We start from the raw sequence: 144,179 nt of genomic DNA, 5'->3' as shown, positions 1-144,179 counted from the left end.
ACATAGAGAATCCTAAAGATGTCACCAGAAAACTACTAGAGCTAATCAATGAATTTGGTAAAGTTGCAGGATACAAAATTAATGCACAGAAATCTCTTGCATTCCTATACACCAATGATGAAAAATCTGAAAGAGAAATTAAGGAAACACTCCCATTTACCACTGCAACAAAAAGAATAAAATACCTAAGGATAAACCTACCTAGGGAGACAAAAGACCTGTATGCAGAAAACTATAAGACACTGCTGAAAGAAATTAAAGATGATACAAACAGATGGAGAGATATATTATGTTCTTGGATTGGAAGAATCAATATTGTGGAAATGACTATACTACCCAAAGCAATCTACAGATTCAATGCAATCCCTATCAAACTACCAATGGCATTTTTTACAGAACTAGGACAAAAAAATCTTAAAATTTGTATAGAGACACAGAAGACCCCGAATAGCCAAAGCAGTCTTGAGGAGAAAAAATGGAGATGGAGGAATCAGACTCCCTCACTTCAGACTATACTACAAAGCTACAGTAATCAAGATAATATGATACTGGCACAAAAACAGAAATATAGATCAATGGAATAGGATAGAAAGCCCAGAGATAAACCCAAGCACCTATGGTCAACTAATCTATGACAAAGGAGGCAAGGATATACAATGGAGAAAAGGCAGCCTCTTCAATAAGTGGTGCTGGGAAAACTGGACAGCTACATGTAAAAGAATGAAATTAGAGCACTCTCTAACACCATACACAAAAATAAACTCAAAATGGATTTGAGACCTAAATGTAAGATCGGACACTATAAAACTCTTAGAGGAAAACATAGGAAAGAACACTCTTTGACATAAATCACAGCAAGATCTTTTTTGATCCACCTCCTAGAGTAATGGAAATAAAAACAAAAATAAATGGGACCGAATGAAACTTAAAAGCTTTTGCAAAGCAAGGAAACCACAAACAAGACGAAAAGGCAACCCTCAGAATGGGAGAAAATATTTGCAAACGAATCAACGGACAAAGGATTAATCTCCAAAGTATATAAACAGCTCATGCAGCTCAATTTTAAAAAAATAAACACCCCAATCCAAAAATGGGCAGAAGACCTAAATAGACATTTCTCCAAAGAAGACATACAGATGGCCAAGAAGCACATGAAAAGCTGCTCAACATCAATAATTATTAGAGAAATGCAAATCAAAACTACAATGAGGTATCACCTCACACCAGTTATAATGGGCATCATCAGAAAATCTACAAACAACAAATGCTGGAGAGGTTGTGGAGAAAAGGGAACCCTCTTGCACTGTTGGTGTGAATGTAAATTGATACAGCCACTATGGAGAACAGGATGGAGGTTCCTTAAAAAACTAAAACTAGAATTACCATATGACCCAGCAACCCCACTACTGGGCATATACCCAGAGAAAACCATAATTCAAAAAGACACATGCACCCCAATGTTCATTGCAGCTCTATTTACAATAGCCAGGTCATGGAAGCAACCTAAATGCCCATCGACAGACGAATGGATAAAGAAGATGTGGTACATATATACAATGGAATATTGCTCAGCCATAAAAAGGAACGAAATTGGGTCATTTGTAGAGACATGGATGGATCTAGAGATTGTCATACAGAGTAAAGTAAGTCAGAAAGAGAAAACCAAATATCGTATATTAACGCATATATGTGGAACCTAGAAAAATGGTACAGATGAACCGGTTTGCAGGGCAGAAATAGAGACACAGATGTAAAGAACAAACATATGGACACCAAGGGAGGAAAGTGGCAGGGAGGGTGGTGGTGTGCATAAATTGGGAGATTGAGATTGACATAAATACACTAATATGTATAAAATGGATAACTAATAAGAACCTGCTGTATAAAAAAATAAATAAAATAAAATTCAAAAATTAAAAAAAAAAAACAAAAAAAATTTTTCCACCAGTGTCTCCATTAAAAAAAAAGGCAGGGGGGGAAGCTTCCCCTCATTCACTTCCCAGGTCCCTCTCCATCCAGGTTACTGAAAAGTTCCTGACTTTCGATATGGCAGTTGGGTAATTTCAGGTTTAGAAATGGAAAGAGCAGCCACAGCCTCCTTTCACTGGGATTGTTAATCATTCACGTTGCATTTCCAAGAACCTCAGATGGGGTCTGTGTGAGTATGTCTTAACTCCCATTTGGATGGTTGGCCCTCAGGGGCCTATGCAAAGAAAACCAATACAGACCAGCAAATAAAATCTCATCACAGTCGAACATCTTGTGCATCTAAAGTGACCTATGAATGTTTTTTCACTTTCTGGGGCCCTAAAGGCAGCCTGCCAACCAACACAGCTTCTGAACCAAGGAGGGCAGGGTAAGCAGTCTACTGGGAATGCTTCCTCTCCTTGGGGTTGGGATGCTCTGCTTGGCTGACCTTGGCCTAGAGTCTGGCCTGCCTGGGATGAGCACCTCCAGAGACTGAGTGTCACCTTTGCCTTCCTCCAGGCCTCCCAATATAGACTGCAGGTCCCTTGAACTTCATCATCTGGACTACTGCTCATCCTTGAAAGTGTTCCTTTAGTCCTCTGCCTTTCACCGTAGACAGCCTTGGCCAACTCCCAATGACAGGCCCAACAGGCGACCTGTAGACCACTTTCTATGTTACTAATGTTTATGGGGTAATTGTATTAGTTAGAATAGGCTACATTGTGCTGTGATAACAAATTAGCCCCCAGATCCAATGTTGAGCACAAAAAGATTTATTTCTTGCATATGATACATGTCGGTCACCAAGTCAAGGGTGGTGGGTATGTGTATTGGGAAAATTCCACACCATCAGTCACTCAAGGATCCAGGCTGATGGAGGCTCTACCATCTGTAGCTGTAACATCTAGAACATGTGACTTCTTTGGTCTCCAGGGAAGAGAGAGGTTGGACGACTCATCCGCTCTTCAATGTGGAGGAGTGACAGGTGTCACCTCAGCTCACACCCTGTTGGCCTAAACTGGTCACACTGCCCCACCAAACCCCAGAGGGCTGGGCAGTCTTGTCTTCCACGTGCCTGGAAGGAGATGAGACCCAGATGGTGTGAGCATGTCACGTCTAACAAAGCCTGCGCTTTTGTTTCAAGCACGACTTATTTATTTACTTACTATAATGAATAAACACCAGGCATTTCAGGGCAGACCTCATCCAGAGCAGTGAAAAGTTTCGTGAAGCCCAGTAAGCTTGCCTCTGTAGCCTCAAGCAGGAACATGCAGGGTTCAGAGGGGTTTTTTTCTCCCAGCCAAGAGGTCAAAAACCAAAAATGTTTCGAGGAGCACGGTCTTAGATAGCGAAGCTACACAGCAGCAACTAGGAAACCCTGAAGAGTGGGGCCTGCGCTAAAACAGCCTCCAGATAATTAACCCCATGGCCTTCTGTGGTCCCATCCACCCACAGGCATGCAGATTCAGCCTGAGTCTGCATTCAGAATTCATCTGTAGCTGGGCAGGCTGCGCCAGTTCTGAGATGCCAGAGTTTAACTTACTGGAACAGAGACCACATCAAAAACCCTGTCACATGACAGAGCCAAGGGACTCAGACCCCACATCAGAACGCTTTGGCTAGTGTAGAAGTCCTGAAATGTAATGTGTATTCTTCACTGGGAATTAAAACCATGTGGGCCCATCCTAAGTATAGCTTACTCTGAAAGTGTTTTTAATTAGGAGTTGAGACACTTGAGCATTAGTGGCCAGAAGTGACCTGGCTACAAGATGAAGGCCACAGGGATGGGGTCTAACATCTGAGAACTTAAATAACTTGCACATAGTAGGTACTCAGAAAGGTTTTTCTTCGTGATGATTATCTATTGTGTGACTTATATGGTAGAGATAAAACTCGGTTGAATTTCTTCTGCTTGTTCATTAGACGATGAAGCCACAAGGCCACGTGCTGCCTTAACTTCCTGGCAGTGAGTAGAAAGGCTGATCATTTTCAGGATCTGAGAACCATCAGCAAAGTTTACTTACCAAAAACAATAATAATTTGTACGATTTATTGTATGCCTACTCAGTTCAAAGGCACTGTTTGAAGAACTTTACACGGATTATTTTATTTAATCCTCACAACTACCTATGAGTAGTTGTTATACAAATGAGGGAACTGAGGCTTTAAAAGTTCAAGGGACTTATCTAGAATCACAAATTCCAGAAGTAGTGGAGCTGGGTTCTAATATAAGCCTGTCTGATTGCAAAGTCCACGTGTGTTTCAAAATAACTTCCTTTATACAGCCCAACTCATAGAAAAATTTTAAAATAGAAAAACGAAGAGGGAATGAAATAAATACCATTTGTAATCCACTATCCAGAGATAGTAACTGTCATAATTTGGTGCATGTATATCTCAGACTTTTCCTATTCTGATGTTACTCACAAGTGACTTGAAATTCCTTAGGTTATTCTTGTTCTTGTTCTGGATCTGCCTTCAGTGCATGTCAACGTCACCCCAAATTTTCCCCCAAAGAGTACAATCCAACACCCAAAAGAATTTCTATAGGTAATATAGACATTTTAACAATGTTCATTCTTCCAGTCCATGAGCACAGAATGTCTTTCCATTTATTTGTGTCTTCAAGTTCTTTCAGCAATGTCCTATAGTTTTTGGTGTACAAGTCTTTCACCTCCTTTGTTAAATTTATTCCTAGGTGTTTCATTCTTTTTGTTGTGATTGTAAATGGAATTGTTTTCTTAATTTCTCTTTCTGCTAGCTCATTTTTAGCATGCAGAAATGCAACAGAGTTTTGTATATTGATTTTGTATCCTGCAACTTTTCTATATTTGTTTATTATTTCTAATAGGTTTTTCTTGGTGGAGTCTTTGGGATTTTCTATATATAAAATCATGTCATCTGCAAATAGTGACAGTTTTACTTCTTCCTTTCCTATTTGGATGCCTTTTATTTCTTTTTCTTGCCTAACTGCTCCGTCAAGGACTTCTAATACTACGTTGAATAAGAGTGGCAGGAATGGGTATCCTTGTTTTGTTCCTGATCTGAGAGGGATAGCTTTCAGTTTTTCACCATTGAGTATGATATTAGTTGTGGGTTTGTCATATATGGCCTTTATTATCTTGAAGTACATTTATTCTATACCCACTTTATTGAGAGTTTTTATTGTAAATGGGTGTTGAATCTTGCCAAATGCTTTTTCTGCATATATTGAGATGATCTTATGGTTTTTATCCTTAATTTTGTTTATGTGGTGTATCATGTTGATTGATTTGTAGATGTTGAACCATCCTTATACCCATGGAATAAAATCCCACTTGATCATGATGTATGATCCTTTTAATGTATTGCTGTATTCAGTTTGCTAATATTTTGGTGAGAATTTTTGCATCTATGTTCATCAGAGATATTGGCCTGTAATTTTCTTTTTTTGTGTTGTCTTTGGTTTCAGCATCAGGGTGATGTTTGCCTCCTAATATGAGTTAAGAAGCATTCCCTCCTCTTCAATTTTTTGGAAAAGTTTTAGAAGGATAGGTATTAGATCTTCTTTGAGTGTTTGATAAAATTCACCTGTAAAACCATCTGATCCTGGACTTTTGTTTTTCAGGAGCTTTTTGATTACTGTTTCAGTCTCTGTACTAAAATGGGCAAAGAGGGCTTCCTTGGTGGCGCAGTGGTTAAGAATCTGCCTGCCAATGCAGGGGACACGTGTTCAAGTCCTGGTCTGGGAAGATCCCACATGCCGCAGAGCAACTAAGCCCATGTGCCACAACTACTGCGCCTGCACTCTAGAGTCCATGAGCCACAACTACTGAGCCATGCGGCACACTACTGAAGCCCACACACCTAGAGCCCATGCTCTGCAACAAGAGAAGCCACTGCAATGAGAAGCCCGCACACTGCAATGAAGAGTAGCCCCCACTCACCGCAACTAGAGAAGGACCACGTGCAACAATGAAGACCCAACACAGCCAAAAATAAATAAATAAAATAACTAAATTTAAAACAAAAGAAATGGAAAATTAAAGAAAAAAATGGGCAAAGAAGCTGAATAGACATTTTTCCAAAGAAGACATACAGATGGCCAACAGGCACATGAAAAGATGTTCAACATCACTAACCATCAGGGAAATGCAAATCAAAATCACAATGAGATATCACTTCTTTCCTGTTAGGTTGGCTATTATCAAATAGACAAAAAAACAACAAGAGTTGCCAAGGATGTGGAGCAAAAGGAACCCTCATACACTGTTGGTGGGAATGTAAATTGGTACAGCCACTATGGAGAACAGGATGGAGAGTCCTCAAAAAATTAAGAATAGAACAACCATATGATCCAACTTTCCCACTTCTGGGTATTTATCCAAAGAGTATTAAAACACTAATTCAAAAATATATATGCACCTCTATGTTCACTGAAGCATTATTTACAATAGCTAAGATAAGGAAACAACCGAAGTGCCCATCAGTGGATGAATGGATAAAGAAGATGTGAGATCTCACACACACACACACACACACACAATGAAATATTACTCAGCCATTAAAAAATATGAAATCTTCCATTTGCAACAACATGGTTGGACCTTGAGGGTATTATGCTAAGTGAAATTAGTCAGACAGAGAAAGACAAATACTGTATGATCTCATTCGTATATAAAACAGAAAAAAATGAATAAACAAACCAAAAATAACCAAACCAAACCAAACAAAAAGAAACACATAAATACAGAGGACAAAATAGTGGTTACCAAAGGGGAAGGGGTGAGGGAGAGGGTGAAATGGGTGAAGGGGATCAACTTGTATGGTGACAGATAGAAACTAAATTTATGATGGTGAGCACACTGTACTGTATACAGAAGTCAAAATAGAATGTTGTACACATGAAGCTTATATAATATTGTAAATCAATGTTACCTCAATAAAAATAAATTTTAAAAAAAGAGTTGCCAAATAACACAGGTTTTACTGAAGGTTTTGTGGTGACCTGGAGGAGATTCCCTGCAGCCCACATAGGAAAATTATCCTCCACCCACACCTTTGAACAAGTCATCCTCTCTGCTTTTGCCTCCTTCCAACATCTCTTCCTTTTCTCATGGAAAAAAAAAAACAAACTTCTTACTATCTCACTTTTACTAATTTGTACCCTCCCACATCACCCCACTCGGGAAAACAACAGATTCTACTCAGGATCTGCTCTTCTTAGCGCCAGAATTTAGGACCATAAATAATGAAAAAAAATTTTATTCTTGACTCTCTCACACACATTTTCTTACAAAATGGGTTTATTCTGTTTAGTAAGCCACTTCATCTTCCTCAAGAGTATATTATGTTATTTAGGGGAAATCTTAAAGTTCTATTAGCAATTGTTTTGCTTGATTAATGAGAAAGGAAACCAGGTGTTAACCTGTGCACTGGGGAATTTCTGGTAGAACACTGTTACAACTATAGCCCTTCAAGTCATAACGTCATTCTGACTATATTTAGGTTAATATTCAATATAATTTGGTTTAAAGTATACTATTTTAAAAAAGAAATTTTTTACAAGTCACCAACACCTGACCAGATAACTGATTTATTTCTACTGTTAGTCAAACTCTTTCACTAAGCAAGATAAAGCAGTAGTGCCAATAAGAGTGGGTTCTATTTTTCCCTACATTATCCTGCATATATTCTTCTGACTATGCCTTTGGAGTAAATAAGCCATTAAGAGAAAAGCCTAATGAAACAGCTTTGGGGAAGCGCATCAGTAGGAGCAGACCAGCTTCTGATGGCCAGGAATTTCTTATACAAGAGAGCTAAGCCCCAGTCTGGGGGTAGAGCTGCTGGTACGTATTCTATTTACGTAAATTAGTGGTTTTCAGACATTTGTGATTGCATACAATGTAATGGATTAAAGATGGGCACAAATGCTTTGCCAGATCACTCATTGAGAGATGGAGTCTGTGCCTCCACCCCTTGAATCTTGGATGGAGTCTTGTACTCCTTTGACCAATAGAATATAATGGAAGTGACATGATGGTATTTTCTTGCTTCAGGCCTTAAAAGACAGGCAACTTCTACTTCCTGTCTCTTGGAACATTCCCTCTTGGAATCCAGCCTCCATTTCATGAGGAAACCCAAGGAGCCCAACGGGGAAGCCATATAGCAAAGAACTGAGACATTACCCTCTGCTACAGCCAACAGCCCTGGCTGAGCTCCCAACTTGCCAACCAAGTGAATAAACCATCTTGGAAGTGGATCTTCTAGATCAAGTTGAGCTGCTCCAACTGGTGCTGTTTGGGGGAGGGATAAATTGCTCAGGTTGAGTCCTTCACAAATTTCTGATCTACAAGATTGTGAACAAAATTAAATTGTGTTTTAGATAGTATGTGGTCCAAGAGGGGATAATTAACCACACATCTCTGGAAAGCTGAATTTGACTCAAGCAAGAACACCCAAACTGTGAGAATAGAAGGGCAATTTTTGCCACTTCTATATTTCTCCCTTTTTAATTACCCCAACCAATAAATAGGCTTTTGTTTGTTTGTTTGACTTGAAAACATAGGGTTAAGGGTGAACAATTATTTGAAACTTGCTGTGGCCTAGGGGGAATGTAGATGTGCTAGTCCAAAATCACCCCATAATATATGAATATTATTCCAGGTCAGTAAATAAAAGTCCATATCATTATTTTAGTAAATACATGATATTCCAAAGGATGGACATTTTTTTTTTGACCCATAACTTATCATTGGATATTCAGGCTGTTTTCCAATTTTGGGTGATAGTAACAATAATTCTTATGGCTAAATATTTGCATGCATTCTTTTTTATTTAATTATTTCCTTCCAATGCATTCTGATTATTGGTTATGGACAAGCACTGGATATGAATAAGCACTGTCAAATTTCTCTCCAGAAAGTTCACACCAATTTATAATTTTTCTATCATTAGTGTCCATTTCCCAGCACCCTCAACAATACTTGGTATTATAATTTTAAAAATAATTTTGTCAACTTAATATAAAGATTGTGCTATACATACACATATGACATGTATTTTATGTATTAAACTTTCCCTTTTATTTATTTTGTCTAATTGCCTATTTTTCCTATTTATTTTTATAAACTGCTTCAGAATTTTTTGTGTGTGTGGGAAGGAATAAAGCATACTACAAATAAACAGTTTTAAAGAGGTAATTTCCTAATTCTGGGAAAGACAGAATCGACAGTTTTATTAGTCAATAACTCCTTTCATTTGCAAGTGTCATAAACACAACTCCAACTGGCTTAAGCAAAAAAAGAATTTATTGGCTCACTGAAGAGTTTCAGGCACAGCTGGATTAATGGGTTAAATAATAACATCAGGACTCTCTCCATCAGCTCTGGTTCCTTCTGCTTGCCTTCATTCCTAGTCAGACTCTTGCTTCATGTCAGCAGGGATCCAGAGAAAGGGAGTACATCTTTCCCAAATGCTTTAACAAAAGACCCAGAGAAGACTGTGATTGGCAAGCTTAGGTCATGTGCTCATATCTGAGCCAATCATAGTGGCTGGGGTAATAGAATACTCTGATTGGTCAGGCTTTAGCTCCATCTCTTCAGTAAGGGACATGGTGGGTTCTACCACAGCCAAACCAAATGAACTGAGGGCGGGGTGATTCCCAAAGGAAGGGATGCTGATACAGTAGAAATAGGATCTAGAAGTCAGGAAACCTGGAATTCATCCTACCTTTTCACTACTACCTGTGGGAGCTCTCTGAACTTCAGCTATCTCACTCAACCAAGGGAAAGATTGATCCCCACCATACCTACCTCAAATGATTCTGGTCAAATGAGATCATGAACATGAAAGTGCTTGCCAACAATAAAGTATCATGCAAATATACCCTGCCTACAAATAAAACAAAAACAGGAAATTCTGTGTGTTCCCAATTGCAGTTTTGCATGAGCGCCCCCTTGAGAAATCAATGAAAAAGTCAGTGCCTTGTGGCTCTAAGGCCCACCCCCTGCTCCCACCCTTAATACTGGCTCTGTCTAAAACAGTTCATTCTAATTGTGCTGAAAATCAGGTTGAACTGTTGTCCTCAGGAAGCAGGAAAGGGTAGAGGCCATAATCACCGCTGAAAGTTGGAAATAGTACTGACGTCACACTATGCTGGTGTCTCTCTAGGAAAATTTGTATCCTGTCTGTCTTTGCTTTCCATCTAATTAACAAGCCTGTGACCTGCCCTAGCATGGAATGACCCACAGTCCAGCGTGAAGCACCAGGAAGCACCAAAGTGCATCTGGGCAGCCGTGGAATTGCGATCTCGCTGAATCCCAGTTCAGGGCAGGGCCAGAGACAGAAGCCAGACACGGGGCTGTCTGAGAAGCTGAGGTGTTCTGGCTGCGAAATTTGTTTGGAAATAGCCACATGCAGGCAGGGAATTATACATGGGGCCTGTTTTTCACCCAGTTACCCAGGGAAATCTGTACTAATTGCTCTCGGCCACCAGTGTAGGCTCGTTCATGCTCTGTGCTGTACAGGAAAGCAAGACTTTCACAGCTATTCCTGCTCACACCTGCCAGGATGTGGAAGGAGATGAGAGGTCCAGCCAAAGGAAGCTACAGCCAGCCTCAAGCCAGAACGGCCACGTGCAGGCGGCGAATGTCTGTGGAGTCGTGATTTGAGAAATGTATCAACCCTTAAAATGCAGCCCCTCTCTCCACCCCACCTGCCCAAGCCCGCCAGGTTACTGCCTAAAATTCCCACAGCTCAGACAACTGTTTTAGAGGTATTGTTTGTTGTTATTTTATTTGTTTTGGGTTTTTTCTTGGCTGTGCCGTGAAGCATGTGGGATCTTATTTCCTGGACCAGGGATGGAACCTGTGCGCCCTGCAGTGGAAGCTCAGAGTCGTAACTACTAGATCACCAGAGAATTCCCCTAGAGGTATTATTATCTCCAAAAAGACTTGTTAAAAGGCAAATATGGAGAAAAGGTAGGGTGGTTGAGGAAAAAGACTAACAAATCCATTAAATCATTATCCTCCAAGAACTGTGATCTTGGGGGGCAGAGAGGGGAAGAGGGGGCCAGAGCAGGGATGTTAGATACTTAAGTGGAATGAAGGGTCTTGAAGATAGAGTCTGCCTGTCTCTGAGGCTGGTCTCTATGGGTTAAAAATTACTAAAAATGCATCAGCAGACTATCACATCTCCACGCACTGGGTCACGTCTGACCTCATCTCTTGATTTAAATACAGAGAAGAAGACAGCAGCCTGCATCTGTCATTTTGACTGCGGATTTTGCTAAATGATTGTTTATAGCTTAGTGCCCTGTTGGAGCCTTCTGCGATTTGAGATTCCCTAGCTGGAACTGGTTTTCAGTACAAATCTGTAAAAACAAAACCTGAGTTTTGTTGATTTCCAGATGGTATCCGTTCACGTGAAGACTGCTGCTTCAGGAACACTTTCAAGCCTATTTTCTCTTCCTAAACAAAGTGAAGTTCTGGGCCCGAGGGCAGCCTTCCCTCCATTTTGTGCTGCTTCGATGCCTAACTTGCCTGTTCTTTTGCTCTTTCTTGGCAATTCTTCTTTTGCCTCTGATTAGTGACTAGAACTGTATTTGCTGACTGTCAAGTCACTGCGTTCATTGGCAGTGACGCCCCCATTCAGAGAATCTGTATTACCTCATGACATATGGCACAGTGCACACTTTGAAAGCTAAGAACTGGAAAGTTTCTCTTTTGCCAACGTTTCCCCCAGTCGCCCAGGCAATTTCCACATGCAACACTTTCCATCCTCATTGAGAGCAGAGTTGAGAGGGCTTGAAATAAAAGACCTCGCAGGTTTTCAGGGTTGGCCAACAAAGCCATCTCCACCAGATACCAGGACAACTGGTCAGTTCAAACACTTTGGTCTGAAGCCTCAGTCAATGCAGAGGAATTTGGGGCCTCATTTCTCATTATTAAGGGTAGCCTTAAGAGTGGATTGTTTTCCCCAGGCTGACATTTAGCCCAGTTATAAAATCAAGCAATGAGGCAGTCAGCTTTTGTAATGGCAGGGCTACTGAAAAGAAATTGCTGGGAGAGAGTCAAGAATTATCACTGGGAAGGGTGACTCTGTAGCCAGGGCTGCAGAGTGGAATCTGGGCACTGGGACCTAATAGCAGTCACAGACCGTCCTCTGAGGGATACACAGCAACAGGAGAGCCGGGTCAATTTGGGGATCAATGTGGGTCAAATTTGGAAGTGCTTTGAGCTCTGGTCAAGCCGAGAGAGGTCAGGTTGTATATTAAATAGTCTTTGATTCACCTGAGAAGGCCAGGAGGGCAAGTAGCAACCAGGAAGACACAGGAAAGCTCACTGGACCTCCAAGGATGCTGAGGGTACGTCTGAGGGCCTCCCTCGTGTAAGCCACACGTAGCTCTTCCTTTGCATCCCAGAGGCTACCTTCAGGTGAGAAGGAGGAGGAAGGATATTTTTATCCCTGAAACGCTGAACTCTACCCAAAGGGACTGTTTAAGTTACTGAAGCTTTAAATGATGTTGGACAGTTAGTTACTTTTCCCCTTCTAAACAGTGGGTGAAGAGGGCTCAGGGGGAAGACCAGCAAAGTTATAGACACGATAAATGAATTGCATCTTCTCTGCACAGCTCTGATGCAGTGTGGCTTAGCTCTGCCATCTTGCTACAGGAAAAGTAGGACCTGCCCCCTTGCTCCTCGGCCCACATGGTTTCTTCACTGTCACCTGCAAACAGAACCCTCTGAGCTTTTGGTCCTGCCCAGATCCTCTTGGTTGATGACAAGCTGTGATGTCCCTCAGTCCAGCACCAAAGGCTTGGGCTCCTGGGCTCCTCTATCCCTTGCATTTGCTGCAAGTTGCTCACACATTGGGCACTTGGTTATTTCCCCTCTGCATGTTCTCTTCCCAAATCTCATCCCTTGGGGAGCTGTCCTTTGTTCTCTTCCACAGTTCCAAGGGGAAGGACCAGACCTAAGACTCAGACTGACCTCAAGGCTATGAACGAGATGCAAAAAGAGATCCTTGAGAAGGGTCTCAAATCTACATGCAAACTGACAAAGTGTAGACTCCTTAGGATAGGACATCTTATATAGAAACAGTATATCTAGAATTAAGTCAACAATAGATCTAGAAAAATGAAAAATAGCCTAGTATGTTTCTAAAGATTCCCTGGTGAGGATGTCACCCCCTCCTTAACCTCATCCCCTCCCTCTCCCCCTCCCTGGCCTTGTTTTCTACCCTTTTGTTTGCATATCTTTTTTCCTAAGGGCTCATGATTAATAAAAATAATAACAATAGCCAACACTTATTGAGCACTTACTATGTGCCCGCTCTGTGTTAAGTGCTCATCATAGGAAGCCACATCTGTCCTCTGCGGTTGAAAAAATACTTGGGATTGAAAAATAAGCAGAGGAAACTGCGGCGGGGGATGTGGAGAGGTGGCCGGAAGATGCTGGGTTGGAATATGGACAAGACGCAAATTCACAAAATCATGCTGGATGCAACTCCGTTCTAGCTAATTTCCAGACTTTCCTGTTCCTTTTGCTGCCAAAATCCTCCACACTGTGGCCACACTCACTGTCTCCATCTTCTCTGCCCTTAACCGCTGACTCCCCCGCCCTCAATTCTATGGAAATGTCTCATCAAGGCCACTGTGACTTTCTTCTGGCCAAACACGATGTTTTGTTTTGTTTTTTTTCCCTAGTCATTGTCCTTTCTGACCTCATGGCAATACTTGACATTGTTAATTACCTGCCTCCCGGGCACGTCCTTTCATCTTCTTCTCTCCCTGCCCTCTTGCTTATTTGCTAGGTTCTCCGGGTGCCCCTGAGTGTGGGGATTTTGCGGGGGGTCCCTCCCACTCCCCACCCCCCTCTGCTGGTTGTAACCATCGGGTCTCTCTAGGGCTCCCAAACTTACCCCTTCATGCTCCTGCATGCTGTACGGCAGGGGTCCCCAACCCCTGGGCCATGGACCAGTACCAGTTTGTGGCCTGTTAGGAACTGGGCCGCACAGCAGGAGGTGAGTGGCAGGCGAGTGAGCGAAGTTCCATCTGTATTTACAGCCGCTCCCCATCACTCGTGTCACTGCCTGAGCTTCACCTCCTGTCAGATCAACAGTGGCATTAGATTCTCACAGGAGCGCGAACCCTACTGTGAACTGCGCATGCGAGTGATCTAAGCTGCGTGCTCCTTATGAGAATCTAATGCCTGATGATCTGAGATGGAGCTGAGGTGGTGATGCCAGCACTGGGGAGTGGCTGCAAATACAGATTATCATCAGCAGAGAGGTTTGACTGCACAGAGACCATCATAAATCAACTGCTTGCAGACTCATATCAAAACCCTATCAGTGAGTGGCAAGTGAAAACAAGCTCAGGGCTCCCACTGATTCTGCATTATGGTGAGTTGTATAATTATTTCATTATATATTACAATGTAATACTGATAGAAATAAAGTGCACAATATATGTAATGCACTTGAATCATCCCAAAACCATCAACCCCGCCTCAGTCTGTGGAAAAATTGTCTTCCAAGAAACCAGTCCCTCGTGACAAAAATGTTGGGGACCGCTGCTCTACGGGTATGCCACACCCTCCACGTCCAAAATTAAATGTGTCTTCTTCCCTCAAATTAGTTCCTCCTCCAAATATGCCCATTTCCAAAGTGCGTCTAAGGCAAAAGAAACCCCAGAGCCTTGGAGTCATCTGCTCCTGCGCCCCTTGGACTCTACAAACTCAGACTCTCAACGCTTCCCACTGCTGACATCCTCTCCACCCCACTGCTCTGCATGGGTCAGACCCTTCCCACTTCACCCCTCCTCCTTACACTGGTCTTCTAGCTAATCTCGGAGCCTCGACCTCTCCATGCCTCAGTATTTTCCTAAAACATTTCATTTGAAAGCAACTTTTGTGAATTAACACTTTTAAAATCATCTTTGATCTGGAGATTCTATGTATAGAAATCTAACCTAAGGAAATAATCGAAGATGTGTGAAAACAAAGATTCATGAACGAGAATATTAAGTGATACCCAGTTCAATGGACCAAAGGGGGGTTTAGTAAATGCACTGCAGTGAGTCCACTACAAGGGAACACGGTGCAGCTAATTAAAACTGTGCTTCAAAAGGATGTTCAGTGATATGGAGAAATATTTATCCTATGTTGTTAAATGAAAAAAGCAGGCTACAACCCAGAACGGGCAACATGACCCCTGTCTCAACCCACTCTCTTGCTCATTGCATTCCAGTAACATTCCTCTTCTTTCAGTTCTGCTAAGGTCTTTCCTTCCCCAGGGCATTTGCACATGTCAGCAAAAACTGCAAAATGCTTTGAAATGGTGTGCGTGTGTGAAGGGAGGGGGGGGATTCATGGGTGTCCTGACTAGTTTACCATCCTGGTTATCTACATCTTTCCTTTTCTCTGAGCTAGTTTACAAGTCTATAAGTTGTAGATAACTGAGAAAAATGCAAATGATTATTTTCCATACACCAGTGAATTCTGTCCAAGGGAGAGACAGCGAATTTTCTTGCACCCAGTTTGACATCTATTTGTATTTCATTTCAATATTCCTGATTGATAAATGTGGTACTTTGAATTCTCCTTTGAACAAATTGTAACATCTTCCTGGTTCCCTCATAACTTTATGAGTTAAATAAAATCTTTGGTACATGTTCATTTTATACTTCTATAGAGTCATAATTTACCTTTTTAAAAAATATATCCTTTAACCCTGACTGTTTCTCCCTCTCTTTCTCTCTTCACCTGTCTGAACCCTGCTCACCCTCAGGTCTCAGCTTAAAAGTCACATCCTCAGAGAGGCCTCCTCTATTCTAGATCAGGTCCAGATCAGGTCCTCCATTATTTATTCTCTTATTTATCTGTTCCTTCATAGCACTGGTTACGGTTTATAATTATATATTCTGCATGTGAATGTTGGGGAGTCAAACTACCTGTGATTTGCATTTTCTTCTTTATTTTTTTATTACAAATTTTCTATGATGGATATGTACACTTTTATACATTTCTTAATGTTATCTTTTTTTTTAAAATTTTATTTATTTATTTATTTATGGCTGTGTTGGGTCTTCGTTTCTGTGCGAGGGCTTTCTCTGGTTGCGGCGAGCGGGGGCCACTCTTCATCGCGGTGCGCGGGCCTCTCACTGTCGCGGCCTCTCATTGCGGAGCACAGGCTCCAGACGCACAGGCTCAGTAATTGTGGCTCACGGGCTTAGTTGCTCCACGGCATGTGGGATCTTCCCGGACCAGGACTCGAACCCGTGTCCCCTGCATTGGCAGGCAGATTCTCAACCACTGCGCCACTAGGGAAGCCCCTTAATGTTATCTTTAATCACTACTTTTGAAAGGAAAAAAGAGAACCACCGCATGTCAGTTGCCTCCTGCATCTCCCGTGAAATCTCCCTCCAGCTGCCCCAGGCCACCCAGATTGCTCCCTTACACAAACTCCCTTTGCAATTATATTCTGTTCCACACGATTATACTTACTGGAGCATTAAGGAACAGCATAATGAGCACCTAATGTGTGTATATCACCGTGTGTGTGTGTGTGTGTGTGTGTGTGTGTGTGTGATGAGACCCTAAGAAGAGCAAGTTGTGCTTTCTACCCCGGAGGAGTTTATAACCTAATAGGACAGACTAAATAACAATGTGAGGTATTATTTAGCAAAGTACCAAAGCTCTACCACACAAATGTTCAGGCCGGAGCTGACTGAGGGCCAGAACGATCAAGTGGCCTTATGTGGTCTCAGCCTTGCAGTTTGTTAGCTCTGTGAGTCGAACTAGGATGTAACCTCACGGAAGCCCAGATGGTGTTTTGGTTTCTTTGATACCCACAGTACTGAACACAGTCCAGATACATGGCAGAGGCTCTTATCCATTGATTCACTAATTAATTGTCCATGATGATTGGCTGGGTCAAGTCTTAACTCTTAGCTTATCTGGGAAATGGGAGTTTTGCTAAGAGGCCCTCCTCACTCCAGCAGAGTCTGTATCCGTGTTTACCCTATAGACATTCAAGTTACTGCAAAGTTATATATTCGTGATTGCCCGACTCCTGCTGGGACTGCTTACAGGGAAGGCTGAGAATCATGCAGAGGCTAATAAAACCTCCCCCTTGGGGTCCCTCTGTGGGCAGTGTCGGGGGAGGGCAGCAATGGCTGCTTCCTGCAAGTGGTTCTGTCACAGCAGCCTAGGGTCCAGACAGCAAGAGTGTTTCCAGGAAGACGGGAAGCTTTGCTTAAGCAGAAGCTGGAGACCAACCACCTTCCCATGCCCGGCAGGGTCTCTACAATTCCATCTAGTCACAAAGATGTCAGCTCTTGGACAACAACTTGCTTCAGACTCTAGTTCAGGAGGCCTGAGGTCAGACTCTGCCATCATTCTGTTGTTTGACATCCTGCGTGATATGAGTCTTCTCAGGGGCTTCCTTGTAAACTGGCCCCGCTCTCTGCAGTTGCACCTTTGCACGGTAACACAGCCTGGGCTACTTCCACGTTTGGATTAGCAGAATAATCTGTGACAAAATAAATGGATCAAAGGAATTTTGATTGGACAGGGAGTTACTTTATAATCACAGTGTTCTATACGTTACATACCGTGCGTTCTCCAGGTAGCCTTAGAAACTGGTCTCAGAACATTGTTCTTACCCTTCCAACCACCTCCCATATCCTTTTTTTAGAAAACTCCCTGCCTGCACAAGCTGGTGTCTCATTTCACAAGGAACTGTGTATCTCTCCGTCTCTCTTTTTCTTTCTCACTTTTGGGAGGCATCCCTTCCCTTTAAGACTGACAGCAAAGAAGTCACTATATCATCCCCCAAATTCTGTGATGCTATTTTCAGGAAAGACTCCCGGGCCGGATGAACCAGGGTCTAAAGCAGCGTGGCAGTGATTCCCATCCTAGAGCGGCACCGTGGGGTCAGGATACCGGGCACAGAAGCCGGGAGGGGCAGCCAGGGTCCCAAGAAACGGACTCCGGGGCACAGCTGGAATCCCAGTGCCCGCCCATCTCAAGAACACTGTGGGTTGTCTCCTTCTGAATATGAAATTCTAGCAGCCAGATGTGGGGCGGGAATGCCAGGGCGACTGTACTCTCCACTCACAGTGTGGCCTTTCATCTGCGTCCAGGGAAGGATAAAAAATGGTCATGTTAAGGTCTGCATCCTGGCTGTGATGATCTCCACACAGGCATGTGGGCGGCATTGTTCCGCCTCTCCTGGAAGATCTTTGGTGCTCACAGCGCTGGCTGGCTCCCAGCAGGTCTCCCTGCAGCTCTGCTCAGGGCCTGGATGGCTTGGCCTGATTATCACAGCCCAGCTTTCCCCAAAGATGCCTGGGGGGGATGTAAGTCATTCTAGCAGCCTAATTGACGATCACTTTTATTTCTCCTTTGCTGTTGACTTCCTGTTTACCGCTCCTTCACCAAGCCGTTTGCAGCCACACGATGTTTTAAGATTCTTTTCATTCAGGGAGAGCCAAGAGACAAAACTGCAGTCTGCCTGAGAAAACAAAAGAAACAGGGGCTCTGAGGAACCGTCTGATTCCCCGTTGCGCGGGTGGTTGCCTACCGCTTTGCCCTGCGATGTGATGTTTGCAGTCATTAAGCCTGCCTGGTGAGGAGGAGGCCAAGTGAAGAAAAACAACAACAAAAGAGAGAGAAATGCGTCCCAGGGACGAAGAACTGCGCAGGCAAAAAAAAAAAAAACCAACCTTGCACTCCTTTTAGAGTTCACAGCCAGGAGGATAAACACCACTTAATTTGCAAAAGATTGCCATTTGGAGATGATAAAAAAAAATTAAATGTCGCTGGAAGAAACACTTACATGAAAATCACGAGATCCTGTGCTGAGAACGTGTGTGAATTTCTCCTCAGCGGTCTCTGTTCGCAACTAGATTCCAGGACGTCTATTCCAAGGGCAGTTTGGTTTTTGGTTTTTTTTACCAACCGTGAAGCAGTGGTTCTCAGACCAGGGTGAGAGGGTGATTCCGCCCCTCCCTTCCTGGGGTCATTTGGCATGTCTGTAGACACTTTTGATTGTCACAACTGTGTGTGCATGTGGAACAGGGATTGAGTTGTGAGCGCTACTGGCAACAAGTGTGGAGAGGCCAGGGACGCTGTTGAGAATCCTACAATGCACAGAACAGCCCCTGCACAACAAAAAGTGTTCCAGCCCAAAATGTCAGTAGTACGGAGACTGAGAAATAAGGCATCCAAAAGCAGAAAGAAGCAGAGACGAATTGGCTTAAATTCGAACTTTCTACTTGGAAAAAGATGGGGTAAAGGCAAGGGGTCCATCTAGGAAGTTCCTGACTTTCTGGAAACATAGAGAGCTAATGAGATCTATGGAACTGGTATTATAGTCCAGATCTGGTGCGAACAGAATATCTGGAGGGTCTTCTAAAGTCTAGGTGAAGATGTGGCTACCCATCACTACCCTCAAGTGGACCAAATCTGTGAGATGTCTATGTGTGTGCAGTCACTGCCCTCTAGGGGAAGAAATGCATGGAGCGGCCCATCGTGTGTACATTTCAAGGCAATGGGATAAACCTTGGAAGCCCCTTCTTCACTTTAGTGGCATCGGAGAAAGAAGCCTAATTTTATGGTTAGGAGACTGGTTTCAAGCCCCAGCTCTATCGCTGGCTCACACTGACAAACCTCTTAAGGAACCGTTCTTAGCCCCAGTCATGCCCTTTTACTTGACGGGTTCTGGGCATCTCACCAGAGCCTGGATGAGCAGGCACTGCAGAGGCATGAATGCATCACATAAATAAATGTACATGGTTATGGTAACTCTAGGAGTATAAGGTCGGAGATGCTCAACTATTAGCAAATAGTTATTCAGGACCTATCATGTACCACACTCTCTTGTAAGGGCCGAGAATGTAAAGTAGACGTGAGAGAGTCCACAGGTGGGAGAGAAAGATAATAAGCTACCAACAAATGAGATAGAATTGTATTATCAGGTGGGGTCCATGGCCATGAAGAAAAGCATCTAGGATGATGGGATAGAGTAAGACTTGGGTGGGGAGGGGACACCACTTCAGTTAATCCAGGTGTTCAGGAAAGGCCTTTCTATGTCTGGGACATAGAAGAAAGTGACCTTATGAGCAAAACTACCCTCGGACCAAGGCACTTGGCACTTCCCTGGGCCCTGTGTGAAGAGGACCCTGAGCAACCTCACTCCTTAACACTGTTTGGACTCCGGGGAAATGCTTCTCCACTCTGCTGTTGGAATGCAAGGTGGCATTGAGAGGACTAGTATGGCGGGGGCACTTAGGGAAGAGGAAGGACAATTGACGAATGAGTTAATTGGTTAAACTCTTCTTCTCGGATTGCATCAGTGCAAAGGATGTTGCATAAGGAATTGTTTCCCAGAATTCCTAACATCCATTTTTGTTGTTGTTGTTCTTTGCGTTCTGGAGACGCCCATGGATTAGAGGCCTATTTGTCACATTTGCACGTGGTGTGTGTGAGGAACATTTTGCAATGTTAAATAATTCATGTTTCTCTTAAAGTTGTATGTAGTTTGGTCTAGACGTAAGATGCCTGATGCATACCAATTATTTGCCTTGACAACGACATGGACATTCAAAAGTCATAATGAGAATTGTTTTTTTAGTAAGAATATTTAGTACAATTTAGATAAATTTCCATCCAAAGTTCTTAAGCTTTATTTAAATAATTCTAAGTTAAAATGATCATACCTGCTAATTTTAATATGCATTTATGTAATTTAAAATAATTTTGAATGTTTGAGAAAAATAACTTCTTTGAAAGCGTATGTGAAAACATTTTAGTTTTTTATACTTACTTTCAGTTACATTTTTAATGATAATATATTCAAATTTTGTACATCTGAGGACAATAACATTTAAAAAAATCTTTTATATCATTCATCTCAATAGAACACAAATTACTCGACAATGATTTTATTAGTGATTTCACTTAAATGAAAGCAAAAAATGAATTTTTGTGAAATAAACATATCGGTTGTGAATAACATATGTCTGTTTTGTTGATCATTCAAATGCCACCCACCAACCCACAGAACCCTCAAATATGCACAATAATAATTAAATTCCATTTTGTTTTGTATTTTACTAACATACAGTCATAAAAACCATACGTTTACACATATTTTTCAATTTCGCCATTATGAAGGCATTTGTCATGGTAAGAGGACAGAACATACCTTATGTAACAGTTTTTAGTGGTATGTGGGCCTCCATTTGTACCCTTGTCCTGGGCCCCTCTAACATTAGGGGTGAGCCCGTGGGGTGTTGGAGGGACAGAAAAGCTGGTGTGGCTGCAGCCTGGTAGGTGAGATCAGAGGGGTGGGCAGGGCCTCATGACATGGTGAGGGGTTTGGATCTTCCTATACTGGCAGTGGGAAGCCAGGCGAGGGCTTTAAGCTGGAGAAGATGGGTCTGGCTGCTGTACAGAGAGTGATGTCTGGGGGAACGAGAGTAGGGGCAGATTGGCAGGCTGCTGCATTAGTCCTAGCAAATGAGAGTGCCTTTGACTTGGGTGTCAGCAGTGGAGTTGGTGAGAGTGGTCAGATTGGGGATATATTTGAAGGAATTGAAATATAGAATTTACTGATGGATTGAGCATCGGGGTGGAGAAAAGAGGGAATGATTTCTAGGGCTTTGGTTTGAGCAACTGGTGTGTGGTGGAGGGAAGCCTAGAAGGTAGGGGAAATTTTACTACTGTATCTTCTTTTTTTTTTTTTTATTTTTGGCCGCACCACGTGGCATATGGGATATTAGTTTACCGACCAGGGATCGAACCTGTGCTCCCTGCATTGGGAGCACAGAGTCTTAACCATTGGACCACCAGGGAAGTCCCACTACTGTTCCTTCTTACATTCCTATCAACAGCTTGCAGGTCTCACTGGGGCTTGTGACCCAGGTGCCAGTCAGAGCCTGTCCCATCAACCTGTCCCAGGTTTTGATGGGACAACTGAGCCATTATCCACTAAACTCCTTTCCAACCTCGAAATTCTATGATTTTAAGGTGACAATGTAGGACCCCAAAGTATTCAAATTTTAAAAGGAGACTTTTCGAAGACAGAAGAATCAATCTGTAAAGGTAGAAGTGTTTGTGGGGCAGACTTCCAACTGGCCACCACTCACACTAGCATCCTTACCCGCAAATCCTTGTCTCTGTACACCAAGGGGTTGCACATTCACCCAGACGTGCTATTTTTTTGAATTAACGAATTTGGTTAGATGTCACCATGTATTTATGAACCCACAGTGCTATGCACTCAAAATAAAGCCATAGAATATGAGTACAAGAAGGAGCTTTAGGGAGCAGCTGCTCTGACTCTTAGCTGCCCTGATAAGGGAAGCGGAGGGTAAGCTGCTTCGTGATGGTCCATGACATGATCACACAGCTGGCTGGTGATGGATGTGGACCCCGAGCCCAGGCTCTGGGACATCCGGTCCAGGATGCTTCCCACAAGTAGGGTCTCTGCCCCTGGGATGAAGCAAGGGGTCATGCAAGGCGAGGACCTGACATCAAAATAGGTCTCAGATTTCTTCTTGCAGTGACTGCAGGCTCACACCATTTTCTGCTCAACCTTATCATACCTCCCAAGAGCTCAAAGCTCTTTTCATAAATACAGTAGCATCCATCTCCACCGCCATTCATTCAATCGACCAACATTCCAGCGGCCGGCTCAGCGGGTACCAAGGATACAAAGAAGAATGGGGGCGTGTCTTCATATGGCTGATTCACTTTGTTGTACAACAGAAACTGACACAGTATTGTGAAGCAATTATACTCCAATAAAGATCTATTTAAAAAAATTTTTTTAAAAAAGGTGCTGCCAGCGTCTGTGTGTGGTAGGTGGCATGGGGGTGGAGGACACCCTGACATTGACAATTCCCATGCAGTGCGTTCGGTTCGGAGCTGTGACGGCAGTGCGCCCAGGGTCCCGTGGGATGGCCCAACACTGACAGCAAAGAATGGTAGGTATTGAGCCCTGGGCTGCACGGAGGGACTAACCGGAGTTAAACAGGAGAGAAGGGAAAGTGCTGAAGGCCGTTTCAGGAAAAGGGAACAGGGTGTGCAAAGGCCAAGAAGGAAGGCAGAACTTGGCACATTTGAAAAATTGCCAGTACTTGATACCATGGAGCCCGGGGTCAGAGCGCGGAGGCAGAAGTGTGGACGGGATGGAGAAGTGGGCGGGGCCAGGGACTGTCACTCGACGATACCGGCGCTTGAATCTGAAGCAGAGTGAGATGCCCAGGCCTTCATGCTGTTTGCTCCTGGGTCAAGAAATGTCTCCTCCTCCAGGGCGGAAGCTTAACCAGGAGAAATCTTCGAAGTGAACAGCAAGGATAGTATTAAAAGTTTAGGGACTGGTGGAAAAGGCAGCCCCAGAGCGGGGTCTTCCTCTTCTCTCTTGGGAGCACCTGGTGCCTCCACCTCCTTCTGTATCTTACCTTTGCCTCCCCCAGTGACTCTCTTTCCCACCAGCCTGAGTCATGCGTGGAGCCCAACCAAGACATCGCCTGACTTTACCCCTGTGGAAGGCATAGGCTCAGCAGAAGACCATAAGCCCATTAATCACAAGGTATCTGGCACCTAGTAGGTGCTTAATTTCTTTTTTTTTTTTTTTGTCATGTGAATGAATGATGTGAATGCATCAGCGGGATTCTTTGCTTTGTCCCTCCTCCCCTTTCTCTCATGTGCCAGACCCCAACTCTGATTGGCTGGGGTTGGAGAGAGAAGAGCCCTAGTGGGGTTTGTGTGCCAGATGCTTCAGACAAGTCACCAACCTTTATCCTCACAACACCCTTGTGGTCAGTATTGCCAATCCACAATCTTTTACCCAAAAGCCAGGTGTGCTTCAGGATTCTGATTTTTTTTTTTTTTCTAAGATTTTGGAAAGGTACTACGACATAATATATATTTTATGATAGCAAGCCCTCAGTGGGTGGGAGGAGCACCTTATAATCAAACACATAAACCCTTTCTGCCGTGTAATGTGAGAAAATTCACATTAAGTAGTAAAACACATAACCTCAGGTCAGTTTAGGTCAGGTCTTGCTGCCAAGTGAGTTGCAAAACGCTTCTGGTTTTCAGAATGTGGGAGTTTGGAAATGTGGACAAGAGAGTGTGGCCCTGTGAAATCCTCACTTTTTGGATGAGGCAACTGAGATTCCCAGAGTCGCTCTAATCAGGAAGGGGAGTCAGGATTAGGACACGACTTTGTCCAGCTCCAAAACCCACGCTCTTTCTACGGCACCTTCTGGGCTCCTTGCCTAGTCTGCCGCCCAATGCAAAAAGGAGTAAAGGGCAGACCCTGCTGATCTTCAGCAGCCCCAGAAATTCGGAGACCAAGTTTGGAAAAAAGAGTTTTCTTTCTGGAACAGCAATGCCTCCATCTACTGGACGTATCTGAGAATGACATCTGACTCACCCAGAGAATGGCTTTTACTGGCCTGGTGGGGGCCTCTATAAAGGGCAGTGGAATTGGCTTTCCCTCTGTAACCATGCCAGCCATATTTCAGGGAGCAGAAAGCTGCTACTAAATTACCTCTACGTAATCCCGCCTTCAAAACAAAACAAAACAACCACGACAGTAATAATAATGAAACCCCTTTCACCCCATTGCCAGAAATTCTGGACCACTTTCACCGTTCTCAGTGACTGCAGTACCTCTTCTAAAACATGACACCCTCTTTCTTCAAACTTTTCAGTGGTTCCCATCAATTACAGAAGCAACTCCATAGGCCTCCTTTTAACCACACCTGCCTCTCCCGCCATTCCCCACGCCATACACTCTCTGCTTTCGCTGGGCCCTTATCCTACTGTATCTTCTATTATAGCACCTGGAACTGCCCGCTACGTTGCTTTGTTTGCTTGTTTCCTCAGCCAGACTCATAGCGCCTGTACATTTCAGGCTACCTGCGATATAGTAAGAGTTTGATCATTTTTGAGAGATGAAAAATTAGAGTGAATTTATTTCATTAACTTAAAACACCCCAAAATTTGTTCATCAGTTAAATGCACATACAGTAATCGTTGTCAGCCTCCTAAATCTCAGGTAATTCTACTTTCAAAATTCTTTCTTGAATATGAAGTTTGGTAGACAGCAGGATGGAGAGAGTTTGGGGATATTTATTTCCCTAAAGAAGGAAGATTATCAAAGAATATGCAGAATAAAGTGTTCCTCTAAGAAATGATTCTTTCCTTGAATTTCCCACATCATCTTTTCTTTCTCAATGTCTTGAATTTCTCAAAATAAAACCTCAAAATGAGTTAGCCAAGGAAACAAGAAACTGTACATAGACTATGGCACTTTAGAAGTTGGGGTAGGTTACAAAACAAACAGAAATAGTTATCTTTTCAGGTATGCGTATTATTTTTGCAACAGCTTTATTTAGATATAATTTACATACCATAAAGTCACCTACTTAGAGTGTACAATTCAGTGGCTTTTAGTATATTTACAAAGTTGTGCAATCATTGCCACAATCAATTTTAGAATATTTTCATCATTCCCCAAAGAAACCCTGTACCCTTTAACTAACAACCTCCCATGCCCTGCTCCACTGTCACCCTTGGCAACCACTAATCTACTTCCTGTCTTTTAGGAGTTGCCCATTCTGGACCTTTAGGATAAATGGAATCATATAATATGTGGTGTTTTGTGACCAGCTTCTTTCACTTAGCATGATGTATTCAAAGTTCATCCATGTTGTAGCATGCGTTGGTACTTCATTTCTTTTCATGGCTGAGTAATATTCTATTGTATGGCTTTATCATATTTTGTTTATACGCTCATCAGTTAATGAACCTTTGGTTGTTTTCACCAGCAGCTATAGTGCAGAACGCTACTACAAACATTCGTGTACAGGTTTTTGTATGGACATAGTTTTCAGTTCTCTTGGGTATATACCTAGGAGGGGAATTGCTGCATCAAATGATATGGGTATGTTTATTTCCATCCCCTACTAAATACAAACACCCCCAGGGCAGAGTTTGAGGCATTCATCTCCTGGCCCAGTACTTTGTACATAAATGTTCAGTAAACGTTTATTGACTGGGATGAAGGAATGGATGATATTTGCAATTCTAACATGGAACATAGTAGGGAGTTGGAGGACTAGACAGGCAGCATGAGGAAAATGAATCTTTGGAAAAAACTCAAATCATGAACCATCTTGACACTGCCAAGTAAAATTGCAAAACGTACGTCTCAGAAACCAGCTCCCCTTCTGTACAATGAAAGTAACAACACCTTTCAGAGTTGTGTCAAATTGCTTTCTATCTGCGGAGGCTTCAGACAGGCCCGAGACACACCCTAGGCACTCAACAAACGCTGTGCCGCTACTTAAATTCAGGATGGTCCCTCAACCACAAACCATCCAAGCTTTGACCTTCTGTGAAATATTGACTAGATTGAACCTTGAAAAGACTGGGTTTTCATCTCACTTCAGCTCTGTCTTTTGCTGCCCAATGTGAGGTCATTATACCTGTGTCTACATTCATGATATCAATTTATTTTTTAAATTTTATTCTTTTAATTGAAGTGTAATTGATTTACAATCTTATGCCCATCTCTGCTGTACAGCAGAGTGACTCAGTTATACACACGTAGACATTCTTTTTTTTATATTCTGTTCTGTTATGTTTCATCACAGGATATTGAATAGAGTTCCCTGTGCTATGCAGTGGGACCCTGCTGTTTATCCATCCTACACGTAATAGTTTACATCTGCTAATCCCAAACTCCCACTCCATCCCTGCCCCCCCTTGGCAACCACAAGTCTGTTCTCTGTGTCTGTGAGTCTGTTTCTGTTTTGTAGATACGTTCATTTGTGCCATATTTTAGATTCCACACATAAGTGATATCATATGGTATTTGTCTTTCTCTTTCTGACTTACTTCACTTAGCATGATCGTCTCTAGTTGCATCCATGTTGCTGCAAATGGCATTATTTCATTCTTTTTTATGGCTGAGTAGTATTCCATTGTATATATGTGCCACATCTTCTTTATCCATTCCTCTGTCGGTGGACAGTTACGTTGTTTCCATGTTTTGGCTATTGTGAATAGTGCAAAGCAGCTAGTTTAAAAGCAGGTGACTAACCTAGTGACTGTTGCTCTCAGAAAGAGCATCAGAAGTGCCATGCCCTCAGTCTTGCCTGGCAGCATCCCCCCATCCCCATGGTGAGCTGTGCCCACCTGGCTTCACACTCTGCAAGTCCATGGAATTAGACTTTTGCCCTCAATTGGGGGCAGGATCGATCTTTCAAACACACACTTTGTTTATTATTTAGATATCAAATAGACTCAATCTGTTGACCTTTTTTCAGAGTGTAATTCTTGAGATCATTTGGGGATAAAAAACCAGGTGAGGGAGTTCTGTGTTTGTGATACTATCACGCTTAGATATGTCTAAAAATAAAATAGGCATCTAATTAAATACTTTTAATGATGGGTTAGATTTTGTTATGATTATCTCCACAGTAAAACATGTTCAAAATGATAGACTCTCTAAATTTCAGAATATAAATGCATGTCAATTACTTTCACGTTCAGGTACCAGACTCAAGCTAGAACACAAAAATGTCACCTAGCTCAGTTTTGCTTCACTAACTAGATACAAATAGTATGTAATCAGTACATCCACTCAATGATCTAAAAATTGTTAGCCTCAGCCTGTTATGTGTATAGACCGTATAATTTCTGTAAACTGAAGGAGACTTCCAAAACATTTGAAACTTTCTAACCTAGTGAATTGGCCCAAAGTTTTTTTGTTATAATCTTGCTTACACTATTCATTTGTTTCTTACCTACCCTCTTTCAATAAGTAGAGCAAAGGAGACGTTCTCATTTCCTGTTTGTGGACCAATCCCCCAATCAGTTCTTGTGAGAACCACCAAGTTTTATTGCAGGGGTCAACGAGGACCCCCAAAGCTTCCCAATTTGTGGTGGCATTTGACAGTTCACAGACATGCTGCCCTCCGGGGGACCGCCAACAACTGAATCTCAAGATGCCTTCTCACCCCCATGCACCCCCTACCCAGCGCCTCCAAGAATCACAGCTAGGAATCTTCTCACTTCATCCCTGGGGGGCCAAGGAGGCAGAGTTTGTAGTTGGAACCGGACCCCATTTGGGAAAGATAGCCCATTCCTGTGCTTCCGTCATAGAAATACCTAGAACGAAGAGAGGGCCTGGAAGACGGTCACTACCCCTCTCTGCCACACAGCACACACATTGTCCTGTGGGCAGAGGTGTGTGCCCGGGGAAGGCTGACCCAGGCAGGACCCCATGAGCCCACAACCTAAGGACATTTTCTCTGCCATCTTTCAACAATTATTATTGTTACTTTTCAATTAGAAGGGGAGGGAGGGAAAAAGTCAAGGGGGACTTCCCTGGTGGTCTAGTGGTTAAGACTCCACGCTCCCAATGCAGGGGGCCCAGGTTCGATCCCTGGACAGGGAACTAGATCCCACATGAATGCCGCAACTAAGAGTTCGCATGCTGCAACTAAGGAGCCCGCGTGCTGCAACTAAGACCCGGCGCAACCAAAAAAAAAAAAAAAAAAAAAAAAAAGACACTGTGGTATTGGTGTAAAAAAAAAAAACATTAACCAAAAAAAGGTCAAGAGGGATGTGGGTGTGTATATTTCTTGGAATCCAGAGGTTCAGGGGGAAAAAAATCCATCAAAAATGTCCCTAGTACAAAAGTTGGCAAAACAAAGAGCACGCTGTGTCTGTCTTTTTTTCTTAAAGCTGAACTGTGTAACAGGAGAAATCCTCTCACAAGGGGAGAGTGTTCCTGAGCCAAGTTTAGGCCGAGGAAAACTTTTCCAGCATGTCAGGAACGAAGCCGACGTTCCATTAAGGAAAGAAAAAAAAAAGTGCCGCAGGAAAGAGTAAGCGGGAAAAGGATTCAGAGGGAGCTTTAAATTCCAGACGGGGCCGCAGTTGAGAGCCCTCGGGAAGCTCGCTCTGAAGGGAGACTGCAGCCAATTTCTCCCTGGGGCTCCCAGCCCTAGTGGACATTTCCTGTTCTGCCCCTGGACATTCAAGCCAAAACTTACAAAACATCCTTTTCCCTCGAACCAAGCGTTTGGTTCGGAGACCCACCCTTCCCCACGTCGGTGATCTCAGCCCGCCCTCCCCTTCCTTCCACGGAACCCCTCCCAGACCAGAGGCGCTCGGCTTCCTAAGCAAAGATGATGGATCCGCTGTAGCAGGTGACGCCAAAGGGAGAGAGGAGACCCGGGGACCACCGCCGACGAGGTAGGAACAGGGGTTGGATGTTCCGGGGTCATTTGGCATTTATTGAGCAAAGCGGGGGCCCTTGAGCTTTAAGCCTTGGGCTGGGGACGTTTTCTGGTTGATGGGGATGTGTGGTGGGTGAGTGGACTCCAGGGAGGTCGGGCATTTCTTTTCCCTCTCCCTTTGCAAATTTTACTTTAATTCTTGGGTCTCTGGAGGCACGCGTTGTTTGTCTGGTGTGGAAAGTGTAAGGGCAGAATTCTGGGAATTTCCTGATTTCTTTTCTCTTTTGCTTTCTTTTCTTGGAAAGAGAGGTCGTGGGGAGGGAGTCTTGCAATGTCAAGGAGCATTCATAAATACATTCATCTCTGAATAGATTCAGAGAGGAATGACCCACGCGGCTGCACAAGGAAAAGGCATTTTCCTCTTGATGAGCTAGGTGGCAGAAAAATTATTTGTGACCGAGAAATAAGAAAAGGAAATTACTGGATGTTCTTTAAAAGCAGTGCTGAGTTGACTTTCTATTGATCTTACAACTCTGTAGAGGCAGATGTTAACTTGTAGATTTTTACTGAGCAGAGACGCAAATAATTTCTGTCCAGTGGAAAAGATAACACTAAGGTTACAGTTTATTCCCCTGTTGAACATTAATCAGTTTTGTATCTAAACCAACATTTTTATCCTAATGTTCCTTTATAAACTGCCTATAGACGTCTAGCTGGGGTCCAGCTGTTTCCCAGGACCTGGGTGGTGTGTCCTCCTGGTCCGCCATGCTTCCCCCTTCCCCCACCCTCCCACCCACTGTCATGGGGACACACACCTTGAGCTGTTTCTCAGGTCGGGGAATGTGGCATATGGCCCCAGTGCTGTGCGTTTATGGGCAGAGCCCAGGTGTCCCTGGAGACTTAGATGTCTGTGGCAGAGCTAACTGGTCTACCTGGAAGGCTGCATGTGGCTTGTTAGGGAATTGCCCCAGCAGCTGGTCGCTGAGAAGTTAGCCTTGGCAACACGTGCTGACATTGGACTGACCCAGAGAACTCAGCATGGCTTCTGCACAAGGAGTGCTCAAAATTTTATGAAGCAGTCATAAACAAAGAATTTCAAACGCTCTTTCCCTGAATTCCTATGGCCTTTACTTCTCTGTAGCACTCATTTTGCTCCTTATCCACATACTGCCTTGCACTGTTCTCTAACAAGATAAATAAATGAGAGAGTGAATTGGACAAATGAGTCATAACCTATTATGGTTATGATCCCAAGACAGCTACTAACTCTAGCTGAGCACTGGCTGTGTGTCAAGCACCATTGTAAAGGTGGCAGGTGTCATCATCATCATCATCCCCATTTTACAGATGAGGAAACTGAGGCTGGAGACACAACTAGTAAGTGCAGAGGAGGGATCTATACTGAGTCCAGGATGCGATGTTCTGAAACCAAGATTGGGGTTTGACCCTTGTTTCCCTCATTGTCTAGCTGGGTGATTTTGGACAAGTTAAATGTCCTCAGCCTCAGTTTCCTCATCTGCAAAGTGAGACAGTAATAACCACACCTCACAGAGGTGTTGTGAGAGATAGATTAATTTTAAAGATTATTTTACTGAACCAGGTCAACAATGTAGGCAATGCTCTTCCCAGACCCTCCTGTGTGCGTTATAAATGTGGAGGGATCTCTTGCAACTGAAAAGCCTCAGGGTCCTGTAGGAGGTAGCAATAGTGCCTTGTTAGGATTTGTACCTTAACGAGGGACATTGGAGTTCACTTGCCGGCCAGTACAAGCCTGTAGCCACCAGCTCACTAGACTCTAAGCTCGCTAAGGGCAGGGTTCGTGTCATATACACGTTCTGCATTCTGGATTCAACCAACCTCGGAACGAACCCCCCCCCCAAAAAAAAAATTCCAGAAAGTTCCCCAAAGCAAAACTTGAATTTGCACTGCAATTATTTACCTAGCATTTACATTGTATTTACAACTATTTGCATGGCATTTCCGTTGTATTAGGTTTTATAAGTAATTTAGAGATGATTTAAAGTATAAGGGAGGATGTGTGTAGGTTATATGCAAGTACTATGCCATTTATAGAAGGGACTTGAGCATCAGTGGATTTTGGTGTCCGCAGGCATCCTGGAGCCAATCCCCGGGGGGAACCAAGGGACGACTACGTATTTGTCTCTCTTAGAAAATGTTTCTCAACCTGTGATCGAAGGACCTCATTGCTCTTTAGAAGTGTTGCAGGGTCCCCTTAGGGGAGGAGTTCAACAAAGAACCTGTGGACGCTCCAGGAGCCTCCTCTTCCCACTCCCGACAAAGCAGCTCCATCTTTACCTGATTACGTGTTGGGGTGCCCATTTGAAAGAAAGTTTTGAAAGCAATGTTCAGAACTGCTTACCCGGGATAGGTAATGTTGTGTCTAGGGAGAAAATGACTGCTTACGGAACGGAGTTGATTTATGGAGGGATTTCCAGCTGGGCCCTGTCTGGGCTCTCACTTGGCCCTCCCCATCACCTTCTACTTAGTGACCATCTCCCACTCTGGGGAACCCACAGGACGTGTGTGTCAAGCGGGCTCGGGAGGTGAGCCCTTCCGTCCCAGGCAGCCGGTCCTCAGGTGCAGGGACAGACAAGGGGCGGGGCCCCAGAGAGCTTATATTACAACCCGGCCTCTCTCTGAGTCTTTTCAGAATGTGTCCTTCTCAATTCTGCTCACAGTGATGGACTGCCTGATCAATACTCATAATAGCTATGATTCATCTACCTTAACGATGACAGCTTACTTTATGAGCCTGGCGCTGTGCTGAGCACATTATGCAGATATGCTCAGGTAATCTCCATGAAAGCCCTGGAAGGCAGTTTCAGCCTGTTCCCCACTCTGCTGATGAGCAATGTAAAGGTAGAGATGTTACATCACTTGACCAAGGGCACCCAGCCAGTTAGTGCTGAAGGTGGGATTGGAGCCCCTCCCCCAAGCCTGAGCCACCCCACCTTGAATATTTTTGCAGCCCCATTTGACGGAGGTAAGAGGGATGGTGTTGTGTGTTTCTTTCATATTTTTGGCAAAGGATGGTCCCTGAGAATAGGCTGGGAGGAACGGGGCCAGGACAGAACGTTCCATGGAGGAAGAGTGCTGCTGTGAAAAAGTAGAGTCGGAATTCTTGTCCAAGCTGTGGCCCTGGGAGCGTCACCTGTCCTATGAGAGGTGATATGGTTTAGTGGGAAAGAGCCAGCTCTATAGCCAGACTCCCCGGGCTCAAATCCTTGCTCTGCCCCATATTAGCTAGATCATCTTCGGCGAATTTCCAAAATAAAGATATTCCATGCAGAGGGATGATAATAACCGCACCTATATCATAATGATATTATGATGAAATAACTTAGTCCACATAAGGCATTTAGAGCTGTGTCTGGCACATAGCAAGCACTCAATAAATATGTTATTATGTGTAAAAGAGGTTGGTTTAACCTTAGGCAAGTAGTTGGGTGGCAGGCTGGAAATAAGAAGTAACTAGTGTTTGAGATTGAAAAATGGACTCCAGCAATTTCACCTGTGAGCTGGGGATGGGACGGTTGTGCCTGGACCCCAGCCAGGAAGGATCCAGGGTCCCTGAGAGACAGCTTAAGACCTACGAGAAAAAGCTTAGATGTTCTCTTAGAAGCTTAATAAAACTGAAACAACTAGTCTTCAGGATTGGACTTGCCAAATTGGATCCTTTGATTAAATGAAGTTTAACTTATTTATCTTTGTAGTTATGGAAATTAGTCCCACTTCTGACCTATTGTTATTTCCAAAACAAAAAACAAAAAAACAAAAGCTTGCTTGTAAATGCCATTGGCTGAACCACTTGTACTTTTGGAAGGATGACTTTAAGATTTCAAGCTGAGATATTAAATTTAAGAGCTAAATATAGCTGATAAAAAAAAAAAAACAGGAAGGGATCATGACTTACAAAAGAATTTTGTGGCTTTTTCAGAGAACAAATCCGTGAGCGCCGCCTAAGTCTAGATTAAATTTGTAATGATTTTGAGAGGAGCATGCATCTGTTTGCCGACTGTTACTGGAAGCAAAAGTATGCAAGAAATAAATTAGCGGGGGCTGTTTATTGAGCACTTACTATGAGTCAGGCATTGTGCTAAGTGCTTCATACGTATTATCTCACTTGTTTAACCCCCATGTCTGCCTATCAGGTGAGTACAGTTGATCCTTGAATAACATGGGTTTGAGCTGCGTGGGTCTACTTATAAGAGGATTTTTTTTTCAATAAATACATACAGTATTTAAGTATCTATTGAAAACACTACCCAACCTGGGGTTGGTTGAATCCACGGATGCGGAATCTCGGATACGGAGGGCTGACTCTGTGGAGGGTGGTGATCCCTAACCCCCTGTGTTGTTCCAGGGGCAACAGTACTACTATTATCCCCAGTTTGCAAATAAGGATAACAAGGCTTAGAGAAGGAAATAATATGCAAAAAAACACACAGCTGCTAAGTGCCAGGGTAGGGATTCTAACTCAGGATGTCTGGTTTGGGTGTGGGCACTTAACTCTTACCTTACGGTAAATCTAATCCTCCCTGATTTAAGCCCTTTCTATCTGTCTGAGGAGGGCTGTATTTGGAAGGGGATGGAGTAACTCACAGCCCTCTTAGGCATTTGGAGAGCAGGGGTCAGAAGATGTAAAGGGCACCTGACAGCAGAGGCCCAGCGCAGCTGCATCCCAGCCAGCAGACTGGGTCAGGCGGCCAGGCGTGGGTAACCTCGTGAAGCAGGTTGTCTTCTTAACCTTTCTCCGTGCACTCCGAGAGGCCCACTGTCTCCAGGGATTTGTCCCTCCTTTTCTGCAGGGATCTCAGCACTTAATCCCCTCTGTATCCCATATTTAAAATGGAACTTCTTATTTGATGTCCATCCAACCCTCCTTTGACCAGTGCTTGACTTTGAGCGAACCATTGAAAGTGACTAATAAGTGAATTGATACACAGGTACATCTCCAGTGGGAGACTTAGCTGTCACTGTGGCAGCAAACAGGAGAGCATTTTGGAGGAGGGAGACTCCCCAGGCACCCGCTAGCCAGCTCCCCAGTTGTTTCCTGCTCCAGTCTGGAAAGACAAGCTCCTTTGTGAGGGTCTGGGGTCCAGATCGCAAGCTTTTCATGTGTTACTGGATACAGAAGCTGCTTATCTGAATTCTCCAAATCTTTATAGCACCGACTCAACCGGGATAGCTCCAGGCATTGGCATGAAGTGTGATGTCTTTCCTTGGTGCCCAGAGCGCTCTCTCTCTCTGTCTCTCTCTGTGTCCCTCTTTCGTAGAGGCCCTTCTTCCACCTACCTTCTCAGCCTCCGACATCCAGACCCCTTCCTTCCCCATCTCTGGTAAGGCTTTCAGGCCCTTAATTCACTGAACAACCTTAAAGCACACATCGCCCACGTGTGGGTGTGTTTACGACAAGAATATTTTTTTTTTTTTTTTGCTGGAGACAAGATGACAATGGAATTTAGGAATCAGTGAGCAGTTTGGGGAGGGTTTTTAAGGATTTTGGAATATAGGTCCTTCATACGTGATAAACTAAGGCTCACGTGGGGCCTATCAGTAGTTATGGAGGGACCTAGTGTAATGGCTAAGGGTAGGGTTAGGGGAAGAGGAGGAATCTATTGTATCTCCCAGGCCACCCAAGATACATGAGAATGGGGAGGTTACACCTTCCGCACTTTCAGCCCTGGAGGGGCTCCTAGCTTCACGTCTATTTTCAAAAGGCGGTTCCATGAGACAGAAGCAGACAGAAGTCACTGAAAAAGCAGACGCAGTACCGAACAAAATGTCCCAAGGCAGCAGGGGAAGGCTTGGTGTATGTTCACTGGTCCATGTGGGGCTCTCCTGGACCCTTGGAACTTTCCATAGTTTGACTTTCTGGCTAATTATTAGCAGCTGCGTTGGGCCTGCCCGCCAGAGTTCTGGGCCAGCCTGAGGGCTGCTCCAGCTGCCGCGGGGGGCTGGGGTCCCTGGAGTTTTCTTCAGGAACAAGCAGGTGTGCCCCGGGCTGCTGACCCCCCCGCTGGCTGAGGGACAGCTTCTCTGCTGCCTCATGGCCTCTCGCCGTTGGTTGTCCAGAGCCCCGTCTGGTTTTCCTGCCTCAGGTTTCCTTCTCCAGCATCCCTGAGCGAGCACGGGCCGGCTCCTTTCCTGGGAGCGGCTAGGCGGCCCGCCCGCGCTGCCCATCCCTGCAGAGATGCCGAGGTGCGTCAAGGAAAAGAGACGTTAGTAAATAAACAGCTACTGGGGCTCCAGGCAGGGATCAGCCTTAGCCTGAAGGCATTCAGCCTGCTTCTGGAACCATGAGCGTCAGGCCTGAAAGGGATCTCAGAGGCTTTCTGGTCTAAACCCTTCATTTTACAGATGAGGGGACCGATACCTAGGGAAGTGGTGACTTGGCCAAGGTCATAGAGCTTGGGTCCACGAAACCAGTCTGCTATGTGGGTGGTCTGGGAGGAGTGGTTACAATTTCTCGGGGGCTGGATATTTCCATTGGCCCCTAAATCCCCTCCCCACCCTTCTCCACTCTCCTCTGTGTTCAGGAGGCTGACTTAAATGGTTCCCTTGCATTTGGCGCCTATATAGTTTAGGTTCAGCCAATGGAGGCCTCAGGAAGGAGGTCAGAGGGAGGGGAGAGGGACACAAAGGTATTTATTCCCCTTAGTCCTTTTGTGCTGCGTCACCTGGGCTGGTATGTCCCCTGACTGAAGGCCACACTCCTGTCAGACGGCCCTTGCCACACAATTCTGTCCCTCCGACCCTCAGGCCTCGGGCAGCAACGGTGTCTCTCCGACCGTACAGCTCTGGAGAACTGCACTTTCTCTTGTCCGCAACTCTACTCAGGCCTTTGTAAACTGTCCCTTTATTAAACTCTCGAATTGGAGAGTGTTACCTGCCAGGGTCCCGACAGATACAAGAGGCTTTGTTTATTAGAGAGAGGAAAGTCTATATGACAGGAGGATGAAATTTAGCAAGAGGGTGTATTTGTTTCCTGGGGCTATTGTGAGAAATGACCATGAACTTGGAGGCTTAAAACAATAGGCATTTATTCTCTAACAGTTCTGGAGGCCGCACGTCCTACCTCAGCATCACTGAGATAGCATCACTTTTCTGCCGAAAAGAAGGTGTCGCCAGGGCCGTGCTCCCTCCAGCGTCTCTCAGAGAGGATGGCTGCGGTGGGCTGGAGTTGAGTATTTCCCTTTCCAGGTCAGTTAGGCTTTGATGGTACCCCAGCAGGTTAGGCTCTGGTTAACTAGTTTCCCCTGCAGACTCACAGACTTAGAAAACAAACTATGGTTAACAAAAGGGAAAGGCGGGGGAGGGATAAATTGGGAGTTTGGGATTAACATATACACACTGCTATATTTAAAAAGGATGGCCAACACAGCACAGGGAACTCTGCTCAATATTCTGTAACAACCTAAGTGGGAAAAGAATTTGAAAAAGAATAGGTACATGTATATGTGTGACTGAATCACTTTGCTGTACACCTGAAACTAACACAACACTGTTAATCAACTAGACTCCAGTATGAAATAAAAATTTTAAAAAGAAGAAGAAGAAGAAGAATGGAACACTCTGGCATGTTTCAAATGGTTTCTTTCCCTCTCCCCTTGCCGGAAGCCCAAGGGGATTTTTCTCTTTGGGAATCTGGTCTAGCTCCTGGGGATAAATCTCAAAATTCTGGGTCTCCCTGGAGTTTGAAACCTTCAGAGCTGTCCACACGGAGCCCCCAGCAATTCGTCAATTGCAGTTTACCCCAGCATGGTTTCCACCGTGGTCCTGGCTGTGAGTCTCTGCTCCGCTAAGCAGTGACTTCCTGCATTCACCTGTATGCTGCTCCAATCTGGCTGCAGTGGTTTGCCCTCTTTCCTCCCCTCTCTTACGAATCCCAGAGGAGTTGTTGATTTTTCAGTCTGTTTATCTTTTTACTTGTTGGTAGGACAGAGTGGCGACCTCCAAGCTCTCTACACACGGAACCGGAAAACTCCACACATTTATGGACATCCCCGTGCTTGACAGAAGCATTGCCCAGTCTTTGGGGGGCATGTATTGCTGAAGATGCCTTTCAGCCCCCCAGACTCTCTAATTCTCTTATCCTTGGGCCTGGCAGCTGGCGGTCACTGTGGCATTCCCATTCTGAAGCCAGCAGATTAGTCACCAGGCAAAACACTGTGGGAGACAAAATGGCATCAGGGGTGATGGGGACACCAAAGTTGTGGAAGGGCCCAGCCTACCGACATTATGTATGTGGAGGTTTTTTGACTCAAGAATTGAATCCTACAATTGGGAGTTTGGGATTAGCAGATGCAAACTATTATATATAGGATGGATAAACAACAAGGTCCTACTGTATAGCACAGGGAACTATATTCAGTATCTTGTGATGAACCCTAATGGAAAAGAATATAAAAAAGAATGTGTATATATGTATAACTGAATCACTTTGCTGTACATCAGAAAGTAACACAACATTGTAAATCAATTATACTTCAATAAGAAGTATACCTGAGTATACACACACATTTATAAATATTTCTATATGTAACCATATGAATCTATATTCAGCAGAACATGAATTCACACTGATGTCTCCAACTCCAATCCATGACCACATGGATCTTTCTAGACCTCCCTTTGCTCGTCTATAACTCCCCACTCCGACAGTGAGAAACCTGGCTCCCACCATCCGCCATCCACTTACTTCATTGTTCAACTGAGACATATGTGTATAGTGGTATTAGACGTGTTAACACGCACACCCATGGGAACAACTTTATCAGCTAGAGAACAGTGCTTGTGCACAATTTCCTTTGCCTTCAGTTTTACAGAATCCACTCATTTCCAAAGTTAGTTAGGTCAGCATCTTTCCCCCCACATCCCCTCCAGTGGACTTGTTTCATACATTTGCAATACAGTTAGGTCGTTTTGTCGCAGTCTGCATTCCATCCTGGGATTCCCTGATCTCCTAAATATTTTTTCTTTAATTTGAACACATTAAGTTTCACTTTTTTGTGCCGTAAAGTTCTATGGGTTTCGACAAATGTGTAGTGTCATGTCCCCACCATTACAGTATCATATGGAATAGTTCTATACCCTAAAACAATCCCCTGCCCTTCACGTATTAAGGCTTATTGAGGAGTGACACCTGAGACAGGAAAAGGAGAGAAAGCAAGATTGGACACGACAGCCTTCAGACTGTGATACAGGTCAGATTAAGTCTGCCAGGCCAACGTGAAGCTCCAAAGCAAAAATTGCCTGAGAGAGGAGTCCCACATTGGGCAGGAATGGCCAGGACTTTGTACCACCACCTTGCTCAGCCATTGGCTGGGGGCTGCCAGAGAGGACTGATCTTAGCTCAAAAGCCCAGGCAGACTCTGAAGGCACTAACAGCTGGAGGTTAGCAGCTAACCACATTCCTTGATGCTGGGTTGCTAAATCCGTCCTCGACAGGGGACTGAGTGCTGCAGCTCTGTGTCTGCCAGAAAGATCTTTGAAGTTTCCAAGCAGAGGCTGGCTAACCACTGATCAGGAATCTTGAGTGGAGGATCCCTGCATCAGGTGGGATTTCAAATCAGGTGATCCAATGGCCTCTCTCAGCTGTTGGGCCCCATGACAGGCCTTCAGCCTGCTCTGATCCAGACGACCCAGCTATTCCGTTTCTCACATTCATTCCACCTTGCTCAAGCCCCTGCTTCTCTTCTTTCACTGGCTAACGTATGCCCTGCTCTGTCCTAGAGGTAGGATCAGGGACCAAGACTATTCGTGCAGGTGCCAAGGAGCCAAAAGATGGAAGCTATGGCTCCCACTTAAGCCCACACCTTCTTAGGACCCAGATGCTCAACAAAATGGTTACAGTATCAACGATGAATGTGGACCACAGATTAGAGCATAAATAAAAAGCTTGTGAGTGCAAGCAAGAAAGTTGAAAAAGTCAAAGCTAAGACTACACAGACCAAATCCTGTTTGGAAATGTCCGCTCCCTTGAACATGGAAAAAGCAAAACAACAGCCCTCCCTACTGATCTGTGTATATACCATACCTGGCAAGGTATGATACTTTTATTTTCTTCAATCCTAACTCCTATGGGCGCCTCTGGGTTTTTATCTGCAGGTGTGCAATTCTGGTCTTTCTCTGCAGGAAGGTGGAAAACTTCCAGAAGAAGGAGTGGCTCTGATGCTTTGTTCTACCTGTGCTTACTTTTGCTTTTATTTAACCTGTTGAAGGTTAAAAGCCTGTTTTATTCTTGTAACTTGGCAGCTCTGCCTGGCTCACAAATGTCCTAAGATAAACAAGCACGGTCTGTATATAACCTCTTAGGACAGTCTTAGCTTCCAAGCCAAAAGAACTTTTAATATTTACTTTGTCTCTCTTTAGAGATTTCCTTTGAATGTTTGCTTCTGCTTTGAAGCATTTTCAGACTCCATAGACCCTGTTTGTTTTGCCCAGCCAGAGAACAGTGGCATTTTTTTTCTTATATTCACGCTCCTATTTTTGTACAATGAACCACGCATACTGATTTTAATTCCAAAGGCTCACAAATTAAAGCGCTTCCTTGAACCCAGACCCTCAGTACTTTTGCCAGCCTTCTCATTTTCTTGTCCACTTTGTCGTTTCTTGGTGGAGTAGCTAAAGCCAGAACCTGCTGGCTCAGAGTGGAAATAAACTATTGGTGGATAAACTCTCCTGACCCTCCTACCCCCAGGACCAGACAATGGGGTTGGAATCCATGTTTAAATACCCAATGGTTGCTCCAGGTCACTACCCCAAAGTTATACGAGACCCACAAAAGTACTAAGAGTTACTATTCCAAGAAGACACTTGCGGTTTCTGAATCCAGGACTTAGGAATTATAGGCAGGTTCTGTCTCTGAACACAAAGCCGGAGCACACATAAACAGCCTGCTTAAAAAAAAAAAAATCAATAAAAAGCCCACAAAGCGTGTACTGTCCCTGAAGCATTATGTCGGAATAGAAGTGACAAGTAAATGAAATTAAAAAACAAAAGAAGTTTTTTTTTTAAGTGCTTTCATTCCTCTCCCTGAGAATACAGACTGAAATTGTGAACCTGGCAGCTGTTTCCACAGGAGGAGATGAGGGTCACAGGTCTGAAGCGTGAGCTGTCTTCTAGAAACTGCCCTCTTATTATTATTTTTTTTTAATTTATTTATTTATTATTTATGGGTGTGTTGGGTCTTCGTTTCTGTGCGAGGGCTTCCTCTAGTTGCGGCAAGCGGGGGCCACTCCTCATCGCGGTGCGCGGGCCTCTCACTATCGCCGCCTCTCTTGTTGCGGAGCACAGGCTCCAGACGCGCAGGCTCAGTAGTTGCGGCTCACGGGCCCAGTTGCTCCGCGGCATGTGGGATCTTCCCAGACCGGGACTTGAACCCGTGTCCCCTGCATTGGCAGGCAGACTCTCAACCACTGCGCCACCAGGGAAGCCCCGAAACTGCCCTCTTATGATAGGTGACAGTTGCATCACCTTGAAATAGGAGAACACTTTTTTGTTTTTCTTTTCCCTCCAGAATTCAACTTTGCTAGCACAGTGTGTTAGAGAACAGTCACAGAGTGGCTATTGGAATTATAGAGATATTTCTGAGAATTAGCCTTAGGCAAAAGGCATTTGGCTGGAAACTTGCACTGAAAACTTACCTTGCAAGTCAGCATGTGACTTCCACCTGACTTAATTTTCTTCAGTCCCAAGGGTTCCAAGGCCAGAGAAAGGGTTCTGGTCTGGGCTGCTGGCGTGTTTGCTCTTCAGAGTCAACTGGGAATAAATTCAAAGACAAATCAACAAAGGTAACTTCTCCCTTTGACACTGAGTGTAACTGGGAGGGTTTCTTAAGTAAAATTTTTTGTTTTCTCATCAAAATAACAGATATGCAATCTTTGTATTTGGTTTAAGTGTGAATGAAAGAGATAAGGATTGAGGAAAGCACAAAGGACCGGGCAGGGGTGGGGAAATCTGAGTCTTGGTTCTAGCTTTGGCTCTGTCTCTTGACCTGGGGCAAGTTGCTGGGGTATCAGGGCCTTGGTTGACTTATATTAAAAGAAGGTGGAACTAGATGGCCTCTAAAAGCCTTTCCAGGTCTGTTCTAGGAATCAGTCTCTTAGTTTTTATTTTTTGTTATCTTTAGGCCAAAACAATGATGCAAGGTAGAATTAGGGTATAGATTTGCAAGAGGGTCATTTTTTAAAAAATATTTTCTTTTAATTAATTTTTATTGGCGTATAGTTGATTTACAATGTTAATGTGTTAATGTTAATGTGTTAGTTTCTGCTGTCAGCAAAGTGAATCAGTTATACATATACATATATCCACTCTGTTTTAGATTCTTTCCCCATATAGGTCATTACAGAGTATTGAGTAGAGTTCCCTGTGCTATACAGTAGGTCCTTATTAGTTATCTATTTTATACAGTAGTGTGTATATGTCAATTCCAATCTCCCAATTTATCGTCCCCCCTCCCCCCTTGGTAACCATAAGTTTGTTTTCTACATCTGTGACTCTATTTCTGTTTTGTAAATAAGTTCATTTGTACCATTTTTTAAAGATTCCACATATAAGCAATATCATATGATATTTGTCTTTCTTGCAAGAGGGTCATCTTGAGGCTGGTAGCAGGCTTCAGGTGACTCTCACCTCATCCAATATGTTTGCAAAGATGAACTGAGATCAAGACGGGCATCAGGGTAGGCGTTTATAGATATCTGTCAAATGAATGAGTGAATCAGTCGATCAGTCAGGATAGTATTGAGGGAGAAGGGAATGAAATCATTCCACTGGAGGAAGTTTATTTGGGGTAGGACATAGATTTGCTTAGCAGTGATGGCTGGGGAGAGGTTTTATGGACAGATTCAGCCAGAGCTGAACTTCAGGACTGGGAAATATTAGGGTTAAGACTAGTTTACATAGCACTCTTCATCTATAGAATAAAATAGAGTGATTGCTGGCAGGCTGCTAAGTACTACAGTTTTTCCAGCTACAGGTGGTTTAACTACAAGATAACGGGACTCTTCTTCTCCCCAGTTTAATGACCAGAATATTGATTAGTATTTGCTTTGGCTGAGTCTTGCAGAAATCCAAACTTACAGTGGCTAAACAACATGTAAGTTTATTTTTCTCTTACATAAATGAAATCCGTAGGTAGGCAATTCAGGGCAGGCTTGGAGGTTCCAAGGTGTTATGGATTAGCATCCTTCAACCTCAAGTTCAAGTATGGCTGCGTGAACTCAGCTATCCCATCAGCATTCCAGCCAGCAGGCAGAAGAAAGAGCCAATAAAGGGTTCACCTCCTTTCTTAGTCTGTTTGGGCTGCTATTACAAACTACCACAGACTGGGTCATTTATAAACAACAGAAATTTATTTCTCATAATTTTGGAGGCTGGAAGTCTGAGATCAGGGCGCCAGCATGGTTGCATTTCAGTGAGGGCCCTCTTGCTGGTCCATAGCTCGTGCCTTCTGGCTGTGTCCTCACATGGTGGAAGGGGCAAGGGGTCTCTCTGGAGCCTCTTTTATAAGGGCACTGATCCCATTCATGAGGGCTCTACCTCCATGATTTAAGCATCTCCCAGTCTCCACCTCCTAATCCCATCACCTTTGGGGGTTTGGGGTTTTTTTTTGTTTTTTTTTTTAAAAGAATTCCTTTATTTCTTTAAGTTATTTATTTAATTGTTTATTTATTTTTGGCTGTGTTGGGTCTTCGTTTCTGTGCGAGGGCTTTCTCTAGTTGCGGCGAGCAGGGGCCACTTCTCATCGCGGTGCGCGGGCCTCTCACTATTGCTGCCTCTCTTGTTGCGGAGCACAGGCTCCAGACGCGCAGGCTCAGTAGCTGTGGCTCACGGGCCTAGTTGCTCCGCGGCATGTGGGATCTTCCCAGACCAGGGCTCAAACCCGTGTCCCTTGCATTGGCAGGCAGACTCTCAACCACTGCGCCACCAGGGAAGCCCGGGGGTTTGGGTTTTAACATATGAATTTTAGGGGGATACAAACATTCAGACCATAGTACCTCCCCACTTGCCATGAATGATACCTCTTGGAAGTTGAACTTGACACCTCTATTGTCATCCCATTGACCAAAACGTAATTACATGGCCACACCTAAGTGCAATGGAGACTGGGAAACATAACTTTTATTTATAATACCTAAAAATTAGCTTTTTTTGGTTTGTTTTAAGAGAGAGGGGGAGAACAGATATTAGGGAATATTAGTTTGTCACCTTGAGAGATTACACACTTATTCCAGTTATGCAATGAAGCTCCTGTTATTCAACTCCTTTGGTCCTTATCCCTTAAAATCATCTTCAGGGCCCAGAGCAAATTATTTTCAGTATTCCAAATCTTTACCCTGTGGAGGTGAATTTGATTTTTGAAAGCAGGCCAGGGTCACTCAGGACAACTGTGATGAGTAAGGTGGGTGATTGATAAAGCTGAGAATTACCATTTCATAAGAATGAGATATGGGCTTGTAGATCTGGATATCATAGGCTATACTGGGCATTAGGATCATTCCTACAGAAAACAACTCTAGAACCCGGACATAATACATAAAGCGGTTACCCGAAGGTACTGAAGAGGAAACAGAAGTAGGTAGATTCTGGTGTTGCCTGTGGCATGGAGAAGAGGAGATGAGGAGCCATACAAGTAGTCCCTCTGCCACGGCTTTTAGTGCGGGGCTAAGTGTAGTCCACACAGTGGCTTGTGTAATAGAGACATACAGGAAAAACGCCCGAGTCCTGCTGTTCTGGGGGAAGAGAGAAGTGAAGCCAGGAAATGATGAATGCTGAAAAAGTGGGGGAACCCAGAAAGGAAAGAGCCAAAGAGGGGATCCCTACACCAAATCATTGGCCAACCCCTGAACGACACATGCACAGAGAACACTCAAAGTAGCTCAGCTACACAGAAGTTCTGCACTCAGACTGGAGCTGCCACCCCGAGAAACAGGGTTTGGAGTTCAAGCCCAACAAGAAAATTATCTGCTGAAACAAAGGAAAAACAACTCTCACCAGAGAAAAATAATGGAATCTGAAATCTCCACAGCTTAGTATTCATGATGGCCAAGATGCAGTCCAAAATTATCTGACCAATGGATACTAATAAACTAACACTAATATTAGTCTCTAACATCTGAAAAATCAACATAATTCAACAAATTAATAGCATATAGGGGAAACCAATACGATTATTTTAATAAGTGCAGAAATAGCATTTGTCCAAATTCAACACCCATTTATCATAAAAAATGTCTTAGTAAATTATGAATTAAAAAAAAACTTTCTCAACTGCATCTACAAAATCAGACAGCTAATGTACTACAATGTGAAGGATTTTATGCTTTCTCCCTAGGATCAGGAACAAGGCAAGGATGTTAACTAACTCGTTTTATTTAACATTGTATAGAAGTGCCTAGTCAGTGCAGCAAGGCAAGGAAAAAAAAGTATACAGATTATAAAGGAAGAAGTAAAATTGTCTTTATTTGCAAGTGATATCATATAGAAAACCCTAAGGAACGCACAAAAAAGCTATTAGAAGTAATAAGTGAGTTTAGCAAGGTTGCAGGATACGATATACAAAAGTCAATTGTATTTCTATATACTAGCAACTAACATTTAGAAAGTAAAATTATAAAACAACTCCATTTACAATACCATAAAAACACTTAGGAATAAATTTTGCAAAAGATATGTAAGACCTGTAGGCTGAAAATTACAAAACATTATGGGAAATTCAAGAAGATCTACATAAATAGAGAGCTGTACCATGTCCATGGATCAGAAGTCTCAAAATTGTTAAACTGGCAATCCTCCTTGTATTAGTCAATAGAATCAATATAATCCCTTTGGAAATCCAATCACTGGGATTTTAAATTTTTTTAATCTAATTAAATTTGTGAAAAGAAATTTATAAGTTTATTTTATTTTATCTATTTATTTTTTAAATTAATTTTATTTATTTATTTTTGGCTGTGTTGGGTCTTCATTGCTGTGCACGGGCTTTCTCTAGTTGTGGCAGGGGCTGCTCTTTGTTGCAGTGCGCAGGCTTCTCATTGCAGTGGCTTCTCTTGTTGCAGAGCACAGGCTCTAGGCACGCGGGCTTCAGTAGTCGCAGCACGTGGGCTCAGTAGTTGTGGCTCACGGGCTCTAGAGCGCAGGCTCAGAAGTTGTGGCGCACGGGCTTAGTTGCTCTGCGGCATGTGGGATCTTCCCGGACCAGGGCTCGAACCCGTGTCCCCTGCCTTGGCAGGTGGATTCTTAACCACTGCGCCACCAGGGAAGCCCTGTAAGTTTATTTTAAAATTTATACAGTAACACAAAGGACCTAGAATAGTCAAAACTATTTTGAAAATTGAGAACAATGTTGGAGCACTTACACTACCTGATTTCAAGAACAGTATGTGGCTCTTAAGTAGTAAATCCAGTTTTAATCTTTGGTTTATAAATTGGCATTTAAATAATTTCCAAGAAAAGGGAAGATGGTGCAGCTCTGAGATAAGCATGTAGCTTCCCAAGTTGGCTACTTTGAAGAGTAATATTCATTTGGCATGATTGCTGGGGAAAAAAACATCCACTTTGAGCATAAGCTTTGTAATAAAGACAGAACTGGGTTTAAATACTGAATATACCACTTTCCTTTCTACATCTCAGTTTCTTCATCTTAAAGTGGAGTGCACAGTGTAAAAATTAAGGAAATACAGCATAGAAACTAAGCTTTATGTTATAGCTCTGGAACGAGCCTAGCTGGGTTAGAACCTGGCTCTACTGTTTTCTAGCTGTGTGGCCTTAGGTGTGTTTAATCTTTCTATGCTTCGTTTTACTCTTTGTAAATTGAGTATACTCAAAGTACCTACCTAAAATGTTGTGATGAACTAAATGATTTAATAAATCTAAAGCATTTAGAACGGAGTTTGGCACATTAAAAAGTGCCCAACAAATGTTACCTACTATTATCCTTTCCCAGTGTTATGAGGACTAAATGTGGTTACTTTTGTCAACCACCAAGCAGGGTCCCTGGTATCCAATAAATGTTCGCTCCCATCCCTCCTTGCAGCATAAGTAGCATTCTGAGGGTAGGATTTGACACTGAAGGGTGTATTTTGCCATCTTGGGGACAATCTTGAATTTCAGTTTCTTAAATTTTCTTTCTTTACTCTTTTTTCAATGTTTAAAAATGCCTTACTGACAGAATCACAATGCACCAAGGGAAACCTTAACACTGGATATCAAATACTACCCCTTCTGGACCCCATCAGGCATTTTCCCTGAAAAGCCCTCATAAGTTTACTTCCCAAAGACAAGAATTCCCTTCACTGTCTTCACTCCTCTGGTTATCCCTGTCTCTGTACCAGACGGGGCAGCAAAAGCAGTAAACACAAGCATCTTAGTAGAGATGCCCTTTGGGCCCCTGTAGACCATCTTTCATATTATTGTACAGACTCCTTTTCCCCCTCATTGTCTCAGTTTCTGTGCACCACAACAGGATGTGGGCTTCACTCTTTTCCTCTTCTTTTAAACCATTTTAGTGATGCTATCCTGTGCCTTTCCGCGCAAATATTGGATTGGACAAAAAGTTCGCTCAGGTTTTTCTGAAAATCTTACAGAAAAACCCGAAGGAACTTTTTGGCCAACCCGGTAGTACTAAAACTCCTCCCGCAACCCATCTTGTCTACCCGGTAAAAAGAAAACTTTCCCATCCTCATTCCCCTTCTCCCGCCGCTTCCCCTCCCATTTTTCCCTTGGAATGACCCACGTTTCTCCCTAGGAAGGGCTGAATGTTCCTCTGGAGGGGACCACAGCTCTTGACAGGGTTGTGTTTGCATTCTCAATGACACTTGGATCACATTGCCAAAGTATTCCAGGTAGAATGTGGGGAGAATTTGAACTTTTAAATTATCTGCCAAGAGTCAACTTTTCTTCAGCTATTTGAAATCCTTCCCACAAAACCTCAATGCCCAGTCTCACTATACTGTTACTAATTAATGTTTATTTTCCCACCCTCAAATATTCTGCTTGTATATGTCTACACTGCAGCAGCACCCTGAATCCTGGGAACCTTCTGGCTATAGTAGAGTGAACATAATGTATAAACAGGAAGTCAAAATTTGACATGAAAAAGAGAGATCTGTTGTAAATATAAGTCTGTATTAGGGGTTTCCCGTCCTTTCTGGAAACATTAAAATGTAGCCACATACATCTTTACTGCCTGTAGCTTCCACTCAAGGGGGACGTTAACATTCCATGCCATTCTGTGTGCTAAACCACTGGCTCGTTCATTCATTCGGCAAATATTTATTATATATAAGCCAGGATACAGGCACTGCGCCAGGCACTAAGCTTGGATACAGAGATAAGGACCCTTTCCCGCCCTTAAAGAACTCATATCCTAGTGGAAAGACAAGTAAGTGAAGAGATCATTACAAAATAAGATTGGTAAGTGCTATGTTAGAGGAATTAACAAGTGCTATGGGAGCAGTGGGAAGGAAGGTGATAAAGTGTGTTGGATGAATGCACTTATCAACAATTATGAGTATGTACTAGGTATGTGCTAGGCATGTTGGGGGAACAGTGAAAATGAAACAATGAAATAAATTCCCTGTCTTCACGGAGTTTACATTCTAGTGAAGGAAACAGGCAATAACAAAAAAGTCGTAAGATCAGGATGCAGGATAGTGTTATGGAAGGGAGTTTGAGTTGTGTCTGGAAGGATAAATGGGTGTTAGGAGAAGAGAGCGTTCTTCTTCCCACAAAAAAACGAAACGCTGGGGTGAATGAAGGAGAGATGGCTGGAGGGGAGGGAAGTGGGAGGCGGGAATGGATGAGAAACAGCATGAAGTATTCTGAAAAGGGAGTTATGAGGTGTATGAGTAGGTGGATCACAGGCGTAATGGGAGGGACAAGGTGCGTTTTTCCCCGCCCGAGACAGAGTTCGGAAGAGAATTCATTCATTGGTTGTCAGAACCGGAAGGGACATTTAAGAGGTAAAGAATGATCACACTCCCTTATTTTACAAATGAACAAAGCAAGACTCGGGGAGGGCGCAGTAACTTGTCCCAAGTCACCCGGCTAGTCGGGAACACGACCAGGATTCCCCCAGTTTTCTGCACAACTCCGCGGAGGCCTCTGTGCGGGACTAGCGGCTGGGGGAGGCCGCGCCGCGGGAAGGCAGCCCGGGTCGGGGATGCCGACGCACACCGCCCCCTCCCGGGGCTTCTCCGCACGGCCGCCCCGCGGGCCTCCTCCCAGCCGCGCCCCTTCCAGCCTCGCGCCGGGGCTCCCCGGGCGCCCGCCCGCGCGCCGGGCGGACAGGGAGGGCGACGGCCGCCGGGCCCCCAGCCCACTCCACCTGTCGCCCTCCGCCGCCCAGGGTCTCCCTGGCGCCGTGACCCGCTCGCTCAGCCTCGCCCCGCGGGGTCCCCAGGAGGGGGTCACGGGCCGCCGCGCCGGCCGAGCCCTGCGATTGGCGGAGAAGTAGCAGCGTCTCCAGCAACGCCCTTTAGCCGGCTCTCCCGGCGGCCGGGACCCTGAGGCCGGGCTCCCCGGCACCCCCGCCCACCCGCGGCCCCACCCTTCCTCCTCCGCCCGCCGCCTCCTCCTGACGGGGTCCGGGTCGGGCCGGCGCGCGGTGGAGCACGAGCGGGCGCAGCCGGGGCGCCGCGCTCCGAGCTATGGGAGGCGCCCACTCTCAGAGCCCGAGGGGCCGGGAGCCGGCCGCGGAGAGGCCCCCGAGACCCCGAGAGATCGCGTGAGTCCCAGAGCCCCCCGCCTCCCGCCCCCAGATCCCGGGGCCGCCGTTCCGGGTTTTGCATGCCGGCCGGGGATGGGAGCGCACGGCTCCCGTCCCACCAGGGCTGGGAAGGTGGGGCTCCCGCTGGCGCCCGCGGGGCGCAAGGGCACAGGGGTGGGCCTGGTGGGACATCCCGCCCCGAGCCTCGCCCTGCAGTGCCCCGGGGGCGCTGGGCCACGACCCACGGCGACAGAATCGCGCCCAGGCGGGGCTGCTGTCCCGCGCCCCTTCGCGCTGCGCGGGTGGGACATGGGGACCCCGAGGTTTTCCAGACTCGTCCAAGCAGGAAGACGCACGTGTCCCTAAAGGGCTCAGAAACACTCCAGAGACAGATCTAGTTGCAGGGAGGAGTAGATATTAGAAGGGGACTCGAGTCTCCAAGATAACTCGGCTCGTGTTGGCCTTCAGGGTCCAGGAATTTGATGCAGTGCTCGCTGTTCGCAAAAACTCCCTCTCTTGTTTGCTCCGAGGGCTTCATGATGATCTCAGAGAAAGGGCTGTATTGTAGCAGCAGCAATTAGGCTTTTGTTCTGGGACTGCAACAATTGGGGACACCAAGTACTGAAATGCTCCGAAGGGACATTTTTAGAGAACGTGGTTTAGAGCAAGTTGCACGGTTTGGAAGATGGCCTTGCTTCTTACCACAGAGAGGATGCGTCGATAACTATATTTATTTGAGAACCCAAACAATCTTTAAGCGTATAATTAAAAATGTTTAAAGGGTGTGCGTGTCTTGGAGGTGAGGTAATGTCAAGGAATCCACACTCTATTTGAATTCAGCCAATGCCAAAGCTGTTTAGTTTGAGAAAGATACACTTAGCCATCACATATAGGCAGCCTGGGCCATGGGAGGGCTTTTTTTGGATTATCTTTTCAAGGCAAAGTATCTTCTGGAATACCCAGATAGACGTGTTAGTTGTTCCTTCTGATGTTTACATATAATCAGTAATCTAAACTTAGTTCAGGCATCTTATTAATCATAAGAATAGCTGAGAGTTATTGAGCACGTAAAATGTGCCAAACCCTGTTCTAAACACTCTGTGTGTTATTTAATCCCCAAGAACACTGAGTTAGTTTCTATTATTGCCCTCATTTTATTGGTGAGGAAACTGAAGTAAAAGAGATGTGACTCGTCCAAGGTCACAGAGCTAAAACGTGGTGGACCCTGCTTGTCTGACTCCAGAAATCCTGCAGCAGCCACTTTCCACAGGAGAGTTGGGACTGACTTAGGAAACAAACTGTTATCTCAGCTGGCAGAACACACCCCATTTTCCCCTTTAATTCCTCCCGAATAAGGGAGAAATCTGAATTAGCAATATTTATACCTAATGAGCAAAAACTGCCAAAGTTGATTTAACTTTTTAAAAAGTTAAGAGGCAGTGTAACACTGAGATGAAGTTTCAAGTTTTGGAGGCAGATTGCCCTGGGTTGAATTCTAGGCTCTGCTCCTTAACAGCTGGAACTCTTTTATCTCCTCCTTAACCTCTCTGGGTCTGTTTCCTTGTATGTAAAATGGGAATGAAGATAATGTCCACTTCATAGGCTGTTCTAAGGATGACATAAGATCATGTATATATGAATAACAAGTTATAGTTTTATCTCAGAGCAGTAAGTTGTTTTAGCCAAGGATGACAGTTGACTGTTTAATCTTTGTGAGCACGTGGCTGGTGTAGCTCAAAAGTAAATACTTAAATCATTCTCTGAAAGGACGCTGAAGCAATGAACTCAGGGCTTTCTGTGTAGGATTCAGTTGTCAGGGTAAGGAACTGATTCTTAATTGTCAAATTATCCCGTGCTTTGGCAGTAGGTAGAGGATCTGTCTCTCTCCAATGAGGTTCTGCATGTGCCTTATATATTTAGCTAAACTTGCCTAAAGATAAACATAAAAGCCATCCTTGATCTAAACCTGGGAATACCGCCCAGGGATGCCCTATCCTACTGGAGTGAGTACATTAAGAAGGACGTAAACGCACGTAGGCAGTGTTGGGAGTTTTGGCCGCATCAGAGTGTGCAGGCTTAATGAGTCAGCCCTACAAACCACTTGGTGCAGACCAGCTGAAAGACGAGAAATATGAGCTTCGATGCCTGTGATATATATACATGAAAAGCAAAAAGCATGCTTTTAATCCAAATCCTGGCTCGTTCAGATGTACAGCCGCAAGGGTCTCCACGGTCGTTGTTAATGTCACCCGGCTGCAGATTTCCTGCCGGACACATGGCTGCCATGGATAACCCTGACCTCAAGGAAGTTCCCCTAACTCAGGCCATTGCATTTTCAAAATCTATTGTTCCTTTTTTAAAAAATAAAAATAAATACATGAAAACCTCACGAACGTTGCATGAATACTGGCATTTGTCTTTTGAGGGAGAAAATTATGTTTCAGAACGTTCACAATTTATATTTCAGAATAACTTAATCAAGTATGCAAATTAACCACACAAATCTGTCTTAACAGAGCGCTACTGCGAAATATAAACAGGTGTGGATGTGCATGAAGAGAAAGGTCTGATTTTAAGATAAAACACATTATTATTGAAAATTGTAGCTGTCTACCTTCCCCAAACCAGAGGAAACAAATGAGCCGGCCTTGGTAAAAGCTAGGGGGAAATTTCACCTCATTTATACAAGGAGGCTTCTCACGTGGTGATTAAGAGCAGAAGCCGTGGAGTCAGGCCGACCTGGGCTGGAATTCCAGCAAGATCGCTCGCTAGCTTAGGTCAGGAAGCTTTGGAAAATAATCACTTAATTCTTCAGTTGGGCAGATATCTGCATCTGTAAAATGGCAATAATAATCATATCTACCTTATGAAATGGTGTGTATTATTAGTGCAGGGCCTGGTACCTAAGATGTGCTTAATACCTGAGTTACCGGAATTCCCCTACATACAAACGAGTTCCGTTCTGAGAGTGCGTTTGTAAATCCAATTTGTTCGTAAGTCCAACAAAGTTAGCCTAGGTACCCAACTAACACAATTGGCTATGTAGTACTGTACTGGAATAGGTTTATAATAGTTTTCACACAAATAATACATAAAAAGCAAACACAAAAAATAAAGACAACATTTTTAATCTTACAGTACAGTACCTTGAAAAGTACAGTCGTACAGTACAACAGCTGGCATACAGGGGCACGTTCGCATCTTTGAAAGTTTGCAACTTGAAGGTTCGTATGTAGGGGACTTACTGTATTATTAGTACATTCACATGTGTATGTACCTATACATCAGATGCTACGCTAGATTCTGTGGGATGTATATATTTGAGTAAGGCTGGATCTCTTCTGAAGGGAGGGTTGACTTGTGTGCTAATTCAGCAAGGCCTCTTGGAGAAGCAAGACAATGGCTTTTTAGAGTTAACTTTTTCCTCAATTGATTTCCATTTTCCAGAAAGATGCACTATCCCGAGGATGGACCTGTGTTTGGGGATGTGGTAGTTTGGTGAAATGTTTGTAAACAATGACTCCTTAGTGGATTATTTTCGGCAATGGGGCCAAAGTGGGTTTTCTAAGCGCAGTAAATAATTTGCGGAGAGGTTTGAAGAATGACATAGAGCAGAACCTATTTTTCAGTAGGGAATATGGCATGTAACTAATTCATCTAGAGCTTGTTGAGTTTGTCCACCTGGGATGAACGATAATGCACTTGTTGTCAATTCTTTCAGTTAAATTTCTAGGCCAGTCTTTGTTTGCATTTGGAATGTATCCTAATGGAATAGGTCAGTGGCGAAGTCAGGAGCAGTTTCTGAGGTCTCGAGTGTTTTTGCCGTGAGGTTTTCTGATCATGTGAATTACATGTAGGTTCTACAATGTTCTGGAGAACTGCAGGGTCAGTTGGGAGCAATTGAGCCTCTTGATGGACAGACATCCTGACATGAAGAGGGAGGTGCTGGCTTTGAAGTTTTAGACACAGGACAACAGGACTCAAAACAAGTAAACTTAGGAAGCAATGTTCTTGAAACCCACTGCTTTCAAATTCATATTGTTCACCACCTCCTCACCACACAATTTTTATTGTCATTAAAAACATTTAGGTCCCCAATTGCTGTAAAAAATTTTCAAACATCCAGTGTACAGTTAAGAGAGAGACTTACAGAAAGTTTGTGGAAAAGACCCAGAAAAACCAGCTATATGAAGAAACGTTAAAAGAAGTGTAGCATTTAGCTTGAAGGAGGGACTGGAGAGATGGTGGAAATATATAATTTTCAGGGGATGTTGGTGGCCTCTATCTCTGATGAAGCCAACCCAACAGGAAATGGTTTGAATTGCAGGACAAGGGAATTATTTGTGTGTGTATGTTGAGTTTAGATAGCACAACTTCTAGACTGTGAGGGTAGTTGATATACCAAAAAGAGTTAATAAGGGAAGAAAAATTCCTTTCTGCAAATCATTAAAAGGTAAGAGAGATAATCTATCAAGGATTGAGACTCCAAGGGGGTTCGGGTCTAGTTTTGCTCCACAATTTCTGCTCTCTTTTAGCTTCAGTGGAGCCCCACCCCTACCTCTACCCTACGGCTTCTCCTGGCTGGTACAAGTTTCTGTGTTAAAAATCAAGAAGAGAAAGGGTGGGGGGGCACAGCTGCTGGTGTCCTGAGCTAGTGAAGTGGGTTATTTAATATCTGAGTTGGCTGGTAGCCAGAGTGGGCTGCAGAGTGTGTGAATTTGTTAACCCAAGGTCAGGAGATGAACTGGTAGCACCCTGAATGGCCATGGAACGTGGAGGTCCATCTTCTGAAGAAGCTCACTCTGGCTCCTATGGGATGCTTTTTTTTTTTTACAATTTTTTTTTTATTGTGGTAAAATATACGTAAGATAAAATTCACCATTTTAATCATTTTTAAGTGTCCAATTAAGTCCATTCACAATGTTGTATAACCATCACAACTATCCATTTACACTTTTTCATCATCCCAAAGAGAAACTCTGCATCCATTAAAAAATCACTCCCCATACTTCCCTCCACCAGCCCCTGCTACCTCTATTCTACTTTCTGTCTCTATCTGCCTATTCCTCATATAAGTGGAATCATATAATATTTGTCCTTTTGTGTCTGGCTTACTTAACTTAGAATCATGTCCTGAGGGTTCATTCATGTTGTAGCATGTGTCAGAGTTTCATTCCTTTTGATTGCTGAATAATATTCCCTTGTATGTATAGACCACATTCTGTTTATCCATTCCTCTGTCGATACACACTTGGGTTGCCTCCACCTTTTGGCAACTGTGTATGATGCTGGTATGAACATTGGTGTACAAGAATCTGATTGAGTCCCTGCTTTCAATTCTTTGGGGGTATTTGCCTAGGAATAGAATTACTGGGTCATGTGGTAGCTCTATGGTTAACTTTTTGAGGAACCAGCGAACTGTGTTCCACAGGACTTTATTCCATTGACCTGTAGCTCTGTCTTTATGCCAGTACCACACTGTTTTGATTACTGTAGCTTTGTAGTAGGTTTTTTATTTTTTTAAAATAAATTTATTTATTTGTTTTTATTTTTGGCTGTGTTGGGTCTTCGTTGCTGTGCGCAGGCTGTCTCTAGTTGCAGCGAGCAGGGGCTACTCTTCGTTGCGGTGCATGGGCTTCTCATTGCGGTGGCTTCTCTTGTTGCGGAGCGTGGGCTCCAGGCATGTGGACTTCAGTAGCTGTGGCACGCAGGCTCAGTAGTTGTGATGCACGGGCTCTAGAGCGCAGGCTCAGTAGTTGTGGCACATGGGCTTAGTTGCTCCGCGGCATGTGGGATCTTCCCAGACCAGAGCTTGAACCCATGTCCCTTGCATTGGCAGGCAGATTCTTAACCACTGCACTACCAGGGAAGCCCCTATAGTAGGTTTTAAAATTAGGAAGTTTTAGTCCTTCAGCTTTGTTCTTTTTCAAAATTATTTTAGCTCTTTGGGGTTTCTTGAGGTTTGTTTTTGGTTTTGTGTTTTAATCTCTGTCTCTCTCTCTCTCTCTCTGTCTCTCTGGATTTTTCTTCTTGGCTGGTGGCAGTCAGCAGCCTTCATGAGAGAATGCTGGACTGTCTTCAGCTTGTGTGTGGTGCCCCAGAAATTCTCTTTCCCTGCCCTCTCCTCTACCCCCTCTCCAGCCAGACTTTTCACCCCAAGACATGAACCTGCTTATGAGTCAGACGCTCGGGCACTGAGTATCCAAAGAGGACCCAGATGTGGGGAGGAGCCCAGGAGGGGTGGGCAGGAGACTGGAGTCACTGTGCAGGTCAGAGGTTCCAAGAGTTGAGCATCAGGGACCCACCTGTTCCCAGGGGAGAAGCTGACCCTGGAAGGAGTCTTGAAGGATGAGTGAGTGGCCAGGCAAGGGGGGTCAGGGGAAGGCAGGCCAGGTGAGGAAAGCATGGCAGATCATGGCCCGATGTGTCAGGATCCATCCTGTCTGGGCAGCGGGGAGGGTTTGGGGTAGGGTGGGTGTGGAATAGACGGGGGATTGGGAAGCAGTGAGTCTGGAGAGGTGAAGAAGGGCTGCGTGCTGGGGACTTTGTGGCTGGCTGGGAGTTTGGACTTAATTCCAGGAGCCGCAGATGAGGGTTTGCCAAGCCCTGGACTGAACTGGGGAGAAGTATTCTCGCTGAGAGGCTCAACCACATGGTGGGGGTACCTGTGATTCTCCTCGGCACCTCATCACTCACCCAGACATCACATCCAGGGCGCTAGATTTTCCTTTTTCAACCTCTTACTTCGTCTTCATTTTTGTATATTAGCAAATCAGTAACACATATAAATGTTTTCTCCTTTTCATTTTTCTTGTTTTCCAAATTTTCTACAACAAACACCTTTTCCTTTGATAATCATAACATACTTAAAAAAAAAAAAACCCTGACAATTTAGAAAACCCAGAAAACTGAAGAAAATAAACCACTCATAATCTCATCACCCAGAGATGACTGTTAATACGTTGGTACATTTTATTACAGTTTCTTTTTTTTTCCAGTAAATATAATTTTCAACAGTGGGGTTATACTATATGTGTTTTGCATTCTGATTTTTTCACTTAACATTATAAACATTTCTCTGTATCATTATACTGAATTTTAAAATGTCATTTTATTGCTTGCTGAACAGTACAGTATGTGCATATATTATAATTAATTTACTTTTTCCCAAATGGTTGACATTTAGGTTGGTTGCCGTTTTTGATCATATACGTAATACAGTTAATAAATATTCTTATAATTCTTTGTGCATCTCTGATTAATAATTAGGACACATTCCTAGAAGTTTAATTATAGGGTCAAAAACGCAAGTATTTGAAAAGTTATATTTTGTTATATATTACTATATATTGTCAGATTATTACCCCAAAAGTCATCCCAAATTATACTCCCCCCCCCGCCCCCCTTAGCAGTATAGCATACTTTCCATATGCTCGTAGCATCCTTCCCAAGCTAGGCACTATCATTTTCAATCTTTGCCAGTTTGGTAAGAGAAAAATGTGTAATCTTGGTTTGATTTTTTAAATTCTTCATCAGTGAGAGTGAACTTTCCCCCCTATGTTTAGTAGCCATTTGTAATGTTTTAATTTCTTATGTATTTCTCTTTGCCAGTTTTGTACTGAGGTACTAATTTTTCTATACTTATTTGTGAGAATTCTTTATACGATGAAGCCAGCTACTTACTGAGCAGTTACTACATGCTAGGCACATGTTAGTCTCTCACATGCATTAACTCATGTGATTCTCAAAATAACCCTATAAGCTAGGTGCAGTTTTACATTTCCACTTTACACATGAAGAAACAGGTATAGAGAGGTTAATTAACTTGTCCCAGGTGTCACAGCTGGAGTGACAAAATTGAAATTTACGTGGCCTCAGTCCAGAGACCTACATGCCTAGCCATTGTCTTATACAAATCTGCTAACCCTTGTCCTCCATTTTTGTTTTGTTTTGTTTTGAAGGGGAGGTATTTTTAAAAATTAACTTCTTAATTTAGAACAGTTTCAGATTTACAGAAAATTTCAGCAGATGTACAGAGAGTCCTCATAGATTCCACAAGCAGTTTCCCTTATTATTAGCATCTTATATTAATATGGTACTTTTGCTACAGTTAATGAAACCATCATTGATATATTATTATTAACTAAGGTCCATACTTTTTTTAATTTTATTTTTATTTTTTTAACATCTTTATTGGAGTATAATTGCTTTCCAATGGTGTGTTAGTTTCTGCTTTATAGCAAAGTGAATCAGTTATACATATACATATGTTCCGGTACTTTGTTTAGATTTCCTTAGTTTTTACCTGATATCCTTTTTCTGTTCCAGAACATATTACATTTAGTAGTCATGTTACTTTTTAGTATAAATCAACCTATCACGTTTTCCTTTGGGGTTTCTTCCTCGGCCTTTGTGCATAGTAAGCTCTTCCCTGTCCCCAAATGAGATAACTCTTTTCTTCTATTTGTTTCATGATGTCCTTTTCTTTATAAGAAACCATTTACTCGATCTGAAATTTCTAGAATCACTAGTGTAAGATAAGACTCTAACATTTTTTTCTTTAAGGCTCTAACTTTTTTTTTCAAAATAGCTAACCAGTTACTCCAGTACTAGTATTATTAAATAATCCTTTTTCTTCCCACCGATTTGTAATACCATTTTTTTTTTTTTTTTGGCCGTGACATGCGGCTTTTGGGATCTTAGTTCCCCGACCAGGGATTGAACCTGGGCCCACGGCACTGAAAGCATCGGGTCCTACCTACTGGACCTCCAGGGAATTCCCTGTAATACCATTTTTTAAAATTCAGTGCTATAACCTGTCTTTCCTTCTGCTTAACCCTTGATGGTTTTTCTCTTTCTGTTCTCACTCATTCAGCAAATACGAATTGACTGCTTTCTTATGTTCAGGCACTGTGAATATCCTTTATTATTTATGTGGGAATTTACAGGGGCAGAAGAAAGCATTTCTAAATGTGTAAAATCTGAATATTCATTGATAATGTTGGGGGCAGGACATTTGCCAGAGAGTTGGATGAGGGGAGGTGACCTGTGAAAGGAGCTTGGGAAAAAAAAAGGACATTCGTAATTGAGCTTTCCTCATAGGTTTTACACCACCCTGGGCCACTCTGCCATCCATCTGAAGGTTTCATTTTTTTTTTAATTTTTTATTTTATTTATTTTATTTATTTATTTTTGGCTGTGTTGGGTCTTCGTTTCTGTGCGTGGGCTTTCTCTAGTTGTGGCAAGCGGGGGCCGCTCTTCATTGCGGTGCGCGGGCCTCTCACTGTCGCGGCCTCTCTCGTTGTGGAGCACGGGCTCCAGACGCGCAGGCTCAGTAGTTGTGGCTCACGGGCCTAGTTGCTCCGCGGCATGTGGGATCTTCCCAGACCAGGGCTCGAACCCGTGTCCCCTGCATTAGCAGGCAGACTCTGAACCACTGCGCCACCAGGGAAGCCCTGAAGGTTTCATTTTAAACAATGTAGCTTCCTGTGCAGAAACAGCTGTGCCTTCAAATGCTCTCAGGTCATCTGCACGCTTTGTCAGGCTCACATTTTTCATGTACAGTCTAGACTTTATTTTTCGCAGTAACATGATATAAAGTCCTAACAGATTTATATAAGGAATGAAGGATTTATATAAGGATAAACCACTCTCCCCTGCTGCTCCTGATCTTCCACCTCTTGTGCCTGTGGAGACGTGGGAACCTTGGAAAGTGCGAGAATCCCTCACTTTGACATTCCTTCATTCTCAGGATTCTTACCGTGCAGGACACTTTGGATATCGTTTTTTTGTGGGGTTTTTTTGCCTGTACCTAGTACAAGTTCGCCTTAGCCAATCTTATGGTATGTCTGCTGTGAACGTTATGAATAACAGTTGTAGGCAAAAGAAATTATATTTGGCTTACTTACATTTAGGGGTGTTCCGTAGCAACTTTAGAGTCATATCTATATTTTGGAGGCAGGATAGTTCTGTTTTTAATAATACCCATACATCTGTCTCGCACTGCATGTCCCCATAAAAGCCTGACAGCATAAGATATCATTGGTGAGGATGAGAGCTCCCAGGAATCTGGCAAAGACCCTTCACTTTAGAGCAATAGCTCTGAAAACTTCATTGGGTCAGAGATCCTGTGATAACATAAAACTTTTATAGACTTTTTCCAAATGAAAATACACATACACACAGTACAGAAAAGTTACGAGAGTCAGAGATCCTGAGACATAAGCATTAGCTCGTTTTATCCTTTCATGGCCCCTATAAAGTAGTTGTTAATAGCTCCATTTTACAGATAAGTAAACCGAGGCCTGGAAAAGTTGAGAAACTAAGGCTGCAGAGCTAGTAAACGGTCGAGCAGGGATTCAAGTGAACCTGGCTGAGGGAAAACAATTACTGGTCATTTCCAGAGTGGGTCAGCCACAGAGCAACTTATTAACCAGCAGAGGCTTCTGTTTATCTGCTAGAAAATAAGTTTTTATGGCTCCCTCCCTACTGATAGCACAGTTTCAGGAAAGTAAATGTTTGAGAAAAGTAAATGGTTGAAAAACACAGCCCATTCTGTAGACAAATACCCGTACACTGTGTTGCATTTACACAGAGCAGATAGAATGCCTCTCCCGGGTTTCTTTGCTGAATTATTTTCGTCTGTGAGTCTTGTTTTCCTAACAACTGCAAAATGTTATGTTTCCATGGCTACCTCAAAAGTGTTCTTAAATAGGGGTTTGAGAAAACAAAACTAGGAAGGCTTGGGCAAGACATAATGGTAGGAAGATGACATGTTTTACCTGCCAGGCGTCACCTTCTCAGCATTTCTGTGAGTCCAGCGGTGTCTTGTCTCTGTCCCTTCCCCAGTTGCCTCCTTTGCCTTTTAAGACCTGTGATCCACTGGTTCCACCACGTGTGAAGCCATGGTTCCTGTGACGTGTCCAGTGGCCTGGAGTGATGGCGTCTGGGAACACAACTCAAGTTCTGAATAACATGGGCCACCTTTTCAGTTGATACCCGAAGTGCGGGTTGGCAGGTTCCATTGAGGACAAGAGTAGAACTGAGAGATGTGCCCACGTTTCAGGAGTGGCTGTTGCTGGCGGGGAGGAGGAGACAGAGAGAGGTGTCTGCTGTGGACCTCTTTCACCTGTCGTCCACCTCCGTCCCGCTTCTGGCCGGGTAGAGGGTGCTGTTCTCCAGTCTTCCCACCAGGGGGCGCCAGCCACCATCTGCTTAGTTTCTGGCCTTGGTTGGCCTGGGGTGACCAGGACGGTCTTCAGCCCACTCCTTTGCTGGGTGGGAGAAAACGAGAGGGTCTTCGGATGCTAACTTACAGTGCACGTAGGAGGAAAGGAAACAGATTAGGGAGCGAGGGAGGATGAGGCCGAGGGTTTTGGTATTTCCATTTCCTTCTGCTGGCTGGGATCCTGCGTCCCCCGGGTGTCTTGTTTCTCTTCACTCCGAATCGTGTGGTTCAGGGCATATTTTTTGTGGCTTCTGAGGAGTTGGAAGCCTTCCCCCTCCTTTGCGTTGTTCACTGGTGTTCGCTGGTTGAACTGCAGTATAAACACCCAGGGCTGGACGCAGAGGGGGCTCACTGTGACCTTCTGACTGATAGAAATACAAAGCTGGAAGAAAGTCTCTTCAAAAACATTTGCGGGTTGAAGGTGTGACAGAAGTTTCTGGTGCCCCCTGGTGGCCGCTGTTCATTACTTCATCACAGAGAGAAAGGAGGAGCCCCGCGTCCCCGCCCCCGCCGGCCGCTGGGTCTCCCGTGACACGACCGGGGTATCGCCGCTCCGAGGAGTCTTCTGCAGACACCAAGAGCAGACAGCTCTAGCGCTTGACTGGCTCCTCCGACATCCCTTTTTCTCAGTTTCTGTTGCCCTAGGCCCACACTTTTAAATTCCTCTTGTGTTTCTCATTCGTCAGTCTTTTCCCAGTTCAAGGCCTTTTTCTTTTAAGTAAAAGTTGTTTTTATGTCCCTGATAATAGTCTGTTTTGTTTGATTGATTCCATACCCCTGTTTGAATGGTCAGTGGGGCTGGGGAGGGTCTTGTGTTTGGGACTGAAAATGCTTGAAGGGTGGGTGTGTGTGTGTGTGTGTGTGTGTGTGACGTGTGTGAGGTGTGTGTGTGACTGCGTGGAAGGTGTGTGTATGTATATGTGGCTGTGTAACCGTGTATGTGGTGTGTGTGTGTCTGCGTGGAAGGTGTGTGTATGTATATGTGGCTGTGTAACTGTGTATGTGGTGTGTGTGTGATTATGTGTGGGAGGTGTGTGTATGTGTACACGTGTGTGTGTGTGACTGTGTATGCGTTTGTGTGTGGTATGTATGACTTTATGTGGGAGGTATGAGTGTGTATATGTGGTGTGTACATGTGACTGTGTGGTGTTTGTGTGAGACTATGTGTGGGTGTGTATGTATAGGTGGTGTGTGTGTGACTGTGTGGGTGTGTATGTATATGTGGTGTGTGTGTGTGTGACTGTGTATGGGTGTGTATGTATATGTGGTGTGTGTGTGTGTGACTATGTATGGGTGTGTATGTATATGTGGTGTGTGTGTGACTGTGTCGGGGTTTGTATGTATATGTGGGGGGGGGTGTGTGTGTGTGTGACTGTGTGTGGGTGTGTATGTATATGCGGTGTGTGTGTGTGACTGTGTGTGGGTGTGTATGTATATGTGGTGTGTGTGTGTGACTGTGTGTGGGTGTGTATGTATACGTGGTGTGTATGTGTGTGACTGCGTGTGTATGTATATGTGGTGTGTGTGTGTGACTGTGTGTGGGTGTGTATGTATATGTGGTGTGTGTGTGACTGTGGGTGTGTATGTGTATGTATATGTGGTGTGTGTGCGTGTGACTGTGTGTGGGTGTGTATGTATATGTGGTGTGTGTGTGTGACTGTGTGGGTGTGTGTGACTGTGTGTGGGTGTGTATGTATATGTGGGGGTGTGTGTGTGTGACTGTGTGGGTGTGTGACTGGGTGTGTATATATATGGTGTGTGTGACTGTGTGTGTGTGTGTGACTGTGTGTGTGTGTCTATGTATATGTGGTATGTGTGTGTGTGACTGTGCGTGTGTATGTATAAGTGGTGTGTGTGTGTGACTGTGTGTGGGTGTATATGTATATGTGTGTGTGTGTGACTGTGTGTGGGTGTGTATGTATATGTGGTGTGTGTGTGGCTGTGGGTGTGTATGTGTATGTATATGTGGTGTGTGTGTGTGACTGTGTGTGCGTGTGTATGTATATGTGGTGTGTGTGTGTGTATGACTGTGTGGGTGTGTATGTATATGTGGTGTGTGTGTGTGGTGTGTGAGTGTGAAGGAACCCCGGTGCTGCCAGCCCCAACTTGCCCACAAGTCCTTCGTCACAAAGCAGTGACATTTCGTACATAGAGACATCAGGAGACTGGTTTCCCCGCTGGGCTGAAGGGCTGTCTTGTGTGTCTGGTACAGAGCGTGACTACTCTACTGAGAGCATCAAATCCCAGGTTCTCCGCCTTCTTTACAAAGCACAGAGGGGTTTTGGTGTTTCCTTGTTTATCAGCGTGAAACTATCTCCCAGGGAGCAGCGGTGTCCTCGCCCTCTGGGTCATCTGGAAGGGAGCGGGGCCTTGGGCTCCCGTTTCTCCTTTGCATCCGCGCCATCACCACCCTCGGGTTGCCCCTCCTCTCTCCCTCTCCCCACACATCTTCCCTTGCACGTTTGAAAACCCTCTATGCAAGCTGAATCACGTCGCTTCCTTTTTTGGTCATCCTGGAGCTTTCCTCCACTTGCATCACTCGGATGTGTGAAACAAATCAGTTGCTCGCGTTCTGTCTGTTTTGTATGTTCAGAGTTCAGAGAGAATAAGCAGTGCCCTGGGCGTGGGGTGCCCCACTGAACCACTCCGTAGATGTTCTTGCACAAGTCAATTTAATTAAAGGGTGGGTGCTGAGATAAAACCATTCCAAATATCTTATTTGAGAACAAAAATAAAATCAACCTCTAAAGGGAGAAGAGAAAGAAAGATCCCAGCACAAGGACATGTTAATATCTCTGAGTTGGGGAATTTCTGTGCGTTTGGCCCTTGATGGTGTTGTCAGGGGAGAGAGTTCTGGGAACATCTGAGGCCGCGTTTTCCCCGACAGATGTACCAGGAGCCCTGGAATGAGGCTGAGGAATGTTGCCACACAATCTGCACGTATCCATCCCGGCATCTGCCAGCCTGGGAAATGTGTCTGCCAGCTGTCACTGCTGGAGGCTTACCGGGTGTCTCAAATAGAGGGATTAGGGAACCAAAAGGCCAGTGACTGATGGAAATGCCCATCCTGGTGGCTGATCCCAGTGCAGGGTCACGTTTCTGCATGTCCTGTCCCCTGATACGGCTGAAGCGGGCTCATCCTGTCCCCAGGGACGCCTCCTGGTCGTCCCTCCTACAGGTGGCCCCTCTGGGCAGTGTTCGGCATGCCTCTCTCCCTTTGGAATGCTGCCAAAGGGCACCATATTTACTGCAGGAAGTAGGAGGGGTAGTGATGGAAGAGTTGAGAGAGGTTGTCAGGAGACATGAATCATCGACGGCCTTGGGTCCTGCACCCTTGGCTGAGCCAAGCTGTGCGGGGCTCGCGTGCGGGGCTGGCGGTGTGTGCTGGGTATGGTGTGGGTCGTGCTGAGTCAGACCTGAGTCACTCTCCCACCCCTGCGCCAGGAGCCGGGGGGTCCAAACCACAGGCCCTGAGAGTGAGGGGGGCAATGTGGATTGTGGCTCAAAGAAGGGGATCGATGTTGGGCGGACGAGAATCGTGAGTCCCCTGTGCAGAGGTAATTCGGCTGTTCTGAGTTAGGTGAGTTTTGTTACGGTAATTCAGAATCTTTTCTTAAAAAAATTTTTATTGGAGTAGAGTTGATTTCCAATGTTGTGTTAGTTTCTGCTGTACAGCAACGTGAATCAGTTATACGTGTACACATATCCACTCTTTTTTAGATTCTTTTCCCAGATAAGCCATTACAGAGTATTGAGAAGAGTTCCCTGTGCTATACAGTAGATTCTTATTAGTAGCTACAGAATCTTTTGGAGGAAAGGAAATGGTAAATGATATTCAGTCCACAAATGCAGTTTTGAGGAGGAAATATTGAACCTGCTATTGATCAAAAAGCTTCTTGTCTCCAGTTTAGAGGTTAGAGACACGTTTTCTGTATAGAAAGTGAGGATCTACGGTGTGACTGAAATCCCAATGATTTAAGGCATTTCAGCATCTATCCAGAGTGGCCATCACCTGGACGGCCCACGCCCAGAGTTTCTGATTCAATATGTCCAGGGTGGGGATCGGGAATTTGCATTTCTAATTCTCAGGTGATGTTGATACTGCTGGGCCAGGGACCCTACATTTACTGATTTAAGGCAAAGGACTGAAACATTCCATTTACCAAAAAAGAAAGAAAGAAGGAAAGAAAGGGAGAAAGGAGGGGAGGGCAGGAAGGAAGGAAGTCCGCCAGTGTTTCAGTAAATACATTACAAGATATTCAGACTTCATTAGTAATCAGATGTGTTAGGTAAAACCAACAGTGGCATAGCATTCCTACCCACTTGCCAAAGTTTTAGAAGATTGACTGACTCGGTGTTGGTTAGGATTTAAGGAAGATGCTGTCTCCTATGCTGCCATTTAAAACTGTGAATTAGTACAGCCTTTCTGGAGGGCAGTCTGCCTATGTGTCTCCAGATACAAAATGTGCTCCAGAGTTTTAACTCTAGGAAATAATCCTGTACGTGTGAGAAGATGCTTGTATAGGGTTATTCATCCCGGTTTCGTTTATAATGAGGCACAATGAACCCCCTAAATATCCCTCCACGGGGAGCAAATTATGTAAACCATGGAGACACACAAAGGCTTGTTATGCAGCTGAGAGGAGCTGGGAACACGGGCTCTGCAGGGGTCAGGAAGGGTCTTGACTCCACAGCCTGGTTCCCACTCCCTCCCCTGGGGAGCAGAGCTTATGATGAAAACAGGAGAAGTTGGGAATAAGCCCTGGCCTCTAAACGAGGGCAATATGTATATTTAAATCTCATTTGTTTAAGAGTATCTATCTGTCCATCTGTTTATCTGTCTGTCTGTCTGTCTATCCGTGCTCATAAGTACGTGCTTGTGTGTATGTAACAGGGTGATTTGGGAGGTTTTTGTCTATTCATTCAGTCACCAAATATTATGGAGCAGACAGAGCAAGACAGACAAGATGCTTTGTGTTCACAGAGCGCACTTCTAGTCAGGAAAGACAGATACTAAGTGGAAAAATAGAAATAATTTCATTCCAGGTGTAAAAAGTGCTTTGAAAAAAGACAAAAACAGAGTGTGTGGCTCACCAGCATTTTAACAGTTGGTTGTTTAGCAAAAACACGACTCTGGGTAAGTTTTCCTTTCTCCTTTGTACTTTTCTGTGCCATCTGAAATTCACTGTTTCAAAGACCGTGATCTTTGACGTTCGAGGATTCTCCCGTCACTCACTTGGCTTAAGTCGCGCTTGCTGCCAGGCTGCTGTCTGCACCGTTTTCAGGCTCCTCCCTCAAGCCTCAGCTAGTCACCTCCTCAGAGCAACCTCCCGGCTCCCTGACTCATCATCTCCACTCGTCCTCCCCACCCCACCCTCCCTGGCCTTCCTAGGAGCCCCTGCACTTTTCTTATACATCATTCATGACAGCTTGTAAGTTACATATTTTCTTTGCTTACTAAACTCACCAATATGCAAGCTCCATGAGGGCAAGGACGGGGTCTGTCTTGTCATTTGTGAAATGTCTGGGATGATTGAATGAAAGAATTCTTACCGAACGCAGGTTCGGCTGCTCGCCGCTCAAAAGCCAATAGTTCAAGAGGCAAGTGTCAATAGAAAGGAAAGGTGCCTTAGTCAGAAAAGCCAGCAAACTGGGGAGAAGGTGGACTTGTGTCCTGAGACCAGCTCCAACGAGTCTGCTCAGCCATGACAGTTTTTAAAGGGGAAAAAAGGGGAAGAATCTCAGTGAATCATCAAGGCAGGAGGTTGGATTCTGCATCGTTCTCTGTTGTGTTGCAGACTGGCTGACTCTTTCTTCAGATGTTATCTTGCCCAAGTGATCTGCTTGCAGGATTGCTAAGGGGGCTGTTGCACAGTAGAGAGCTAGTCATTTTAACTGCTTAATTCTTCATTTTTACTGCTTTTTATCTAGGAAAAGAATCAGCAGGTTAGACAAGGCATGGTGTGCATCCAGAAGAGCATAAGTCAGGAGTTACGTTAAATTGCCTAGTGATCTCATTCCTATAATTATTTTCTTTTAAAGTTAGAGGGGAACAGAAATAGGCAAACAGGAAAGGGGCAAAAGAGCTGCTTTCAGAATGAGCATGTGTATTATTTTGCCTTAAACAATAAAGGTAATTATTTAAAATACTTTTAAAAACAAAGCACAATATTATTTGTATATGAAAGAATCCTTTTCTTTTTTTTTTAATTTTAATTTTATTTATTTATGGCTGTGTTGGGTCTTCGTTTCTGTGCGAGGGCTTTCTCTAGTTGTGGCAAGCGGGGGCTACTCTTCATCGCGGTGCGCGGGCCTCTCACTATCGCGGCCTCTCTTGTTGCGGAGCACAGGCTCCAGACGCGCAGGCTCAGTAATTTTACTCACGGGCTCAGTTGCTCCGCGGCATGTGGGATCTTCCCAGACCAGGGCTCGAACCCGTGTCCCCTGCATTGGCAGGCAGATTCTCAACCACTGCGCCACCAGGGAAGCCCTCCTTTTCTTGATTAAACAGTTCATGTTGCCTTCTAAAATGAGGTGAATTTGGGGAGGGATGTTGTATCTCTGTTACACATACCAACTGTGCATATTGTTGGGGAGGAAGACATTTCCCTCTACCCTTCTAGATTCTTCTGGCTGGTCTAGGAATTAAATGGACGTAAGACAGATTAGCAGGAGAAAATCAAACAAAAGTTGAATAACATGTGTACATGGGAGAGACCCAGGATAACCGAGTAACTCCCCCAAATGGCAGAAACTCTCACCTTATATACCATCTTTAGCTGAAGACAAAAGAGGATGCTGGGGGTAGTGGCTGGGACTTCGAAGGGATGGAAGGAAATTCACATGAAGATGGAAGAGCAAATGTTTGGTACATAACTGTTTGCTGGGCCCTGCAGAGACAATGGGACCCAGCGGGGACTCTGGTCTCTAGGTCCTGCACCCACTACACTGAGCCCATACTCTCTGCAGATGTCTCTGGTGACAGCTCTATCCCGGGAACAGGCCCTCTATCTGAATTTTTTTAGTCAGTTGGGAGAAGGTCAGAATTTCTTCCTGAGTTTTGGTGCCTTGATTGTTTCCACCTTGATATAATCCACATGCCAAAGAGACATTTGGAGGTGGCGAAGTTTGCTTCCCTATAATATCCTTCAGAGTTGAGGAGAAAGCCTAGAATTCAGACGTCCCGCCCGAGAGGACTGAGTCCTAGTCATGCAAACTTTGGTGTCTGGTACTCCTCAGGAAATCCTTAATGCAGAGACTCATCTGCTTGTCTGGAAGCAGGATATTGGGCCCAGGGATCTTTGACAAAGGGCCTTTCCAGCTAAAAATTCCTGTGTTTCTGTGAGATCTGGGGTGGAGGCTTAGGCTTGGAGTCAATGACTTATTAGTTCAGAAAAGAATTGAGAACAAATACATTCTACTCAGTAGCTAGCTATGCCTTGGCCAAAGGAAATAGAAAATACATATGATATTCCTGTATCATATGTGGTAAGGTGCCGAAAAGAGCAGTAAGGCTAACCTTGCTTATGCTAGTTCTGTAAGATAATAATCACAGGATACCTTGGGAATTCCCTGGCAGTCCAGTGGTTAGGACTCCGAGCTTTCACTGCCGAGGGCCTGGGTTCAGTCCCTGGTCGGGGAACTAATATCCCACAAGCCGCATGGCGTGGCCTATATATATGTATCTATGTGTGTATGTGTGTGTGTGTGTGTGTGTGTGTGTGTGTGTGTGTATATATATATATATATATATATATATATATATATATATATATATATATATCTTGACTAATTATGAGTCCTTAAGAAAACAGTTTCCAAGAAAATACTTTTTGGGTGAGTGCTGGAAATCGTCACTAACACCAGTTAGTGTTACAGCCAAAGGACAACAATGGTTAATTCATTTATAGAGTGTTGGTCAGTTATTATTTTAGCCTTTGAATTGGAAAAAGACTCATTTATTATATAGTATTTCTGGATTTATAAAATCATATTATTTTCAAGGAAATCTCCCCAAAGAAGATAATATCCTCGTCCAATATCCAACCTTCCTTTCCCTCAAGGTATCAATATTTTCACTTACCCAGTTGAATTTACCATGAAGCTAATGAAGCTTAAACTTCAGGACCCCTCGCTGTGCAGCCCTTCCTAGGTCTTCAGAGGGGCTCTGGCACTGTGTTCACAAGGTTCGTTTGTAATTTTCTTAAAGAGCGCTCCCCAAATTCTTAAGCTTCCTGCTCCACAGAATTGGGCCTGGCAGCCTGCTCCATGCCTCGTTCCTGTACTGAGCCCCACCACGGTTCCCACTTTCTCCCAGATGGGAAGAAAGGCTCCTGGTAGTGCCATCTGCGCCATCAACGTGGTGTCCTGGGAGAAACCACCCTCAAGGGAATGTTAGAAAACAATTCAACCCAGTAAACTGAAAAGTCAAATTGGCTTTATTCTGTGATCCAAGAATCAAACAGCATCCCACGGAGCCAATAGGAAGGAGCTCCCGAGATCTGCACAAAGTGAAAGTCTTTTATGGACAGAAGGGGCGGGAAAGGGGAACTAGCAAAGAGTGGATTGTTTCAGGCAAGGTCACCTCCCTTTGGGAGGCAGCAGGGGGCTATGAGGTGTTTACCTCCCCAGGGCTGACCAGGGAATTCCAGACTGTCTGGTCAAGATCACATTCCTAGGAGGCACTGACTCTGCAGTCAGGTTAGGTATTAAGTCTCGGTTTGGTGCCGTGGGCTTAGCACAAGTGACTCCATTTGGGGCCTGTTGTCTCTTTTTGAACAATTCGCCCCTTTTGATCAGACTCAAGCTTAACTGAGAAATGTGATCCAAATTTAAGGTGTTGGCACCACTCCCAGCTACGGCTCTGAAGTTCTCAGTTTTTGTTGATCCTCTGTGTGGTATTCACAGGTCGTGACTTCAGGTTCACAATTTTTCAGCTGGTCATTTTCTTCATTCCTCTTCTGGCCTTCCAGTCTTAGGGAGATCATGTGCTTGGCGGTTAGCGGCTGCAGACACGCATTTAAACCTTTTTAGAAAATGCAGGGACTTCCCTGGTGGTCCAGTGGTTAAGACTCCACACTTCCACTGCAGTGGGCGCGGGTTCAATCCCTGGTCAGGGAACTAGGATCCCTTATGCCACATGGCATGGCCAAGAAATTAAAAAAAAAAAAAAAAAAGAAAGAAAGAAAATACAGTGTGCCAGGATTATAACGATTGTCACAAGCAAGCTAATTCCCAGTGTTTGGAGTGCACTTTGGAGCCATGGTCCCCAAGATCCAAACCAATCAAAACCAAGTGAGTCAAAGAAGGACCCCACTGAAGGAGTCACCGTCTTAAGCCAAGTGGCTTGTTTGGTGATCTTCTGTAACTGAGTTTCAACTTCCCCAGAAGAGTTAATTCAGGTGCAGCAGGTGGTGTTGACCACAGAACAGACACTTCCTTGCTCCGCTAAAGGATAATCAGGGACTTTTCTATTACCAAGAACAACTTTGGCCAGAAAGTCTAAGGATTTTGGTTCGGCAGCTATCATCTTAGCAGTGGATTCTGCAATGTTTTCAAGAGTTGAGGAGAGGTTCCTGATCATAGCTTCATGTACATTTACTCCAAACCAGGGAAGTAGGGCACTGCCAAGGGGAGTGAATCCTAAATCATGAGAGACTCCTGTTAAGTCTTTTCTAACTGGACAAGGCAAATTCAGGGGAGTTGACCAATGATGTGTCTTTGTTTGTTGGTAAACAGTTCGGGGCACAGTTAGAGAACCTAAGAGGCGTTGCCCGGCCATGCACCAGCCATCTAGGCATCCATAGGCCCAAGGAGAATGATAACCACCACAGACAAAGGTAAATCCTGCCAGAGCACAAACCACTTTCACTAAGGTGGTTAATGAGTTCATTCTCAGGAATTGTTGCATCTGCCCATTCAAGCTAGGAGTTAGGTTTTGTAGTGCATTCGGAAAGTAAATCTCCTACACTGAAATTAAAAGTTACTCTAAATTCCAGAGGTTACCTGCCTTAACAGTGGCCTGGGAGATATGGATGATGGCATTATCTTTCCAGGCCAATGTCACAGTAAAGGAAGGAAAACGAGAAGAAAGGGTTGCATGTTTAGTTAAAGTGTGAAGTCTTGATCCGGTGTCTTGGGAGGACGCAAGTCCTCAATGTCGGCTAAGTCTCTTCCTAGTCAATTTGATTTTGAGGTCAACAGCTGGTGTAGAGGACCAGATATCAGTGGAGACTTCTTCAACTGTGATATATATACCTTTGGTTCAAGTCATCTGGGTAGTGAAGAGGACCTGGTATAGTCCCTTCCAGGGAGATTCAGGGGCAATCTTTGTTCTTAGTGATTCCAAATCAGAAGGGTGGGAGAAAATTGGACAACTTAGTTTGGAGAGTCGTAGCCAGCTATTTGAGGAAACTAGAAGAACTCAGGGCACAGTCCAGTTTACAGGTATATAACAAAACCTCAAAAACAATTAACAGAACTAGAATCTAATATCTATGAAGGTGCAAATATAATTTTTCTCTCTTCAATTACCCCATTTTTTTAAAACCAAAGATAATCACAGTAAAACTAACTTGCTTCCATTAATCTTGGCCTGATTATTTACGTAAGTGCAGCAAGAATAGTGATTGACCATATAAGCTCTTTTAAAGACGGCTTTGCTGGAACTTTTTATAAGGAATCTCAGATTGACCTCTTAAAAGCCTCTGAGGTCAGGAAGCCAAGCCAAAGACTTACCATTAGAGTTTACCTGCAATACCTATAGTTTGGGTGAATTCCTCTCTTCTCAAGGTCCCCCCAAATATCCTGAGGTTCCTGAGCCGTCAGGCAGTGACCTTTCTTACTCACCTAGAAGTAAGGCCTCCAGGAACCCTATAAGCAAGGTACCAGGCTGATTTTTCCAAGCAGTTTTTAAAGCTATACAGTTTGATATATATATGTGTGTGTGTATCTATATCTATATCTATATCTATATCTATAGATATATAGATATATCTCTTCAGAGCTATGTCTGAAGTTATACACAGCTCTCTCAGATATAAGACTTGGTAATATAGTCAACGTTTCCAGTTGTGTCCTCTTACAAGGAGAACAGATTCTTATTGAACTTATGCAAATAACGAATTACATTGCCATGAAAAGAATACCCAAGATTTTCCAAATTCTGGAAGGATCAGGTAGGGAGAAAAAGTAAATGTTTCACCTTTGTTTACAAAGATATACTTTACAAAATTGCTGTAAGTCATAGAGAGCTTAAGAGGAAAGATTTCCTTAAATCTGGAAAAACTAAACATTAAGGAACCAGCAGTGCTTCAAACAAAAATATTATTAAAAATTATGATCATCCTCAGTTCATTCAGTCCCATGTAATTATACTTGTTCTGCTTGGAATTCTGTTCAGTTTTATGATCTTAGAGTTATTAGAAACCTGTACTTGTCAAAGTCCTTTCCCTGAATCTCCTTGAAGATGAAGTACTATTGTAGGAACACTTTTGCAAAAACATCTAAGACAAAACTCTCTAAATGACAAAGACTTTTAAAATACCCATTGTTAAAGATCTGATAAGAGTTCATTTGATAAGGAAATGTAGTTATTTCTGTGATATACAACAGTTTAAGAGAATAACTAGAATTATGACTGATAACATTATACCACAACATATCAGATTTCCAGGAATTTCACAGAGTTTCTAGAACACTTACAAAATATCCCTATACAGGGCTTCCCTGGTGGCGCAGTGGTTGAGAATCTGCCTGCCAATGCAGGGGACACGGGTTCGAGCCCTGGTCTGGGAAGATCCCACATGCCGCGGAGCAACTGGGCCCGTGAGCCACAATTACTGAGCCTGCGCGTCTGGAGCCTGTGCTCTGCAACAAGAGAGGCCACGATAATGAGAGGCCTGCACACCGTGATGAAGAGTGGCCCCCGCTTGCCACAACTAGAGAAAGCCCTTGCACAGAAACGAAGACCCAACGCAGCCAAAAATAAAAATAAATTAATTTAAAAAAAAAGAAAGAAAATATACCTATACAAATACAACATCAAGGGGACTTCCCTGGTGGCGCAGTGGTTAAGAATCCGCCTGCCAACGCAGGGCACACGGGTTCGAGCCCTGGTCAGGGGAGAACCCCACATGCCATGGAACAACTAAGCCCATGTGCCACAACTACTGAAGCCCGTGCGCCTAGAGCCCATGCTCCGCAGCAAGAGAAGCCACTGCAATGAGAAGCCCACGCACCGCAGCAAAGAGTAGCCCCCGCTCGCCGCAACTAGAGAAAGCCCGTGTGCAGCAACAAAGACCCAACACAGCCAAAAATTAAATAAATATGTTTAAAAAAAAATACAACATCAAGAAGGCTTAGTATTACTTTCTTATTTGACAATGCCCATGTAATTTAACATATGAAATAAGCCTAATTAGTTTAACATCTCCTTTTTTATAAGGAGAGAGAGAACAAATCTTTTGAGATGTTCCAGGGGCCCTCTGGAAAATTTCGAAGTTGGTTCAAGGTCAAAAAAACTTTATTTATAATTTAATTTTTTGGCATTTGCCAAAAACATCAAAGGTTTCAAAACACTTGTTCAAATAGGATCATAGGTAACTGTGAAACAATACTTAGTTATCCATTTAACCAAACTGACAATTGAAGACTTTGCAGGCAAATATAGAAAGTTAAGTAGTTGTCACAGAAAATTATTTTGGCAAAACACAGAATCTTTGCTTTCTAGGCAGATTACTTAAAAGGTAAAGAAACTTTCACAACTGTTCTCAAAAGCAGACCAAAAGTCTAAAAAAAAATTAGTCTTTTTAACAGAGAGAAAACCAGTTCTCATTTTGCACCAAAATTCATTTCATTTTTTTTAACTTAAATAAATTCATTCCAATATTAGCCATCTTGACCACACATAAAATTCCTTTACCAAGATTCCTTTTCCACAATCCGTCTACAGTTTTGTCCTATGTTCTTCCTCTTTCCCATTCTGAAATAACCAGTCTCACTGTAGGACAAACTTTCTTTTCCTCAACAAAAATGCATCTCCATTCCTCATACCTTCTTTCATCGAAAACACACATCCTGCTCTCCTTTCACACAGAGATGTTTCTTTTATTATTTCTAGTAGCTTTAATTTTACTATATATATTAGAATTTTTAACTCTAAAAAACCTTAATTTTTAGTGAAAATAAAGAGGTAAACAACTGTGGACTATCTTTTATATTAGCATTCTGTGGCTTGACAAATTTGTAAATACTTTTTATAATCTGTAGAAACAATTGCTTTCTCATAGTAAATTTTTCAGTGTAGCACAAAACATATTTACTAATAAACCCAAATGTCTTTAGTTCCTCTGTAAAAGGAAGCCCAAAATGGACAAACCTGTGTTCAGTAATTATTTAATCTTTTTTGGAAATGATCTAGATATTTAATAACTATCCGTCATCTAATTTAACTTAGTGAAACTTTAAGGTTTCAGGTTACCAAAAAGATTTCGGGAAACTATTTCAAAAGTTCACATAAAAACTTTTATTCCACTGTATCTATTTAATTCACTTGTTCTTGATAATTATGTTTAGACTAACCACAAAAACTTCATAAGACATTAGACAAAGTCAACCGTCATCCCAAGCTATTTTTCTTGCTGACATATTTCATAACAGAGATAACATGAACTTCTTTGACCAATAAACCCAAGTAGGATAAAGTTGTATGTCGGCATTATTTTAATGCTGATAATTCTAAAGACATACCTATTTTAATTAATCCAAAAAACTTAAACTACCTTTTATTTACCAAAGATGATCTCAGATCATGTGAACTTGAAAAACATTTGGGTTAACTTCTATTATATTTCTGAGAGTTTTAAGAATCCTTTATATATACAAGTGCTTAATTCTCTTCAAGCCAGTTAAATAGGGCTTTTTTACAAATTAATTTAGTAATACCATCTGAAGGTGGAAAAGACCATGTATCTACAACACATGTACATAGACATACATACACATACAGACAGATGCAAACAGAGACCTTATAGCTTCTGTTTAAAAATTTAGCCATGAATCAGGTAGTTATAAAAGAGATTGGATCCAAATTACATTTCTAGCAGATGGAATAATCTAAGGTTGCCTGCTCGGATGGCTAAAGCTTTTTATTAATATTTGTGGAGAAGACATTTAGGATTTTTCAGTTGCCTAAGTTTCAAAATAACCTTTTGTTTTCCTTCTGATAAGAAGTACCTCCCTGAAGTTGGTATTTTAAAGAGATGACCTAAGTAAGAGTTCCTGGAGCCAAATTTCTGATTTTGCAAAGATATATGAGATAAAGACAGTTGCTTTTAATTCCTCAAGGAATTGGGCTGCAACTTAAATGACATCATAGGCTGGTCCACCCATATATCCTTTTACAAGGGCTTTAGAAGGTTTTTCTTTCCCTCTGGGTACATAGTTTTATTTTAGCTTAGGGAAGAAGGCCTAAAAAAATTTGTATCAGGCTCTGCAGTTTGGCCAGTTTCTGACCACAGAGCTACTTTGTAGTTGTCAGCTGGGACAAACAGTAAATATTTCTGGCAGTATTGAACAACCACTTGGACTCAAAAGGCATCTCCAAAGAAGGTACTGAAACCGAGCAGGACCCTGTGAGGCTCTTGGGCAAGGAAGCCTTTCTGTGTCCCCCGTTTCTTGTTTGTAGGGAATAGACTCCAACCCCCATAACCTTCCCTGAGTTCCAAAGGGCAGGTTCGAACAGTTCTTAATCAGGGAAGGGAGGGGATGCAGAGACAAGGGAGGAGACCACCTCAGGCCAGATTGAAGGAGTGCAGGCCCTGCACACACCCTGATCGTTATCAGCAACCCTGCCCTTGAAACGTTGCCATAAAACTCCTCACCAGATCGTCTCGGGTTGGGACACACAGTTTTTGAGGCATGAGCCCACTGTGTCTCCCTTTGCCTGGCAAAGCAGTAAAGCTATTCTTTTCTACTTCACCCAAAACTTTGTCTCCAAGATTCAGTTGAGCACCAGTGCACAGAGGCCGAGTTTTCGGCATCAGTACAAAAGATATTTTATTTTCCTCTCTCTACCACGTACTAGAGACAGATCTGGAAGAGCTGTCTCTGATAAGAATTCTCACCCTTAGGTGGTTTCTGCCAGTTTCTCCTGGATCCCATCTATAAGTTCCATGTGGAGTTTACATAGAGAGTGTAGCACCGGTATCTACCAGAATTTGGCCAGGTTTCTCATTCATTTTAATTTTAGTTTTCCTTGGCTGTTTAAGTGGTTTACCAGAAAATTCTTCAGAGACTCATCAACTCTGGGAAGGACCCATAAGAGGGTCCTCCTTTGAGAGTAGTAGATATGGGGGGTGTCTGCACGGCCACTAAATTGGTGGACTTTTGTTTATGGTGTTGTGGCCTCTTCAGAATGGAAAGACTTTCAGACAGAGGATTACTAGAAAAAAGTGAGTGCTGCAAGGAGAATAGAGGGGAGCAGTAGGAGTTATGTTGGTCTCACACTTTTGTTTCAGGTACATCTTGTGTTTAGCTTTGCATTATCTGTTTTGCAAGGAATCTTTCCATGGAGCTATTTTGGAATTTTGAAGCCTTTCGGAGGCTTCTGGAAGCTAATTAAAATAGGTATCCCATTCTTTTTTTGACTTGGGAGACTTTGCTTTTAAGTGCACTTCTTAAATGATCTTATCTACTTGGAACTTTTGTCACAGTGGTCATTGTAATTCTAGGTTGTCTTTAGTAAGATTTTGCCATTTTTGTAGATGTTTATAGCTTCCAAAGCCATAGTTCTTAGACATAAAATAAGCAGCTGTGCTGAAAGGAAGCACGCTTGACTCTTTGGAGCTTAAAGATCCCATTCCTTTTTTTGTTCCTTTCTTTCTTCTGCTAAGCCTTTGGGCCTCTTGGAGCCAAACTAATGACTAAAAGGGATGTGCTGCTGGGTTGGGGATTGTGCAGTGTTTTACAGTGTACCTCATTGCTTGGAAACTTTCTTGAGGTTGGTAGGTGACCTAGTGTCAATCTAACCTGTCCTTTGACCACCTTATCCTAACACAGAGTCTTTGAGTTAGGTGGCGGGTGCCCTAATGGCCTTTAAGTGTTTGATCCATGCCCACCAATTTTTGCAGCTTTTTTGGCTTCTGAGATTCCTACTAGCAGTAGCCTTTATATACACAAAATGAGACAAATGTGCACCTTAACAAACCAGCAGTAACCAAGAGATGTTACTGTGGACTGGCCACACCACCAGCAATTCCCAACTCGGAACTGGGGACTGGGGAGGGCACTGAACCACAAGTGAGGACGGCGGACTGGAAGGGGTTTCCAGAAGGGGGAATTGCAGACTGGAACGCCAACGAGGTTGGGAGCTCAATGCAAAGAGAGCCGAGCTCAGAACTGAGAAGCATTTACACGCAGCCTTTGGAAATGGTGGGAAAGACCGGGAACTCAAAGGGCTCTCCAGGCAGCAAGGCCTGTGTTTCTCATTGTCCCCGAAGCTGTCCGAAGTTCACTTTGGATCCCGTCACTGACACCAAATCTGTTAAAAACCAAAATTCAGCTGAGTGCATTGAAAGATCAAATAGGCTTCTTTCAATGATCCATGAACTGGGCAGCAACCCATGGAGCCGATAGGAGGGAGCTCCCCAGAGCTGCACAAAGTAAAAGGCGTTTATGGACAGATGGGGCAGGAAAGGGGAACTAGCAAAGAGCGGATTGTTTCAGGCAAGGTCACCTCCCTTTGGGAGGCAGCAGGGGGCTATGAGGTGTTTACCTCCCCAGGGCTGCCCAGGGAATTCCAGACTGTCTGGTCAAGATCACATTCCTAGGAGGCACTGACTCTGCAGTCAGGTTAGGTATTAAGTCTCAGTTTGGTGCCGTGGGCTTAGCACAGGTGACTCCATTTGGGGCTTATTGTCTCTTTTTTTAACAGGAAGTACACCAAAAAGAGACAGCATCCCCAAAAGAAAAATGTTACAATTATTCTTTTGCATCCCCCTCATGAAGTGCACCTTTTATATCCTGGCCCAATTCTGTATGTCTTTGAGGAGGCTCCTGTGTATCAGTAGGGATCCCTGGGAAAAATCTCCCTTTTTACGGCATCTTGGCTGCTTGTACAAGGGTGTCACACTTTGGTCACCAGTCACTTACATTAGACCCACGGGCTGCCCACTGGGTCTTCCTCTCCTTTCCACCTGTGGCGTGTCAGCCAAGCTCACTGCTTCTTGTATTAATCTCTGGCAGGTCTGGATTCTCTGAGTATGGGCCTCTTGGGTTAAAACTTCCTTATAACTGATGGGGGAAGAGAATCTTCTATTGGTACCTCTTTCAGATTCGAAAATTCATCTTTAATCAGCCTAAAGCATTGTTCCCGGAGTGGAGCTTGACTGTACCTGGGGAAGAGGAGGGGGAGAGATGGGTGCAAACACACAGGGATAATTTCTCATGTAATTTCAAGGAAGTCATGATCTTCTGAAGTCCCTCCTTACTAAGCCCAGATCAAGAGCCCCCACTCTAGAGGTTGAAAACGTAGCCAGCTTGTCCTACTTTTTTTTTTGAGCCGTAATAATACCTTCCTCATGAGACTGTGGGGCAAGGGGGCGGGGACTAAGATGAGATAATTCTTGCAAAGCGCTCGTAATGGTGTCGACACATAGTAAGCAGTTATAACTGCTCACGTCTCTGTTGGGTGTGGATGATCTTACTGGTTTCCATGAGTTCCTTAGGTAATAACAGTGTGAGCTTTGGGTTGCCACTATTTTCCTCAGCCTGTCTGTTTGCCTTTTAATTTGAAGGCAAACATTCTGGAGCTTTCCTCTTCTTAATGGAGCCAAATCTGCGATCTTTATTTTGTGTGTGATTTCGTTAATTACTCCAAAGTTTGGACAGTCATCCTTCTGACAGAGCTTTGACAGATTCTGTTGCTTCTAGATTGTTTTCTCCCCATGGTTTGATTTAGCCATCTAATCCATCTGGAATTTATGTTGGTATATGCTCTGAGGTAAGTGTTGAATTTGAGCTTTTTCCCATCGCCGACCAATTATTCTTCAACCATTTATTAAGTAATCTTCCCTTCCCCACTGTATTGTAACCTCTTCTCTATCATATAACAACTTCCTATATCTTACAGGGTTTTTTTCTGGGCTTTCTGTTCTGTTTCACAGAACAAGGATATGCCTATTTTTGCATAAATGTGTCTTAAGATCTTGCATAACTAATCCCCTTCTTGATATTTTTTAAAAGAATCTAAAGTATGCTTACCAGTTTATTTTTCCAGATAAATTTTTGAAAACTATTGAGAAATCCTCAGAAAAATCCCCTAAGAATTTTGCTGGAAATCGCATTACACCTATAAATTAATTGAGTAGGACTGCCGTCTCTACAATATTTAATTTTACCAACTTGGAACATTGTTATGTCTTCCCATCCAGCTAGTCATTTAGCTTATATTTATCAGCAGTGTGTTAATATTTGGCACTTTTACAAATTTTAACACCCACAAAAAGGACAGGTTTCCTCTCTCCCTGCTTTGTACTATAACAGAGATGTAAAAGAACATATTTTCCTTGAATTTTCACACACATGTAGTTTCAGAACCAAATTATGGCAGTTAAACTTTTAGCATAAAAAGATAAAAGCTGGAAGTAACAGTAGGCTGCATATCATGTCATGAAATTTGCTTCTTAGTTTCTGATCTTTTTCTTTTAGAAACACAAGAAGATTTTTGGTCACAAACACACGAGGTCCTGTGATGAAATTGCCCCCACGTGCCCAGAGTGAGGATTTCAGTGGAGTTGGTTTCCCAGTTACTTTGGAAACCCTCTTGTGGTTTTACTCTTTCTTCTGAGAGGATACCTCTCTCCACATCCTCCTACCAGCGACTCTCTGCTGCCCTTTCCAAGTGCCTTCCCAATCTGTACCTTCTAACTACTTGGTGACAATGTTTTGTAAATGAAAATGGGGACAATTCTTTATGAGGACACTGGGTAGAATATTTGATATCAGGATGCTCTCAGAAAATCTGGGCCATCTGATCAGTGTTCTTCTCGTCTAGCAGATGGGGAGGTTTATTGGGGGAGTTTTATTTTATTTTGGACTGGCACCGGTCCACGGCCCAGGGGTTGGGGACCCCTGACCTAGGTGGAATGACATAACTTTCTGGAGAAGTCAAACTTTGTTTTTGTGATACAGAACAAAATAGATGAGAGGGAGGATCTGACGAGAGTTGTTCACCAGAGCAAAGTCTGGAGCAGGTCTCCTAGGTGGGGAGCTTGGCCAAGTCTTTAATGGATGCAATCTGAATCCCTTTTAATCTTCTTGGAGCTCTGAAAGAGTTTTAGCTATGGACATAAATCCAGCTTTTCTGTTTTAAAAAAATGAGAAAGGAGGTTCTCTTTAGGATGTAATTTTCAGTGTAAACGCATACTACAAATTCCCTGATTTGGGCGTGTTTGGGTGGTGGAGGGAAGATTGTGATTCTCTAGGTGATGATAGCCTCCAGGTTAAGGATAACATCGCATCTTGCAAGGTTAAGACTGTAACCTGAACTTATTTGAATACCTCAGATGCCATTGTTGGCAGTGGCAACTCTTCACTGGTGGTGTGAGGTATTCCTAGTTGTGACTTTGCAGCCCGTGCCAGGTAAGCAGGAAGCCAGGACTGCAGCAGCTGCAAGAAATTGAGAGGGCTGTCCAGCTGATGGAACCAGAAGCTACCAAGTGGCTCCAAGGGCTTTCTGCTTTCTTCCGGTTTGATACAAAGCAAAGGAAGGGTACTGAAAGGTAGGAGACTAAGGTTCCAGATTCAGTTCTGTGGTGCAGTTTCAGGCAGATGGCTGCCATTTCTGTTTCAGTTACCTCATCAGCAAATTGAGAATGAGAAAACCTGCCGCACTACCGGAGAATGATTGTAGAGATCAGATGAAACTTTATTGTATAAGATACTCTTATCATTGCGACTTAGAGACCTTCATCACTTAAATATTCGAGTAGAAAAAGGTTAAGGGTTGAGGGTGTTTAGCTCAGTGATTGGGCTGATGGAGTAAGCACACGCCCAGAGTGCCCCACCGTGTCTTGGAAGCTCAGGGCGGCTCTCAAAAAGCAGGGTGGGGAGGGGACATGGTCTGTCGAGGTTCCGCTGAGGCACCTAAACCTAGTTGCCATTGGCCGTTTCAATGGGCCCAAGCTTTTTCTCAGCCCTTCAGAGCTGCCCTGCCACTTTGGTGACATCATCAATCTGGCATTTCATGTTAATTGAATTAGGTGTATCTCTTGCTCACCAAATTCCTCAATTGTTAGGAAATACAGATAAGTTGATGGGTCTGCCTGCCTGACCTTTCTGTTTTCTCAGCAGTGACTTTATCTCTGTGATTCCCTAGTGCCACCCTGGCCCCGCCCTCATCCTCTCCGGAACATCGTACACACGGGCAGTCAGAAATTCACCGACTGTCTCATTTCACTGACTGTCGGAAATGGTTTTCTTCCCAGTAGCAGTTTTCTCTTCCTTCTGTTGTAAATTGTGCTTGGATTGCTCACAGCTCCAATTCTTCTTCTTTATTATTTATTTAAATTAAAAAAAATTTTTTTTGGCTGCACTGCGCGGCTTGTGGGATTTTAGTTCCCCGACCAGGGATTGAGTGAAAGATAAGGATGCTAATTCCAGTTCTGCCTCTTTACCCTCTGGAGGAGAAGCCGTCTGCCTTCTTCAGGCGGCTTGGGGCAGGGAAAACAGCAGTTTCAGGTGTCTCCCAGTCTTCACTCCTTCCATCCCAGCCCACAGGTTGTTGCCAGAATGATCTTTCTAAATGGAAGTGTTTTTTACTGGCTCCAAAGCGTGATGACTCCCCTTGGCCCATCCAGGCTCCATGGGCCACGCAGGCGCACACATGGCTTTTATTTGTCCTGCACCGCGATGGCCTCCACAAGGTTTAAAACAATTGAAATTAGTAAGAACACGAACGCTTAGGGACTTCCCTGGCGGTCCAGTGGTTAGGACTCCACGCTTCCACTGCAGGGGACACGGGTTCGATTCCTGGTCAGGGAACTAAGATTCCGCATGCCACACAGCCAAACAAACAAACAAACATGAAAGCTTGGAAGACGTCTTATAAAAGCCAGGATTTGGGTTTCTCTTGGGAGATTGTTAGATGGGCACCAGGAACTGGGTCGGGCCGCCCCTTAGCCTCCTCAGGGTTCTCCAGCTGCCACCCAGGCCTCGTAGCTCCCTCACACTATCTAGGTAGGGACTTGTGTTTGCTCCCCCTACTGCAAGATCCAGCTCAATCTGAGTTAAGATCTACTCCTTAGCAGTAAAGGGATCCTTCCCGGTCAGGCCCCACCCTGCCTCTGCCCTCCCCTCCTGCCACATTCCCCCAGACATTCTCACAGTAGCTGCGCCACTAAATGGATAGTTGTTTGCCTGTGTGAATTTGCTTACTCATATATTTTATCTTATTTTATTTTATTTTACTTTTGACCAAAGAGACCCATTTCACAGACCCCTCTGGAGCCTCCATTAGCGGCGAGGTGTGTGCCTGGCCTGGCCACCAGTGTGGAGTGTTTCAGGGAGTTGCATTTTAGATTTCCATGGTGTATTGATCCAAAGCGTCTGTGAAGGGCAAGGAACAGAGGAAGGAAGAGAATGGATGGGCCCTTCCTGTGCTTAGGGTCATTTGCAAAACAAAGACATTCCATTTGCAGACATTCTGCTCCTTGAAGCTAAGGGCTTAGCAGCAAAATGATGGTTTTTCCTTGGTTTTCAAACATTGCCCAGTCTTTACCAGAGTTACAGGAAAATTGACACATCAGCCTCATTATTTGTTCTAGACAATAAAAATAATTCAGGCTATAGAGTAATTACTTACTTTATTGCTGTTCACGTCAAGTCCAGGAGTTTGCAGAGATTTTCAGAAATCTGGGCATTTACCTCTCTAATTTCAAGAAATTGCTCTATAGTCTGGGCTTTGTCTTGCTGGGGCCATCACTCATCTGGTTTCTGTACTATGCTGGTTCAAAATCTTGATTTCCCCCGGAAGAGTCAGGCTTTAGGAATTTATGTCACCCTAGCCAAACTTAGAAGGTCTGATGTAAACTGGAATATTCCTTTTCTGCACATTTACAGAACACCCTACTGAGTGTGTGTGGCCCTGTCCTGATTTCTGGGGAAACAAAAATAAATCGTAAATATGATGTGGTCCTTGCCGTTTAAAAGCTTATGGTCCAGAAGTGGGAGAGACATGTAAACAAATATGTTATATGTAGTGCACTAAGTGTAGGGTGACCTTATGTCCTGGGACGTCCTGGTTTATGCCTGTTGTCCTGGTGTAGCTATTAATGGTACCCTCTTTCAAAACTACCTAAGGGCCACAGTCTAAGTCTCTCTGAATGTTCGGGGTATAGAGATGGTAGAAAGCAGGGAGAAATCAGTCTGTTTTCCCAGGGTAGACACCTGCGCTGGGTGAGGAAGGAAGTTTGGGCAGTCAAGGCCTGGGGGCTTGACATGGGGGTGGAGGCCAGGGCGGGGGGGAAGAGGGTGCAAAACTCTGCAGGCAAAAGGGAGATTGTTCCTGATGCAGCAGTTAGTTGGCTCAAGCTAGTCATTGTTTCCCAAATTTATCCTGTGGAAGAAATTCCCCAGGACACTTGGTCAAAATACAGATTTCCAGAATCTGCTGGCAATTTGGATTTGGACTTTTAAAGAGGGGCCCCAGATGATTCTTGGACATATTAAAGGTTCAGAACCAATTCTGTAGAGATTATGGCTACGACTACAAAGGGTCAGAGGAGAGGGGAGCAGGAACAGCAAGACTAGAGCACAAGTCACAGATCAGCCAGGCACGGGTGACCCCAGCCGAGACAACCCTCAGAGGTAGAACCAACTGGACACATTTACAGTAGATCTATGAAAACTAGGGAGTGTGGGAATTATGTCAGTCACAGTGGGGATGCAGAGGAGGGAAAAGATTCGAGAACCGCTCAGGAGGAAGAACGAACAGGACCTACCATATGCCAGCTACAGATTTACATGGGCAACAAAACACGTGTCAGATCCAGGAACCTGGGGGGACCTTATAATCTGAAGGTTTGTGTGGTGAGCCATAAACCGAAGAATATGACCAGGTGGATAGTATTGTGGCATATTTCATGCAGACCTGAAAAAAAAAAAAACGACTCCTGCTTATTTCTCATCTTCGTAGTCTCCAGTATGGTCAAGACAGTTGTATTTATCTCTGGGAAGGAGCTGGATGAATTCTAAAGCATCCAGACACCCCAGCCCTCTAGTCTAGACTTCAGGCGAACCCCCATCCGTCTGTTATGGTGAGACTACCTGCCACGCCTGATCTTGCGTTATTTTTGCTTTTGTTTTTGTTATCAAATGTGTAAGACAGTCATGATTCATCAGCAGTTTGCTGTGCCAACCCCTTTCAGTGGAGACGTCCGTGTGGCAGTTTCAGCCTGACTTTGTTCTAAATTCTGGAGCTGCTGTCTCTGTGGGAACCTGCGACTCTGGAAATTACAATAGCACAAGAAACGCCTTATCCAGGCAAGGAGATCATGAAGCCTGGTTGTTCGAGGCAGATTCGCTTGGTGCCTTGGTGATTCTGAGAGGCGCAATCCCTAAGTAGAATCCCTTGATGGAAAATGAAGAAAATCAGAGGAGAGCTCTGCTACTTCCCTGCCTCTCCCTTCAAACATAGAGGGTTTTTATTTTGAATGTTGAAATCATTAGGCCTGTTGGCAGACTTCGGAAGCAGCAAACGGAGTCAGAGACCAAACACTTATAAGTTATGAAAAGAAAGCCTCAAAAAGGAGAATGGGAAACGGATCAAGCTATAATTTCACAGGGTAATTTAGCACCCTTTACCCAAGACCTGGCCACGGCGCTTCCACCAGTGAGGACTGAGGAGCCAGAAAGCATCTAAAATCCCAGCCCTTGGCTACTCTTGCAGCGTTGCTGAGGGAGCTGAAGGTTGAAGGCGAACAGGCTGAAATCTTCCACGCCGTCCTATTAGGGAGGGGAAAACACAATCAACAGCGGCCTCAGAGTTTTTTATAATACGGGGCTGAACTTCTCTGCGATCCAGTATCACCAACGCCATTAAGTCGCAGTAGCAAGATGAGAAAATAAAAATAAAAAGGGAAGGAGGCACAGTCCAGCGTGCACGTACACGGAAAACGGATCTTCCCGGCTCCCGACGCCGGTGGAGCTGTTGGGGGCGCCCAGGTCCTCGGCCAGCGGCCAGGGTCGGAGCCGAGAAGCCCCTTCCCGCAGGGCGGGCGCGACCACTGTGGCGCGAAGGCGGGGGGATCCGGCGGGCGCGCGCGCTTCAAAGTGCCGCCGCCGCGGGCGCCCCCGCCCGCGTGCGCGAGTAGTACGGTCCGAGGGGGCGGCTCCTGGGGCGCGGCTCCGCCGCAGCTGATGCGCGCCCAGCCGGCCGGGAGGCGGGAGCCAGGAGCCAGGAGGCTGGAGCCGGGCCGCAGGGACCAGGAGCAGCTGAGCCGCCGTGCAGCGAAGGCCGAGCCGCCGGGCGTCGCGGACCCGGACCCCGAGGAGGCCCCAGGAGAGGCATCTCCCCCGCGGGAGTCGCCGGGCGCTGGGACGCCGTGGCCGCACGTTCAGGAAGGAGGACGCGGAGGAAGCGGCGCTGCCAGCCGGAGGAGAGGAAGCGCTCCACCCGGGCCCCCGACGGCGCTCGTTTAACCACATCCGCGCCTCCGCTGGAAACGCGTCCGGGCGCCTGTCACCGGTTCCCTCCATTTTGAAAGGGAAAAAGGGCTCTCCCCTTTCCCATCCTCCTAGGAGCCGGAGCCGGAGGAGTCGCGCTCATGGCGTTCAGCCCTTGGCAGATCCTGTCCCCCGTGCAGTGGGCGAAATGGACGTGGTCCGCGGTGCGCGGCGGGGTCGCCGGAGAGGACGAGGCCGGAGGGCCCGAGGGCGACCCCGAGGAGGAGGACTCGCAAGCCGAGACCAAATCCTTGAGTTTCAGGCAAGTACACGCGTTCCTGCCAAAATGCAAACGCGCTGCTCTCCATCCATCCATCTGCGGCTCATTCTGTGTGCGTGTGTGTGGTCGCCACCCGCGTAACCGTGTTCATGGCGATGCTGCGTCCCTGCCTGTAACCAGGGCCCCGCTGTGCCTTCAAAGGTTCAGGATGTTCTGTCCTCCCGGGTATTTTCTTCCCCCCGTTTCAGTATGAGCTTTCTGAACCTAACCCAGAATCTGCAGTCTCTCTGCATCCCCGTCTGCCTCGGTCACTTTCTCTAAGCTTCGAGCCCCCAGCCCCCGCCCCCCCCACACACACATACACACACACACACACACACACACACACACACACACAGAGTCGTGGGTCACACCCGGTGGAACTTGGGGCCTTCCCTGTGGGGAAGAAGTCTCTCCCAGGCCCTCCTGGGGGTCCCCCTGTGTCCCAAAAATGCAGCCTTAGTAAAGAAGGTCGCGTAATGACAGGCCCCTGGCAGCTGGTGAGAAATGGTGGTGTCTGCTGAGCTGTCACCCGTGTGATTGCGGAAGGCAGGTGACAGCATCCTCGGCCTCTGGCCGGGTGAGTTCCAGACAGGTAGAGGCCGCCTGCCAAAGAAAAAGGCATCGTGGCGAATATTGGCTTAATTTTTTTAGAATGAGAGGGCAATTTAATTTTTAAACTTCCAGGAAAGGGCTCTTGTGAGAAAAGGAGTCTGTTGAAAGGGCTTTTTTGGGATATCAGAGGGAAGGATGACCTCAAAAATAAATGGTGCTGGAAGAAGGCTCCTGAGGATGGAGGAGATTTCAGGGAGACAGGAGGCCAGACAGAAGCCCGAGGAGGGCGCGGCAGCAGCTCCCACAGGCCAGTCCATGCTGAGGACCCGCAGGTTGTAAAATTAGGCAAAAATACTGGACTTTGCGGATATGTAGACTATAAAGGGTGTCGGAAATACCGTTGAAAGTGGTAATTCCTCATTTTTCCCCCTTGGCAGCTCGGATTCTGAAGGTAATTTTGAGACCCCTGAAGCCGAAACGCCCATCAGATCACCTTGCAAGGAATCCTGTGATTCACACCTAGAACTGGCAGGCCCTGGGGCCAAAACCCAAGGTAAAGAAAGACTTTCCTTTTTTGCCTTTTTTTTGTTTAAAGTTTTGAAAATGTAAATGAGGGAAGGAAAAGTGTTAATTTAGGGCCATTTGAAAAGGTTGGGATTGTCTCCTTACTGAGCAGGGGCTGTTTGAAAGGTCCTGGCTCATTTGAAACGGTTTTCTTGTTTGTTTATTTGTTTATTTTTTTTACGAATGTGGTGGTCAGAGGCTTTCTTCCCTAAGTAGGCTGTACATTTGCAGTATGAGAGGATCATTATGAGAACATTCCCGCTGGGCCCTTCCCCTCGGCCCCTAAAAAACAAAACTGTGTGTGTTGATGCCGTGATGGAGGTACGTTTAGATTTGGCTTCACACATTTCTCAGGCCAACTCACTTTCTACAGGGTGTGGCTGGAGACAAGAATTATAAGTAAGAGTTGACTTTTTTAGATAAGGAGGATTCTTAAGAGGCTGTTTCAAAGTTGTTTACTGCTCCCTCTTCCACCAGGGATGGTGGTGAGCCCCTCAGTCCCCCCGAGATTGGAGGTTCTCTCCCGGCCCCTCAGAGCCCAGCCTTGAGCCTGCCCTTCATCTGCAGAAGCTGCTGCTGTTCCGCTTCATTAGTAGAAACCTTTTTTGTCACACAGCCAGTTTTGAGTAAAATTTCACCTGTCCTGATCGAATGCATTTAGCTATTCAGTAAACAGGGTGGGCTGGGGTTCAGCAGTGAAACAGTCCCGATCTCCGCAAGCCAGCGATACAGAGGGAGACGGGCCTCTTAGAGGTTAAGCAAAATGTATATGTCAGCTTGTCCTGAGGATTATGGAGAAAAATAAAGCAGGGGAAGGGGGAACAGAGCGGGGGTGGGTAGGTGGCGCTGAAGGCCGATGGGGGCCGGGGGAGCCCGACTGATCAGGGGACTTGAACAGAGCCCTGAAGGAGGATTGAGGGGAACAGCTGTGCAGGTTCCCGAGAAGTCTTCCAGCACAGAGGATGGCACCTGCGGAGGTCTGAGACAGCAGCAGCCTGCGCGTGGGCCGGCGCGTGGTGGCAGGGTGGCAGCATGTTCGAGGACCAGGGAAGAGGCCAGGGTGGCTGCAGCGACCTGGTGGGCAGGGAGCTCTGGGAGCCACAGTCAGCCAGGTCGGGGGAGGCCTGGGTCACGTCGTAACGAGGCACTGATTTTCCTCCTGAGTGAGACAGGAAGGGGCTGCCGCATTTCCAAAGTGCCACAAACAAATGGGGCGGCTTGAAGCAACAGAAATTGATTCTCTCACAGCTCTGGAGGCCAGAAGTCCGAAATCAAGGTGTTGGCAGGGCCATGCTCCCTCCAAAGGCTCTAGGCAAGGAGTCTTCCTTGTTTCTTCTAGCTTCTGGTGGTTGCCAGCAGTTCTCGGTGTTCCTTGGCCTGTGGCAGCAAAACTCCCCTCTCTGCCTCCTTCATTCCATGGCCAGCTCCTCCCTGTGTGTCTCTGTGTCTTCCACGTGGCTTTCTTATAAGGACATCAGTCATTGGGTGTAGGGACCACCCTAATCCAGGTTGACCTCATCTTAACTGGATTACTGCAAAGATAACTGCAGTGGAGCCTTGAGCCACATGGGTTTGAACTGTGCGGGTCCACTCACACAGGTTTTTTTCAGTAGGTATGTTCTAGAGTACTACACGGTCCACGGTTGGTTGAATCTGAGGGTGCAGCACCGCTGATGTGGAGGGTTTTCAACGGTGCTGGGTGGTCGGGGGTCGGAACCCCTAACCGCCACGTTGTTCAAGGCTCAGCTGTACTTCCAGATGAGGCCACATTCCAAGGTGTGGGGAGTTAGGACTTGAGCTTTTCTTTTGGAGGAATACAGTCCAACCCACAGCAGAGGGCTTTGAGCAGAGAGATGATGCCTTGACTTCCTTTTTCAGAGGCTGGCAGGCTGCTGCCTGGAGAAGGGCGTCTAGGAGGGATGTCCTTTTCACATGCTTTTTCTATTCCAGTGTCTGTCACTGTCACCTGCAGTGACCAAGGAGAGCCAGCTTTCAGTTATCCAGTTACCTGGTTTTTGATCTGATCATGAATTTATTCTCCCAACGGTGATTCTATTTTCTTGCTTAGCAGCTTCCTCATGGGTCGCCACGGGAGGTCAGGTTCTCTGTGCTGGACTTCGTGACGGAGCTGGAATTACTGGGGAAATGATACCAGCTTTTTGTGATGTGGTTTTGCTTTAAATGGTGAGCTCCATACTGTGCTGCCCTGCTGAGAACTCCCTCCGCTGTCCCTGGGCTACTTTTTTTTTTTTTAATAAGCTATTTTAAATTATTTATTTATTTATTTATTTATTTATGGCCGTGTTGGGTCTTCGTTTCTGTGCGAGGGCCTTCTCTAGTTGTGGCAAGCGGGGGCCACTCTTCATCGCGGTGCGCGGGCCTCTCACTGTCGCGGCCTCTCTTGTTGCGGAGCACAGGCTCCAGACGCGCAGGCTCAGTAGTTGTGGCTCACGGGCCTGGTTGCTCCGCGGCATGTGGGATCTTCCCAGACCGGGGCTCGAACCCGTGTCCCCTGCATTGGCAGGCAGATTCTCAACCACTGCGCCACCAGGGAAGCCCCCCGGCCTACTTTTTACCATGGGTTCAGGCAGAGACCGTGTGGGAACAGGCAAGTTTGCGTGTGGGAGGACTTGCGTGTGCCACTTCGCTGTGTAGCAATCTCAGGGACAGAGACGCCGCCTCATAGCTTCCCTTTTCTTCTCTCAGGATTGGCAGATCAGAAGGGAGATTTGAAAGCTTGAGAGAACTATTTTGTGGCCTTCCCCTCAAATTCATATAAAGCTCACAAGACATGTTAAGTAGCCGTTTGAAAGCCTCTTTGAATTGCTCAGCCTGGGCCGCCCCCTTCCTCGCCATCCTGTCAGCTGGTAGTCTGATTCATCCTGGCAGATTCTTTGCTAATTGAATGGAGGCCAGTATGGCCCAGGCCCCCAGAACCACACAGACCCAATTGTTTGGTCCTTCCTGTGCCACTGACTCATTTTTACAAGTTTTAGTAACTTGTAGCTCATACGCTCTTTTTCACTCTTTCTAGAAGTTTTCTTTTTGTGTTTTTTGTTTGTTTGTTTGTTTCTGGCCACACGGTGCGGCTTGCCGGATCTTAGTTCCCCGACCAGGGATTGAACCCGTGACCCCTGCAGTGGAAGCGCGGAGTCCTAACCACTGGACCCCCAGGGAATTCCCAAAGTTTTCCTTTTAGAGAGTTATGAACCAAGAAAGCTCAGTGGAGTAGATCATGATTGCAGACCATGAATATGGCAGGGGTACAGACTAGGAAACAAGCCACTACATTACTATGAAATCTTTCAATTTAGGGTCTTTAAATAACAAGATGATTCCTCATCAGCCTGGCAGTATCCTGCCTTCTAGGGTTTCTTCTCCCCAACACCCCGTCCTTGTCCAGAGCCCTGTTGATGGCCTTGTCATGCATACACAGTAAATGTAAAAATACAGCCAAAGCACAAGTCTGACCAGGAAAGAGATCAGTGGACAAAAATTCCTGGAGTCTTAATGTTTAAGTCTAATTTCTGGGCCTGGATGGTTCTCTTTCTCTAAGAATTGTTGATTATTTGGCTCCTGATAAGGTTAGTCTTTCATGTTTCTGTGGTTCAGGACATGGGGCAACAGCAGGTGTAGATCATGTAAGGCTCTGTCTTCTCAGGGGATGATCTATGAGTTGTTAGCCGGTCAGGGTTGGAATTAACATATGTAAAAGATCCTGGCTTCCTGGTGTAGAAGGGCCCTCAAATGTGTGGCTGCATCCCATGTACTGTACCCATGGCCTCCATCCCAACCTCCATCTAATTCTTTGAACTTGGGGAAACATCTACATCTATTTTGAACTAATTTTCTTTTTATTGGAAGCTTTTTAAGGACCTAAAGTGTCTGAAGTCTATACAGACGTATCTCATTGTATTGCACTTCCCAGATACAACATTTTTTACAGATCGAAGGTTTGTGGCAACCCCTGCATTGTCAGATGATGGTTAGCATTTTTTAGTAATAAAGTGCTTTTTACTTAAGGTATATATATTGTCTTTTTAGACATAATGCTATTGCATACTTAATTACAGTATAGTGTAAACATAACTTTTTTTATGCACTGGGAAAACAACAACAGAATGCATGTGACTCACTTTATATGCAATACTTGCTTTATTTCAGTGGTCTGGAACCAAACCTGCAATATCTCTGAGATAGGCCTGTAATAACTCTTCTTAAGGCAGGATTGTATGCCATCCTAGGAATTAGACAGTGGATGAGGTTGTGCGGTTTTTTTAAGCCACAGATAGAAGCCGGTTTCAGACTAACTGGTAAAATAAAACTGTAGGCCAAGAGGTTTCTTGAATGTACCAGAATGGTGGCTATAGTGCTTGGGCTGGTAGCTCTGTGTTTGCTATCCGTCTGCCTTCCTCCGCAAAGGGTGTTTAAGTTGCTGGTGTTAACTGTTCTTTCTCTTTGCTGGGAGATGTATCAGTAAGGAGACATCACCTAGGAAAGGACTTTTGAAAGGCACAATCTCAAGTTCATCTGTTTTTTGTTGTTTGGGTTTTTTTGGTGCGAATGGACTGTGGTTTTGTCCAGTGTTTCAGGTCATAAAAGCGAAAGCTGCAGTGGTTGTCCTCTGTTAATTGACACCTCCCCTCAACACACACACACACACACCTTTATTTACAGATTGTTACCTTTCTTTGAGAGAGGGAATTTTAATTCACGCTGAAGCTCTCTATGCCCTTGGAACAAAACTACCCTGTTTGATGTGTTGATTAGATGGCTAGGTATTCCAGACACACACTGTAGTCCTCCAGAACAGAAGGAGAGAGATAAACAGGGTCAGTCCATAGGTATTTACTGCTGGAGGCCTGTGGGGACTGCAGACTTGTTTGTCGACGCAGTTTGGGTTAGTCTAAATCAGGCATCAGCCAGTGATGGCTCATAGGCCAAACCTGGCCTGCTGTTGCCTTTTATTGTTCTGCCTGAGAGCTGAGAATGGTTTCTGCATTTTTAAACGGTGGAAAAACATATTTTGCTTGAAAAATATATGGAAGTTCAGATTTCAGGGCCCATAAATAAGATTTCGTTGGCATGCAGCCACACTTGTGCATTTCGCTGTTGTCTGGCTGTTTTTGCACTAAGATAGCAGGTTGAGTACTCGGAATAGAGACTGAAAGAAAAATGGGCAAAAGCCTAAAATATTTAGTTCAGCTCTTCACAGAAGAGTTTGCCGACTGAGATCCACACTTACGACAATTTTGGTAAAATTATAAAGTTTAAGTAATTAAACTTCAATTTAAAAAAAGCTACAAGGCTGTAGCTGATTAACAAATGAACTGTGGGCCCTGGGTGCCATTCCTGTAGGCCTGAATGGTCAGGTAAGGCATCACGGAGAGACTGGTTTGGGCTGGCTGTTTGTCTCCCTTGCAAAACAATGTTTTGGTCTGTCAATATACCTAATTTTCAATTGACTAAAAGATCTGAGAAAAAAGGAAATTAGGGAAGAATGGGGAGAATATTGGAATCATTTAGTACAAGTACAATCATAGAGGCTTTTCACTTTTGCCCATTAAGTGTATTTAATGTAACTTTGGGTGTTTGAGAGTTTGTAATTTGACTGTTGCTATGGTGTATTGTTGGTATAGGTTGTGTCGTTGATATGGTGTATTTATTGGATTGTTTTAGACTGTGTCTATATAAGACCTAGAAGGGAGATCTTATTAAAATCTGAGCCTTAGATTTTTGACTCTAAGGCTTTGGGCTACATGTATAAGCAAATATTATGCAAACATTTTTCATGAGGTACTTCTTGAAATGTTCTAGTCGAAACTATGAGTGTGGTTCTCCTAGAGATTTAGTTTGACATCCCTTCCCTGCTCCTACCGCAGGGATTGCTTTATTAGAATGTCCTAGAAGTAATGGGACTAATAAGGACCCTTACTGTTACCTAGTCCGACAGTTCAACCCATGCGGCTCCTTTGACAGCGTTCCAGGTTAATGCTCTTATTTTATTTTTATTTTCAATTTTTTTATGTGATAGACTTTTTCACAATTAAAATTTTTATATGGCACTATTTTAGGTTATTGTAAGAGAAAACATCTCAACGATAGGCTTGAGAACCTCAGCTACATGATACAATTCCTTTTTTTTTTTCCCCCCTGTTTAATGTTTGCAGCTATCAGCTTGGAGATTCTCACTAGTTAGTAAATGGGATCGGGCCGTGTTTCTCTGTTGCTTTATTTATGACAATGTAAAGGAGCCGTGTAGGGAGCGTCTCTACCTCTATACGGTGCTCCACCCAAGGACACTGCACTCTTGGGGGAAAAGTTTCATTTTTCCAGCAGAGACTCAGAGAGTGTTGAATAAAAAACTTGGGGGCAGGGGCAAAGTCTGCCTGCCGGAAGTGAAGATTTTAGTTACCTGTCAAAGCAGTATTATTCTTTTAAGGTGAATAGCAAATTCAAGACCTTCTTAAATATTGTAATGATTGAACTCACCTCAGACTTGCATTTCCCGATTTGGGGCTTACCTGAGCATCAAATAAAGCAGTATAGCTTTCTTTGATAGCTTCTGGCGGTGGAGTCATTTTCTCTGGTGTATGGGCGGGGGCTGTGAGCAGCCCTGCTAAAATTAACGTTGCTACCACTTAATGTTCCACATAAAAAATGGATGTGGTCTAAAGCCATTTAAACATTTAAAGAGCAGTCATAGTACCTTTTCCAAGTGATCAATAATACTGTTCATAGGAAGCCCTAGCAGTATATGCCATTTTGTCACAGTCTTCTAAACTCCGATTAGTGACGGGAAGATCACGGTTGATCCACCCAAAACGGCTGTCTCTGTGGGGATTTGATAACTGTTAACCTTGGGCCTAGGGGGGGATTGCCGTTTCTGAGTTCAAGATCTCACCCTCACCTTTGGGTGGATATGAACCTAATTTTATGGGCTCTCACAAACATGATTAGATCCCCAGGGCCTAGATTGATGATGGCCAAACTCACAAGAGGATAGTAGCCAAATGGAGTATTTCATTAATTCACAAATGGAAAAATGTAATCTGGCAGTTCTGTTTGGCAGATACAGACATTGTCCTAGCCAGTCACTCTGCCCTATGTCATTGCTGGAAATACGACAACAAATTCTTGATCTCCAGCTTTCCCACTGCAAGATTCTGACCTAAAAGACCACCAACTTTCTGTTTCAGCTGTATGTATCGTACGTATTGAAAGCAATTTTTTTTCAGCATCTTATTTGATTTTATAACAGTGATGCTATGAGATAGGACACATGTGATTTCCAGTCTAAAAACTGGGAAATCGAGGCCACAGCTTTTACAGCAGTGGGGTCGTAAGTTCAGCTTTGAAGATCACACATCCAGCTCACAGGGAATGTATGAATCTCCCTCTCTTCCCTGACTTAAGGGAAGACCTATCAGAGGAAATAAAAGTTCTTAAAGTGTTGCCAGGACAGAGTGTGTGATGGGGGAAAGCATCTTCTTTAGTATCTTATTAAATGATAGTAATTTTTTAAAAAAATCATCAGGGGATTACATCTTGCACATGTGTTAACTTAGCATATATAACGTATGAAGTATAAAATGTATTTTAGGGGCTTCCCTGGTGGCGCAGTGGTTGAGAATCTGCCTGACAATGCAGGGGACACGGGTTCGAGCCCCGGTCTGGGAAGATCCTACATGCCGCGGAGCAACTAGGCCCGTGAGCCACAATTGCTGAGCCTGCGCGTCTGGAGCCTGTGCTCCGCAACAAGAGAGGCCGCGATAATGAGAGGCCCGCGCACCGCGATGAAGAGTGGCCCCCGCTTGCCGCAACTAGAGAAAGCCCTTGCACAGAAACGAAGACCCAACACAGCCATAAATAATAAATAAATAAATAAATAAATAAATAATTTTTTTTAAAAAATGTATTTTAAGAGTTTTGAACGTCAGAAGTTTACACACAAGTTAGACATCGAGTCAGAAGGGAAAAAAGAAAAAGCATCACAGGGTAAGCAGTGCCGTTGGACTGAAAACATTTTGCTTCCTTAACGCTAAGCTTCTGCTCATCCATGAGAAATAAACAGGGAATGGACACCCTCGTCATAGCTCTTGCTTCCCTCTCCACCTGTGAGTCATGTGTGGGTGAGGAAAGGCAGGTGCGTGGAGATGTGTGCGGTCTCCTGGGACTCTGCCCCTATTTTGGTGTAGAAAGAAGAGTTTCCAAGAGGCTGGTATTGGTTATGTATTGCTGCCTAACAGACAACTCCAAAGCTGATTAGCAACTTAAACCACTGGACATTTATCACCTCACGTCGTTTTCATAGGTCTGGAACTTGGGAGCAGCCTGGCGGGGTGGTCTGGCTTGGGGTTGCTTGTGAGAATGCAGTCCCGGCGTTGGCTGGGACTGTAGTCCTCTGGAGGCTTGACTGGGGCTGGAGCCCCTCCTCGGGCAGCTCGCTCACGGCTGGCACCTCGGCCTGGCTGTTGGTGGGAGGCCTCAGTTCTTTACCCCTCGGGTGGACCTCTCTCCATGAGGTTGCTTTAGTGTTCTTGCAGCACGGCAGCTGCAGCGTCTCTTACGACAGCCTCAGAAGTCACACTCTGTTATTTCCACAGTATCCTTTTGGTTACACGGGTCCAAGGGCGTGAACACCAGGAGGTGGGGCTCACTGGGGGCTGCCTTGGAGGCTGCCTGCCACAAAGCCCATTTCGCCTTCCTTTGGGGCCTCTTCCCTGCATCCCCACCCCTCCTTCTGCCCCTCTCCTTAGGGTGCAGGAGCAGAGGAGGCGGGAGCAATGACGTGGGCTTCGGCCAGGGTCCCCGTCCTGGCGCGGAGGCATCTGCTTGCTCTGTCTGGAGGCTCCCCTCTTGCCGAACATTCTCCCTCTTTTTCTTTATCCTGCGTCTGCTTCCCAGCTCTGTGGGTGGTTGCTACTTTGTGAGAGAGGCAGTTGGTGTTTTGAATGCTCTAGTAATGATGTCTAAAGAGATGCGCATTATGGTTGTTTGGCAGCAGTGGAGTGAAGTTCGGGTCTCTGCGAGGAGGAGCCCGTCTGTCAGCACGCGCCCTTTCTCCTCCTGCTGCCTGCTGGGGGTGGAGTAGAAGGCTCTGGGGAGGGCTTCTGTCCGTGCAGGGGGTCTCTGCTCTACTGGAGATGCAGCCTCAGACGAATCCAGGTGCTTCCAAACCCAGGGGCACCTCCTGAGTGAGAAGAGAAGACGCATCTGTCATTGGCTCAGCTTCTGGGCAAGGCTGGGGTTCCTGGGGGTGGACTCCTCCTGATGAGTGAGCCCCACCCTCTTACCTTACAGTCACCTTGGCCTTCAGAGGGTAGGGTTTGGGTCTCTTTTTAAATAAAATAGCATAGGGCGCTGGTTTGGAAATTTGAAGTACTTTCGTCATCCCTAGTACAAACTTTTCCAGTTTATCGAGTGGCTTTCCAGATTATTCTTTACCTGCGAAGTCTTGTATATTAGAGTGAGCCTCTCTCAGGAGTTAGGAGCTTCCAGCACCTAGCCCCATCTCTTACAAAAAGCAAATAAATTACCACCCCTCCAGCTCCTGGGTAATGTTTTTGTTTTTGCTTTCTGGACAGTGGGGAGGTTTAGACCATCAGTTTGTTGTCTGGGTTCAGGCAAGGGTGGGCGTGTGTGTGTTGGTGCTGTTTTTCTGCTGTAAGTGGGGACATCTTAACATTGCAGCGTACTTAAAAGGCTGTTGTGCTTTTTCCCACCTTGACTCACCCACTCGGAACCCCCTCGTCACTCCCAGGCTCTGGGTGACCCGGGGCCCCCGTGGTTGTCAGGGGAACGTGAGTCCTGCGGCCACCACCCTTAGGGTCTACCCAACAGTCCTGGAAAAGGCCTTCTTGTCCCGTTATCCTGTTGTCCTGCCCCTGGACAGTGCGCTTCTACTCCATTTTAAGGCTGATGTCCTTGACTGAGTGGCTGAGAACGTACGTATATGAAGTATATCTCAACTTGGGGGAAAGTAGAGGGACTGGGAACTCAGAGATGTGAAACTCTAAAAAAAGTTCACATTTTGGATGCTCCCCTAAATGCTAATATGTACCTTATTAACAGTCTTCTCAGGTCAGACCCCTTGTGTTTCCCTCCTGAAGCCCTCCATTGGTTCAGACTTGGGAGAGCAAGGGTGGGAGGGAAGACGCAGAAAGGAGGGGGGTCTTCGAAGGGACAGGGTCAAGTGAAGAGCAAGCGTTGCTCCTGTGGATAGAGCTGAACGGCTTTATCACTACTGTTCTGTGTACTTTTGTTCTGTATGAAAGATGATCAGGTGGGAAGGGGGTCCTGTATGTATCAGACATCAGCTCAGCAGTGACCGTGAGCATCAGCTCTGTCTTTAGTGCTCAGTTTCTGCTTTGGGGACACAAAAGGGACCAGGGGATAAGGCCCTGCAGAGCTCAGAGTCTGGAAGGAGCTGGCCGCCTCCTGTTCCCCAGGCCCCTTGGTCTCCTTGGCTTCCCCAGACATTTAGCAGCAGACAGGTAGTTTTAGCAAGGGAATGTGTGAGGGAGGTCTGGGAAGAGGTCCAATGCTAAAAATAAATACATAAAAGACTTTAAAAAAGCACACAACTCCCCCTACCCCCAAAACAAAAACAAAAGCCTTTTGAGCATGCCAATTGTCATGTCTCTAAGATGGTTCATATACTTGGCTACATCTGTTGTAGAAAAGAAGAGTGATGTCATTTTTTCACTTCTTTCTGTAAATAGAATTTCTCTAGCATGTTGTGGGCTTCCTTAAGAAAAATTTAAAATCTGAAATTGATGTGATGGTGAGACCTACCACCTCTCTCAAGTATGTGTTCCTACAAGTGACACACATAAGAGACTAAAGCATTTTCTGAAATGTAAGTCTGTGATGTAGTAGAACATTTTGTAGGAATCGCAGGACATGGTTCTGCTCTGTTACCCTCTGAGTCTCTTTGTTCTCTCTCTTTTTTTTTAAACAGTTTTATTGAGATATAATTCACATGCATGCAGTTCAACCATTTAAAGGGTATATACAATTCAATGGTTTTTAATATATGAACAGAGTTGTGCAACTGTCACCTCAGTCTAATTTTAAGAACATTTTATCTCCTCCCCCCAAAGAAATCCTGTACCCATTAGCACTCTTCCCCCATTTTTCTCTCACCCCCAGTCCTAGGCAACTGATAATCTACTCTGTGTCTCAATAGATTTGCTTATTCTGGACATTTCATATAGATGGAATTAATACAATATGTAGTCTTCTCTGACTGTTTCTGTTCACTTATAATGTTTTCAAGGTTCATCCATGTTGTAGCATGTATCAGCATTTCATTCTTTTTTTTATTGTTGATTAATATTCCACTCTATGGATAAACTGTACTTTATGTGTCCATTCATCAGTTGATGGACATTCGGGTTATTTTCACATTTGGGCTGTTATGAATAGCGCTGCTATGAACACTCACGGTCAACTTTTTGTGTGGGCGTATGTTTTCATTTCTCTTGGGTGTATACCTAGCAGTGGAATTGCTGGGTCATATAGGGTAACTGTTTCTAATTTTGAGGAGCTGTCAAACTGTTTTCCAAAGTGGCTGCACCATTTTACATTCCTACCAGCAGTATATGGGGGGTTTCAGTTCCTCTACATCCTAGCCAACACTTGTTAATCTGTTTGATTGTAGCCATCTTTATAGGTGTGAAGGGGTATCTCATGGTGGTTTTGATTTGTATTTCCCTAATGACTAACGATGTTGAGCATTTTTCCATGCACTTTTTGGCTGCTTGTATATCTTCTTTAGCAAAATGTTTATCCAGATTCTTTGCCTATTTTTAAATTAGGTTACTTACCTTAGAGTTGTAAGAATACTTTATGTAGTCTAGATACAAGTCCCTTATCAGATATCCTATTATAAATATTTTCTTCCATTCTGTGGGATGTCTTTTCACTCTTTTGGTTATATCGTTTGAAGTGTAAAAGTTTTTACTTTTGATGAAGTTCAGTTTGTGTATTTTTTTCTTTTGTCCCTCGTGCTTTTGGTGTCATATCTAAGAAGGCTTTGCCTAACCCATGGTCACAGAGATTTACTACTGTGCTTTCTTCTAAGAGTTTTATAGTTTGAGCTCTTACATTTAGGTCTTTGATCAATTTTGAGTTAATTTTTGTACATGTTGCGAGGAAGTGGTGCAACTTCAGTATTTTGCATGTGGATATCCAGTGCCCCAGCACCATTTGTTGAAAAGACTGTTTTTTTCCCTTTTTAATTAACTTTGCACCTTTGTCAAAAATCAGTTGACCAGAGGTGTAAGGGTTGAGCTTTTGATTCTGTTTCATTGAGCTATATGTCTCTCCTTATGCACACTGTCTTGATTATGGTAGCTTTGTGGTGAGTTTAGAAATCAGGAAGTGTGAGTCTTCCAACTTTGTTCTTTTTTCTCAAGGTTGTTATAGCTATTCTAGGTCCATTACATTTCCATATGAATTTTAGGATCAGCTTGTTAATTTTGCAAAGAAGCCAGCTAGAATTTTGATAGAGATTGTGTTCAATCTGTAGATAAATTTGGGGAGGATTGTCATCCTAACAATATTAAATCTTCCAATCCATGAACATGGGATGCCTTTCCATTTATTTAGATCTTCTTTAATTTCTTCAAATACTGCTTTGTAGTTTTTACAGTACACATCTTGCACTTTTGTTAAATTTACTTCTAAGTATTTTATTCTTTTTGATACTACTATAAATGGAATTGTTCTCATAATTTTGTTTTTGGACTTTTCATTGCAAGTATACGTATAGAAATACAGTTGATATTTGCATATTGATCTTGTATCCTGCAACCTTGCTGAATTCACTTATTAGTTATAATAATTTTTGGTGGATTCCTCAGAACTTTCTGTACAAAAAATTGGGTCATCTGCAAATACAGATAGTTTTACTTTTCCTTTTCAATCTGGATACATTTTTGTTCTTTCTCTTGCCTAATTGACCTGGCTAGAATTTCTAGTACAATTTTGAATAGAAGTGGTGAGAGCTGACATTCCCGTCTTTTTCTTGATCTTAGGGTAAAAACATTCAGTCTTTTACCATTAAATATGACATTACCCGTGGATTTTTCAGAGATGTATTTTATCAAGTTGAGGAAGTTCCTTTTTATTCCCAGTTTGTTGAGTTGTTTTTTTTTTTTTTAATCATGAAAGGATGTTGGATTTTGTCAGTTTTTTTTCTGTGTATATTGAGATGATCATGTGGGTTTTGTCTTCCATTCTATTGCTACGGTATATTACACTAAATGATTTTCAGATGTTCAACCAACCTTGCATTTCTGGGGTAAATCACACCTTTTTATATGTTGGTGGACTTGGTTTGCTAGTATTTTGAGGATTTTCACATTGATTTTCAATAAGAAATATTGGTCTGTAGTTTTTCGGTTTTGTATTTTTGGTAATATCTTTGTTTGGTTTTGGCATCAGGGTAATATTGACCTTACAGAATGAATTGGGAAATGTTTCCTCCTCCTATAGCTTTTTGAAGTTTGGGAACAATTGATGTTAATTCTTCTTTAAATACTTGGTGGAATTCACCAGTCTGGTCCAGGTCTTTTTGTGTGTGTGTGGGCAGGGGGAGTTTTTAATTTACCAGTTCAATCTCTTTACTTGTCCTAGATCTATTCAGATTTTCTATTTCCTCTTGAGTCAGTTTCAGTTGCTTGTGTCTTTTTAGGAATTTGTCTATTTAATCTAAGCTATCAAATTTGTTAACATACAGTTATTCATAGTGTCATTTTCTTGATTTTAAATGGAATTAATAAGCCCTGCTATGCCTTTTTCACAGGGTTGATTTGAGGATCAAGTTAGGTAATATGTATGGAAGTGCTTTGAAGATCATATGACTGCGAAGTATTTTATTTGTTCTAAATTCTTAGTTCTAGGAAAACATACCCAGGGTACCACTGTCTGCAGTTTAACATTTGTACTATGTTTCCCCTTTGTGAGTTGCATTTCAAGGGAGAGATTGTCTCCCTTGTTACCAAAGGAATATGAACTAAGATTGGGTTGGAGGGGGAATTGAAGTGGTTTGGGGGCTTGTCTACCTGTTTCTTGAGGGGTAGCAGAAGATAGGTCGTACGCTTTCAGAGTCAGAGGGCATCAGTGCCCCATTAGGACATCAGCGTCAGGCTCTGACCCATCCAGCTCCTGCCTAGACCCGAGAGCAGTTGTTTCCTTTCCTCTCTGAGGAAGAATGCTGAGTCTGGTCTAGTCACTGATGTCTTCACCTCTCCCATAGCCCATACCTTAGATGCACTACATTCATTCTTCTTACTTCTTCCCAACTTGCTTTTTTTTTAAATTAATTTATTTTTTTAATTAACTTTTATTGGAGTATAGTTGATTTACAGTGTTGTTAGTTTCTGCTGTACAGCAAAGTGAATCAGTTATACATATACATATATCCATTCTTTTTTAGATTCTTTTCCCATATAGGTCATTACAGAGTATTGAGTAGATTTCCCTGTGCTATACAGCAGGTCCTTATTAGTTATCTATTTTATACATAGTAACGTATATATGTCGATCCCAGTCTCCCAATTTATCACCCCTCCGACCCCCCTGGTAAGCATAAGTTTGTTTTCTACATCTGTGACTCTATTTCTGTTTTGTAAATAGGTTCATTTGTGCCATTTTTTTTTTTAGATTCTGCGTATAAGTGATATCATATGATATTTGTCTTTCTCTGTCTGACTGGCTTCACTCAGTATGACAATCTATAGGTCCATCCTTGTCGCTGCCCAGCTTGCTTCTAAGTCAACAATAAAGGTCCTTTTAAAATACAACTGGGACTTCCCTGGTGGTGCAGTGGTTAAGACTCCGCACTCCCAATGCAGGGGGCCTGGGTTCGATCCCTGGTCAGAGAACTAGATCCTGCATGCCCCGACTGAGATCCCGCATGCTGCAACTAAGACCCGGTGCAGCCAAATAAATAAATAAATATTTTTTAAAAAATACAACCTACCTGGCTTTCAAAAATAAAGAATTACTTTAGTGCTTCTAGAAAGTTCTCTTGCTAAATATGGAGGCACATTTAAAGAGGAAGTAACCCATTTAGAAAGGGAAGAGAAGTCGGTGATGCAGGAAGACCAGAGGTCAAGCGGTGGTGGTTTTCTCTGTAAGAACACGTGAGGTGGCTGTCACGTGAGAAGGTGGTAGTAACTTCCTCACGATTCAACCCTTGAGTGTCTCTGAAGGGTCTTGGAATGTGGCTTTCCTCTCCTTCATTGGATTATAAGCTCCACGTGCTGATTTTGTGGCCCCTTCATGCCCAGCGCAGCGTATGCTGCAGGTCATAGGGCCTGTGGTTGGTTGGTTAGATGATTATCTTAGACATAATTTTATGATTTGGCTTTAGGGCTTCAAGTCCCGATGAAGCTGAGGGTTTAAACTGATTAGGGAGTGCGGACGTGGAGCATCTGGTTTGGGTCTGCATGTAGGATTTCTTAGTTCTGTGGCTGACAGCTTGGCTCACAGCAGTGCATTTGTAAAACTTTTGTCATCGCTGGACCCTCCACGTGTGTGGATCACTGTGGGATCAGGCGCCCCCCCACCATGAGGACAGAATGGAGCAGTGAGGGAGGAACAGTCCCATCTGTTTGTTTTGTGTTTCGGCTGCGCCACGTGGCTTAGTTCCCCAGCCAGGGATCGAACCCGGGCCCTCGGCAGTGAGAGCACCAGAGTCCTAACCACTGGACCGCCAGGGAACTCCCTAGTCCCACCTGTTTGGATGTCTAGCCCAGCTTGGTCACGTGGGTTCTGTACCTCACTTGTGAGCTCTCAGAAGCATGGCACGGGTGGTTTGTTCCTAGACACGGACTGCCCCCTGCTTCCGTCCTGACCCAGATGCCCACCCCTCCATGGATGTAGCAATGTAGAGCGATATACTTGATTGTGTCCTACCATAGCATTGAACCTCCACCCCAGAACCCTTCTTCCTGGGCTTGTGACCCCATTTGGGTTTTCTCAGGGTCATCCCAGGAGCGAAGAGAAATGAGGTGAATGCAGGCGGCTCTAGAATTAACTGGGGGGCTGTGTAGCATGGTTGAGCCATGACCTTCCTGTGCCCCAGACCAGGCTCCACGCCCCCTCCTCCCTCCTGCTTCCTTGCTCCCTCTCTTCTAACCTCTCTGGGCCATGGTTTCTTCATCTGTAACATCGGCTTAAGGAGCACCTTAAAGTAATATATCTGGAGCACCAAGCACAGTTACAGTAGTAGTGTAATTACAAAGAATTTTTCAGGAGGAAGGCCCTTCAAAAACAGCCCTTAACAAAAAATAAATTCCACCCTTGCATCTTGGGAAGAGAAGGAGAGGTGGGGCTGGGTGGGCTTGGGGCAGGAGTCCTGTGTTTAAATGGAGACAAAGGAGAAATGGGTAAGAGGGGATTAGGTTTGGGTAAGAAGAGATTTTTGTGCTTAATAAGAAGGATTCTGGGCCTCGGGATGGGAGAATTGGCTTAATATTAGTCATTTGTTTATACATCTGTAACACTGGGGGATAATGTAATGCTTGTCTAAGGCTTATTGCATGAAAATCATTGCACAATAAACAGTCTCTGGGTAAGTTATTCTGGAAGTGAGGTCAAGGCTCTGGGTCCCAGTGTTTTCTAAAAATTGGTTTCTCTAATAATATATAGCCAGCATCTTTCTATGTCAGTAACTACTTCAAACACAGTTTTTAACATGGTACCACAATATGTGGTTTTTATTTTAATCATTGAACTGGAGTCAGACAGCTAGTCACCAGGAAGTTAAACAGTACTGTGGGGAAACTTTTTCTCTGTTTTTTTTCTGGAGGATGCAGGGATGGGTACCCCTGCTGGACACCTTGCAGCATCTGGTTTTGTGCGAATTTGCCTCGTTTCCCTTGTGAAGATCGTCAGCCTTGGGTAATTGTGAATCAAGCTGCTTTCTCCATCACACGGAGGCAGAACCTTTATCTTGCTACTAGATAAGACTGTATTTATCTACTGTCCGTGGTCAACCTGTAGCTTATTAGGATACGTGAAAATGTGACTAAATGTAAATAGCACTTGTAGTTGCGAGGGTTTTGGGGTTTTTTTGACACCAAATACGTGGTGTCTTTTCAAATACCAGTTCTCTGTGTGGTTGATACAACAGCTGGGTGTCCTACAGTTCAATCCTAGTCTGACAGTAACTACCCAGAGTTAGCGTCAGACTCCAGAGATTTAAGGGCTCAGTCGCTCAAGGCTGCCCTCACCTGAGGCGCCAGGTGCATCCCAGGTCCCACACTTCTGTCCAACTTGGCTACAGATTTGGGGGATCCTACAACCCCTCTCAGCTTCTCTACTGCAGTGACTCACAGAGCTCAGGAAAATACGTTTACTGCTTTCTGGTAAAGGATGCAACTCAGGAACAGCCGAATGGAAGAGATGCAGGGGGCCGGGTACGTCCTCTCCAGGCCTGTCACCCCTCCAGCACCTCTGTGGGTTCACCAACCTGGGAGCCCCGTGAATCTCACTGTTCAAGACTTTTTATAGCCCGACTGATCTCCAGCCCCTGAACGTTCCCACCCTCTAACCACGAGTTGGGTCTTTCTGGTGACCAGCCCCATCTGGACGCTATCTGGGACCCGCACCCTGAGACACCTCATTAAACGCAGGTGTGATCAAAAGGGGCTTGTTGTCAATAACAAGACACTCGTGTCACCCGGGAAAATTCTGGGGGTTTTAGGAGCTCTATGCCAGGAACCTTGGACAAAGGCCATTTTTATTGTCTCACGTCTTCTAGTATGAAGATACGTACATGAAAATCTTCACCCAGCAATAATTATAATGACAAAGAAATTTGAAAACCCTCAAAAATTACGTGACATGTAGCGTGGCTTCAGTGCTTCTGTCATTAGTTTAACCAGTGAATGTACCTTTTAGACTGGAAGGTGGGGGAGGGGTGCTGCTAAGTGTGAAGGAGAAACACGAAGCAGGAGAGGTGAGTGCAGGTGCCCACGCGCCTGCTCCGAGCTCTCCCAGGTTTGCTGTTTGCATTCGCTTCATTTTTGGAGTTGCTGTTCTCAGGACACCAGAAGGCTTAACAACACTGAGACTTCTCTCCAGGGGGAAACGGTTAAGTACATACGGCCGTGGAGTTGTGTGATGCAGGTGTTTCATGGCATCCCCTAGAAACCTGCTTTGTCCAGTAAGGTAACCTGTCGCCACCCGTGCCTGTTTAACCAAAATCGAATGAAATTGAACGTTCAGTTCCTCCCTCACACTGTCACATTGCAAGTTCTCAGTAGCCACAAAGAACCGGTGGCTGTCTTATCACACAGCTCAGATGATAGGACGTTCTTATCCTGATAGAAAGTTCCATCGGACAGCACAGCCCTCAGTCCCACTCTGCATGTTAGAATCATCTTCTTAAAAGTGCCTGGGCCCCTCACCGGACCAACTACATGAGGGGCTCTGGGCTAACACCCAAGGATCTGTTTGTTTCAGAGCTCCCCAAGTGATTTGATTCAGGGGCATTTTCAAATCATTGCACTAGATTCATCCGTTTCCACCACAGGAATATCTGTCCTTCCATCTTTCTGTCAGGCACTCCTGCATCCTCCACCACTGCACAGCCAGCTTACTTCATGCTCTTTTCCTACAGCCTGTGTTGTTCCATTTCTGTCTTACACCGTCTGCCGTTTGCTCGCCAGTTTTACACTTGCTGATGCAGCCAGGCTTTGATTACGCTTTCTGCTTCGCTTCTTGGAGAAATGTTTTGTCTGGTTGCGTCGTGCACCAGCATTGTGTTAAGTTACCTCTTACCCTTCTGTGACAGGCTATGTCTGTAGGTCATTTTCTGAAACCAAGTTTGGAAAGCGGTCAAGTGCATCAAGGTACTGGCTTGGGTGGGATCAAAGGGGATCGGGGCTTCTGTTCCTCTGCGTTGTGCTTGGGGGCGGGAGGCGAAGGGTGCCTGGGAAGAAAGGGAACTTGTCTTGAACTCTCTAGAAATAGGTATCATTGTACATAGCTTTGGAAAATCATCAAAATAATATTCATTGTAGACACAAAGTAGAACATCTAGATAAGCAAATAAGAGAAAAAGAAAAAGAAAACAAACATAGTCCCAATTCAAGGAACGAGGTGTTAAAAAAATTCATGTACATCGTTCCAGAGTTTTTTCTGGATACTGTTTTTTTAATTCTTATGAAAAATCTAGGCATACAATAATAGAAGAGTACAATGAATCTCCATATGTATATCACCCAGTTACAGCAATCAACATTTTGGCATGTTTGCTTCTTTTTTTGAAGTATTTATGAGACGTGTTCCCTAAATATTTAAGTGTGCATCTCTAAAACATAGGACATTTTTCCTATTAACCATAAGATCATAATCATAACTAATAAAGTTAACCTAATTAATGTTATCTAACCCAAGCCATGTTTAATCAGGCTTCCCCAGTTCTCCTCAGAATGTCTTTAACGTTGGATCCAAGCAAAATCACATATTGCATTTGGTAGAATTATGTCTTTTTGGTCTGTTTTAATGTATTAATCGATTCCCTCCATTCCCACACCATTTTCTTTTTCCTACCACATTTTGTTTGACAAGAGGGCCATTGTCTGTATGCTTGTCCCATCTTTTGGATTTATCTATTCCCTCATTTCCTGCAAACCGGACATTAGGTCTAAAAACCTGATTCAGGTTATGTATTTATTCTTTTTTAAAAAAAGTGTAAAGAGAATGAAGAGGGCCCATCCTTCCATTGTATGTGTGCCCACCACCCTCCTTTCCCCTTTTCTTTGTTAGAAAATTCTAACGGTACAGAAAGCTTCTTTCCACTTTCCCCCAAGGCAGAGTCGGTAATTTCCCCTTCCATCTGTAAGGCTTGTGTCTTTATATGCCTAAACTGAAGAAGGTCTCATGCCTTGTGCACCCTTCTTCCCCTTGCTCTTTCCACCTGACGTGTCTTGGAAACCCTCCCGTTTCAGCGCATACAAGTCTGCGTGTTGTTTGACACCCAGGTATCAATAGTATTCCCGTGCCAATGTTGCACATTAAATGAGCTGTCAGTCCCCTGTGGTGCTCGGAATAGCCCCCAAAGTGTGTGGGAACGTCCTCCCCCTTGTACATATGTGCGCTTGGCCCTCTTTGTGAGCATAATTAAAATGAACTCCTGGCCGAGGAGCTCATGAGATAAGCACTTGCTGAAGGATCCCCCGTACGCTGTCCCACACGTGTGTGCGAGGGCCGACTGGCCCCCTCGCCTGGCCGCTGTTAACTGAGCGTCATCAGTATTTTAATTTTTACAAACCTGATGGGTTAAAAACGGTATCTGGTTTATTAATTGTGTGAAAGCGAGTCTATGTTTCAAATGTGTTTGGGCCATTTTCTTTTTTTAATTAATTAATTTATTTTTGGCTGCATTGGGTGTTTGTTGCTGTGCGCGGGCTTTCTCTAGTTGCGGTGAGCGGGGGCTATTCATTGCGGTGGCTTCTCTTGTTGCGGAGCACAGGCTCTAGGCTTCAGTAGTTGTGGCACACGGGCTCCAGACGCGCAGGCTCAGTAGTTGTGGCGCACGGGCTTAGTTGCTCCGCGGCATGTGGGATCTTCCCGGACCAGGGCTCGAACCCGTGTCCTCTGCGTTGGCAGGTGGATTCTTAACCACTGCGCCACCAGGGAAGCCCCTTGGCCATTTTTTAAAATTGCTTGCTTTCTATGAATGAACTGTAGAATGCATTCCTGACTTCAGTTGTTCAGTGGCAGGCACCAGGGACAGTGTCGTTTTAAGTGGGAAACGGGGAGGAGGCTCACGGTCCGGTGGAGGCCCCACCACCTCTGATTCATGAAGCCCCTGAGACGTGAGGTTCTCTGTGAGCGTTTTCCTTAATTCTCCTTTGATTACATGGGTTTTGTTTGTAAAATGCCCTGTCACCGAGCACACCCACTAGTCCGTGCTTCTCCTCCTCCTTTTCCTCCCCACCTTGTGGCCTTGCCCTGTACCAGGCGTGCAGGAGGCAACCCCTGATGTCCAGCCACGACCCTGGTGTGCCCTGCTCGTCTGCCGTGCGAGCCTGTCTCCCTGGGCCTCAGCTGCTGGGCCTCTGCGGGCTGGCAGCGTGGCGCTCCCTCCGAGGGAAGGTCGTTCCAGCATCTGGCTGTTACCAGAGGCCAGGGGCCCCTTTAAGCAGAGCTCCACGTGGAGCGGAGCGTGGAGAAGGGGCTGCGGGCTCAGGCCAGGTGTTGGCTGCCTCTTCACCTTACGCTGCCCTCTGCCCAGCAAAGCCCAAGCCACCCTCCAGAGAAGGAAATCATCCCCCCAGGTCTGATTTCCCACGGGGTGGTCTATCCAAGCGTCCCTCCCTTCCACACCAGTGCCCCACCGGGACCACCCCACCAGCTTTCACTGGACTTTTGGTGCCCCTTAGGGCCCGGCCATCCACCACCCTTCAGTCCCATCTCAGTGTCAACGGGTACAGAGCCCGTGACTAAATCCTGTTTAAACAGACGATTTAAATTTGTGTTTTGGTGCGTGTTCCCTCTCAGACGTTTAGTCCACACTTAAAATTGCTTAAAACAGCACTTGCAGCATTCCCTTGGAATGTTCTCGGAGGTGGCGAGCTTTGTTTTTTGATGTTAGGATTTTTTCCCCCAGTAGCGTAAGAGTTTTTAAACCCTGGTATGGTGATTGAGGGGGGATTGAAGTTGTAACTATCAAGTAATGAGAGGAGCCCTTTGAGGACCCTAAACGTCCCAAAATACAGTCTTCCGCCCGGTGGTTTCTTTTCCTTTCTTTTTTTTGTTAAATAGTTATTTTTTTTTAAATTTATTTTTAAAATTTCTTTCTTTCTTTCTTTCTCTTTCTCTCTTTCTTTCCTTCCTTCTTTTCTTTCTTTCTTTCCTTTCTTCATTGCGGTGGCTTCTCTTCTTGTGGAGCACGGGCTCCAGGCGTGCGGGCTTCAGTAGCTGTGACACGCAGGCTCTTGAGTGCGGGCTCAGTAGTCGTGGCACGCAGGCTCTTGAGTGCGGGCTCAGTAGTTGTGGCACATAGGCTCTTGAGTGCGGGCTCAGTAGTTGTGGCACGTGGGCCCCGTTGCTCTGTGGCACGCGGGATCCTCCCGGACCAGGGCTCGAACCCATGTCTTCTGCATTGGCAGGCAGACTCTCAACCACTGAGCCACCAGGGAAGTCCCTGCCTGGTGGTTTCTAAGGCCAGGCTTTGGAGAAGGCCATGGATTTTCTCCCCTGGAGAAGGCTCTAATATTTTTCATTGCATTTCTGGGGCTTCATGGACCCTCTGAAATTTTACCTCAGAACCCTTCTTCCTGAATTATTGCAAAGACAATTCATTTTCATGTATTGGTTCAGAGATTTTTGTTTTAGCCTCAGAGTCAGGCCTTGCATCTTAGACTTGGATGTGAGATACTGTTCAGATTTTGAGGTTAGAAGGAGGCCGGGGTGTGTGTGTGTGAGAGAGAGATACAGGAGGCCTGTTCAAATTTTGGCAGCTTTGTCACTTTACATGTCCAGTGTTTATTTGTGTGGTTTTTTTGTTTTTTGTTATTTTGGGTTTTTTTTTGTTGTTTGGCTGCGCCGCAAGGCATGCAGGATCTTAGTTCCCTGACCAGGGATCGAACCCGCACCCCCTGCAGTGGAAACCCAGAGTCTTGACCTCTGGACCACCAGGGAAGTCCCACATGTCCAGTGTTTTACAACCCATAAAAGAGGCCTCTTGTAGCTGAAGGAGAGGAAGTGATGGGCAGATCTAAAACGAGCTTGCAGACAACGTTTCGCCAAAAAGTTAAAATCTGAGGGGGGGAAATGTCAAGCATATTTGAGAAAAATGCCAAATCTGCAGTGTTAATATACAATGTTTTCCAAGTGGTTGCTGTTTTATCTCCTCTCAGATGAGGTTATCCATGTGGAAACAGCCAGCTGAGCAGGTTCTCAGTACATGTGAGCTGGATACATTTCTGAGTTTCAGAAATATTTTGTGTTCATGGCATTTCTCTTCTGCTAAGGTTTTCAAGGTTTTTCATACACTTGTATTTTAACCCAGTATATTTTCAGCATACCAGAGTACAAAGCAGAAGGCCAAGCTGTTACCTCAGTCTTTAGAATTTTGGCGTTCTGTGCCTTTTCTTTTACAAATATTATGAAGAAGGAGGGAAAAATCTCTTTTTACAGGAGAATAGTCTACGTCCTGTAAAATAAGCATATAAGGTATCTGTGTTAAGAGCACCCATGGGTGCGTCACACAACGTTTTAGATCTAGCAGAGGCTGCTTGTTGAAAGGCAGAGTTTCATTAACAGCAGCAGACATGGCAGAAGTGGAAATGTTGGTCTATTTTTGGATTTCCTCTGTGTTTGCTTTGAATTCATCTACTGATCACCTCTCTGTCTGCGTTCACCAAGCCGCCAGGCAGTGCTGTGCTTGTCAGGATCATCCAAACTCAGTAGACTCCATCCAGGGAGAGAGCTTTTCAGCGCCCTGGAGGAAGGTTTTGATGGAATGCAGGATTTGTGTGAAAGTGGAAGGATAACTAGAGGGAGGTTAGTTACATAACAGTCCTCTCAGACGAAGACCCGAGGTTAGAACTCTTAACCAGAGCTTGCGGACATTTCGGGTATTTTACTTCTTACTGAAAGTTACCTGTGGTGCCATGCTTACCTTTAGTTTCTGTTGTAGGGCAGCCCTGGGTATGTGGGGTCGCCTGGTATTGGCACACTTGCTGATGGAGAGTGTAAATGCAAATAAAATCTTACTCAGAGGTACCTTTTCCAGTTAGGTGAGGAGTTTGGTTTTTTCCTTGTTTTACCTTTTCACAAACTCCCCAGACTGGTTTATTTTTATTTTGTTTTTTTTTTTTGGCCACGCCACGCGGCTTGCGGGATCTTAGTTCCCTGACCAGGGATCGAACCCAGGCCACAGCAGTGAAAGCGCCAAGTCCTAACCACTGGACCGCCAGGGAATTCCCCCAAACTGGTTTAAGTCGATGAGAAGCCCTCCCCCTGCTCCTGCCTGTCAGTACTTTCTCCTGGTGACTGAAGATGCTAGACCAGGGTAAGGCCTGCAGGGAGTGGGCGTAGGAGTGGGCAGGTTTACTGACTGGGTACCTGGCCAGAGCTGGCCAAGAAATGCCTGGGCAGGGGTCTTCTGCTCAGGCTGGGGGGCCGAATTCAGGTGGAGGGTGCTTGTTTTCCTTCCCCCCCCCCCCACTTGCTGGGTGGCACTCTTTAGGGTACAGCAGAGCTGCAGGTGTCCCCAGGTTGCCGGGTGGGCTCCTTTTCCATCCCTCGCTCCTCTGCAGCCGGTGGAGATGCGGAAGGGCGAGGGTCTAGAGGAATGGGTGGAGGTGGAGGAAGGTGGGAAGGCCCTGCCCTTTTCTAATGGAGGCGATGAGGGCAGAAATTGAAAGCTAGGAGAGAGTTAAGTGAAGGGCGACTCCATAGGTCTCCCCTCGGTCTCTGGGAGGTGTGGGATTGTTGGTGAAGGAATCAGGAAACGGAGACAAAAGTCCCAAGAGAGAAAGGGCTGCTGGGCTGGACACACTGTCCTCGCCTCACCCTTTCCCCTTAACTTATCTCAAGACTCTGGGGGAAGAACACAGAGGACCCGGGTATCAGTGCCCAGGGCTCCCACGCGGGAGACTGGCAGTAAATGTTTAGAGGTCAATGGCAAGGAGAGGTTGGGAGAGCAAATATGTAACAAAAGACAGTTTTTCTTTGATTATCATCAGCTTCCAACGTCCTGCAGTAGAACCTGTGTGTGCCCACTGCCCAGGTTAAATCATTGTCCCCATTTGCCCAGGTTTGTCCCCACCATGACCTTCTTTTTCTTTTGTTTTGCTGCTTTAGTATTTTTAAAACAAGTTCCAGGTATCATGTCACAAATATTTCAGTATGCATCTCTAAAATGTTTGGGCGCTTTCCTATATAACTATGATGTTGTGATTAATAATACTCTTTTAATTTACAAAGATGGTTAAACTTCAACTTTCATTTTAAGTTAATCCTTTTTAGATAACTTCTTTTTAGAAAAAAAGATAATCAACCTCTATTTAAAATTTTAGAATAAGATATGCTAAGGCTCAAAGATGCAATGTAGGAGGGAGATAGATACCTTACAGTTAAGTAGTATCCAGTGTGACTTCGAAGGTAGCCAGTCACATGTACATCGTGGCTTCAGTTAGGTCAAGTACTAGTTGCAGCCCAGATCTGTCTGCGCCACTCACTTCCTACTCAGCATCTCTGCTTCAGGGTCCCAGACAGCTCTCGGTGTCCAGGGCCAACCTCCCCGCCCCAGCCCGACAGCCCCAAGCTCTTCGGCTGGTACCCCTGAATCTCGTTGAACAGTAATACCATCCTCTCATTCCACGAGCTGAAAACGTACGAGTCATCTTTGATGCCTCCTCCTCCTTCAGTCCTACATCCAGCCTGTCACGAAGCCTTATCACGTGTCACCTCATTTTCTCAGTTACTGTGCATGTCTCTTCCTGTCCATTAGCACCGCCCTGGTCGAAGCCCCAGAATAACATGCTAGCGGTTCTGTTTGTTCCATTTTGACCTCCTTCCACATTTCAACTGGAGAGAGCTGTTGAGAACGTAAATCTAATTTCGACCCACCCCTGCTTCAGCGCTCTCTGTGGCTCACGTAAAATAAGCGGTAACTGTCTGTACTTTGGTATAATCAAGATTGGATTTTATTTAACCGACTGATGCTAGGGTGTGCGCAGGTGTGCCCAGACCCAGCCTGGCTTCTAACGGAGCCTGTTGCATGTAGATTTCAGCAGCCCTGGGGTTCTGATGCTGTGCTTTCACTGTTGCTTGTCTACCCTCCCACCCGCCATCAGCACAGAGAAACAGTCAATAATACCTGCATCACAGCTCAAATATATGGAGAGAGAACAGAGAGTCTGTACACACACAAGTGAAGTTGTCAGTACACTTTAAAACGTTCTCATTAAAATTCTGTGTGAAATGCCGTTTTAAATTTTTTTATTTTGAAAGGGTTCAAGAGTATACGATAGAGAAAATAGTACAATGAAAACTCCTATATACCCATCCTTGGATTCAACAGTTATCAAGATTTTGCCACATTTGCTTTCTCTTTTTAAAAAGTATCCTTTTGAAGTATGTTAGTTAAATCCCAGGTATCATGCATTGAGAGCTTTTTTAAAAATTACAGTATTAATAATAGTTAAATATATCTTTAAGAACAAGACATATTGGACATTGGTTAGAATATCTGAAGCATCTGTGCAGAATAGTTTGTAAACCACTGCCCAATTCCAGCCATAAAGGAATCGTGTAAAAAAGATGTGTGAGTGCTTTAAAAAAACTCTCCCCGTGATGCTCAGTTCTTTGATCCTGGATTAGGATTAGGATTACCGTCAGGAAGTAGGATTAGATGGTCATCTCTGAGCTTCCCTTAAATCATGAGATACTATGATAATTACCAGTTTACTCAGTTTTTGCTGCTACTCTCTTATCATTTCAGATACCTAAGTCAGGAAAGCACTATCTTAGTTTGTGCTTTAAAGAAATACCTTCATTTACACCTTCCTGATTGCAGTGTTTCTCCTTATAAAACCCCAATTAAAAAGGATCTTTCATTTGCACAAATGATTTGAGAAGATTCCTGGCCAGCTTAGAGATGAAGCTTCTAAAGAAGAAGTAACTTTATTGTTTTATGATTTGTGTTTTAGTAAAATAAGGGTTGTTTGTTCATAAAGCCACTTTGCTATCTCTGCTTTTTCTAATTAGTTTTTTTATTTGGCTCTTTCCGTTTTTAAGTGTACAGAGAAGTTATTCTGAGCAGGCCATGATGACTTTTTGATTTAATATTAAAACAGTCCAGTTATTTAAACTCTCTTCTGGGGAAGAGGGAATACTTAACATCCAGAGATTAAAACCCGCTTACTGCATAAAATCCAGACCCTGAAACTCTCAGGCAGTGCCTGGGAACCGTGTCCGTGCCAGGTGAGATCCCTGTACCTGAGCTGTCAGCATCCAAAGTTTCTTCCAGACCAGTTGTTTTAACCTGAGGAATTTTAACATCATATTAGTATGCTTTGCAGAGGGCCCATGATCTATTTAGCCTTTTCCTAAATAGCTCTGTTTGGTATAATTATTATTTGTATGACTTGGATAGTACACACACACCGTTTGGGCTGGGAAGATTTCGCTTTAGAGTGTAGTACCAGCCATCCGCCTTCAGGCCACACCGCCATCGTTGCAGAACCTTAGGGATGCTTCGTAAAAGCAAAGAGGGCAGAGCTTGCCGTTTGTGTGGCTTCAGCTAGTGGAGAATATTCACCAATGCTGAAAAGGTGATTTGTTAACAGACGGCTTTTGTGTTTTGTTTTAGACTCACAAGAAGTGGACGAACAGCTGGTAGCAGAAGTGGTTGAAAAATGGTCATCTGAGGCTGGTTCTAGACCCTCAGAAAACAAGGCAGCTCAGCACGCTACTGAGTCTTACTCAGTCAAGGGTTTCAGAGAAGAACCTGAACACGATGTGAGCAAAATCTCTGTCGTGAGGCCGTTTTCCGTAGAAACCAAGAATTCCACGGCGCCCCAGGGGCCGCCTGGCCCAGCAGCGGCTCATGGCTGCGCGGCCGCGGTCCTAGGCCAGGCCGGGCTCTGCCCCCGCGCGCCGGGCGCCGCCCAGGACCAGGCAATGACCGAGGGCGCCATGGGGGCCACGCTGGAGGCCTCGGCGGAAGGTGACCCGGAGGCGGGGAGCCCGTGTCCGGAGCCCGGGGCCAGCAGAAGCAGGCTGCGGAAGCCCAGGCCCGTCCCCCCGAGGAAGAAGGCGGCAGGCGGCGGGGTCTCCGAAGCCCACCCCGACCTGGAGGGCGCGCGTCTTCCCCGGGCGGACCGCCAGTCCAGTCCCGACGGAGCGGCTGGGAACACCGCCACCCCTGCCCTGCTAGGAGGTGACAGGAGCCAGAAGTGTCCCCCCGAGGTGAGGGAGACACCGTGTGCCCCCGGCGGTGACACCCGCGACGCAGGGGCTGAGCTGCTGGAGGCGGTGAGGAGCTCCCCTCTGAAACTGGAGTTTGACTTCACGGAAGACGTGGAGACTGTGGAGTCCAGGAAAGGCCTCCCGAGGAAACCCGGCCGGAAACCGGGCAGCAGGGTGACGCCCAAGGTTCAGAAAGACGGCGCCGGGGAGCCAGCAGGCGCCCCGGGGGCAGGGGCGTCCTCAGAGCCGGGTCCCCGCCCGTGTCCCGGGGAGAGCCCCGACTTCGGGCCCTTTGGAGGCCACTCCCCGCTGCAGCGCTCGCCCCTGCTCTCAGCTCAGGGCTCCTACCGCTTTGACCCAGATCACTTTGACGAAGCCATGGATCCCTTTAAACCCGCTCTGACTTTAACGAGCAGTGACTTTGGTTCTCCCGCCGGTAGTCATATTAGTGAAATCTTAGAATCACCCAAGAAGGCAAAGTCGCGTTTGATCACGTGAGTGAGACGGGCGTGGGCCTTGTGTTCTGTGTCCTCTCTGTGAGTGCGGCGGCCACTGCTTTTGGTTTGGGTGAAGGTGCCCTGGGGCAGACGCAAAGCTTGTAACCTCGGACTGCAGTCTTCACTGTTTTGCCTAACTCTGGTGTGGAATCAGAGGTACCTGAGGTTTCCTTTATAGACGTCTGCCTTGCTTCTGAATCCTCAGTTTATTCAGCTGAGTTCTTTTTCCCCCCACCTTGGGTACTTTTTTCCTATTAAAAAAAAAGAATGTCACGGGCTAGGCAGGTAGAGATTTGACGGTTTTCAGAAATCCTATCTGAGCTGTCGGGAATCGTTTTATATACAGAATTCAGGTGTCAGTGCTAGCCATCTTTTTCAGCTTCTCTGTGGATGAAACAAGAATCCCAGGGCTGCAGGTTACCTGTGTAGTGTCAGTAACACGTGGGAAAGGGTCTTACAGAAGTCTTTTCACTTGAACAGAAAGCTGTGATTTTTGTTGGAAGCAAACCTACCACTAGAAGTTAGTGAGAATTCTTAGGTCTCCTGGTAAAGCTTCTGGCTCTTTCAGAAAGGAGGTGAGTTTCCAAAAAGAATCAAGACTATTTTAAACAATTGCCTAAATCTGACTAAATTAGGCTGTTAGTCTTCGTTGTGTGAGATCCCTCTCCCCACCAGACCCCCTTCTCCCGGGACATCTGGAGCCACTTTTGCAAGGTCCTCGGAGATCCCTTGGAGTGGCCACCCCCAGGCCATAATTCCACGTCACACTGCAGTTTAAACTTGTTACGGGGTGACCTTATCACGAAACTTGAGTCGATGACAATCTACTGGTATCTTTATGACCCTGTGACATTTTACTAAGAATTAGATATAAAGAAGGGCCAATGGGGAATTCCCTGGCGGTCCAGTGGTTAGGACTTGGCGCTTTCACTGCTGTGGCCCAGGTTCGATCCCTGGTCAGGGAACTAAGATCCCACAAGATGTGTGGTGTGGCCAAGTTAAGTAAATAGAGTATTTAAAAAAAAAAAAAAAAAAGGGCCAGTGACATGGTGGATGAAATATGAAAAGGGAGGGTGAGAGGTACCATGTGTTTCTCGTTGTCACCACAGTTGTATTGGCGAAATGCTTTTCAGCATAAATGTGACTTAAAGAAAAACACTAGATGGTGTGGTGATTGACACCAGAGAAAAAGGGTTAAAGAGCAGAAAGTATCAGTCAGGACCAAGAAGCCTGAGCAATGCAGGAACGGATTCTTCAGCAGCGCCAGAATATTCCCCAGGACGTCTAAAGGGAATAAAATGTCATTAATAGTTCTTGATCTGTCCTTTGATTATAGACACACAGTTAAATGGTTGCTGAAAAATATTATTAATCAGGTGACCTCAAGGTGCTCTTCTGTGGTTCAGGTTAGTTACCTGTGTCTAGACAATGCCCAGGGGACACGATGGCCAGGTCTTTGCCTGGGTTCTTCCTAACCTGGGGTCCCCTAAATATGGGCAGCCCTGCCTATCAGGGGTGACAAGGGGTCATTGGGAGCCTCCCTTTCAGTTGCTTGTTGAGGGTGTGTAGCCAGTGCATTCATGTTACATGAGACTAAAGTGGAACCAAAGGGAGGGAAGTTTATCCTACATCTTGTTTTCAGTAGCAAGAAGCACCCTCTCCCAGTCCTACCACCCTCGCCTGCTAGCATTTTCCTCCTGTTCTGTTTTTGATGAATGAACTTCTTGGTCTAAAATACCTTACAGATTTTTTTAAAACTCTTATGCAACCAAAACTCTTGTCTCCTTGTTCTTTCCGCAGGAGAAGGATGCTTAACCCCTTGTGTAACTTTGGGTTTCTTTTTTTTTAGAAAATCCCTTCATTGTAGAAAAGGCTGGAAGTATACAGGTGGAGGTAGCATCTAGCAGAGAGTTAGAAGTTCTGATAACAGGGTACTTGTGTGACTTCTTAAAAGATGACATAATTGGCGTCTCAGATCCTTCTTCTGTAAAATAGAGACATCATCCTATGATTGGGATTTTTGTGGGTCAAATAAGATAAATTATGTGAAATCACTTGGAGTTTCTCAGTAATATACACCTACCGGAGATATAAGCAGATACATTTTCAATTATATTTTCATTCATGCATTGATTGCCTTTAATCTGGATGACTAGACATTTAAGTGTAAACATACTCGGCAGTAATGCCGTTTTCTTACATTTACAAATATTTGAAAGTTTACTTTTCATCCATAAATTTGACTGTGTGACATTTCCGAGTGTTTCTACCACTCTCTTACTCCTGAGAATCATTCACTCACCAGTGGGAACATTCATGAGTATGACATTTTTAATTCGTGTCTCACCTCATAGAAAGAACTTTGCAGCCTTTATGTCTGCCAGACTAGAGATAAATATTCCAGGCTTTACATGATTTTTTTCTCCATCTGTCTGTCTCTTTCCCGTCTCTAATTTTGTTGGTGCATCAGGACTACTGAACAAGTGAAATTTCTCTGTTTTCTGTTGTAAGTACTCCTGTTTCTGGCTCTCCCTGGGGCCCTTGGCAGTTCCTCCCCTACCCTCCCCGGACCATCTCTCCATAGCATGTCGGCTTCCCTTTCTGAGTTGGATCTTCTGATGATTTTTTGCATTTCATTTGCCACTTCCTGAGCCAGCTTATTAGCCTTGCCATCTGTACCCAAAGGCTTGGAGATGGGCCCTCCCACCTCAGGTGCGAGAGCTTGCGTCCCTGGCTTGACACACGCCTCGTGCGACGCTGTGATGCTGCGTGCTGGCTTGGCCCTGCTCTCATCCCCGCAGTGGCTTGAGGAACTGCTCTGCTGTTTCATGTCAGGAACAATTGACTTTTTTGATAGGAGAAGGCTGCCGCCTCGGAGCAGGGGATACATTTTACCGAGTCGGCTCAACCTGAGTTTGGTGGCAGGGGTGACACTCAGGCATTAGGGAAGACAAGCAGACACTACCGAGGTGGTGGTCCCTCTTCTGGTAGCCATGCTGGTCTTTGTTTTTGCCCCGCAAAACGAGAAGAACTTGCAGTTTTGGTTGGGGGTGGGGTGGGGTGTGGTCAGAGCGGCGGTGCTGGAAATTCTTAAGTTCATTACAACAGAACAGAATCTGGATAGTCTTCAGATCACAAATCGCGTGCTAGTTTAAACAAAGCGGGCGGTTTGAGCTTCCCCAGTTCCGGCCGTGACGTTCGTTTTCCATCTTACTACTTAAGAGGAACGGTAACAGTTTGCTCACACATTTTTATTTTCATACTTTCTGTTGCCCACAGTCCTCCTCTGTGAGCACACAGGTCTGGAGCTGTCTTCCCAGACTTCTGTGGCTTTTAGCGCAATAAAGAACTTTTAAAGAATGTGGTCCGGCGTGGTAATTTTTCTGGTGACTATCAAAGCCAAGTGAGCGCGGATCAGATGACCCGACCGTCTCCAGGTACTGGGGCTGCTCTCGGCAAAGCTGTTGATGGCTGCTGGCGTGCAGTTACAAACCGTAGGGGCCAGAGTGCTGGTGTTTAGCTTCCCGCAGAAGCAAGCGAGGAGGTCACGGAGTTACAGTTCTTTGCTTGCCCTGCCTCTTGGGAGGGGATTCAGAGGCGGGAGGGTGTTTGTTCCCGTCGCTGACGCGTGCAGGTGTGACTCGCGTGGGGCTGTGCGCTTTGGCTTGTGTCTGCACCCACCGCTGTCTGCACCATCTCACAGCTTGGAGGTTGTCAGTGTGATTCCAAACCGGCCCGGTGTTCTGTTTGTTTTTTTCCCAGGAGTGGCTGTAAGGTGAAGAAATACGAAGCCCAGTCTCTGGCTTTGGATGGGTGTTCTCAGGTAAGTCTGTGTTCCCCGTCAGGGTGGTGATTAACGAAGATTTTCCAGTGGGGATCTGAGTACTCAGCTTTAAGGAAACCAATTCCCAAATCCTTGACTTCCTAAGCTGGTCTGAGAAAGGGCTCTGAAGATAAGGGAACCGTTCCTTCACAGCTACCCTTTTGCCACTTTTTTTTGATAAAGTTCCCTCTCGCCCATTCTCAGTCTTACTAGGGTGCATCGCCACTGGGTGTGAAACCTCTGGGCACCAAAGGGGGGATTTGAAGTACTGGTGTAAGTTACAAGAAGGTGATTGACTCCAGTGACTGGATAATATATTTTTAAAGTCAGATGGTTTTCCAGTTCATTGCTTTTAACAAGTTAGGAGAGCCTGAATTGTCAGCTGATAGACTATTAAAAATCGTTTTTGGCACAGTGATATGTGTCAGTTACATCTCAATTAAAAAGATAATTATTTGGACTTTCCTGGTGGTCCAGTGGTTAGGACTCTGCACTTCCACTGCAGGGGGCTCGGGCTCGATCCCCGGTCGGGGAATTAAGATCCCCCATGCGGCACGACATGGCCCAAAAGGAAAAAAAAAAAAGATAATTATGGATGATAGAATTTTTTGGAACATAATTTGGAAAGGAGTTCAAAGAACTGAGACATTTCTATTACAAACTTCCTTCTGTTTCACCTATTTATTTGTATTAGTAAGGCTTCTGGCTTCTTGATTATAATTATAAAAATGGAAAACAGGAATAAAATTGATGCTGACCTTTGTTTCATTCTAGCAATAAATATTTGTCCATGACTATATAATTAATTGGGAAACACACACACAAACACACACAAAAACAAGCAAACAAAAGAAAACCCGGACCCATTTGATCGCAATGAAGTCCTTTTTTTTTTCCTTTTTAAAACTTTATTCCAGCGTAACCTTGATTACAGAAATACAGTCATTGTATTTTAAGTTTAACTTATCTTATGCAATTTGGACCAAAAACTTGGTAAATGGTTTAAGATTTTTTAAAAAAATTTGATTTATTCTTCATCTATTACAAATATATGAAGTATCTACCTTCAAATGCTGCTAAAGCAGGCAGCAAGAACCATGAAAAATTTACCTTTGATTTGCTTCAGAAAAATAACACATATTACGTTGTAAAAGTTTTTTAAAATTGGTGCAACAAAATATTGTAATCGATTTCCATTTCTTAAACATTTTACTTTTGTGTTTGATTGTACTTACCAAACACTGTAATCTTTTTAGAATAAATTGTGCGTTTGTAATTGTAGTGATAACTCCCCAGAAGAAAAAAATGTTAACACTTAGAGACTTATGGTTGTAAAAAAAGGTTTTAAAAATTTTTTTAAACAAATGTAATAGGAGAACTTTAAAAAACTTGAAAGCAAATGCATTTCTTTGGGATAATTTCTTGATGGAAGTAGCGAGGAAATACAAATTCAGAGAGGAAAAGGAATGTTGTAAATTTCTGACTATTAAAGGGCTTATTCATGTTGGATTTTAAGCAGATGGTAAAGTATCAAATCACTAGAGTAACTAAATTGAATTAATAAGCCAAGTCAGTATTTAAAATACAATAACAATTTTTTCTTTTCTTTTGTATCTGTGTAAGAGGATGGATGTTCTCCAAACTTACTGTGATAATTTCATGATGTATGTAAGTCATATCATTATGCTGTACCTCTTAAAGTTACACAGTGCTGTATGTCAGTTATATCTCAATAAAACTGGAAGGAGAGAGAAGTAAACAAGCAAACAAATAAATAATATGTAGCAGATATTATAGCCTTTGTGACTACTTAAGCTCATAGTGAAAGGTTTTTAGATGTCACCTGAAAATACAGTGGGGTGCATAAATTTTCCAGAAAAGTCTAGGATCTATCTATATGAGCAAAATGTATGAAAACTATTTTCTTCAGCCAGTTAAACTTCTTGCTTATAAATTTAGGCTAGAAAAGCTTAATTTTTTAAACCTCAGGTGTGAATTACAGAAGGTAGGCCCTAGAAAATACAACCTTCCATGGTTGAGGGGCTGCAGCTTCTTCCTTGGTTGGTACCCAGATTCGTGGAGAACATCCATATGGAATGGCGGCTGCTTTGCTCTTCCTGAGATATTGCTTTCCCCACTGCTTGCCCTCCTAAATGGTAGCATCTCATCTGTTGCCTTTCCCAGGATGAAGGAGCAGTGATCTCCCAGATTTCAGACATTTCTAACAGGGATGGCCATGCTACCGACGAGGAGAAGCTGGCGTCCACGTCATCTGGTCAGAAACCCATTGGGGCCGAGGGGAAAGGTGAGCCAGAGGACGACCTGGAGTACTTTGAATGTTCCAATGTTCCCGTGTCTGCCATAAATCATGCGTTTTCATCCTCAGAAGCAGGTATGGAAGCAAATCTTCATCTTTCTTACGTACATAAGCATAGAAATGCCTGGAAGCCCAGGGCTGGAGACACTTTAAAGAGATTAGAGAACGGGTCCCTTGATGGATAGGTTTAGGCTGCTGGTCTGTGCTTTGCTTCTCTGCCTGGAGAAGAGACACAAAAGGGTGTCAGTGGAGCGCCAGGGACATATGGATCCGAGTGGCAGGATGTACGGAGACGCTGATGTATCAGACTGCTTGAATTCTTTCATAATTATTTCAGTCTGGCCACATCTTCACGTGTAGTGACCTGGAACCATGTTGTGATTATTGGGCTCCTGGTTTCCCTTACAGAAATAATAACGACTAACAGGTATAGTTGCTTCCACACGCGGGCACTGTTCTAAGTGCTTTACGTGTAGTAACTCATGTCTCCTCACTAGGTAGCGTTCTTTTTTTGTTTATTTTGTTTCTTTTTAAATTGAAGTACAGTTGATTTACAATGTTGTCTTAGTTTCAGGTGTACAGCAAACTGATTCAGTTACATATATTTTTTCAGATTCTTTTCCATTATAGGTTATTACAAGATACTGAATATAGCTCCCTGTGCCATACAGTAGCCCCTTGTTTTTTTATCTGTTTTATACTAGGCAGCATTCTTTTCCCCGTCATCAGAGAGGGAAAGTGAGACAGAAGTTAAGGATCTCGGCCACGGTCTCCTGTCTAGTAAGTGGTGGACTAGGGTCCGAGTTCCCAGCAGTCTTGGCTCCACGGTCTTTTAACCACAGGGCTAACGTGTGAAGAGATGGTTTTCGTTACCCTCAACTATTGTAAATTTTCCTGCCTGCAGACTTGGTGGATTGAACATGAGTGATGCTTCTTCATGTTCTAATAAGGGCCGAGACCAACCTGTGCTGAAGCTTAGTGCTGTTTTCCTCTTTAGAACATTCTAAATCCGAGGCCCTTTTCCAGGTCCCAGGTTGTCTCTGTGGCCTTAACCTTCATCGTGAAGCACTTGGCACCGTGTTCCTGACTTCATTAAACATTATTGGAAGCTCAGGTCTTTAGCAACATAGTTCAATGTGGAGCTTTTATACTTAGAATTTAAAAAATAATGATCTATCATCAAACCAGAGAAGCAGGTGGAAATCTGGACATTGTGAGAGTTATCTCCCCACCTACCCAGGTCTGTTTCCCGTCTGTAAAATAAACATTCCAGGCACTGTTGCAGATTTCCTCCCAGGCCTCTTTTCTGCTCTGATGTTTTCTCCAAAGACCCCGTTTGCCATTTCCTTTTGTGCCCCTTTACCCATTACACAGGCTTACCCTTAGGACGCTCATACCTACACTTATTTCTTGTATATGAAATGCCTTTCTTCACCATTGTCCTGTAGAGATTCTGCCCATCCTTGCTGGTCTATCTCAGAAAGGTCACTTGGCTCCCACTGCGTTTCTTCGTACGTTCCATGTATTGGTTATGGAAGGTTATCTTTTATGGAAGGTTATCTTTGATAAACTTGTTGAGGTTAAGGACTATGAGTGATTCATCTTCGATTTTCCTCTAGTGCAGGTGCATGGTCCATGTTTGTTGAATTATATCCTTCCTAACTAGGAGGAAATTCCTTTGGCAGAAACTTCATGAGCTGGGGCTCTGCCAACAGAACAGCTCCCGTTAACACCGTTCGTAACTGATGAGCCACATCGTGGGAGCGAGCAGGAGCCCTGGTCGTGTGGGGTGGGAGGGTGTGGAGGTGGGATGGGTGAACTGTGTCCTGGGATATCACCTTCAGCCTGGGTCTTGATAGATGAATACGAAGATGCACCCCAAGGAGTCTCTCACAGGGATGGGAAGGAACCTGCCACACAGGTAAAGTGCCCAGTAGCTGTCCGTGAGTACAGGGCAAGTGGGAACCCGGGGTCGTCCTGAGGAATTGGGGCTTTATCAGTATAGAGGAGCCACTGAAGGTTTTTAAGCGAAGTAGTGATGGTCACATTTGTGTTCTCAATAATTCACTCTCGACAGTGCACTAAAGTAGTAATTTGTGATTGCAGGTGGAGGATTGCAGGTGGAGCTTTAGCATTTTATGTGCTTTTACGTATTTAAAAATTTTCTTCAACGAGTGCATGTTCCTTTAATCAGAAAGAGCATAGTGTTGGTTTTTTGTAAACGTTGACTCTGGTGGTAGAGCGGAGCCGAGGAAACCAGCTTGAAGGGTGTGGGGAGGATAATGAATTTAGTTTTCAGGCATTGAAATTTAGAGGTTTTTGTTTTATCTGCTACATTAATTCCACTGAAGTACCCTTCAGGGCTGGAATTCAGATTCACTCCAACTTGGTAATAAAACAGCTTTCAGCATTAACGGTTTCTCCCCTTTCTGAAATGACCCCGTGGTTAGTCCAACTCACTTGCAAAACTTTTCATGGACACAAGGGGGCAGCCTTGCCGTTCTCTCCACCTGAGGACGTGCTTCCGTCTGAGGCTGACCGACCCTAAGCTCCTCGTTCCTCTGGATGTTTTGGACCCTGAACACAGACGGCGCAGTGGTCAGCAGAATGTAGCGCGTCTTCGGAGATCTTGAGATGCTGTTCAGGGGTCCATGGATGTCCTTCCGGGCCTGCCTGGGGTTTGCCAGAGTCTCTCAGTGGGAAGGAAAGGCACAGCCTCTTGGGATGACTCTAAAAATGACTCTCTGTGTTTTAGGCACTGAGAAGGAGACGTGCCAGCCGATGGAGAAGGATGGACCCGCCGTGCCCGTGAGTCCCCAGGCTCGTGGGGGAGGGGTGTGAGCGCGGGGGGTTCAGCGTTTGTTTTGAAGCCCATGTTAACTCAGTAATTAAATTCTGGTCTGTGTCTGGTGACGGGCATGAGATATAAATAAAGCACAGCTGCTTCACTTGAGGCGTCTCGGAGGGTGACCACTAGCACTTGGACCTGTAGCTGGACGTCCTGAGATGTCCTCCAAGTATAAAGTGCAACCAGCGTTTGACGACTTAGCGCAGAAAAGAAGGGAAAATAAAATGTCTCTAACTTTTTACACTGATATCATGCTGATGTTTTGGATCTATTGGGTTAATGAAGCTATATTATTAAAATTAATTTCACCTGTTTCTTTTTACCCCTTAAATGTGGCTACTGAGAATATTTAAATTACATATGGCTTACGTTGTATTTCTTTTGAGCAGCCCCAGTTGTAGATTACAAAATGGAAACCAGGGTTCCCCTGTGGTGAATGTTACACCAGGATGTGTCCCCGGGACCGAGGGCACCAGGGCTGACCCACCGCGCATCAGGTGTCAGGAAGGCTGGATGTTGTGAGCTAATTAAAAACCATTTGTTTTCTTTTTAACTTTTAGGCTTACAAAAATAGTACAAAGAATTCCTATAACTCTTGCACCCATGCTCCTCAAACTTTAACCTCTTCTGTAATCAGAATCAGTAAACGCTGGTACGGCATTATTGTCTGGTCTGTAAACTGTATCCAGGTCTTGCCAGCTACCCCCACTAGTGTCCTTTCTCTGGCACAGGATCCAGGGCAGGACCCCTTATGGCGTTCAGTGCCTGTGTTCTCAGTCTCCTTTAATCTGTGACAGTTCCTCAGTCTGTCTCTGTCCTTCCAGACCTTGGCTCTGTTCAAGAGTGCTGGTTAGTTGTTTTGTAGAATATCTTTCAATTTGGGCTCGTCGAGTGTTTCCTCGTGAGTAAATTCAGTTTATGCATTTTTGGCACGAATGCATCAGAAGTGACCTCATGGGTATCGGTGCATCCCATTATTGGTGGAATTAACTTTGATCACGTGGTTAAGGTGGGGTCTTCTGGGTTCCTCACTTGAACTAAGTTTTAAAGGAAGAATGGGGTTTGCCAGGTAGATAAGGCAATGAAGGATGTTCTGGGCAGGAGAGTTGTACTGTGCAAAGACAGGGAGTGAGAAGAAGCATGGGCTTTATAAGGAGTTGTAGGGACGAATAATCTCACGTGATCGGAGGATACTGTGCATGTGGTAGGAGAGAGCCAGGCCACTGGGGCCCTAGACATCGTGCCGGGAGGCTTGGAATTCATGGAAAAGCAGCAGAGAACTCTCCTGGGGGTTGAAGTAGGGAGCATCATGATCGGTGGTAAATCAGAGGATGGGATGGAGGCTGGGACCTAGCAGGTAGAACCATCACTGCTTGGTGGCTTCCGGGGTGTACGTGGTGGCCGAGGTGGAGGTTGGAGAAAGTCGCTGAAGGCCATCGAGGTTTCCGCCTTGAACATCTGAGAGGTCGGCGTTGCTGATAACCAAGCCCAGAGGGGCCGCGTCTCGACAGGTGGCACCGCTGTCCATCTCGTTGTCTAAGCCACAGCCCTGGGGTCCTCTTGGACTCCCCCGTCCTCTGTATTCCCACACGTAGGGCCTGTGGTTTCCACGTCCAGAAAGCAGATGTTGTAAATCCGTCTACTTTTGCCGAGCCCGTGGCCACCACCAGTCTTTCTAAGCATGGTGGCAGTTTCCTAATGAATCTCCCTGTTCCCGAGGCTATTCTGTCCTCCTTTTCCATCAGCCAGAGTTGTTCCTCTTTGCTTAAACCCTTTCGTTGGCTTCCCTTGTCTTTAGGCTGAGCTCAGACTCTGCTGTGGCCTCCGCGGCTTTCTACACCGCCCCTGCCTCCTTCCCACGCCAGACCCTTGCCCAGCCAAGCGGGCTTTCGTTCACTGCTGTGGGCCCGCCCCTTGGAGGCACTTTCTCTTCTCCCCGCCTGCCCCACGGGTTGGGACCGTGACTGTGTGCCGGCCCCTGCACCCCAGCACCGACCACAGTGAACACGGCTGAACGTAGGAGCCAGTACGTCAGGAGTGTAGAGGAGGAGCAGAATCGTAGGAGTTCAGTTTTAGACGTGTGGCCTTGAGACATCTGTGAGACCAGCTTCTCGGTTCACATCTCCTGTAGGCAGTGAGACGCACACAGCGTGAGCTCAGGAAAAGTCAAGGTTGGCTTCAGTAGATCTGAGTGCCCTTAGGACACGGGATAGTTGAAGCTGAAGGATTAGGTGACGTTGTGACAGAAACGTTCTTAACCTGGATCCACAGTAAGAATACATTTTGCATCCTGGCTCGTAGGTACGTATGACACATCTCAACACATGCGTTTGTATTGTTATCAAACAAATTGCACAGGACAGCGTCTGCCTTTCTTCATGTGGCTCAGTCTGATTTCTTCTATTCTATTTCATTTTTTTTAATGCACGTTGCTTGTCCTAGTAACCGTTTTCGTGACTCACCATTGGACTGCGACCCACGGTGTTTCCCTGGAAGGACACAGAGTAAGGGACGTAGGGGTGGGCGAGGGAGCCGTGGGCGCCAGGCAGAAGGAGGACATGCACACAGGGGTCAGGGACCTGGAGCGTGGTCCCCTCTCAGGGGCATTACACCGCAGTGACGGTGGTTTCCGGACAGAATCACTGTTTTGGGAGCCAGGTCTTGTAATCATTCCCAGCACAGCCACTGTGGCTGATGGCACAGTCACTTAGAGGAGCCACTGAGGCCACCATTCCGCGAGTAGTGAAGTGTCCCCCCATCTGTGGGAGGGGGCCCTTCCCCACAAAAGGATGAGACTCCAGCCTCCGCTCCCCAAACTGCCTGGTCGTGCCCTTAGGGAAACCACTTTCCTGTGACGTTTTCCAGGTACTGTGGAAGCGTCGTCTAGTCTTTTCTGTGTGTAAAAATGGCAAAGGGATGGTCGAAGGCCGTGTTGAGGGGCCCAAGCACTGGTCTGCAGATTCGGGAGGTTTACCCACGTTCTTGAAACGCCCCGGTTACGCTTGCACGTTCCCCAGTTATTCATCCACAGAGTTAGCCCCACCTCCATGCCTCGGCTCGGCAGGGTGATTGTGAAGATGCAGGGAAAGGGTAACGTGCAAGGCTGAGCCAGAAAGCCCTGAGCTGCTGTGAGGTGGCGTGACGTTGGCGGGAAAGCTGGGGGAGAGCGGGAGAGAGAAGGTGGGGGAAGCCTTGTCTCCAGAGCCCCCTGCAAAGACCACATCCTGGGTCGTCATCTTTGAGCAGTAATTCCAGTTGAACTTGCGGAAGTAAATTAATTTCTACTTCCTTAGAACGCTGAATCAGCATTGCATAAAGAACTTGCAATATTCAAAACACTGACTAAGAAGTCTGTTTAGTCTGGCCTTTGCCTCAGTAAGCCTCTGGGTGTTGCTCTGAAGGGCATTCCTGTTTCAGTCTCTGCCCAGCACCAGGGGGCAGCCAGGGCCGAGTAACTAAGACCGGAGGGCGGTCATCTCGCTTTTCAGCTGCTGGTCTACAGCGTCTTTCACTTAGGAGTCAATCTGCTATTTTTTCAAAGAAATCTTAAACTTCTTAAAAGTTGAGTTCACTTGGCTTTTCCAGTGTGTCTCCGTTAGAAGTGGCAGGGGGGACACTGCTCTAACGGGTTCAAGGACAGATGGGATGAGCCTGACAGATTAGGGATCCTGATTTCTCTCATCGCAAGGACGTGAGCAGAGAATTACCTTGTGGCATCTGCGCTCACTGTGAACTTACAGCCAAGACTCCCCTGGGTCCCACTGTCTGTAGACAGGTCTTTGTGGCTCCTCAAGGGTGAATGCTTTGTGGGACAGGGAGAAAGACCAGGGGATATGAAGCAGGACCCTTTTGGAAGGATGTGATTGATCCGATTGGTTTAGCATCTTTATTAAACACGTTCTAGATTGCCCAGCCCAGGAAGAGATGGTCAGGCCAGTTTCTGGTGATGGTAGATTCTGTAGGCTTTCTGTGCTGTTTGATAAACGGTATAAAGGACTGAGGAATGTAAAAAGCTAAATAAATCCTAGAGGACTGGAAAAGGCAGCTAAAATAGGCCACGGCTATAAATTCCTCGTAAGAGCTGTTGCATTTTGAGCCACGGGGCTTGTGGCATATGGCCAGGCAGAGGGAGTGGCCGGGAGAGCTGCCGGCTGAACGAAGAGCCCACTCGTCCGGGTGTATTTGTCCCCATCTAAGGCCTGATCTTCCAGCTCGGAACGCTGCCCCTTCCAGACACCCCATTTGTTAAGAGCGAAGTCGTTAAACACGTGGGCGGACTGAATTCATTTATCCCCTCATGGATGAATGAGATGCAGAACTCCAGCACAGACAGTATTTCCCTTACTAAGAAAACGTGGCTTATTTCCCAAACCCTTGCTAACGTGAGGGTCACGGAAGGCACAGGGGACCAGTTTCCCAGAGTCGCCTTGTCTTAGGGATTCTGATTTAGAATAATAAAACCAAAAGGCTGGTTTACAATGTAATAATTTAGAGTCGGACATGTAACGAGATGAACCAGATGTGTGGGCTGGACCTAGTAGGCAGGTTACACGGGAAGCGGGATGGTGGGGAGCAGTCTTGATGAGCTTTGTGGCATGGGAGGTGGGGGGATGCGTCGCGTGTCCAGCGTGTCGGTGACCGACAGCTGCCGATCGTGATCTCATCATCTCTGGGTCAGGAGTCCTGGGCCAGCTTCCCTGAGCGCCCCTGACTCGGGGTCTCTCCCCAGCTGTTCTCGGGGTCAGCCCTGACCAGGGCTGCGGTCACCTCCAGGCTCAGCTTGGGCGGATCTGCTTCCAAGCTCTCTCACTTGGCCGTTGGCAGTTCCTTGCCACGTGGCCTCTCCACAGAGCTTCTCACAGCCGGAGCCTCTTTGTCAACGAGTGACACCGCATGACTTTACCACCTTCCGTTCTTTTAGACGAGGGTCACTGAGTCCAGCCCAACTCGAGGGGAGGAGGCTACACGAAAGGACTCGTACAGGAGGTGGGGTCATTGGGGGCCATTTTAGGGCTGCCGGCCCCTAGTAGCTTCTGGCTCTGGTGATGGAGCTCTCCCAGGATAGAAGGTGTTTCTGGGGGGCCTCGGGCTTCCGTCAGCATGGTGGGCTGGCCTCCCCCAGATGGTGCAGGAACGGGCACCGCCAGCTTGTGGCTTTTGCATTTTCCCCCTTCTGTGGCCTCAGCCAGGGGTTTGTCTCTTGGACCCTTGGCTGAGGGCAGTGAAGACCTAGGCAAAAATTATGTGTGTGTTCTTGAGCATTTTCTAGAGAGAGGGTGAGTCCGTAATGACCCTGAAAAGTTAAAAACCACTGTCTACGTTGACCTTGCACTTCCTCTTCAAGCTCGATTCAAACAAGATACCAGAGCCCGATTGATTACAGTCAGTAACTAATTGATCAGTTATGCTGACGTTGAAGATTATTCCCTAATCCTAACCCTAACTCTAATAATTTTTTTTAAAAAAGATTCCCAGGTCACCTTGGCGGGCATTTTGGGTGTTATTAGATCAGCTTTTTCCCCATTTATACAAAAAGTTAACATAGGTGGGAGGAAATAACCCCCAAAAATGCTTTTTAGGAAAAAAAGTGGTACAAAGCCCAGGTTCTTGTGAAAAACAAAATCCTAACTGAATGTGGCTCTCGGGAACCCAGGTTTATGGCAGAAATCAAGCTGGCACCTCAGAAGGTGACATGTTGACAGAAGGGAACTGAAAACTCAGTGTCGGGAAGACCCAGGACATGGAAATGCAGCCCAGACCCTGGCGTCTGTGCACTTGACAACATCGCTGTGTCTCCGCATGCCAGCCCTCGGGGCCACTGAAATTCCCTGTAATCCTGAATCATCCTGGGGTGGGGTCAGAGTTCACGTATATTTGCCATTTCTACCTGCTTAGGCCTGAAAGTCATTTTAGAAACATTTCCATCCAAAGTGGCCAAATAATAGTACACACAAAGCATCTATATGTAAAAAGGTTGACACTTTTTTGGGAATTTATTTACATGGAACACATCATCCCCAGAGATCCCCAGGTTCACGAGACGTTAACCACAGATGGTTTTCTCTTTTATGCACATGACTCTCTGGTGACTGACCTCTATGATAATTACACTGTCTCCTTTTTGGATGAGAAGAAAACTTCTGTAGGCAGTCCGTCAAAACAGAAGCTAAGACCTCCCTGATATTCAGTAGAACGGGTTTTCCTTCAGATCGTACTGTAACTAGATTTTTTTTTTTAAGCTTCCCCCGCTGTTTTTTCCCCTTCAAACGTGTTTTTTAAAGGGTGTGATCAGTTTCTTCAGGAGGAAGTTATCGGAGGATATTTGGGGTTAAGAAGCTGAAGAGCGGACGTCTTACCTGTGCCCTCTCCCCCAACAGGCACTGCTGGATTCCCTGGGGGAGAAGGGCCCTGTGTCCGTGGCCTGTGGAGGGGAGAGCCCGCTGGACGGCATCTGCCTCAGTGAATCAGACAAGACTGCCGTGCTCACCCTGATACGAGAAGAGGTAAAGGCTTCCTCGCTGCGTCCGCTTCTGGCCCCGTTTCTTTGTAAAGCCCGTGTGCCGGTGGGTGGGTTCCATCTCTGCTGGCTTGAGTTCTTTCTCCCCGGCTGGAAGTCCCTGTTTCCTCCACTTGTAGCTCGTATAAAGGGCTCCCTGTAAAACGCCTCGTTGGAGCTGGATTCCTGGCCTCCTGGTATCCAGAGGGCAAAGCTGACGCTTGGAAATATCCTTGAGAACTTTTGTACACTTCTTTATCTTTTAGCCCTGAAGTTTTACATATCGCATTTTGCCAACTTTACCCACGTATGTAACTAAATCAGCACCTTCATTCCACAGGGAATATATGCTGGTGCCTAAAAGTTTCTTCAATTCTAGACTTGCAGGAATGTAGCATTGTTTCCTACCTTCATCCATTCTTTTTTTTCTTTTTTTTTTTCCTTTCAGAGTTATTTTATTCAGAAACAAACAATTATAAATATATGTATCTTTTCTTCCCTCTTTTAGACAAATGGTAGAATACTACATATACCATTCTGTACCTTGCTTTTCTCACTTAAAAATACATCATGCTGATCATTCCATATTAGTATTTTTTTTTTTTTCTTGAAGATGGAACCCTTTTATAGGAACATATTTGCAAAATCAACCCATATTAGTATTTAATGCATGCCTACTTCTTTTTCTTTTTATAAATTTATTTATTTATTATTATTATTATTTTTAATTTATTTATTTTATCAATTTATTTTTTTGGCTGCATTGGGTCTTCGTTGCTGTGCGCGGGCTTTCTCTAGTTGCAGCGAGTGGGGGCTACTCTTCATTGCGGTGGATTCTCTTGTTGCAGAGTACAGGCTCTAGGCACGTGGGCTTCAGTAGTTGCAGCACACAGGCTCAGTAGTTGTGGCTCGCGGGCTCTAGAGCACGGGCTCAGTAGTTGTGGCGCATGGGCTTAGTTGCTCGGCGGCATGTGGGATCTTCCCGGACCAGGGTTCGAACCCGTGTCCCCTGCATTGGCAGGCGGATTCTTAACCACTGCACCACCAGGGAAGCCCGCGTGCCTACTTCTTTTTCACATCTGTATAGTGTCCCACAGCCAAATTGGGTCATCAGGGACTTAAGTTCTTGCCATTTCATCTTCAGTGTACTGGCCTGTCCCCTTCAATGTCATAGGTCAGCTCTCCTCATGGTCCTAAGATGGCTGCTACAGCTCCATGCTTCATACTGCAGACATCAATGCCTAGCATTAGAAAACGTCTAATTCTCGCCATTCACCTCTCTTTAGGAGCAAAGTCCTCTTTTTTAGGACTTCCCCAAAAGTCCCCAGCAGACTTCCTCTCACATCTTAATGCCTATAATCCCTTCATCCATTCTTTAATTAAAGAACTCAACTCTCGAATCCCTGTATCGTGTTTATTGAACATCTTCTGTTCAAAATAGATCTCTGCTAGGCCTTTCCTGGGTGATCTGGAAAATGTGAAAGACACTGTTAGGTACCATTAATCAGTCACCTCCCTCGTCTGTTATGTTTCTCTGCTGTATTTTATGTGTTTGGTTTGTGTGTTTCTTGATGATTCCACCTTATTTTTAAGAAGGTGATTCCCTCAGTGTAGCGACTTAATTTTTATAATATAATGAGAGTAGTTAAGTACCTCTGACCTAGGTCTTTTGAACTGTTAAAACATAGCAATAAGTTGGTAATTAGGGGTGTCAGCTAGTCCTGTTGTCAAAACTTAGGCGCTGTGGTAAGGAGGCCCCTACAAAGTCTTGTAAGTGAGAAAAATGACTTCTTCTTTCTCCTGCGAGTTAAAACTATAAGAGGACCACCAGATGCATCAAAGATGTGCCTGATCCCCTGGAGCAGACAGGTTGGCTTCTAGTTCTTGAGATCCTGATTGATGGCACCAAAATAAAGATTGTACCAACTAGAAAGAAGCACAGAGAAGTATAATCACAGGAGAACGATAGATGCCCATCTAAGCTCTGTGCAGGGCAAATGGCATTTGAGGCCATGAATTTAGAGTGTTTCTTTCCAGTTAGCACGAGCCTCCCAAACGCAGCGATATGGGTCCTGGTCTGGCGAGCAAGACCTTGCCAACAGTGAGATGGACGCCTCTGCCTAGAGGAACTTCGGGGCCCTGTTCTGACTCAATCGGAAATCTCTGCGGAAAGAGACTGTCTGGTCAGGCCAACTTCCACCGCTCTGATTTTGTGGCAGTTTCATTTCTCAGCCCAATTAAATTGGTGCTCTGGCGTCTCCCTTGGTTAAGATGAGTCTCTGCCAGACAAATGGCTCAGCTGTTGGCATCCTGACCCAGCAGGGTTCTGGGCTGAGAGCCAGACCCCGGACCGAGCTGGAGTTAACAGAGATGGTAATAACCACTCGGAGCTTTCCTGGGAGAGGTTCTGGTCACCTTCATCCTGGTGACCACGTTCCAGCATCCTCTGCAGCTGAGAGCATTTCCCCAGTGTTTGTGAGCATTATACACAGATGTTGAGGTTTTTTTATTCCTAATGTAGATTGACTGCCTTCGGATGGACCTGCTTGTGTGTTGTCTTCAGGCTCTAGTCTTAAATTCAAGAGATCGAGTAGGTAAAACCAAGCCTTATCTCCATTATAATCTAGATAATCACTAAAGAGATGGAAGCAAATGAATGGAAGAAAAAATACGAAGAAACCCGACAAGAAGTCTTGGAGATGAGGTTAGACTGGAGGTTTGCGGGAGGGGTGGGTACCTTTATGCATTTTTAGATTTAATACAAAGGAAGTGATGACAGTATTTGCTTACGCAGAACCAGCTGTTGAGAACTTGAGGGCTTTGCTGTTTGCACCTTAATTTGTGACTGATGGTGTCATTTCCTGAGGATTGCCGACCAGTTATCGTATTCAAATGCTGTAGCTCATTTTGGGTTGTTCAGAACATTGCAAATAAGCAGAACCCACATAATTCTTGTCTTTTGAAAAGACAAATTTGTGCAAAAATATCCATTTGATATTTGATATTATAACAGAAATACAGAGATTTATTGACATACTCAATTATGGAAACACTATAATTTCTAAAACGAATTATACATGGTAGCTTCAAATTTCACAACCACAAAATAGATTATAAAAAGCATGTTAACAGGAAACAAAACTGACTTTACATTGAAATCTTTTTATTTTTGCTGCTCACTCCCTGGAGTTAGGAGCTGTGAAATAACTAAAGATGGCATCAAAGAGTGGGGGGCATAAATAATTTATAAACTGTGCAGTCGGCACTTGAATGATTAAGAAACACTTTAAATATGTCCACTCTAATTTGTGGCTCTTGTATTATTTGGTTTCTTGAGCATTTACTGGGTGTAAGTCCCTGTGCTGGCATGGTGGGGAGGAAGGCACAGCCCCCGACCTTGGGGAGCTTACAGCAGCCATCGTAAGAACTTGGATGCAGGGTCAGCGTGATGGGCGCTGCCAGTGAGGGGCGGGGGAGTGGTCACTTCTCACGATGGGGGATGAGGTCACAGGGAGGGGCACCCGTCACTGGGCAGGATCAGGAAAACACTGCACTTCCCTAAAAGAAAGGTTAACACGACAGGGCGATCTTTAAACCTCTTTGAATAACTAAAATACTTCTGGAATTAGGACAATCAAATAAAACCTGGATCTGAATCAGAGGGGACCCACTGCCTGTAAGAGTGGTTTGGGGCCAGGGGAAGCCTGAACTCAGGTCAGGTCTCTTGGGAAGAGCCCCAAGAATGTCCTTAACTTATTTTGTAAAAGATTCACTTCTCTAAGCAGAATTCACGTATTGCCTTGGGGGTCATTCACACAAGTGCAAAGAAAAGGTGAAGGCAGTTGTTTCTATAAATAGAACAAAAACCTTGTTAAACAAAATCTCAAGAAAAACCTTTCTGAACATTAACAAATCTTAGGTTAAGCGTAAAAAAAAGGAGGAGCCCCAAAGCAGGTAACTGGGTTATGTAAGTTTGTCAGTACATGTTAATGTGTTTAATTGTTTGGGGCAGCGATTCTCCAACTTCCACTGTTAATAAAATTCTCTTCTGATGAGAGTTTTTGTTTGTTTGTTTAAGGAAAATTGTGGCTGAGTATGAGGAGACCATTGCCCAAATGATCGGTAAGGAAGTTGTTTTCTAGGGCGTGAGCCGTGGGATCCAAAGGTGATCTTCAAATCAGACTATAAATGTCAGTTTGTCCATCCCGGAGATACAAGCGATTCTTATCATTTGCAGTAGTTGATGAAGTCGCCCAAACACTGAATTAGCCGATACTGAATCACTGATCCTCAGGAGAGCTTGCCTTATGGGTGTTGCCGTCTAAAGACACCTTATTCAAGGTGTACTGTTGACTCATTAACACTGAGCTCACGGCCGGTGCTGCAGTTCATGCCAGGACAGAGCTCATCTCACACGGGTTTTCCCCCTAAGACACCTCCAGCCCTGTGGCCCTTAGGACACGAGACAGCCCCGCAGCCTAGGCTTGGGGCCCATTTCAAAATCCCCAACAGGAAGCACAGAAATGCCAGAAACGTGGCCCTAAGTAGACGGAAAAGGACACTTGTTTGCAGTATGAAACGAGGCAGAGCATCGCCTTGTCCAGCTTCAGCCGAGAACGCGCCCGGCAGGTGACTCCGGTTCTCTGCCATTCCACGCGTGTCCCCGAACGGCCGGGGGCGCACCACACATACTGATTTGGGGGCTGCACATAGACTGTAGCGAGCAGGGCATCTGCAGATGATGAGGATCGCTGTCATTAGGTTCCCTTTAGGGGACGGCAGACACTCGAGTTCCAGCACCAGGGTGGGCGGCCTCACCTCGCCCTTCGTACCCCCGGGGGGGCGTCTCTGCTCTGATGCAGCGGCCTCACTCCGCTGCAGGTGCTGCTTTCCCTGCGCCAGACCCATCGGTGCCTTTAGAAAAGGACAGCTCTTCACCCTCCTGCATTGCATTTAGAACCTCTCGTAGCCTCTGTTGTAAGGACCGACTCCCTAAGTCAGTCAGGTCTTTCTGCATTAACTTAGGCGGCGAGATGATATTTTCTGCCGTCCACATCACCTGACGCCCGGGTAGATGCATGGCTCCCGCCCTCGGCTCCTCTGGGTCTCCGCTCACATCTCTCCTCTGACAGAGGCTGCTCACCCCTCTTGCCCGGCTGTGTCTCCCCCGCCAGAAAGTCAGTCCTTGAGGGTGGAACCTTTGTTACCTTCCCTGCTGGGTTCCCCGACCCAGTGTACTGCCTGGTGGCTCGGGAGGGCGGCTGTGAGCTGTGTGTTGAGAGAACGTGCGTTGCTTCTGATCATGACTCACAGAAGATGAACAGAGGACGAGTATGACCTCTCAGAAGAGCTTCCAGCAGCTGACCATGGAGAAGGAGCAGGCCCTGGCCGACCTAAACTCAGTGGAAAGGTCCCTCTCCGACCTGTTCAGGAGATACGAGAACCTGAAAGGCGTCCTGGAAGGGTTCAAGAAGGTAGCCCGTCCTTTGCCTTCTGCCTCCCTGGTGATGTGTCTTCTTGGTACTGGGTCTTCAAACGCACGTGCCAGAGGTGCGGGTGGCCTAGAAACAGGGAATCGGGGCCCCTGGGTGGCGTGTCTTGGTCATTCATCTCCTGGGTCAGGTCAGGAAGCCTTGGACACGACCGGAGTGTGGCACGGAGCGTAAGAACCGTGGGACCCTCAGACTTAGGAGAATTCTAGAAATGTTCTTTTTGATTATTCACCAATTTAATATTAGTAAAAGTAAAAGGGAGTCAAGCCATAGCACTGAAAAATACAGGCTGCATATTCTGGAAGAAAGTAAGTGTAAAGTTTCAAATTTAGTGTAAGTGGGCATATCGTTTGGTTTGGTTGTACACCATCACTAAGACACATTTATAGCAGTGAACACTTTTTTTTTTTTTTTCATATTAACCATAAAAATGACTGTCCGGTCTGTCTAAAACGGGGATCAGCTTGCCCTTCAGTTTTGAATATCTGCCCTTCCTAAAGCAGGTGTGTCAGTGTAACTTACTGTATGATTTGAAAGTTAATACGTGAAGAAGTTATCTGCAGTTTCTTCAGTGAGAATTATTTGTGCCTGTTTCAAACTACCATGGAGTCTTACTTGGAGGCATCTGAATGTATTAGGTTTTTTCATTTTTTTAAAAAAATGAAAACCCTGATATGTGGTATGTTACTAGTAGAAGGAAAACAAAATGACTTGTTTCTTTCATTTTAAATTGTCACTTGGGAACAGAACGAAGAAGCCTTGAAAAAATGTGCTCAGGATTACTTAGCCAGAGTTAAACAAGAAGAGCAGCGGTATCAGGCCCTGAAAATCCACGCGGAGGAAAAACTGGACAAGTAAGAACTTGCGCATAAGAATTGCACTTTTCCTGATGTTGTGGGAAGATTGATAGAGACGAGAAAAAAAAAAAAAAATCACTATTTTGCAACTCCAGGTCGCACTTGTGTGTACCTGTGTGTCTTACTTAGTTTTTTGAATGGGTGGACTCTTCACAAGGTTCAGACATTAAAAAGAATAAAAAGATACAGTCTCTCCCTCCCACCCCCTCCCGCTCCCAGTGGGTTCCCACCTCTTTCCTCACCCCAGAAAATCGCTCTTTTATCCTTCCAGACATCCTTTTTCCCCCCACCCCAGCTGTACTGAGCTATAATTGACATAAGACATTGCGTAAGTTTAAGGTGTACGACATTGATTTGATACGTTTATATACGTATCACCATAGAGTTAGTTAATGCTCCATCACGTCACATAAGTACCATTTTTTAAATGTATCTCCTTTTTTAATGGCGATTTTTATTAATAAAGTCGCTCGTAGGTCTGTGTTTCATAGGTGCCGGTGGTTAGCATTCTGACTCATTGGCTGTGTTAATCCGCAGAGATCCTACCTGCTATTGTACTGGGTTAAAAAAAAACCTTAAGACTGTTGTGGAAAGTGTCCTGTGATTCTGTTCTCTAGTGGCATGTGAATGTTGAAGAGTCCCGTGTGCCTTTTAAGGTTGATTCTGCCGTTGGTTTGCATCGTGGAAGTCTCCTTAGCAGCTGGGTGTAAATGGAATTTTTATAAATTAAAATTGAATCACGTAGCTCACCAGTTCCTCTTCTTCCTCTGTGGTGGAGTCAGTCCTCCTAGTTCTGTGTCACAGGTGTCAGCGGTTAGCACCCTCATCGGGAGCCGCGACTGATGGCAAACCATGTGCTTTCTGTCCCTTCGTTCCATAAACAGAGCCAATGAGGAGATTGCTCAGGTTCGAACAAAAGCAAAGGCTGAGAGCGCCGCTCTCCACGCGGGGCTCCGGAAAGAGCAGATGAAGGTGGAGTCCCTGGAAAGGGCCCTTCAGCAGAAGGTAAGAGAGGCGGTGTCACGCCCACCGAGACCTTTGGTTTCCCACGTTGTCTGGATGAAAGGGGCTTATCTCTGCGCAGACGCTTCAACCCAGCTCCTTTGGGAAGTGACTCAGGTGGCAACAGATACTCCCAGGTGTATTAGTGGGACCCGGCCACAGGCAGGGTGCAGAGAGGAGGTTGCATTAACTGAAGCTCGGAGGACCAAACGCTTAGTTAGGCTCCGAAGCTACCTTTTTTCTCTTTTCGTTTTGTTTTTTTTCTGTAATATAGTATGTGAAGCCATCTTCCCCCTTCATCGCAATTTTCCCCTCCAGGGGGACGTTTGGCAACGTCTGGGGGTATGTTTGGTTGTCACGACTGGGAGATGTTACAGGCATCTATGGTGCACAGGATGCGCCCCGCACCAAGACTGGCCCTGCCCAGATGTGGCCGAGAAACTCTGCTACAGAAGTAAACATCAGTGGTGATAACGATCCCCATTCTCTTGCTAATTAGTGACTCTTAGACTTCATTTTCTGTGCCTCTAGTGTTTTTCTTACTGTGTCTCCAATCATGTTGTCAGGCCTGTGGCATCCATTCAGCCAGGGCAGGGGTTTTTATCATGGCGTCTGATAACCCCTAAGACAGTGGCCCCTGGGATACTTAGACTCTGGGATCCCAGGTCCCTGGGGATGCTGATGGATCAAATGAGGTGAGGCCCAGATACTTATTTTCTTTGTTTTTCTTTTTTTTTTTTTTTTTTTTTTTTTACAAATACCCCCAAGTAATTCCTATGATAGCAAGGAAGTTTGACAAACAAACTTCAAGGACAGACTTCAGAGGGCCAGTAATTACCCTCACCCCCTACTCAATAGAAGCATAACTTTGTGAACACAAGACCATTTCTCAGGGGAGAAGGTATAGAGCTTTCCTTTCTTTAAAGGCTTTCTGATGTAGAGAAGTTAAGAACCACTGAGTTGGGATGCCTAGGAAGGAGTATAGCCAGTCTGGGGGCTATTTCACTGTGATCCGTTATCTCGGGACACAGCCTGCATCATCACATCATTTATCTTTCAGAACCAAGAAATTGAAGAACTGACGAAAATCTGTGACGAGCTGATTGCAAAGCTGGGAAAGACGGACTGAGTTTCCCCTGTTAGCTCGGCAGATCTGCATTTGGCTGCTTCTCTCCTGACCACGATTATCTTGCCTTATCCAGGAATAATTGCCCCTTTGCAGAGAAAAAAAAAAAACCACGGAACTTTACAAAAGCACATGCCCACCGCTGCCTGTCCCGCTTTGCTGCCGACGCACCCGCCCGGGAGGCGCCGCTGGAGGATTTACTGCGCAGCCGAGGAAGGAGTGGCCTGACGGAGCCCGTCCGGCTCAGTGAGACGGGCTGCCCAGTCTGGGCGGGATTCTCTATCTTTGGTTTGTTTTAAAGTCATCTTTACTTTCCCCAAGTGCGTTCAGTGTATGATTTTATGCCTACTATTTGGGACCATATCCTGTCCACCACCTGTCTGATTTTTTAAAAAATTTATTTCATCTTTTACATTTAATTTTCAATATTAGTGGTTTTATTTGAGGAGATAATTTGGCCTATTGTTCCAGTTGAGTACCCATTTATACACACGCTGTCTCTCACACACACGCACGCGTGCACGCACGCATATTTATATATGCTGCTGCGTTTTGTTTTGTTTTGTTTCCCTGAAGCATAATCAAATAAGAACCTCTCTACAGAAGGACATATTTCCATAAATGTAAAACCCTATTTTGAAACAGAGTCCTGTCTCAGAATGCCAACTTCAGAATTTGGGGGGGTTGAGGAGGTGAAGCCCCCGGACTCCATGTCTGGCGTGACTCATAACCTCAGACTCAGGTGTCACATAAGGGAGACTGTTGGCCGTAGTGTCCTGTTGCCCCGTACTTGGGACGCTTCTCAGCCTGGATGCAGGCGGCCCCTCTGGAGTTAGTCCTCAGACCCAGGGCATCTACTTTGTGGGACCCCTCACAGCTGGGGTTCGGCAAGTCTGTCCTAGAGCTGTCAGTCTCCTACGCTTCCATTTGTTGCTCCAAGATCGACATTTGCCCTCTATTATCTCTCTATTCGGAATATGCAAAGAAAGTCTGCTTGTCAAAGGTTTAGATGATCTTATTTAATTAACCCCATTAGCAATTCGTAAGGTGAAGCAACAGTTGGATTTTTGCAAGTGTGATGCATTGTTCTTCAGATTTCTTTTTCCCCAAAGGCAAAAAGAAAAAAAACTTGCGAACTTAAGGACAGTAGAATTTTCAACCAAATGGGCAGGAAAAATCATGCGAGCCACTCCAAAAATCAGTGCGTTTTGAATATTTTTAAACCAAGGCCATTCGAAGACTGGAGGAGGGGAGTGCAGGGAGCAGATCCCCACTCACAAAAGCAAATTCCTCAAGCCGGTCCTGGACTCCATTCAGAGTGGCGGGGCCCCTAACCCCCAATTGGAAGTTTCCCGTGTGAACCCCTCCCATTTGATAGGCGAAACCGAATCCACACAGGTGTTTTAAAGCACTCTTTTGTCTTAATCTGAACACCTTGAGCGTCTTCATGGTGATCTGCATTATCTCCAGTACACGTAAGTTTTCGTACTTTTCTTGTAAAACTACTGCATGACCCAGCTTCAGCAATGAATTGTGCCTCGTGGAGACCCGCTCTAGCTCTTTCGAGATGACTTTTTCTTTAGCCGTGTACTATTCACACGGGTGCAATCTTTAGCTCCAGGGAGGTCAGTAATGTCTTTTAAAGCCAGAAGTCCAGTTTAACCGATATGCATTTCTCACAATTGGTGCTTAGGCTGTGTTTTAAAGCCTACCGTCTTAACATTTTGTACAAAAAAAACCAACAACAACAGAACAACAGAAATGATCTGTGTTTGGAGAAGTGATGTGACAATCATTTGGGCCCTGAAAGCAGTCGCGGGTTTGATGTGAGTGCCCTCCTGCTACAGCCGTGTCCCTGGAGGAGCAGGTGTCTCCAGGCAGCGTGACTGCGGCCTCTTCCAATCCTCCACCACTAGAGAAACTCATTTTGTGTTTTGCAGAAAGAAACGTTGCTAAACCTTTTTGCTGCTGTGTTTTGGTGACGTATCCACGTTTACCTGTTTTGTATTGCTCTGTTTGACGCGTGAAAGGCTTATTATAGGGTTCTCTGTTATAAACCTACAGTCCTCTCTTTTAGGCTTCTTGTGTATAAAAAGAGAAAGTAGCTGTGTGTTGAAACAGAGGTGATGACAATCTTTCCCAAGCACACTGGTGAGAAGAGACCCCTTAAAACTAGACCCTAGGGAGTAAAGTTGCTGCACAAGGAAAACGAAAGGGCCCTTATTCAGTAATACTTGCCACTGGCCTCTCAGCTATGACCATTACAAGGAAATGGTCTTCCTTCTAATTTAATAGATGGATATTCTCCAACAAGAAGAAAAATGTAGCTTGTACAGCTGGCAGATCAAGAGAATATACTGGGCAGAATGAAGTATGTTTGTTTATTTTTTTAAAAACGTAAGGGGGAGAAAGAAACTTTTAGTAATCTGGAGAGTAAGAATGTGGCCTAGAATTTTGCTTCAAAACGTGGGCGGGCCAAATTACTCGTAAGCTAGACAGTAATGCTCCCTGTGACAAACGTGAAGGGAAAATGAGAGGAAGCCACTGGCCTGGACGGTGGTTTGGGAACGTGAGTGGTCTTGTTGAGGCTCTGGATCCAGAGCCATATCCTAAGTTTTTCATTTTGCCAAAGTATAGATAGTCTTTACCTAAAAGTGTTTTAATTGGAGGATCTATTGGAAGACAGACTGCACAGTTTGTCACTTGGTTGGCTAGTCATTTACAGTCAGACCTCCCAAAATTTACTTTATTTGGAGACACTCGGGGAAGCCAGTGACCTGCCCAGACCTTCTGTTCTGTGAAAACGTCCTGGAAACACTGAGAAGCCCAGTTTGCTCGCGTGGCTTCTAGCATCTTCAGACCTAGCCCAAATTAGGAAGTGTAGACGCACATGATGGTGAAAAACTCTGAGGACCTGGCAGCCTTCCAAACTGATACGGAGTCCAAGGGAAGATTTACCTTTCGTTTTGGAGGATGGCTCAAGTTGAACCTTCTTTCCAGCCAGTTACCTTTTTTTTTACCCGTCCCGCACTTTCTGCAACTCTCACACAAATACTTAGATGCTTTAGTACAGGCCTTGGATTCTTACTGACTGATGATAATCCAGCAGAGTAAACTGCCCCAAACGTCCCTGGGCTGACGCAGTGCAGCCAGAGTGAAGCACTCATTTTACTGAAAGGTAACGGAGGACTTGATGGCTCTAAAGCTCAAAGTGGAGTTGTGATAAGCAGGCAGTGGTGAGTCTGCATGCACTACTAACTGGAGATGATTCAGCGCGTCCTTTTTCAGTGGAGTGAAATCCCTAAAGCTCCCTTTTGTTTTCCTTTTGGTTTTTTGCCGCAGTTGGTAGCCATCTCATGAATTGTCCGCGACCGGTGTCTCTTCTTTGTAGTTTTGTGACCATGCAGGCTTGCTCTCGGACTTGGGTGGTTTCTTACTTTATCCTCTTGTTGGGAAGAGAGAAACTAGGTGTTTGAAGGATTAAATGATTCAAGCAAAGTGTTTTAGGGTAAAGATGTATATATTCTGAAGAATTTAAAAGGTAGCAGATTATTATTTGCTTATTAAAGAACAAATAACAGTCTGGGAATCCCAGAATGTCAAGCCAAAAGTCTATAGGGTCATCTTCTTCAAAGATTTTCATAAAGAAGTATTTTAAGGAGACTTCTGTCCAAAAAGGTTTGACTGGCCTCCAGATTCCAGTGATTTGAAGAAAGCATCTTATCACTCAAACCTTGAGTCTCCCATGTAGTAAAGGCAAAGGAATGGACACGATAGATCCTTCTCTCTAAGGATCTCCTCTGGAAGATTGTATGAACAACAATTTCCAGCGAAGACCCACCCCCTAGTGCCCAGAGCTAGCATTCTGGAGACTAAAGATTGCACTTTCCGTAGTTTTTTCGTCCAAATGCAATCCCATTTCTGTGCCTCTTAGCATGCAGTTAGATTTGGACAAACAAGATTCCTAAGGAATGACTTTATTAACTATAATATGGTTACAGCTACTACATATATATATATGCACATATATATACACACTGGTTATAGTTGTACTATGGAGATGTCACGTGCAATGCTGGCCTGTGACGGTCCATCTAGCGCCCTGACTCAGCCGGCGGAGACCAGGCCTGGTGCTGAGGTGTGGTCTGAACCTTCCCCGTATCCATTCATCACTTTAGAACCTTAAAGATGCCAGTTTCTGTCCCTCTGCCTTTTAGCGGCATCTGAAATATGCTCCACAAAGAATCTCCCAGTCACGTTGTTAACTGATGCTCTGTGAATAATTTTCAAGGGGACGTATAAATACGAGCTCCGAAACCGCCACCACCACCCCCGCCCCCGACCCAGTGCAGGAAGGTCTGCAGATTTCACACTCTCAGCCTCAGGCTTGGTCCTTCCCACCCAGTGAGACAGGATCCAGGCATTTCTTTGAAATCTCAGAGGTAGCAGCAACCTTTTCAGTGTCGCTTTTAGCAAGTGTGTGTTTGCCAATAGATACCCCTGTGTACCAACGTGCCAACAAGTAAATGTTAATTAATTGCACATCTGCTTCCACTGTGTCCCCACGGGTGCCACGAAGTGTGTGAGGAGCCTTGTCCGGAGGAATCTAACGCTGCGTTGACTACTGCTATGAGGGTTGTGTTGTGTGGAATAAATCATCTACATAAATTTTATATGCACAAGTAATTTCCCTTTTATATGTCAGGTAAATATTTGTAAAAGTTATACTCACACAAATGAAATTATTATAATGATTACTAATATATTTTTTCCATGTTTCATTGCCTGAATAAAAACTGTTTATCACTGTTAGATGTGGCTGTGTGGAGACTTTTTTTATCCTGGTTATAAGTCACTTTATCCCCAAATGTGAAAATTCATGACAGCCTCACTTTTATGGGCTCCATATTTCAGTCTAAAAATACAAAAGGTGACATTTTCGCTACATTCATTTCGTGGGATTTTATGCATTTGGTTAGGTGTGTAATTGAAAACAAAACAAACTTTGGAATTCAGACCTTGCCACATAAATCTCCATGCCTTTGCATCTGTGCAAACAAAGTATTTAATTGCGTGCATCTTGGTTTTCCTTAACAGACTGCTTGTCTGCCCTGGCATATTTCAAGTCGTAAGGACCTAAGTCACCCCAAGCTTGCCGACTCTTGAAGGACACAGGATCAGCCAGAACTGTGTAAACACTGCAGCACGGCCCACAAAAAATAGTTGACGTTTTATGTTTCTTCTAGGTTGATACCAGGAAAAAATTTTTCAGTACTAACCAGGCCAACTCTCCACTTAAAAGAGTAGGAGACTGGGCAGGAAATGTCATGAGTTTTAGTACAGGAAAAGATAAATTAAGAGGCCAGTTAAGGCTCCATTTACAACTTAGGTGGGGATCCACTAAGGAAAATCAGAGCACTGTTAACTTTGTTACTATTTCCTACATCATAAGACATGGCAGCCTCTGAAGTTCTTAAAAGGAG

At 44.9% G+C, this 144,179-nt stretch overlaps 1 protein-coding gene across 13 annotated transcripts; it reads left to right on the top strand.

Annotated features, from left to right (window-relative positions):
- The first annotated feature begins 29,006 nt into the window (after positions 1-29,006).
- Positions 29,007-143,508, top strand: TACC1 (transforming acidic coiled-coil containing protein 1). 13 transcript variants are annotated; one of them, XM_068532039.1, is made up of 15 exons: positions 29,155-29,237; positions 83,573-85,171; positions 86,161-86,276; positions 113,640-114,732; positions 117,206-117,241; positions 118,498-118,558; positions 120,743-120,950; positions 123,631-123,683; positions 130,101-130,226; positions 132,847-132,923; positions 134,298-134,341; positions 135,533-135,693; positions 136,459-136,565; positions 137,453-137,573; positions 138,631-143,508. In XM_068532039.1, the coding sequence occupies exons 2-15, from the start codon at positions 85,011-85,013 to the stop codon at positions 138,697-138,699; spliced, it is 2,433 nt and encodes an 810-aa protein (XP_068388140.1). In that variant the 5' UTR covers positions 29,155-29,237; positions 83,573-85,010; the 3' UTR covers positions 138,700-143,508. The 13 variants fall into 13 exon arrangements, with proteins under 13 accessions (XP_068388147.1, XP_068388140.1, XP_068388142.1 ...); XM_068532042.1 differs by lacking the exon at positions 29,155-29,237 and adding an exon at positions 48,887-48,977 and having other exon boundaries at positions 120,743-120,863; XM_068532038.1 differs by lacking the exon at positions 29,155-29,237 and adding an exon at positions 48,887-48,977.
- The last annotated feature ends 671 nt before the right edge of the window (positions 143,509-144,179 follow it).

This window comes from Eschrichtius robustus, chromosome 21 (genome assembly GCF_028021215.1).
Source record: "Eschrichtius robustus isolate mEscRob2 chromosome 21, mEscRob2.pri, whole genome shotgun sequence".
Taxonomy (NCBI): domain Eukaryota; kingdom Metazoa; phylum Chordata; class Mammalia; order Artiodactyla; family Eschrichtiidae; genus Eschrichtius; species Eschrichtius robustus.
The sequence above is the reverse complement of the archived record's forward strand: the minus strand, read 5'-3'. Positions and strand labels throughout refer to the sequence as shown.

Bases quoted from the DNA above. Each gene is read 5' to 3' on its own strand.
- TACC1 (XM_068532039.1), top strand. From the start codon at position 85,011: ATGGCGTTCAGCCCTTGGCAGATCCTGTCCCCCGTGCAGTGGGCGAAA. The intron at 86,277-113,639 runs GTAAAGAAAGAC...GTTTTGTTTTAG, and splicing joins CCCTGGGGCCAAAACCCAAG to ACTCACAAGAAGTGGACGAA. The intron at 123,684-130,100 runs GTGAGTCCCCAG...CTCCCCCAACAG, and splicing joins AGGATGGACCCGCCGTGCCC to GCACTGCTGGATTCCCTGGG.